This window comes from Pinus tabuliformis, chromosome 4_2 (assembly GCF_031772625.1).
Source record: "Pinus tabuliformis cultivar Carrire ecotype Pingquan chromosome 4_2, CPIR1, whole genome shotgun sequence".
Classification (NCBI taxonomy): domain Eukaryota; kingdom Viridiplantae; phylum Streptophyta; class Pinopsida; order Pinales; family Pinaceae; genus Pinus; species Pinus tabuliformis.
This window is the reverse complement of record NC_142304.1, coordinates 71,111,840-71,256,018: the sequence shown is the minus strand read 5'-3', so window position 1 is coordinate 71,256,018 and position 144,179 is coordinate 71,111,840.

The following is a 144,179-nucleotide window of genomic DNA, read 5'->3' as shown; positions in this document are numbered from 1 at the left end:
CTAGCCCTACTGAACCAGAGAGGGATCTCTCAAAGGATTTGCCAATGAATAGATGTAAAGAACAAGGTTTTTGGCTAGATATGTAAGATTGATTTGAGTATTTGTGAATTTAGGGTTTTAAATTTGCTGGACTAGGGTTTAGAGCAAGTAATTAGGTCTAAGCTTCAAGTATGCAGAGACAAGTATAAATAGGAGCTAGATATTAGTGTGTCATGGTGCAATTGGAGTGTTTTTCAAGGTAGTATAGGTTTTTGAGCTTAAAAGAAACTAATGAGCACGTGAAAGTATGAATTCATTAGCTTTAGAAGAAAGTAAACACAACTATGAATTCCACATAAACAAAGCATAAATTCAAGAATCCTGTCTATATAACTGCAAGGCAATTCATAGGAAGAAGATAAAGCATGTAAAGAGAGATGATATATCCATAAGAAATTGATAGAAAGAGTAAACAAACACCATAGATTCACTAAACTAGAGTTCCTAAAAAATAGCTGCAACTGCTCCTGTATTAGCTGAAGAGAACATAAACATACAAGCCTCCTCCACAAAAGTCCAACCCTTCTCTCTGAATGAGAAATGATACATATAGACTCAATTGAACCACTTCCCCACCTTCAGGAGTCAAATTCCTAGGTGTTGGAACTGATTCCAAGATTCTCTCAATCAACAGGTGATAGTGAGAAGGTCAAATACAAACACTTCTTGTAGACTTTGTTTTGTATTTTACTTGCTTAATGAGGCCTAATAAACCACAAAAAAAATCTATCATGTCCATTTATTCATTCTTACATCATATAACCTGAACTAACTTCAATTTCATCAAGATTTTTAACTTTGACCAAGTCAAACTGAAAACTAGGAAATTTACACAGTGAAATTTAAATGAAAAACACAGAAATTTGCAGAAGTGCAGCGCCAAATTTGATCCCACTTTAAGGTGCCTTCCTGAGGTCCAAATGAAGATATGAAAGGAAATTTAACTATATTTTCATGTCTAGTTTCCAGAACACCTTGAATTTTTGAAAATGACCCATGGAAAGGCCTTCAAAAATTCATTCTCCCAAGGTCTTTCCAGAAGCGCAACGCCTCTAAAAAAAAGAGGGGCATAATGTTAATTTTGAACACTTTTCCCTCTTTTTCTCAGCATTTGGGCCCTCTCTGGAAAATATGATGAAATGGGTTTTGAGAGGATGCCATGGGCTTTCCAAAACTGTAAACGATTTATCATTTAGATGCCTAAGGAAAAAGCGCAGCGCCTTGAGTGGCCAATTTTCTGAATTAGGCCACAAAATAGCCAAAAAACCAAATATTCTAGGAATTCCTCCAAAATTGGTCATGAGCTGCAAAATGAGGCATGTTAAGCCCTCATGGATGCTTCAGAAAGCATCCCTAAGTTACCCTTCTCATTTTTTTCTTTTAGGGTTTCTTTGAGCTTGTTTTCCAACTGCTTGACCTTGATGTTACAAATCATATTTCTGGTCTGGTAGTGATGTGACATGTGCCTTAGTAATTGATTTTCCCTATTGGATTTTTCAAGATGATTCTCCAAGTGATCATTGACCTTATCTAACCAATACTCCCTGTCCTCATTTATCTCTAAGGAAATTATGTCCTCCATATCTAGTTCTTCATCTAACAAATTGTGTTTTTTATCTTATTTCAAATGGTTTATTGAGTCCTTTGGTTATTTACCTCTTTTTCTTGCCTTGTCTTTCAGTTTCTGCAGGTTTATTGGTCTCCAATACTGCTTTTCCTTTGCCTGCTTTCTACAATAGTTTAGCTTGCTCTTTTTCCATGATAAGTTGTTTAGCCTTTAGCTGAATGTTTTCTTGTTCTAGGAATGATATGAAAAACCTTGCCCTTGCCATGTTGTCCATGAGTTCTCTGATATGAGAGTCTTTTTCTTTGATATCTTTCTGCATGCTTGAAGGCTCATTTTATGTTTCCAAGTCCACCAACTCAAACTCATGCTCAATCAAATATTTATCTTGTACTGGTGATCCCTATTTTGTTGATGTAGAATGCTTGGCCCCTTTCTCAACATGAGAAGCAAACACAAGCCTTTTTCCTCTTTGGTACATCCTAGTCACCTCAGGTCTAGGTGCTTTAGGAAACTCAACTAATTGGATTGATGATCCTACCTCATCTGCTGTGTTGGCATGTTTGGATCCTGAACTAAAACATTAGCCTCATGCCATTTCAAAGCTGTCTCCATGAAAGAATCCCATGTCATGTTTTTCTCTGCAAGCTGATGGAGAATTGTAGTCTTGATCAAACTATGGTGAAAAAGGCTAGGATAGTGTTCTTTTTTTTTCTTCATATGAACCTTCTCAGACATCTTGACCAGGATTCTACACAGATAGTTGCACATGTTGAGAGGTTTCTAAGTTGTAAAGTGCATTAGAAGCCGGATGTGATAGGCATACAATCTAGAAAACCTTCCCTCACATGTGAAAAATTTCATGACAACCTTCATTAATGGATCATACTTCTCCAATAGGTGCCTAAAAGGTATGATATGTGTATGGGTTTCCTTGTATGGTGTTTCCAAGAAGGACCTGTAATTTTGAAGATCTAAATTCATGCCCTTAAACTATTATTCTCCATGATCCGGTATCCTTGTAGCAAGTGAAATAAAAACCACTAAAAATGTGAACTCAACCCGAACAATGATAGCACTTTCCCCTTTCAAATGAGTGGCGATCCAATCTGTCAACTATTCATGAAAACCTACTTCACACACTCTTATGCAAACTCTAGACAACTCACATCTTCAAAACATTGCTTTATGAATCATGATGTGTTGATTTAATTGTAGTTGGTAGGTTCATATATGATAAATTTTCCTCCTTTATGGTGTTCTTTCCTCTCTAGTGAGTAATCTCCTTCCATGATGACAGAAACCCTAGAAGCAGGAAAATGGAAAAAAGCAATGAGGGATGAGTGAAAAAATGAAATGATGGATAGGTGGAGTGGAAATAATGGTAAGGTAAATTCTAGGAGATGGATAGGGACTATAAGAAACTAATAAAACTTAAGTGAGGTGAAATTAAGGAAAGGAGTGCTTGTGAAAAATGAAAAACAGAGCTTCTAGGAAACCTTTCCAAATTGCTATGAATGAGCTAGGGTTTAGTTATAGGTGAGGTAATTTGATGATTCATAGTTGGTTTAGTGGGTCAAAATGTATTTTAAACATGTATATAGGTGTAATATGAAATATTTACATGTTTAGCATTTCAAAACTAGACTAACCATCATTGACCCTAGCTTATAGCATAACAATTTCACCTAAAACCCTAGCTAAAGAAATATTGCATTTGAATCCATCTTGCTAAAGGAAAAAGGTAAGTGAAATGATGTACTTACTTGTAGACAAGTTTAGATTAGCAAGAAAGTAAATTGCAAGCTTCAATTTTGAGTTTGGGTGGTTTCTGGAAGGTTTCAGGCTGCTATGGCACAAACACAATGCGGTGTCTGGAAACGCAACGCAATGTCCAGAAGCACAGCGCAGTCTTTGGAAGCGCAACACCTGCAAATTTTTGCCAATTTTTCCTAGAAACCCGCGTTTTTCTTGCCAATGGAGGGGAGAGATCAATGAATAAAGGGAAATAGAAGGAAATTAAGTGAGTTAGGGGATTTTTGGGTTTTTATAGGCAAGTATGATTCCTTTTTGAAAATAAATGGGCCCCACATACCTTTCAAGAAACTATTTTTTCACATTTAAGACTGAGCCACTTTGGATAGCTGAAACCTGAGTTGCATTTTTACCTTTTGAACACTGAAACTTCTTCTCCTAGAACCTTTGAGACTTAAATCATGAAGATCTTGTGAAAATGCATCAAGTTAATGTTGAAGAGCTGCTTGTCATGATTCATTTAATGCCAGATTTACACATGATGATGGACCTTGAAACCCTAATGACTTAATGAAGACATGAAACTGCGTAGAATGGTGATGATGATGACTGATATAATGAAAACATTATTTTTATCATGATATCTTCATCTGAGTGAGGTAGGCGACCAACATGTGTTCTTTTTCCAAAAGAATGAAAACATTCCTAGACAAACTAGCCAGTGACCAAATTTTACTCTGTAAACCTAGTGACATGATAAAATTTGACCTTGAGACTCTTGACAGGCTTGGTAAAAGCATATTTGATCACTAGTGGAAGGAAAACAAGACTGACACTAACACATTGTTAGATATTCCTTTAAATATGTACCTTTAGCTTTGATTATACTTTGAATTGTGAGAAGCGTGGAATTTTCCCTTTAAAGTGTGGCAAGTTCCCTGTATAAAAGTTTCATGATATCTTCCAATGTCTTGTTTGAATTCAATGCTACTACTTGGTAGCCTTCATCATTGGAGCTTCAGGCCAATAGAGTTTGGTTTTCCTTCTGAAGCCTCTATTTTTCCTATTGTTCCTTCTTGAGACTCCTTTCCACCTCCTTAAATTTATCCATCAGGTGTTCGATGTTTCTCTTTGTGGCATAACAGAAAGTCATTCCTGCTGAAGCAATGACTAGTGGATTGTCCAATATGTTATACTATATCTCATTCAGTGGTGATTGAGATCAATTTTTGTAGCTCTTGGGATAAATATCTGATTTCCATGTCCAAGACTTTATTTTTATCACCAATTGTGATTCCAATCTTCCCGAATGGTAAATGGCCTCCTTTGAGTGGCACTGAAATTAGGGTTGAAGTATCAACATCCATGTTGATAATATGTCCTAACCTACATTTTGAGTTTCTTTCTCTCATTACTCCTTTTTTGCTTATTCTTGAGCTTGTTTTTTTTCTCTCTCTTTTTCCAACTGTTTTTCTTCCTGCTTCCATCTCTCCTCTTTTTGCTTCTTTCTCTCTTCTTCTACCCTTTGTTTTCTCTCCCTTTATTTTTTTAACTTTTTGCTCAGTTTCCACTTTCCCCCTTTTCTCCCTTTCCCTATCCACAAGTGGTGTTCCTTCAACTTAGTTTGTTTTTATTTATTGGCTACTTTGTTGACAAGGTTAATCCTCTCTACGAACAGAGACGATCCCTCTAGCCCAATGAGTGGGTCTAGCAACTGAAGTGGCAATGAACTAGACATATTCCTAGATTACAACTGAAAAGAAGAATGAAAGAGATGGCCTACCTCGTTCTAGTGCTATTCCAATTTCCTTTGTTGAGGACCCTGAACCGCTTGTGTCATGGGATTGTTCTTTCTTCTCTCAGTGTTTATGCACCTACACAAGTGATCAAGACACAATGAGACATACCAAAACAAATAGCAAATCCAATAGTAACCTACTTAACTAATCAAGGAATGTCAAGCTAAATGATACATGAACATATACATTTTGGGAAGATGAACCACCAATTGTATATTATTAGAAAACAAAGGGAAGCTTACAACCAAAGCCTTGATGTTTATAGGTTCTCCTTGAGTGGTAATCCTAGTCAAAACCAAGAAATCTCCAAGCACTCCTTCTCTAAGTCAAATGAATAGCCTCTAGGCACAATCTTAGCATAAGGGTGAAAATAGACATAGACCAAAAATTTGGGAATGGGAGAGGATGAATTTATAGGCTGGGAAAGGGAGTTAGGACCTATCCAAAGATAATATTAGGCCCTCATTTCAAGGAGGTAGCTCATAGGGATAAGACTAAGAGGCCAATTTGGAAGGATTCAACCTCATCTATGCCAAACAACCTCGAGCTTGTCACTCTGGAAGCTTCTAGATTACAAAGCTTCTCATCCTCTTTGGGAAAATTACCTTTTTGGGATCATCGCGGGTATGCAAGGGAACAAAGCGATGCCATCGCTGGTCAAGTGCAATGCAACGTGTGACCATTGTTGTTTTAAGCCTTATAAGGGTGATGATTCTCATTTTAGGGTTTTAAGAGCTATTTCTTCAAGGAAAGCTCAAGGAATTTTCCAATCGAACTCTTCAGGAGGGATCTGAGCTGTATACATGAATGGGTACACTGCATAATGGTCATGTTTCAAGCACTTCGGGGTATGTCATAGGGAAGTGCAGGAGGTGTGACAAAATACTGTTTAACAGATGCACCCTAAAGCAAGAAGGCAAAATGAGGAGTGATGTTTGAGATGCTTTACAAGATTTTGCAAGGAAGAGGACACACACTGTCAGGAGACCTACAAATAAAGGATGCATATACACATAAATATATGATATCAAGACATGAATCTATGACATAGATGCAGCCATCCAGATGACAAAGACTATATGAAAAGATCCATGGTATGAGCTGTTGTGGGGAAAAGTATCCGATGCGGATGACCCTATCCCTACTCTAAAGGTGACAGTCTTTAGCAACAACTGAAAGTAAAGTTTTGATGTTCCACTTTATGAAAATACAGAGAGAATGAAAAGAAGGTCAACCAACCTGGTGTCTTTCGCTTAGTCGATCCTTGTCCTTCTCTCTTTGTATCTCGTTCCCAGCTTCTTGCTCTCTTAGCCGGTCCAGCTACACACAGATCCTGCACAAAACAAGAGAGCAAACTACAAGATACATGTACTCATAACTGAAGCATGGATTAGGGTGCATCAAATATACATGTAAACACAAAACATCTATGTAATACAAGTATATAGGAGAACATGCAAAACTTTATTGATAGAAAGTAACAGGGTTCTGAGAAGGTTACAACCAATGATGGCTCCAATCCAGCAGCACCTCCCCAGCAGCAAGAACTCTCCTCTTCACCTCTAGTAAAACAATCACCCAATAGCTCTAACTGTAATCCAACAGCACCTCCTTGCTTAACACAAAATTCCAGCCTCCTTAGACCTCATAGAAGAGCTCTATATATAGGAGAGAAGAAGAGAGGATGAGTCAGCTTGAGGCTGGCATAGAGCTGACTAGTGTCCTCTCCCTCTTCAGTTTATCTTCAGTTCTTGAGTCCACTTGGAGATCCTTGGTTACACATGGTGATCAAGTACCTCTTACTCATCACAGGGCGAATCTTATGAACCAAGTGTCAGTTTGGAAGCTTCCTGGGCAGTTGACACCTTGCAGGATGACTGTGCCACTTGGCCAATCTCGCCCAGCGCAGGTAGCCTTCATTAATCTTGACTTCCAGCGCAGGTACAAGGAGGGACAGTTGCATTCCAGTGCGCAGAAGCTCAGTGGAGCAGCTGACATGATCCAAAATAAGCCTGTTTTGAAGTGTTTTCAGGTGGAGAACTGATTGGAAGTGTTGTTGTTTGATGACCTTGTTCTTTTAGGGGTAAGAACAACATGTTTAGGGACTGAGGATCCCTGTAATTATTGACATTTCATGCTCCATGACGCGAGGCACAAAAATGTCTATAACAGTTGCCCCCTAAAGTATGAGGCCGTTTATCGGGTGAAATGCTTTATCTAGAGGGTCCGAAGTTCGTTCCAGTGCTGAGGAGAGTGCCCTGTAATACAATACAATACAATACATTATTTTTCATTCAACTTTCATGATCTAGCTGAGGCGGGCATTCCCATGCTCAGCTTTTATAAATACATTTTGGTACATATGACAGACGATCGTCTGAAGAAGACTGATAACTTTCTGCTGAAATTATCATCCATAGGATGATCATCTGCTGCAATGATGTACATGGCAAATGCTTTTATATTTCCTGAATATATATCGCAGCCCGGATGGATAAAACTAGATCCGGGGTCTTCAAACTCGTTCTATCTTCACTCTAAGTACAAGTCGATCCATGTGAGAATTGCGCTGAAGTCGAACATGGAAAGACATCGCTTGATTACCGGTCAATAATGAAAACCGTTAACAAGCGCGAGAGGAATCACCAATAATGACGACGACCCTCAAGGTACTGCAGTACAATTCACGTGGCGTGAATAAAGGACTTGGCGTCGAACACCACGCAAAATCTTCTGGTCGAAGGTCTTTGATGTATACCTGTCGCCGGAAGTGAGAAACTTGCCATTGAGGCATGCAAGCTTCAAAGTACTGATGGGGGTGTTCCTAGATCAACTTCTTGGATAATGAGCTGAAGTCGACAAGAAGCGATCCGTCAAGGGAGGGCCTTAATGAATCCCACATCAATGACACGGAACGGAGCTAATGATTTTAGTGGAGGCGAAAACAAACTGTGAAATATGATTCAGGGTGGCGATCATGAATGGATGAAGGATAATGTATGGTAGTGGATGGGACACGGTTGACACTTTCAGAATGACCCCTCTTGAACATATAACGACACTGATGTGATGGATCGGTAGCATTACCCCAAAATGTGGATGGTGTGGCGAGGACCATGGTGATGAGACCGGTGAATGAAACAACCCAACCCGATGTGGTACGGAGGAAAAGTGTCATGTTCAAGAGTGACTTGCTACCTTTAAACTTTGAATGTTCTCCCAATTTTTCCCCAGTCATTTCTGACCAGTACCTCTTTATTTTTGTCAAGCTTGAGGAGGATAACATATGCTTGTTCTATAACCTGCCCTTCGGGCAAGCCCATCGCTATGATTTAACGAGCCTAGCGATAGGGAAACTCGTTCTCGTCTAAAGACAAGTTTGTCGCTATTTAATCATTTTAACGAGTCTAACGACAATGAAAACTCGGTCCTTTTCATTTTTAGAGAGTCTGAAAAGGTACAGAAAGTCAACTCTATAATTCCTTTTTCGTCATCTAATCCCTTAAGTCCGAAAAAGTATAAAACAATATAGAAGGGATGGCTGTTCGGTACTTTTACGAGCCGAACAAGACAAGCGCTCGATCTTTTTGTGCAACAATCCCTCAGGTCCAAAAAGATTAAAATCTAGAGGAGGGATAGCTTTCGGTCGTTTAACGAGCTAGAAGGCCAAAAACTCGGCAAACTTTTCATATTTTACGAGTCAGTGAAAAGAGCTCAAAGAAGACTCGTTTTTTGAGGAACGAGTGATAAACAGGGATAGCAACTGATTCCAGGTACAAATTGGAATTTTCCAATCACGGTAGTGTCACAAGGATGGCTAGGTGAAATCACTCTTTGCGGCCGTTCCTCAAAATAGGTAAACACACATATGGGGGTGAACGATCGGCCAAATGAAATGGAGGTGATGGATGAAAACACGACCAAGGCTTTTAAGGCTCATAAATTTACGATCGCAATGGTTATTTACCGAGATAGGTTCATTTTTTAATGAGCTTGAACTTTGGCGAAAAAACTCTTTTTACACTTTTCTATTTTTTAACGAGCATAAATTCCGTGGTAAAACTGCTCGAATCTTGCGTTTATTTACGCATGCCCCCAGCATCATAATGACGCACGTCAAAGGAGGGACACACGTCAAAGGAGGGTGCCCCCCAAGCTTCATTGCATTCAACTTTGGTGATTGGAATGAAGGTTTACCATTGAGATCTGGACAGGGGATTGTTTCATTTTTTAATGAGGTTGACATAGTAAAAGAACTATCCTCATGGTTTTTCATTTTTTAACGAGGTTGACCTGAGATAGGAACTATCCTCGAAGCCAGATCCATTAGATATAGAAGGTTTCATATTCCACTGTGGCCACTTCCGCCAGATTACTCGGAGGCGGTAGGGCAAAAGTACCCATTAAGGTAGGGTCTTTTAGGAGACCTACTCCGATATTTTGGAGCGAATGATTGCTTCCATGGATCATCGGAACGCTTCCCATAACTTGTGAACTGTTGGGGAGAAATGTTTGTTGGTCGACGATTGTAATTCCTCCTTGGAAGGGAAACGCAATCTTCCTGAAGTAGGTCGACACAACTGCGGCCATGGCATATATCCAGGGCCTTCCTAGTAGGATGTTATAGTCAAGATTACCATCAATGACTTCAACATCAATTTCTACTGTTTTGCCCCCCAGTTCAATCTTCAGGTTATTTAGGATGCCGTACGGGGTGTACATCCTTCCGTCGAATGCTTTTAGTGTCGTCGAAGATCGTGACAAGGTTGGAGATCCGAGAGTTTTCCAGCAACTCATCGACATGATACATGTCGATGCCCCCTCATCAATAATTGTTCTGTGAACAGTTTTGTTGAGTGCTTTCACTTGAATAAGGAAAGCTAGTTGAGCTGGTAACTGAGGATCATATCCTTTGTGATCAAAGGATATAAGATTGGAATCTTTAGGATCCACCCCACCAATTGCTGATAACAACGCCTGCTTTTGGGATGGGCAATTTTGCAGTATCTCAAGAGTCGACATAGCGGATGGCGATTGGGCCAAATCTTCCACTATGTTATAATGCTGCGCCGTCCTGGCGCGAGGATTAAATGACGACTTGTGTACTACTCCCTTTGGCGGTTTTATTGTTAACTCATTCGTGATGGGGGGTACAACTTCTGCCGAAGTTGTTGTCGAACTACTAGGCTGATCTTTACCTTTGTCGATCGACACCTGTGGATTCCCGTAATCTTTACTCCTTGTTGAAATCAAAGCATCATTTAGTTGCTTAGAGATCGATAACATTAGTACTTGCGACGGGGAAGCATTTCCACTACCAACCAGATTTTTTCCTCGATCGGGAAACGGATCAGTTAACACAGCTGGAGTTTGCGAACTCTTTAAGAATCTTTTTAGATCAGCTTTGTATGGACATTCTCTTGTCCAGTGATCCTCATCACATATCTGACACCCATAAGGTGGTTTCCTATCTCGAGGAGGGCTTGAAGAAGTTTTTCGAGGAGATGACTCTCCTTGTTTCTTCTTCTTCCCTCTGTTTTGATTCTTCTTGCTTCCTGGTTGATTGGAGTTTTTGTCTTTATCCGTAGATACAGCATTTACCTCCGAAGCAAGAATCTCTTGATTTGCTTTTTGATTCGAAGTCTTACGGGCTTTCTTATTCGAATCCCTTGTCGACTTAGCGTTTGCAGTTCCAATCACACCGTCACCGGCATGAGAGTCACTATTCGATCCGGGAGGAGGAGGGATTGAAAATTCCGGTCTGGGGGCATCAGGTATCTTATCATAGAGCGTGCCCGACTGAGTATACACTAAGTCCAAATATTGAGCACGAGCAATAACTTGCTCCTCTGTTACGACGCCTCCCTTGGCCACATCTTCTGTAATTGCCGGCAGAAGCGACTTTATAAACCACTCAGCTAATAGCTGATCCGGAACATAGGTTTTTACCATTCTGCGACGACGACGCCACTCATGTATATGATCAGATATATGTGTGGCAGTTGTCTGCTTGAAATTGGTCAAAATCTCTGTTCCAGTTTCGTACCTTATAGGTAACTGAAAGTGTGTTAAGAAAGTCGTGGCTAGGGAACTAAAATTGTCGAAAGAGGCTCTAGGTAATTCAATATACCATTTGGCCGCCGGACCAGTCAATGTCCTCTGGAAAAGGCGAAGCCTTATCGAATCATCATTCAAGGTATTCGACGAACACCACAGATGGAATGTCATCACATGATTCGACGGGTCTTCGCCCGGATTTCCATTGAATTTAGGAATGTCCGAAGGAAGTTTGTGAGGAATCGCTGGCCACCAATGGGCATAGGCGATTGGATCGTTCGTTAATCGATGTAAATCTGGTAATTCTAAGGTCGCCACAAATGGCAACTGCTGATTCAGGTTTGGCGAGGCGTACCCAGGATACGATGGAATCGCCTGAGCAGTAGGCCTTTGCACACCAGCATAATGCAACTGATGTTGATATGACTGATATGGTTGGTGGGCTTGGCCACTGTAAAGTGGTTGATTTAACCCGTTCTGAATATAGGGTTGCCCATTATTCGCAAAGATCTGTTGCTCAGATCCTTGGTACACCTGTTGAAACTGAGGTTGTTGGTATTGCACCATCCATGGTTGTGAAGCCATGTTTTGCTGTGCGACACTAACCGACGGACCAAGATGCGGGGGTATAGTCCCCGTTTGTATCTGTGTCGTCCCGGCAATTGGCGATTGTGGTTGTGTTGCAGGGTCAATAGGCTGTTGCATTACAACTTGGGGTTGACATACAACAGGCATCGATTGAACTTGCGACACGGTTACAATTGCTGGCGTCGTCGGGATACTAGACATAGGTACACATTGTTGCATGGAATATACAACTCTTGGTTGTTGGGGTAACATAGGTACCCAACCACTCGTCGTTACTTCAGTCAAACCTGAATGTGGTTGAAAACTGCCGTATGGGTATCCCCCCGAAAGGGGAAGTGAAAGGGCATATTGCCCCCCATACGGTAACAATCCGGAGCTCAAGGGTATAGATGGCCTTTGAGGACTGGATGGTCCAAAATGATTCCCAAAGGGATCAATTTGTCTAGTTTCAACATAAGAATTACCGGGTATTATACCGGAAGAACAAACTGGAACAGACCAAGTTGTCATAATAGTCCCTGGGTGGACTCCTTCTAGCTGATGAGAGCTAGTCGGGACGGCTGGTATACCGGCAAACATCGTTGGATTGGCAGCAGGAGCTTCTGCTGTCGCTGTGTCATTTGGCACAGTCCTAGATGTCGACGGTTGTTCAGACATTTTAAGTCTATCCAATAAACTTCCTAACGATTCCTCAGGAACTTCTGATGGCGATAGACAAACTTCTGATGCAGAAGGAAAAAGAGTGGTACCTACTCCAAAATGAATTGGAGTATTTGCTTGCTGGTCCTCTACGATTTCTTCTATTGCAATCAGACCAGGAGGAAGAGGCAGACCGTCAGGTCCGTAATAAATTTCTGGTACCGAAGAAGGGGTTGCTTCGACAGCGACAGTTGTTTGAACAACAAGACTCTGTGGACCGGTTTCAGATGGAACTGGCTCAGTTATGCAAGTACTTGTTTTCAGACTAGGATCAGTACAACTGTCCTTCTGTTGCTGTTGAACTTCTTCAATAGAGGCAGGGATTCCAGAAATATTGGGAGTGACCAGAATCTCAGATGTTGTTGGAACTTCCGTTCTAACTTTAAAAGGAGATTTTGACCTGGTCCAGCGAGATCGCTTTGCCCGTACTACTCTCGGTTCCGGAGACAAAGGTGGTTGACTCGCAAGCCTCCCTGAACGACGAGGTTTTAATTGACTTTCCTCCACGGTTGCGGATTACTTGATCAACTAAAATACAAAAAGGGGAATTATGTTTTCGTATTGAATGAATTTTATTAGACGCTTTTAGACACAACTTTGCTTTTTCATGTTTTAAGAGTCGAGAAAAAGCTAAAGATGACTCTAGTCGCCTTCGATGTATTAACGAGCCCGAAGTGACAAATGCTCGGTCGGACCTTTTCAATTATAGAGTTTGAAAAGAGCCAAAAGAAACTGCTCTGGAGATCTAGGCAGAGGGTGTGCCAAACCTTTCGCGAAACCACAGAATACGTTTTACGGTACGGGTGGTCGATCTTCGTGAATGCTGTGTTCACTGCATCGCGATCAGTAGGGCGGTCGACACGGCTTCCTAAGGATAAAGGATAATTGCCTATAGGGGTCTCCCAATATACGCGACGGTACGCGGGAGCTCAAATCCGTATTAGTGCTATCGTCCCTCAGGAGGAATCACCCACCTTCGTAGAGATCGACAGTCACTACGTTTAACGACGCCGGAACACGTCTCTACCTAGACCTCTATTATGAGCGTTATGTTACAATGCGTTTTTAGATTCATTCAATATATTTTAAGTTGATCTTGTTTATCAGTTTGTCTTTCAGGATCACCACGAGATGTATTGGTACAAATTCCTAAATGCAGCTAAAATGATAAGCAAGCTTTCACAATCTTTTTAGCTTTGAAAATCCTAACTGCTGAGGGGAGAGAAAAACAATATCTTTCCACACAGAGCACCAAGCACAAACTAATGCACTTTCTCCTAGATCAGACACCCAAACTTATCAAAATGCAAATGCAAGATGCATGTATTTCTTTTCTTTTCCTTTAATGTTGATGTAGACAAAAGGAAAACTGTTGTATGATTTTTGAATTCAATTTGAAGCGTAAACAAACCAGTTTTTTCTAAAATGAAAAGACGCTTTACAGGTACTTGTTTCAACACTAAAAATATATGAATTCAAACCATAAATTGAAAAACAAACAAACTCAAACAGCCATGAACAGTAATGAAACTAGCTCATAAGATCACACAGACACTTTTACAGTTCAGGATCTAAGAGGCCACAACTATACCGGTTCGCTTTTCACAATGGGAAACTGTAACTGAAACAAGAAATACTGAAAGAACATTCACAGTTTCATCACACAACTGAGGCGGAATAATGTTAAGGAGAAGTGGTTTACAGCAAGTACAATAACCAGCAAGCAATCAGCCAAAAACAAGTGCAAACAGGGCCAAGACACAATAGGAAGACTGAGCAAGACAAGGGCTAACTGGACCAGCGCAGGTTCTAGTCTGCCAATTTGACTCTCAGCGCAGTTCCCGAAGGGAGTACCTGCGCTGTAATGCAGGCTGCCTGTGTACAGCTTGCACTGACTCACGAGAGTTTCGTCTACAAAGTTTTCCGGGTCATAAAAAGCTCAAAAATGCACTGTTTTTGCTGAAATAAAAAGCTATAGGTCAAGTACAGGCTAAGGGATGATCAAGAGGATGAAGATCTATCACAAAGAGTAAAGAGTCTTTTGTAGATAAGCTCTTCAAATCTTGAATTTGCTCAGCAAATGAGCAAGAGTAGCAGTCCCTCTACTTCGCTTTTGATATAGTCAAAAGCTTTTCGATTTGGTACTCTTTTCTTCAAGAAATGAATAGCAAAATACTACAAACACCAACAAGATACTAGGCTCCCCAGCGGAGTCGCCAGTTTGTTGTGGGGAAAAGTATCCGATGCGGATGACCCTATCCCTACTCTAAAGGTGACAGTCTTTAGCAACAACTGAAAGTAAAGTTTTGATGTTCCACTTTATGAAAATACAGAGAGAATGAAAAGAAGGTCAACCAACCTGGTGTCTTTCGCTTAGTCGATCCTTGTCCTTCTCTCTTTGTATCTCGTTCCCAGCTTCTTGCTCTCTTAGCCGGTCCAGCTACACACAGATCCTGCACAAAACAAGAGAGCAAACTACAAGATACATGTACTCATAACTGAAGCATGGATTAGGGTGCATCAAATATACATGTAAACACAAAACATCTATGTAATACAAGTATATAGGAGAACATGCAAAACTTTATTGATAGAAAGTAACAGGGTTCTGAGAAGGTTACAACCAATGATGGCTCCAATCCAGCAGCACCTCCCCAGCAGCAAGAACTCTCCTCTTCACCTCTAGTAAAACAATCACCCAATAGCTCTAACTGTAATCCAACAGCACCTCCTTGCTTAACACAAAATTCCAGCCTCCTTAGACCTCATAGAAGAGCTCTATATATAGGAGAGAAGAAGAGAGGATGAGTCAGCTTGAGGCTGGCATAGAGCTGACTAGTGTCCTCTCCCTCTTCAGTTTATCTTCAGTTCTTGAGTCCACTTGGAGATCCTTGGTTACACATGGTGATCAAGTACCTCTTACTCATCACAGGGCGAATCTTATGAACCAAGTGTCAGTTTGGAAGCTTCCTGGGCAGTTGACACCTTGCAGGATGACTGTGCCACTTGGCCAATCTCGCCCAGCGCAGGTAGCCTTCATTAATCTTGACTTCCAGCGCAGGTACAAGGAGGGACAGTTGCATTCCAGCGCAGAAGCTCAGTGGAGCAGCTGACATGATCCAAAATAAGCCTGTTTTGAAGTGTTTTCAGGTGGAGAACTGATTGGAAGTGTTGTTGTTTGATGACCTTGTTCTTTTAGGGGTAAGAACAACATGTTTAGGGACTGAGGATCCCTGTAATTATTGACATTTCATGCTCCATGACGCGAGGCACAAAAATGTCTATAACATGAGCGCAACCATCCAGATAATGAGGATCATCATGGATATAAAGTCCCACGGTATGGTCACAACCATCCATATAGTAGAAACATGTATATAGTAATGAACAACATATAACTCCACGCAACCTGAATCATATTAGACAAGGCTTAGGGTCTTTCGTTCCATCCTGACTCGATCAAAGTACGAATTCTAACATGCGAATGAATGTGTTGAAGTCAAACATGCTAGAAAAACACTTGATTACCGACCAATGATGTCGACCGTTAATATGTATGAGAGAGACCACCAATAATGACAATGGCTCTCAAGGTACAATAGTACAATTCGTGAATGTGATAATGAAGTTGAATTCGAACACTCATGGAATCACGCAATCGAAAGAAAATGATGAAGACCTGTCATCGAATGGGAAGAAATTTCCATTAGGGCATGCAAGCTCTAAGGTACTGAAAGGGAGGTTCTAAGTCATCTTCCTAGATAATGAGCTAAAGTCAAAAGGAAGTGACCCGTCGAAGGAGGGAAATGATGAATCCCCCATCATTGAAACGAAACAAGGAATAAAGTGGAATGATTTTCAAGGCTGTAATAATGACTCAAACAATGTATAGGTAAATAAATGCAGATTGGACTTCTCTTGAACACTGGCGACACGAATCTGGAGTGTGGCAGCATTTGAATCTACATAGGACTAAAAGTCTTGATGACAAAATGGAATAGTCATATGAGAGGAAAAAATGGATCACCAAAACCTAGAAAGACAAGTGACTAAGTGAGGATATCCCAAACTCGACACGAGAGCAGAAAAGTTTCATCTTCAAGAGAGACATGCTGCTTATACAAAGGATGTTTCATCTTCATTCCCCCTCCACTATTTCTAGCAAGTACCCCAATTATTTTTATCACAAGATTAAAGGGGATAGCACATGCTTGTCATCTAAGTTCATTCTTCGAATGAATCCATCCTAGTAAGTTTTTTAAGTCATAGGAAGGAGAATCTCGGTCTCATCATGGTGACGATTATTTCGTCATAAAGTTTTAATGAGTTCGATATAAGAATAACTCAGTATATTTTTCACATTTAGAGAGTTTGAAAAAGAGATGAAAAAGAAAACTCCATCATGTCCCTTTTCATTATTTGTCCCTTGAATCCGAAAAGGTAGAAAACAATATCCGAGAGAACCTCTTGACCATGTCGATCAAGGTGTACCTTTTTCGTAAGTAGTCAATCTCAGCGCTAAAGAGGGGTAAATGTATACTGAGGTGATATCGATTCATATACTTTAACGAGTTCACAACAACAAGTACTTGACAATATTTTCAGTTTTCTCGAGTCAGAAAAGAGCGGAAAGATGACTCCAGGGGATTCCTTTTTCGTTTATTTTATGAGTCCGAAAAAGAGATAAAATAAAACTTGCAAGAATATAAAAATAATGATCACTGTTCACTCGAAGGTACCTATAACTGCACAAAGAAACGCACCCATCACTGATATCGAGAGAATAAAATATTATTAAAATATTGACAAAAATGACTTGAAAAACTTATAAGTAACCAAAAGTAATTTTAATTTTTACCATTTTACCATAGTAAGCTTTGAAAGTGCATTTCTGCCCTAATTTTCTTGATTTTCAAGTGGCCATTACGGAAATCCAGAGTGCCATTTCGCGAACCATCTACAATAGGTAAGAGGCCCATCCTTTCTCTTGCATTTTATCACCTTTTAATGCATTTTTAATGGCAATTTATCTGCTATAAGGGAGGGTTTTCAATTTTTAGGGCACTGATGATCATCACGGGTATGGTAATCGGACCTGCAATGATCGCACTCAATCCCAAAGGTCCACGCGATGATAGTGCTCTGTTTATAAAAATAAGTGCGATGGCGCGGAGGCGGAGTTTTTGGAAGAAAATCCCTCTTTTCAAGCAAAAATATTTGATATTAATCCATGAAAAAGCATTAATAGGTGTTAAATTATGTTTTGCAGGAGATCATGGTTTTGGAATGGAAAGAAAGAGGTCATGAGGATGAAGATGACCAAGCAGCTCATAATCCTTAATGCATCAATTCTCTAAGGAATTGTGGGTTGCTAAATTTCTTCAAGACCACAGGGTTGAGGGCCCAGATGGAATTGCTGCCCTATTTAATCACTCTCTGAGATGTAGATCGAGATATATTCATCATAAAAGGTAAGTAAATAGAACTTGAGGACATGTATATCTACTTCATCATAGGATTATCCCGAAGAGGAGAAGTGATCCAACTCTTTGGATCTTGCCCATGGGGTGAGAGTACAAGAACTCTATTCCAGAGGCATTGTCCCGGTGCCGAAATGACCAACGGAAGGAAGGTGAAGATAACAACAATCACCGAAAACCTTCCTTTGAGAACAATCTTGTTCACTATGGCGCGTGTACTTGGCACACAAGCCTTGCATGAGGCTTCACAATCCCAGTTCCAGTATGCTATTGCATGTTTGACCCCCACCATATTTAGTTGGTGTGGAGGCCTTCTGGCGAATATGAAAAAACAGCTGACCAAGGGAAAGCATGGACACCTGAAGCAATTCGGGTTCGATTCGATATTGGTGAACTTATTTTTAGATCAAGTGCCTTTATTCTAGTATCAGTGGGCAGAGGTACCAGATCCTTCCCCCCAAGATCCAAGACTAGTGAGATGTAGTCAACTCATGCCTCGAGGAGGAACGGGTCAACATATGCATTACCAACCACAATTTTTTGCTTGGATAGAATGAAAAATACTCATGTTAGATGACTATGCTTATGCTGGTATGGATTTTAGGTGGGATCCAGATCTACCTCTGCCACCAGGAGAATAGCGGATCGATGCAGGTAAAAACATGTTTTTTGGTTTTTTATCAAGTTTTATGTTTTTTTGTAAAAGTGTAAATTGAGACTCAACTTGTGATAAATGTGAAGATGTGGGACCATAGAGACCACCTGGCATGTCGCTGATAGCACGTATATTTTCTCATCAGATAGTGGGCGCAAACTATGAAGAAGGGGCAGACCCCTTAACTGAAATGGAGCGCAACCTGGAGGCGATAACTCGAGGAGTCCCATAGTATGCCACTATTGATGAGGTGCCACTGCGTTGGAAGAGACACACAATGGGAGTATCTGCAAGACTGCGTCAGCTGTTAGGCTGAGTAATTAGAGTAGTCTCGTGCTATCATGAGCACCGTGCATGCTGATAGCCTTTCTAGCTTTTTTTACACATTTTGTAGGATTTTGAAATCCAAGTGTCCCAGAACACTCTATTTTTTGATATCTTGATGTAAACACTCTAATAGACATGATATATATATATATATATATATATATATATATATATATATATATATATATATATCTATATATATATATATATCTATTATATGTGTCCATAATATGATTAGTTTTATAAATGACACAAATGCCTATCAAGAACAAAATTTTCTAATGCATCTGTTAATGTATTTAAATTACGTGGAATATGTTGATATGTGATGAAATCAAAATTTCTTTCCAGTAATCTAACACGTAGATACATACACAATATTTGTGGATTTCTCACTGAGTAATGATTGTTTAACTGTAACACAATGAGCTGTGAATCCAACTTGACAACTAAATCCCTAATTCCAAGAGAAACTGCTTCTGACAAGAGTTCAATGACTACACTGTATTCAACAATATTATTGGTTGTTCAACCAAGGCATATACCTTGTAAGTTAATCAGCTCGCCATTAGGGTCATAGAGTACCCATGCTGCGGAAGACATGTTCTGTGTGCTATGACAAGCACCATCAACAAAACCAACGTAATGGTTTGACGACATCTGCAAACTGAGTGGAACACAGGGTAAGTAGAAAAACACATGTCTGAAAAGAAAACAAGCACACCAAAACTCAAAACACACACTAATGAATTGACACACTAATGTATAAAAGTCATTACATGAATTTCATGCATAATACTTTAGATGGAGTCCATTTTTGGACTCGGGTAATCAATCAATAGAGAATAAAACCAAATTTTAACCATTAACATGACGTGTAAGCATTGACTCAGCCAAATAATAGAGTAAAACTCATAAAAGAATATGCCCCAATGCCCCCTGGGCAAGTGAGGGTTATGAGTCATAAGATGAAAACCCCATTGCGATAATGGGCAAACGGTAGAGACTCAGTGAAAAAATATCATGAAAGGAGGAAATAAAAACTTAATCCCATAACGAGGAAAAGATGCCCCTAATTGGAAGATCTTGACAATTTCAGGGTGGGATGAAATGTCAATAATCAAGGTTGCAATAATGTTTCCCATATTACCCTTTAAGATGACTTCAAGGACCATGACAGGTCAGTTTGAAGTGGAGGCGCGGGGAAATGAGAAACAAACGATTCCAAACACGAAGGCATCTTACTGAGGCTAGGAAGAAATGAAGAACAATGATGGAGACCATTCCAAAGAGTTTCGTCCATAGACATGACCTAAATGATACTCTCGTCGGTGGGGAATGTCTCGTTCAAAGGATCCGGAGAATCCCAAGAACCAAGCCAAGGAGATGGCACATAAGTGTCCAAGTTCATACTAAAAAAAAGGATGACTTTATGAAGCAACCATCGATGCATAGACAATTTCTTGATAATTTTGCTCCAATGGACTTAAAGGCATAGAATCACCAAATGAATCAATATGATCTAGAGTAGGAATAATCCAAGGATTCATAGAAAATGAGATCATATTGATTGAAGTAACATTTGGAGGTGGGAGAGTAAAAGTACCCATTAAAGCAGAGTCTTTGAAGAGACCTGCCCCCACACTCTCATAAGGAATCTCTGTATTTCCCATGTAAGGGATGTTGCCGTTTGATGAACCAACAGAGAAGAAAGACAACTAGTCGACGGTGAAAATTTTTCCTTCGTGAGGAAAATGAAGCACCCGAAACAAAGAAGAAACCACACAAAACATAGCATGGGTCAAGCTTCACCCCAGAAGAAGGTTGTAGTTGATATTTTCATCTACAACTTCCACTTATAATTCAACGATATTTCCTTCCAATGTAATCGGCAAGTTTGTGAGAATATCGTATGGATGTGAGCCTGTGCCATCAAAGGCCTCAAAAGTGTTCGGGGACTGGTTAAGAGAAGGAGAGCTAATGGCCTTCCAACACGAAACATACATGATACAGGTGGAAGCATCTTCATCAATAACAATCCGATGAATCATATTTCCTTTAATAAGAATCCGTATCAGAAAAGTAATATGATGAGGAAGACGAGGAACATGGTTTTCAAGGTCAAAGGTAATTAGACTCGAATCGACAGGATCAATAGCACCTATAGTAGACAACAATGATTTCTGTTGTGTTGGACAGGTTTGAAGAACCTCTAAGGAAAACATCACCGAAGGTGTTGGAGCTAAATCCTCAATAATATTGTAGTGTTGTGCATCTTTAGCATTCAGATTAGAAGATGATTTCTGAATATAGCCGTAGGAGGTGGTCGGATTACAGACTCACTATTAGGGCGCTCAATATGGAGCAGACCAGAAATGGATGGAGTAGAAGTAGAAGGCATATCAGTGACTTCTTTCTCCACCGTCTACTTATGCGTGGTTTGATAGTCCTTTGTTTGAGTAGCAATTGAAATAGGTGATGAACCTTACATCAGGAAAACTTGGGAACCAAAGGAGGCAGAGGATTGTGGTTGGTCTACCAACTACGTCTGCTGAGATGGAAAAGGTTCTTTTAAAACAACCAGAGTCCCTTTCAATAAGTGTTTAACTTCAAAACGTCGGGGAAAATCCTTGGTGTAATGATCTTCCTCATAGATGAGGCAAGGATATTTCGGCTTTCTCTTAGAAGCATCATTAGCAGATGATTTGGGTGGATCTTGTTTTGGGGCATCAGATTTGGCTTTATCTTTGCCCTTTTTCTTACCTTTAGAGGCCTTATCTGCTACGGTAGACTGTGTTTGGTGTGGAGCCTGATTATCTTCTTTATTTAGAGGTATCACCGCATTGGACCCCAGTAATATTTGCGGTACAAGGGGGGTCCGGGGGGGGGGGGGGGTTACTACGATATTTGGGAGCCCCCCCTGGCAGGGGATGGGGGGCAGCGCCCCCAAAGCTAAAAATAGATGTTAAATTACCTTGTAAAATGTTGTAATTTCGTAGTTAATCTGGCCCGTTCATTAGGCAGAGATTTGACGGTAGAAGTTATGTTTAATTTAGGGTTTGTTTCCCTAGAAGGCAACCCCTTGTTATATATGAGGGAATTGTATTGCGTCTATGTAGATATGTATTATGAGTGAGAAAGAGAGAGGAGATTGTGTGAAAGAGAAGAGGGAATTACAACAGATCTGCTGTAGGTTGTATTTCTTCAGTTTGTTGGATAATATAAAAGGAAGGACTGTCTATTTCCCATGGATGTAGCCCAAATTGGGTGAACCACGTATATCCGTGTCTCTCTTGTTTTATGTGTTTTCTGTGTTTATATTTCTACAATATATTTTATGTGTTCTATTGCTTTGTAATATATATTTTTTCTAACAGACTTAACAACATGTACCTCAGAGGTTTTACCAGGACTTGATGAATTTTTCGAAGGACTATTAGAACAGTGCTTGAAATAGATTTCATCTGCGAAGAAGCTTTCTTGGAATTCTGAGACACAGAACCAATCACACCAACAATAGGTGGTACATCGGGAGACTTTGATGCTATCAGATCTGAAGATGGTCTCGGAGCATTAGGAAACATCTCATACAATGTGCCAGATTGCGAATAGACTAAGTCTAGATATTGAGCACGACAATAACTTGCTCTTCAGTAACACATCTAACCATAGATATATCTTTAGAAATCTTGTTAACGAATGATTTTGTGAACCATTAAGTTAACAACTCATCAACAATCTAGAATTTAATGACGCGACACCGACGTCTCCATTCATGGATATGATCAGAAATGTGGGTCACAATGTCTTGCTTAAGGGATGTTAGCAAATGAGTGCTAGTTTCATATCGAACTGACAATTGGAAGTGGGTGAGGAAGGCCATAGCTAGAGATTTGAAGTCAACATAGGGAGCTCGAGGGAACTCGATATACCATTTTTCGACAACACCTATGAGGGTTCTCTGAATGAGGCAAACATAGATAGAACCGTCGACATATTAATTGGAGGAGCACCATAGATGATATGTCATCACATGGGCTTGTGGGCCCTCCTTAGAATTTCCTTTGAATTTGGGGAATCGCTTGGAATTTTAGTTGGAACTGGAGGCCAATAAGGCAAATGTAGAATGGGATCATTCGTGAGCCTCGAGACATTAGGCAACTCCAACGTAGGCAAGAAAGGTAATTGTGTGTTGAACGACATATATGGTCTTTGAGGAGACCCAAACTATGGGTTCCATCCTTGGTGGTAAGGATTTTTCCCCCAGAGTGGAGGATTCTGCCCATACGGGATTTGATTTTGGCCCCACTGAGCGTTACCCTGACCATAAGGTGGATTTTGTCCATGGTAGGTTTGATATTGACCGACCATAGGCCACTGATAAGCATGGTATGTGACATATGGGTTATAAGGTTGTTAAACCTGTTGACCCTGAACCTGAAGAGATTGACCCTACTGCTATAGGGGTTGACCTTGGGCTTGTAGGGGCTAACCTTTTTGATATGCATATAAAGTTTTTTGCTGCAAAGGTTGACCTTATCGCTGTAAAGGCTGACTTTTCTACTGTAAAGGTTGACCTTGCTGCTGCAAAGGTTAGCCTTGCGAGTACAAAGGTCGAGTAGATTTCTAAACAAACTGAGTTTGCAGCTGCAAACGCTGCTGAGACCACGACAAAGGTTGCCCCTGCTATTGTAATAGTTTCCCTTACTACTGCAAAGGTTGTCCTTATTGATGCAAGGGTTGGTGGATAGTTCCTTGGGATATACCCTGTGGGTATTGATAATTACCGAATTGAATCTGACCATATCCACCAGGAATAGCAGATTGACTAGGCTGGACATAAGCTCATGGTTAAGGAATTTAAGATGGATTAATCAAGGCTTGCGAACCATATGGGACATAAGCCTGTTGGAGTGGAATCTGAGTGATATAAGGATGTTGATATTGGATGTTACTTGACCTGGGTGGACCAACATGGTTATGAATACCACCATAATAAGGTTGATTAACTCCAACCATGTGAGTTTGTAATCCACTCACATTGGTTTTACCTGACACAAGAGGAGTATTCGGATCTTGCCCTCCTAGCGGTGGTACATCCTGTCCACTTGACAGAGGGGTATAAGAACTAACTAAAACCTGACCTAAAATAGTCGGTTGTAACAGAAGGGTCGGTTGAAACAACGAGACAGGCTACGATGGAATCATAGGTTGAAAAGGAACTGACATGATAACAATCTTTACAAAATTTCGAGAGGTCGTGTTTGGAATGAACAGACCGAACGTAGGCATAGAATTTGAAGACAAAATGGTATTTTGATACAATGACGAAGCACTAGGAGTACCTGAAACTAACTAAGCTAAGGTTGTAAAACCAAGTGGCAATATGGATCCACTAGTTTCAAGAAAGGTGAGAGACGGGACTCTTCGTGTAAAAGGAAATCACTCTAGAGGAAACTCATACCCTTGTTCGTCATCAACATGAGGAGTATGGGTAGCGGAAACTTCCGAATGCCCCAGAGAAGAGGTTGGGATTTCACCCTCTAACTCCATAGATGGAAACAACTGGTGTCGAGGAACCCAATATGTGTGAGGGGATAAATCCAAAGAAATACTAGGCCGATCGTAAGCACAGTAAGGACGCTAAGGAGATATCACAGCCGAATCGAATAACGGATTCGATGAATAAATAACAAGCCTCTGCGGACTCTCAGGGGTCTAAATAAGACTGTCTCGGGTCTCAAGATCAGATTCTTGAGGTGACCAGGAATCTGATGGAGGTGGATGAGAAGACAGGGGTTGGATACTTGGAACAATCCCAAGTTCAAAACCTTGATCTTCAAGTGACTGAGGAAGCTTCGGATGAACTCCTTGGGAGGACCCTTTAGTATCAGACAATGAAGGGGAACTATGAGATGAAATCAATGGTTCAACCACGATGACTTCCTCTCAAGAGCAAAAAAGGAAAGGAGATTTGTTGAGGGATTTATTAACAATCTTGAAATTAACAAGGAATTACTCAATATTGGTCCAAGAAGAAACTCCTTGGGTTCAACATGTTTATCATGGGCAGTTATTTTTAGAAACAAAATACTTGCTTTTTTATATTTTAAGAGTTGATAAAAGGAAGAAAAGGTGACTCTAGTTGCTTTCGATGTTTTAGCGAGATCGAAAGGGCAAGTGCTCGATGACATTTTCAAATTTAAAGAGTCAGAAAAGATCGAAATGACTACTTAGGTAACTCTAGCAAAAAGGAGTACCAAGTAACCATGAACTACATTATACACCTTAGTAAATAAATTTACCAAGGACTTGACGTACGTGTAGGTAATCTCCTCGAATGTTGTGTTCGGTGTATCACATTTACAGGGCGACAAACTTGGTTTCCTATGGATAAAGGTTTACAACCTATGAGGGTCTCCCTTTATATAATATATGGTATGGGGAGCACAAGTCTGTGCTAGCACTGTCTAATGCCAAAGCGAATGACAACTGCTAAGTTTTATAGACGCCAGAACATGTCTCTAGCCTAGACCACTAAGTATGAACATTAATGTTTCAAATGCTCCTTAGATTAATTGATAGATTTTAAGATTGATCTTGTAATTATGTTTTGTTTCAAGGCCTTAACGATGTTACCTGTTCCTAAAATGCAACTAGATAACGAAATAGAAATGCTTTCATTCGATGAAAGCTACCTATGTAAGGAAGAGAAACACTCGAATCATGCATCAAACAAGCAAAAGTGCATTAATGACAATTTTAAAATGCTAAATGAAAAACATGAAATATAATCTTTCATATCATAAGAAAATGCAATGCCAAAACAAAAACCTTAAAGCAAACTACCTTAAGATATAATGATGAATTTTCTTTTTCACTTTAGTGCAATCAATTTAATCTAGTGCAAAAAGTAAAAGAGAATGCAAGAAATCCAACAAACATGAAAATCTCTTTCACATTAATAATTTGGATGCAACAAAAACTGCTTTTAAAACAATTGAAAAGATAAACACTTTCACCTTCGCTTTTCGAAACACAGACTCAAAGTAAACACTTCTTTTCGATTCAAATGAGACAATACATTTGTAATCTATTGTTTTTCAAATGGAACGTAAGTGACTTTAACAATATCTACTCAATCCAACACCAATGAAAACAACTTAAAACACAAGAAATAAAAGTGATTTGCAAAGGAGGCCCAAACACACAAAAGACTATTTAACAGAGGTAACTGATCTCTGATGAGAAGATCAACGAGTGGATGAAGGATGACCTAGAAGATGTAGAAACCCTAAAAGGCTAATGAAAATTCAAACACACTTAAACCAAGTTAAGAGGTGATTGTAACCATAGAAGAAAAGATTAAACTAAAAACATATTGCCAAATCATTGGGAGAAGGAAAAAAGAACTGAAAACAAGAAGACAAACCTTAAATTTCTTTAAATTATGCTATCATCGAACCTATTAAGATAAAAGCAACGATCATAGCTACTGTGATCAACACATCCGCAATATCATCGCAACTGTGAGGGCCAAAAACGTGATGGGAGAGAAAAAAAGAAAGCACACAAAAATATTCAAGAACAACTCAAATCAACAACCTTCAAGCATCTACCAGAAAGTGAGACTAACTACAGACAAACAATGAAGTCCGGGAATGAATGGTTGATCAAACTCGTTAAAAGACAAGGTGAAGAATTGGAAGGAAATGATCCTAAGCTCCCCAATAGATTCACCATTTTTTGATAAGGTTAATCCTCTTTGCGGATAAAGACAATCCCTCTAGCCCAATGAGTGGGTCTAGCAGCTGAAGTGACAATCAACTAGACATCTTCCTAGATTGCAATTGAAAAGAAGAACGAAAGAGATGGCCTACCTCGTTCTAATGCTATTCCTATTTCCTTTGTTGAGGACCCTGAATCACTTGTGTCACGGGATTGTTCCTGCTTCTCTCAGCGTTTATGCGCCTGCACAAGTGATAAAGACAAATGAGACATACCAAAACAATTAGCAAATCCAATAGTAACCTACTTAACTGATCAAGGAATGTCAAGCTAAATGATACATGAACATATACATTTTGGGAAGATGTACCAACAGTTGTATATTATTAGAAAACAAAAGGAAGCTTACATCCAAAGCCTTGATGTTGATAGGCTCTCCTTGAGTGGTAATCCAAGTCCAAACCAATAACTCTCCAAGCACTCCTTCTCCAAGTCAAATGAATATCCTCTAGGCACAATCTTAGCATAAGGTTGAAAATAGACATAGACTAACCATTTGGGAATGGGAGAGGATGAATTTATAGGCTGGGAAAGGGAGTTAGGATCTCTCCAAAGATAGGATTAGGCCCTCATCTCAAGGAGGTAGCTTGTAGGGATAAGACTAAGAGGCCAAGTTTGGAGGATTCGACCTCATCTATGCCAAACAACCTCCAACTCGTCGCTCTACAAGCTTCTAGATTACAAAGCTTCTCATAATCTTTTGGAAAACTACCTCTTTGGGATCATCGCAAGTATGCAAGGGAATAGAGTGATGCCATTGTTGGTCAAGTACAATGCAACATGCAACCATCACTGTTTTAAGCCTTATAAGAGCAATGATTCTAATTTTTGGGTTTTAAGAGCTATTTCTTCAGGGAAAGGTCAAGGCATTGTCCAATCGAAGTCTTTAGGAGGGATCTGAGCTGTATGCATGAAAGAGTACACTGCATAATGGTCATGTTTCGGGCACTTCGGGGCATGTCACAAGGAAGTGCAGGAGGTGTGATAAAATACTGTGTAACATACTTCTTTTTCCCTTTCCCTCTTTTGGGCATCTTTTTTCTCTTTATCATATTTCCCCTTTGAAAAATCTTTAGTGGTGGGTTCAACACCATTCGTAGGTTGAGAGTATTTGGAAAATGTTTGAGCATCTATGACCTCTACAATGTTATAATAATTCTTGATTTTATCTTCATCCTCATTGGTCTTCGATGTGTATGCCCACCTATATTTTAATCGAGAAAAATGTGCCACTACTATGCTTCTTGGATCATACCTATGGATATTGAGTTCGCTAAATTTGAAGTGTTGCAAGTCATTGGCTTCGACTACCACTTCTTTATAACCATTTATGTAGTATGCGCCTACATAAAAAGGTAGGAGGGCCATGGTTCTTTCTTTGTTCTTACTAACATGCCTCCAACTCCCATGATCCCTTGGTATGCTACTTCCTATATAATCCTCCTACTATTCTTGCATAAGACGCTCTGTAATGATTTTCCCATAAATCCCTACAATAGATGTGTATCAACTAAATTTATGGAGAGAAAATCCATATCAATTTAGAGAGAGAAACGCGTCGACAAATGATTTTCCATGTGATTTTCGCCGAAAAATCTCTCTCTAAATTGATATGGATCACAGAAGCTTGAACTCTATTATAAAATCCATATCCATCCCAATGTATGTAATTCAAATTTACAACACACGTAACTAAGAAGATATGATGCGATTTAAAACTTTAGCTATTTTCCCACTATTGGAGTCTATGCTTCTCTTACTATTATTTGAATAAAAGGTCCTAGAATCTCTACCCAATTGAAAACACTCCCTTCTTGGGCACAAGTGTACATCAATGGCACCCAAATTTCTTCAAATGTCTCTACATTTGATCTACCACAGAGTTAGCAACACATAGCCATGATTAGATAATATTCTCTCTTAGCAGCTTAGTCTTGTAAACCCCATCAAATTTAGTATGGAATTATTTGGGGTCTTGCCACCAAACGTTTAGGATGTATTTGATAGATAGGCCAAAATTTTTGTACTAATTTTTGATGAGTTCCACTTGATATGTGGGACATTTATAGTACTTAGAAATATGGGGGTCAGTGAATGCCACTATACCTTCCCCATGGATGTATTGAATGGTCATATCACTAACCTCAATGCACTTTATAATCCATTCTATAGTCTCTTCACAAGGGAAGAATGCTAGATGTGATGCAACCTACTGAAACCAAGACTTTCTAACATCTGGGTAGACCTCAATATATTCTCTGTCATCAGGGATCTCCTTTTTGGAAAATAAATTATAGATATGTGACCAAGTTATTATAATATAATTTCTAATAACACATGCCTTATTAGTGTCTATGGGAACTAAAGGAACAAATATTTCTTCTTGCCCCTCTGATCTAGACATGATCTAGGATATTTTAAAGTGATTTGGCTTGTAAGAAAATGTTCAATCGTGATGATAAAACATAAACTAGTAATTAACTTAAATCAAGCATGAAATAATTTAAATGAAACTACAATTAAAAATGAATATAGAAGATTGAGAAAAGAAAAAAAATAAAGACAAAACCAATTTATAATAGAGTTTGTCTAGTGTGGAATACGTCTCCAGGTCCTGCCTCCAAGGGAGTGGTTTCTTTATTTTTCTTCCCAGAATTACAATTAAAAAATCCCTACAAAAGTCCTGCTAAAAAATGAGCTCTCTGCCATCCAACAATCCAAAAACCTTTTTTTTTCGTTGCTAAAAAACCAAGCTCTAAAAACTCCAGTGGAAATAAACACAAGCCTTAACTAAACTTAAAAGGATTTCAACACTCTATAGTTTAAAACCAAATTACTTGTGGCTTAATGGCCAAAAAATTTGGTGTATATAATATTGGGGTCAGTAGCCCCGGGGTTGAGCCCATAACCATAATATATATTCCACCATAACCAATGTATTAACCATGTCCATTCACGTATTGTTATACCAATGTCCAATGCACATCATCCCAACGTGTTTTTTTCGTATGGTCAAACTAAATGTAATATGCAGTCCGAAGGTCGAATAATATAACACCAACTATTAATAAACACTAATGGTGGAATGATTCACTTGGAAAATATTGTTAATTCCTTTGGCGGATCTCTAAGTTTGGTGGAGACGCTAAATTTGGCAGGCTTCGCTAACCCATTTTTCCACCACCATAATAAAATAACAATAAATATAAAATCACCACCATGGCTTAACAAACCATCTTTGTGACGTAATGGTAGTCACTTGTCTTGCAACCTAGGCGTGTCATGTTCAAAGCCTCGTTATCACCAATTCATTGCACTGAATTTTGACTAAATGTTGGCATGCTTCCCAACGTGCCACAGGGTGCCATTTAATTGGGCCATATGGTAGCCTTCCACTAGTCCACGTCATGCCATATCAACATGCCAATTCAACGCCATATGCAAACACTAGGTTGTGCCACTTGTATACTTCAAGGTGTGCCACCTATCAACTTCAGACTTACCACGTCACCCTTTGACTTTGACTTTTGTTCATTGTTTGAGATTCCTTCAAATTTGTACCTTTAACTTTGTTTGTAGTTTGAATTGTGAGAAGTGTTGAAGCTTCCCTTTAAAGTGTGGCAAGTTCCATGTATAGTTGTTTCATAGTATTTTCCAATGACTTGTTTGCATTAAGTGCTACTACTTGGTAGTCTTCATCATTGAAGCTTGATGCCGATACAGTTTGATTTTCCTTATGAAGCCTCTCCTTTTCCTATTGTTCCTTCTTGAGACTCCTTTCCATCTCCTTAAATTTATCCATTAGGTGTTCGATGTTTCTTTTTGTGGAAAAAGAGCAATCCGTTCTTGTTGAAGCAATGGATAATGAATTATCCAATGTATTAGAACTATATCTACTTTAGTGGTGACTGATATTAATTTTGTTTGCTCTTGGGATAAATATCTGCATCTTTCTTAAACAATTTTGCTAGAGCTATGATTAAATCTAAAGCTTTCTAGGTCCAAGACTTGATTTTCATCGTCGACTTTGATGCCCATATTCCCAATTGGTAAATGGAATCCTTTAAGTGACACTGAAATTGGGGTTGAAGTCTCAACATCCATGCTGGAAATATGTCCCGACCTACATTTTTAGTTTCTTTCTCTCATTGCTCCTTTTGTCTTACTGCTTCCTGAGCTTGTTTATTTTCTCTCTCTTTTTCCAACCATTTTTCTTCCCACTTCCATCTATCCTCTTCTTGCTTATTTGTCTCTTCTTCCTCCATTTTTTTTCACTCCCTTTATTCTTTTTCCTTTTTTCTCGGTTTCCACTTTCTCCCTTTCCTTCTCCAACCATTGGTCTTCCTTCAAATTAGTTTATTTTTCTTTCTTGACTGCTTGTTGTGAAGACAATCCCTTCCACCGAAAAAATCGATCTCTCTAGTCCTATGAGAGTATCTAGCAACAAACTAGACAAACAAATGCATGCTTTCCTAGTTCATGTTGGAGAATGCAAAGTAAGACAGATAACCTACCTCACTTCTGATGCTAAGAACTCGTTGATGTCATCCTTGACCTTCTCACCTCCAAGTTCAATCCTATTTACACCATTGTGGATGGGTACCAGAAAGGAAGATCAAACAAAAGAGACAAGAGCATACATAGCATAATTCATTCTAACATAAACTACATGATAGATCAAGGAATATCATGCTAAATTAATAATGATTTATACACTTATGGAAAGTAAACATCTGATGTATTTATTAATAGAAATGTGGGAAGCTTACAACCATATGTGCCTTGATGTTTGAAGCCTCCTTTGTTGTAGATTTCCAAGTCCAAGCCAAGACCTTCAAGCACTCCTTCTCCTTAGTAAGACAAACACCATTTAGGCATATTTTTAGCATAGGAATGCAACCAAGCAATGACCAACCAATTGTGGATAGAAGCGATTTTATTTATAGGAAAGGAGAGGGAGTTAGGGATCCACAAAAGACGGAAGAAGGTCCACATATTAAGGGGAAGATACCTAAAGGTAGGATCAAGGACACAAAATAGGAAAACTCGACCAGATCCTTATTCAACAATATCTAGCTCGCCATTCTCGAGGGTTCTAGTAAGAGAAGCTTATCCTCAGTTTAGGAAAAACTGTTGGAAGAGGTTCAACATAGATTTTCCTATCAAAAGCTAAACTGGTAGTGCTAAGTTAGTATGTTGCAACAAGCCATCATCACGGGCCATCAGTGGTACAAAATGCGCTGATCCTGAAAACTAGGTTTTTAAGCAAGCTTCAAAATTCTCTCAGGGAAACTTTTCTTTTCTTCTTCAGGGATGCTTCTGTACGTGTTTCATGGTGAATACACTGACAAATTTCATCATTTTGATGCTTCAGGATATGGGATGGGAAGTTTGACAAAATAATGTGTAACAGATGCCCCCTAAAGCATGAAGGCAAAACAAGGAGTGATGCGTGGAATTCTTTACAATTCAAGGCAAGGAATAAAAAAAACACCGCTAGGATACTTGCAAATCAAGAATGATACAATATATATGACATATCTGATCTAAATATGCCTAACAATACATATATTAATAGGCATCTAACAATACATAATCCACGACATGGGCACATCCATCCAAATAGAAGGGATCATGTGTATAGATCCACGACATGGACGCAACCATCTGACTATAAGCGATCATATGTATGGACCCACGACATGGACACAACCATCCATATAGAATGAATCATGTGTACAATCATGAATAGATAATAAATCCACACAACTTGGATTTATTAGAAAATACCCAGGGTCTTCATCTTTGTCTTGATCCAGCTAAAGTATGAATCCTACCATGTGATAGGTGTGTCGGGGTCGAACATGATAGAAAACCACCTGATTATCGGTAAATGATGTGAACCATTAATAGGCACGAGAGAAACCACCAATAATGAAAATGAATCTCAAGTACAACAACACAATCCACGAGTGTGAATAAGGAAGCTGAATTCAAACACCCACATAATCATCTGATCGAAGGCCAATGATGTGAACCTATCGTCGAATGCGAAGAAATTTCCATTGAGGCATGCAAGCTCCAAGGTACTAAAAGGGATTTTCTAGATCGCCTTCTTGGATAATGAGTTGGAATCGACAGGAAGTGATCTGTTGAAGGAGGGCCATAATGTTTCCCACATCATCGACATGAAACAAAATATGGAATAGAGTAGGTAAGAGTGATTCATGATTGTTGTAGAAAGGTTAGACAAGGTATAAGTGGTAAAAATGTAGATGGGACTTCTCTTGAACATATCGACGACACGACTCCAGAGTTTGGCATCATTTAACTCAATCATAGGATCAGAGGTCATGATGAAAACATGATATAATTAGATGAAAAGAAAATTGATTCCCTAGTCCCAGGAAGGCAAGTGAGGAATTGAGGATAACCCAAACCCAACACGAGCGACATATAAGTGTCATGTTCAAGAGTGACATATTGCCTTTACAAAAATACAGGACGTGTTCACTTCCATTTTTCCCCACTATTTCTAGCGAGTACCTCATTAATTTTGATCACAAGATTGAAGAGGATCGCATATGCTTGTCATATAAGTTCATCCTTCAGATGAATTCATCATAGTAAGTTTAACGAACCCTAGAAAAACGTAACTCGGTCTCGCATGATGACAAGTCCTACGTCATTTAAGTTTTACGAGTTCGACAAAGGGGTAACTTGACATCTTTTTCATGTTTAGAGATTTTGAAAAGGAGGCAAAAAAGAAACTCCAGAGGTCCCTTTTCGTAGATAGTCTCTTGAATTCGAAAAGGTAGAAAACAATATTCAAGAGAATCTATTAGCCACGTGTGACCAAGGTATTCCTTTTTCGTACAACAATATATCTTAGTCCAAAAAGGGTAAAACTTATACTGAGTAGACGTCACTTCATTTACTTTAACGAGTTCGAAATGACAAGTACTTGACAATCTTTTCATATTTCGAGAGTTAGAAAAGAGCTTAAAGATGACTCCAGGGGGTTCCTTTTTCATTTATTTTTGACGAGTCCGAAAAAGTGATAAAATAAAACTCATTAGTTTAGTAAAATTATTCGCTCTCACCATTTATCCATGACCCGTCGCTACACAATTGAACACACATTACCTGTTTCGAGGAAAAATATTAAAATACAACAAAAATGTGCCACAAATGGTAAAAATATTTCAAAAAACTTATAAAAACTCAAAAGTAAAAATCTATTTACCATTTGAAATTTGGTAATTTGGAGAGCACTTTTTACCCCAATTTTCCCCGAACTTCAGGTGAGGAGTGCGACCAAACCAGGACACCGTTTGACGATCCGTTTACTTTTGCTAAGCGATTTGTCCTTCCTATGCATTTTGGTTGTGTTTTTAAGTGATTTCATCCATAGAGTAGATGGTAAGGAGCCTGGTTGGAATTTTTTTTTATGTCGAGGGTGATCATCGTGGTTTTTACCCATCAGACCCATGCTTCTCACCCTGAGCTCAACTATGCCATTTCGCTGGAAGCGCGAAAAAATTGGGGAACAACTGCGCTGGCGCCAAGTTATAAAATTTTTAAAAAATCCTCCAAGATTAATGATTGCTTCTCAATTTTTCTTCCATAGAAGCTAATAAAATCCTTTTTTATGGATGTTCCACAAGTTATTCATTGAAAAATGGTGATTGAATGGAAGGAAAGAGGGCATGAAGCAGATCATCGGGAAACCCAAGATCCAAATTTCATAAGGGCTCTTCGGGATTGTGGAATACTCAAATTATTTTGTATCCATGGGATTATGACCCAATGGGAATTACTAAAACATTTAGTTGGATGGTCGGATGTAGACCGCCAAATTGTTATCATAGGAGACCAAGAACTCGAGATAGATATTGCATACATATATTTCATTACAGGTTTGTCCAGAAGGGGACAACGAATTGAGCTGTTTAGTTATCGTACTAGGGGAGTGAGTACATATATGCTTATAACGAGACATTGACCAGGCTCTCAGAAAACAAAGAGTGGGAAAATAGACATAAAAACTATCACAAATCTCCCGATGAGAACAATTATTCATACCATGGCTCAAATCACTGGAGCTCAGGCCTTACATGAAGCGACTAAGTCTCACTTCTAGTATGCCATAGACTGTCTTAGTCCCACAATATTTAACTGGTGTGAAGGTTTGTCGGTCAACATGAAAGACCAACTCACAAAATGCAAGATACGATAATTGAAACAATTCGGCTATGGATCTATCTTGGTGACTTTATTCCTAGAATGTGTACCATTATTCAGGTATCAATGAATAGAGGTGGAGGGTCCAGGACCCATGGATCCTCGACTGCTGAGGTGGGGTGAGATGATGCCTAGTCACAGAGGTGGTCAATAGATGTCTTTTCCCCAAACATTTTTTGGATGGATGTGACATTAGCTCATCATGGTAGATGATTGTGCGTACACCAGTACATATTTCCAGGGAGATTCCAACCTCCCACTTCCACCTGGCACATAGTGGACTGATGCAAGTAAAAATTATTTTTTAGGTTTCTCAAGTTTTATGGTGTTTTTGTTTTATGTGAACTGATATTTAAGACTTATGATTTTTGCAGATGTTGGACCAGAGAGACCTCCAAGGATTTCTTCGATAACTAGGAGGGTGGCTTGGCAGATCAAGGAGGCACCCTATGAGGAGGGAGTTGATCCGATAGTAGAGGTGGAATGCAACCTGGAAGCCTTGACAAGAGGCATTCCAGAGTATGCGTCTATTAATGAGGTGCCATTACGGTATCAAAGGCATACTATAGGAGTGTCAACCAGACTACATTGGTTATTGAACTGAGTTATCAGAGTTTTTTTGGTGCTACCATGAGCACCATGTCGACAGATAGCCATATCTCTAGTTTTTATTTTCTGCACTTATGTAGGCTCGAGAAGCCATGTGTGTGTATATCTATTGTTCCTACTATGTGATGGTTTTCTTTTTACATGCGTTACAGATGTCTATTTAATACATGATTTTCCAATGTGTTTGTTAATGTATTTAGATGTTTCAGAATATGTTGATAGGTAATGTAATCAAAATGTCTTTCCAAGAGACGAGCATGTAAGTACATCCTTAAAATATTAGGGTTTCTGACGGAAATTCCCGTTTAACTGTAATACAATGAGTTGCAAGTCAAGTTTAACAACTAATTCCCTAATACCAAGAGCAATATCATCCGACAATAGTTCGATAACCAAACTATATTCAACAATATTGTTAGTTGTACAACCTATACATATGCCCTGTAAACTCATTAACTCACCATTGGGAGAATAGAGTGCCCACACAATGGAAGAGAGATTTCATGTACTACGAAAAGTTCCATCAGCAAAATCGATATGAGGAAGAAGGTTCGTCGACATCTGCAAAGCGAGTGGAACATGCGGTATGCAGGGATTCACAAAAATCCAAACATTCACACCAAAAAATGTACACTAATGAAACATGCACTAATGTACAAGGTATTGATGCAAAATATAGGCATAATATTTTTTGAGGTAGAGCCCATTGCAGGGCTCAGACAACTAATTTCCATCATAGTCAACTAACTTGTATACACCCTTTTGTAATACATGTTTAATGATATAGGGTCCATGCCACATAGGTTCAAATTTCCCGGCTCCTAATTTGTCATTAGCCTGATCATATAACTGGACTAAGTCACCTTTTGCATATGCACGTGGAGTCACAGTTTTTTCATATTGATTGTTAACTCGTTTTTTTTGACACTGAGTTACTAATGCAGAAATTCGATGAGTCTGATCAAGACATTCTAAATAAAGTAATCGTTCTTCCTCTGGTGAAGTACCAAGGAGTAATTCGACATCTATTTTTAAAGATGGGATTTCACATTCGATAGGTAGGGTGGCTTCCAGACCATAAACCAATTGAAAAGGTGTGAATTTGGTCACTGTTTTGGTAGCGGTTCAATATGTCCATAATGCCAAAAAAAGCATGAAGTGCTAGTTATTTTTGTGCATCCTAATGGTTCATTGAAGCATTGTGACCAAAAATTTGTTAACAAATTCAACTTGGCCATTGACCTGTGGGTAGTAAGGAATTGAGCTATCATGATGCAAGCCCAACTGAGAAGTGAGTTCTATCATCATGTGATTGTGAAAATGTGATCCATGGTCGGTGAGTATGGCTTGTGGTACACCAAACCGAGCTATGACATGGTTGGATAAAAACAAAGCCGTAATTTCACCATCAGTATTATAGGTAGGAATAGCCTCGACCCATTTTGTAAAACAATCAACAAAAATGATGATGTATCCATGCCCCCCGACCGAGTGAGGGTTACAAGTCATAAAATCAATGCTCCATTTGGAAAATGGGCCAAAGATGTGTAGAAATTTGAATAATATAACACTTATTCACAGAGATTATCCTGATTATACACTATTTGTGGAATGCATGCATAATACATAACCTCCTCTACCATTGATCATCAATTTGCAGAATTAAGAAACAATCGCATGCACACATTGAAATATCAATCACACATATCAACACAGTATGTAATGGGGAAAGCATACAGCTGAAAACCCCCAACTATCTGTGTATTATAATGATAGAGAACATGTAATAATACATAGGACAATACTCCTCACAAGTACTCAGTACTATCTCCACATGCTACACACAAACTAGCTCAGATTTGAACAAGTCACGGGTTCAAATCTCCTCCACTGTTTTCCTTCCTCTACTGCGCAATCCAAGTTGAGAATAGATCAGATCCAAGTTTGAATTCCCTTGGCTTGTACTGTGCAATCCTCATTGGCAATCTCAATCAATGATTGTGCAAATCTCATGCACAGCTATAGTCACAACTGATAGTAGTCTCACCCTTTCACCCACCTCTAACGCTTGTCTCCACTGAACTGTCCATGCACTAAGTTAACTGATGTATTATTTATTTGATTTATGAGTTAATAACTAGTGAATTAATTAATAATTAATTCACATCACTCATCACTAGTGTATTTGGCAGTTAGACTAAATACAACTAGTTCTACTAAGTCAAACTGAACACAACTCCATCAACTCCTCAATCAACTCCACCAAACTCAATCACTTGAGTTCTAACTGAATTCCATCATGAAATAGCTCAACTAACCCATAGGAAAAGTGTATTTTCTTCTGGCAGTTGCATGTGCCACATCCGTAGCTCGAATTGAAGTGCTGCAAGAGGATAAGATGATGTTTATAGTCCAAATATTATTAAGAGCTAATAATATTCGACTGTTCTATTTTTTGACTGGCAGTCTAAAAATAGACTCCTCCCATATGTCTAAAAATAGAGGTCCATCTATTTTTACCAACATGACCAATCATCCATAAATAACATCCTGCAACTCATAGACCATGATCCATATGTCTAAAAATAGACATAGTCTAAAAAGAGACTTTGCGCCAAAAATAGCCCGCGGGCCCACTTAGTGAAGGCGACTTCTTTTCACTAAGCTCCATCATCTTGTTGCATTTTCAACATGATGGTAACTAGGTGTAAAGGAGCAGGTGGGGATCGCTATTTCCAGTTGTAAATTTGGAAAACATGACATTTTTAGAGTGCAAGAATGTAATATTTGAAAATAGAGGGCCCAAAAAACCGACGCAAAGGTTATTTCGAGCCGTAGAATATCTTCACATATGACGCAATAGGTTCTAGAGTGGTATTCATTCAAATATTTCTCATCTTCCTCATGGGTCAGACCCGTCGAAGGAATGAATCTACGCCAAGTTGGTATAAGGTATCCCCAATAATGCAATAGGGTTGGGACTGGTACCGTATTCGTTCCTGCTTAGAGCGATATAACTCTGATCGAAAGGTATGAGTTTGGAGATATAGGATGATATATCGATACCAAAGATTGTGGGTGCTAATAAGGAAGAGAGGTTCATCAAGAATCAACTCATCAGATTAAACAGTGTATTTGTAGAGGGAAAGTCACGAATCAATTAAGCAAAAACAAGTGATTTCTTCAACTTAGCCTTGGTGAACTCTAAGGCAAACTCCTGGAGTATGAAAATCCATTTGGAGTATTTTACCCCAAGAAACCGACAAGACAAAATATAGGTCATGGGGTTGCAATAAAATATCACTACAGTTTTGCGTAAGAGAATATAGTGACGAAAACATTGAACAACATGAACTGCTGCTAATGCCAACTTTTCTATATGGACATATCGATTCTTAACATAAAAAAGGTTAAAGTCAAGTAATATATAACATGATCATTTCCGTCATCATTGTCTTGAACCAACACCATACCAATGGTATTGTCAGTGGCGACCAAGTAAAGGAGATAATCACAATGATAATTCAGAGGATGCATCAAAGGGGCACTAATGAGTATAGCCTTTAAAGCATCAGATGAGTTCTGAGCAATGTCATCCCAAATGAATGGGACTCCTTTCTTCAGAAGGCAAGTAAAACCCTTTGCAAGATCAAGAAAATTAGGGATGAAACGATGAAGAAAGTTTTCCTTTCCCTGCAAACTCTGGAGTTGATGTAAGGAAGATGGAGGTAGAAAATTGACAATGCCCTCCACCTTGAGAGGATCAATGCAAATTCCTTCTTTGGAGACGAAGATGCCTAAGAGACAACCCAATTTTATGCAAAAGACAAACTTATGAGGATTCAATCGAATATTATAGTGTTGTCAATGGAGAAAAATCACCCGAAGGTGAGTTGGATGGTAGTTACGTTTAAGCGAATGTGTGGGTAAATTGTTAAGATATAGCTGAAAGATATTTTTAATATCGTGGAAGTCATAAGACATGGCTTGTTGGAAGGTTGCACCATTTTTTTCAATCCAAAATGAAGCTTTTTGTAGGTGAAAGTCCCCCAGGGACAGATAAAGGCAGTCTTGTGTTGATCGGTAGGAAGGATATTAATCTGATTATATCCAGAGAATCCATCAATGAAGGAGAAAATTTCACTCCCAGAACATTCATCAATAATCTGGTCAATGAAAGGAGTAGGGTAATTGTCCTTTAGACATGCTTGATTGATATATCGATAGTCAACACAAAATCGTATGGTTCCCTGTTTCTTGGTTACCAGAATGATGTTGGAGACCGAATCTGTCAGTGGGATAGGATAAATAAAGCCAAACTTTTATAATTTTTTTTAACTTCTCCCTTAATGGAAACTGCCTTCCTTGGGTGCACCAGACAAAGGCGTTGCCGCACATGTTTCACATCTGGATAGGCGGGGATCTCATGAACCAAAATATTAGGATCGATGCCAGGCATCTCTTTGTAAGACCAGGTGAAGACATCATGGAGTTATTTGAACAGGGCTATGTAAATCTTGATCTCATCAGGACAACAAGCAACTCCTATGTGAATGTTTTCATAATCCCAGATTTAACTGAGATGTCAATGGGCATGTTTGCAGAAATGTTCCCTAAATTACCTTCAGAAAACACTTCATGAACCAAGTTAGGTGTCTGAAATGGATTCATCTTTTCAGGAGAAATTAAAGTACCTAGACAAGTAGGAATTGACCCAGGGCTAGGAAGAAAAGATGAATGATGATGAATATCATTCCAGGGGGGTTCTTCTAGAGACACAACTTCAATAATGCTTTCGTCAGTTAGAAATGTCTCATTCAAAGGATCTTAAGAATTAGAAGAACCGAGCCAAGGAGTTTTTAGATACGAGTCTAGGGAAAATCTCAATCGATAATGAGTTGTAGATGCAGCTGCAGAAGCCAAAAGGAAAGTTTGATAAGCTTTCTCAGCTAGGCTAAGCGGCATGTTGTCACCAAAATCATCGATCTGGTAAGGACTAGGAATGATCCATGCATCATATTTAGATGATATCATGTTAATTGAGGCAACGTTGGAGGAAGGAGGAAGGGAAAAAGTTCCCATTAAGGAAGGGTTCTTGAAAATTCCTGTTCCAACACTTTCATAAGGAATATTGGTTTTCCCAACATAAGGAACATTACCGGTTGAAGAATTAGAGGAAAAGAAAGCCAATTGATCAAAAATGATAATTTTCCCTTGGTGGGGAAAACAAAGCACGCGGAAAAGAGATGAAACCACACAAAACATTGCATGAGTCTAGCTCAGTCCAAGTTGTAATTAAAATTAACATCAACAACTTCAACTTCTAAATTGGCCATCTTTCCCTCCAACTGAATGGGTAAGGAGTTGAGAATACCATATGAGTGGAAACCTCGACCATCGAAAGATTCTAAACTATTCAGAGACTAATTGAGAGGGGGGAAACCAATGAATTTCCAACATGATATGGACATGATGCATGTGGAGGCTCCTTCATCAACAACAGTTCGGTGGATAGCTTTTCCCATAACAACAACTTCTATGAGAAAAGCAAGTTGAGGTGGCAAGCGAGGAACATGGTTTTCAAGATCAAAAGTAATCAGACTGGAATCTACAAGATCAATTCCTCCAATAGTGAATTGAAAAGCCTTCCTTTGTGACGGGAATGTTTGAAGGACTTCCAAGGCCGACATTGTTGAGGGTGCTTGAGCCAAGTCTTCTATAATTTTGTAGTGTTGGGTAGCTCGCACATTCATATTATAGGACGATTTCTGAAAAAAACCTTTAGGGGGTGGTTAGATTATGGAATCAGCGATAGATTTATTAATATGGAGAGGACCAGAACTAGGTGGAGTGGAGGAAGAGGGTACATCAATGGTATCTTTCTCCACCACAAGTTTCTCAGGAGGCGGATAATCTTTTGATCTCATGGCTACAAAAATCTGTTCTGACCCACTCATAAACACTTGAGAGCTTCTAGAGGCTTGAGCATGGGGTTGGTCTACTAATTGCATCTGTTGAGATGGGAAAGGTTCCTTCAACACAACTAACATCCTTGTAGTGCCTTTTAGAAGACGACTTACTTCGGCATGGCAGGGGAAATCCTTAGTGTAATGATCTTCATCACAAATAAGGTAAGGATATTTATGCTTTCGTTTGGGTGTGTCATCATCTGACCGTTTTTGGGAATCCTATTTAGGGGTATCTTGTTTAGCTTTTCCTCTACCCTTCTTCTTGCCTTTCGAGGATTTATCTACTATGATAGATTGAACAACATTTACCTTTGAGGCTTATTGGGATTCTTAGGATCTTAAACAATATTAGGAGTTGTAGCGGTTGGAGTAGATTTAGGTTTTGAAGAGGTATGCAGAGTACTACTAGATTGTTGAGCCACAGTTCCAATGATGCCGTCGATAGGTGGTGAATCTGTGGGTTTAGAAGAGGTAGGGCCAGTCGAATGTCATTGGGAACCAGGTAAGAGTTCATATAATGTGAAAAACTATGAATAAACCAAAAGTGGGTGAGGAAAGCCATGGCTAAAGTATTGAAGTCTTGAAAAGCACCACAAGGGAGCTCAATGTACGATTTGGCGCTTGTTAGAGTGCACTAGAAAATATGTAATCAGATAGAATCATCAACCTAAGAGTTAGAGGAACACCATAGGTGCTAAGTCATAATGTGTGCTCAGGGATCTTCTCCAAATTTCCCTTTGAATTTGGGGCAATAACTAGGAATTTTGGTTGGTACCAGAGGCCAATACGGTGAGTGAAGTATTGGGTCATTTGTAAGCCTTAACACATTAGGAAATTCCAATGTTTCCAAAAATGGAAGTTGTGGGTTGTATGGAGTATAGGGTGTTGGGTCCCTATAATACTAGTGATTACCCCATTACTATTGTAGTTATACCCCTTATTAATATTGTTGTGCCCCTATTGCCCCCATATTTTTATTACTGTGCCCCATAGAATCCCTCTATTGTTATTTTTGTGGCTTTATATTATTATTGTTAGGTCGGCTGGATTATATTGTGACTCCTTAGACTCCTATATATAGAAAGGAGGTTTTGTCATTTGAATAATCCAAGAATTGTTCATTTATGTAATGTAAAGGAGGTTTTGCCCTCGAAGAGGCTGAATTCTAAGACGTTGATCTATCTTTTCTATCTTTTCTTGAGCTGGTTTCATAACATTTGGTATCAGAGCTTTGGATTCTAGGGGTTCGCTGCTCCAAATAGGTCATCGTGGAATTTTCGCTATAACTTTTTTCTGCGACGTTTCAGAAGTTGCAAAAAAAATCCATTTGAGAAGAAATCACGCTGAACCTCGGGTCCAAATTTCAGAGCTTTTCGCACTATATTTGCGGAGATATGATCTGAGGAAGTTGGTCTTTTTGCGGACTCCTGAATTACATTCCAAACAGGTGAGTTGGTGAAAATCGTCATAACTTTCTTTCTGAGCATCGGATTGAAATTTCGTGAGAAGGTACAAAAAGAGGACGGATTGTAGTTTTCTTGTATATATTTTTTAGAGTCAAAGGTTGAAACAGTGACACGTGGCACTTCATACAATTTTTCTCTACTGAACTAGTCTATAATCAGGTCACTGCTGGAGATTGTGCATAACTCTTTCTTGGAGAATCCAATTTGGATCAGACTAGTGGCATTGGAAAGAGGAAATAGAAGGATACTATAGGTCACAATTTCAGAACTGGATGATTCCAAATTACAGAGATAGATCAGATTCAATATCATGCTTCTACAAAGTGAAAAAAGGTGTGTAGTTTTTTTTTAAATTTTTGCGTAAGCTTGGTTTGAAGGAATTCAAAGGGCATAGTAAAACATTATTATCAGTAATTGATGCCCCAAGGAAAGAAAATGCAAACACCTAGTAAGCAACCTGAAATCTCTAGCATGACTTATGAAGAAGAGGAAGAAATGCAACATGATATAGCAAAATTACGAGACCAAGTGCAACAAGTGTCACTTGCACAAAAAGGAACAGAATCTAAGATGGATGGTTTAAAGAAAGATGTAGAAGCTAAGATGGATGGTTTAAAGAAAGGCATAGAAGCTAAGATGGATTGTTTAAAGAAACGCGTAGAAGCTAAGATGGACGATTTGAAGATAGATTTGAAGACAGACATGGAAGAATTGAAGAAGTTGCTACAAGAAAGGGTCACTAATGGTGAAAGGGTAGTAAAGGAAACTCATGTTGAGAACAAAAGTAATGTTAATCATGATTCCATAGACTCTAATGTTGGATCGAAGACCCACCATATTCCAAAAATCGATATGAGGAAGTTTGATGGCAAGGATCCCACAACATGGATATTACAGATGGAGCAATTCTTCGATCTCAATAATGTGCAAAACACACAAAAGGTACGTATGGAAACTTTATATCTGGAACCAAATTAGTTTGTATGGTATCAATGGCTTTGATTTCGTAAAAAATTTGTCACTTGGGCAATTTTTACGGAAGAATTGATAGCACATTATGAGGATACAAAATGCAACACTTTTTTTAGCCAATTGATAAGTCTCAAACAAAAGGGTTCAATAATGGAGCACATTGAGGAGTTCCAAAAATTGAACATAAGGGTAAAAGATATTCCAGAGGAGCATAGGATTGATGTGTTCATAGGGTCTTTAAAGGATAATATCAAACATGATGTTCGCCTTTGGGAACTTGATTCATTAGAGAAGGCATTCAGGTTAGCAAGAAAAATGGAAAGCAAAATTATGGCAACTAGGAAGCATACCACTCACAACTATAAAGACGGAAGTGTTGTTGCCCCTAGACTTCCACAACCTATAAGGTTGACACCACAACAACTAGAAGAAAAAAGAGCAAAAGGGCTTTGTTATAGTTGTGATAGCAAATACACTAAAGGTCATAAGTGTGCTGAGAAGAAATTATGATACATAGATTATGAAGAGGAGGAAGAAAAGGAGCAAGAAAGGTCAAAAGAAGAGGATATACTCCAGGAACAAAGCCTAGATGAAGAACAAATAAATCCAACCATATCTTGTAATGCATTGGCGGGAATTACCACTCCTCAAACCATCAAGATAGAAGGACAAATCAAGAAGAAAAAGGTAGTAGTGTTGATTGATTCAGGAAGCACCCCCAATTTTGTTCATTGTAAGGTAGCAAAAGAATTGAATTGCTTCTTATATCTAGCACCAGAGTGTCAAGTGATGATTGCAAATGGAGGAACAATAAATTGCTCTGGAAAGTTTCATAATATCAAGCTATCCATGGGAGAATATGTATTGACTAGCCCAATGCTTTCCATTCCAATGGGAGGTGTTGATGTTGTACTAGGAGTCCAATGGCTACAATCCTTGGGTACAATAGCTTTTAATTTTCAAGAACTTTTCATCAAATTTTCTAAGGAAGGAAAGGAAGTTGAATTAAGGGGTATTGCAGGGAAACTAGGAAATATAATCAGCTCTAATGGTATGACAAAGCTTCTAAAAAAGGAGCAAAGAGGTGTAATTGCACAATTATGTTCACTAGATGTTTCTACATCGGAATCATCTAGTTCTCCAGATCTCCAAAAAGTCTTGGACAATCATTCCAAGGTATTTGAGACTCCCAAAGGTCTCCCACCTATGCGTGATCATGATCATGCTATTCATCTGATTCCAGGAAGTGTTCCTCCAAACATCAGGCCATACAGATATCCCTATGTCCAAAAGAGTGAAATTGAACGTATGGTTGCAGAAATTCTAGAAGCTGGTATAATTCAACCAAGTCAAAGTTCTTTCTCTGCTCCAGTAGTATTGGTAAACAAGAAGGATGGATCATGGCGCATTTTTCTGGATTATAAGGAGCTCAACAAGCTCACTATTAAAGATAAGTTCCCCATTCTTGTCATTGATGAATTACTGGATGAATTGCATGGATCAATTTACTTCACCAAGTTGGATCTTTGTTCAGGATATCATCAAATCAGAATGAAGACTGAAGACATTCCGAAAACAACATTTAGAACTCATGAGGGTCATTACGAATTTTTGGTCATGCCTTTGCGCCTTACCAATGCACCTTCAAAATTTCAAGGTTTGATGAATTCAATTTTCAAACCATTCCTTAGAAAATTTGTGTTAGTATTTTTTGATGATATACTAATCTACAAAAAGTCTTGGAAGGATCATATTGAACATGTTGACAGGGTGCTACAACTATTGGAGGAGAAACAATTATATGCAAAAAGATCCAAATGTTTCTTTGGAGTCCAGGAGGTGGAATATGGGTCATATTGTATCTCATGAAGGAGTTAAGGTAGACCCTAGCAAAATTAAAGCCATTAAGGAATGGAAAATACCCACATCCATAAAGCATCTGCGAGGATTTCTTCGGTTGACAGGGTATTATCGCAAGTTTGTTAAGAATTATGGGAGAATAGCAGCACCTCTAACAACATTATTGAAGAAAGATGCATTTTCATGGACTCCGGAAGCAACAAAGGCCTTTGAACATCTTAAAGAGGCAATGTGCCAAGCACCGGTCTTAGCTACACCAGACTTCACAAAAACCTTTATTGTGGAATGTGATGCTTCAGGAAATGGAATTGGTGCTGTTCTAATGCAAGATGAAAGACCCATTGCTTTTGAAAGTCGTCCAATCAAGGGAAAGTTTTAAGCAAAGCTATTTATGAGAAGGAAATGTTGGCAATACTCCATGCACTTAAGAAATGGCGACCCTACCTAATGGCAAGACACTTCAAGGTAAAAACAGATCATGATAGCCTTAAATACTTTTTAGAACAAAGATTATCCTCTGAAGAGCAACAAAAGTGGGTCAAAAAGATGTTGGGTTATGACTTTGAAATCATCTACAAAAAAGGGAAGCAAAATGTGGTGGCAGATGCACTCTCAAGAAAGGATGAGGATGTGGAAGCATTGTTGTGCGCCATTTCTATTATCCAACCAGATTGGATAAATGAAGCAAGGGAGGAATGGAAGAATGACGAAGAAGTGTGGCACTTATTCGAAAGTTACAAGAAGATTCCAGTACGCCTGATACATTTAGTGGAAAATGATTCGTTATGGTACAAAGATCGCTTATACCTCTGTAATAATTCAGCTAAAACAAAAGATTCTTATGGACAAGGAAAATTTTAAGGATGGAAAATTTTCTTGAAGTTTAAAATATTGGCGAATCTCACTAATCCCTAATATGCAAATTATAAATGTTTATTGATATATTTGTAAAAAAATCAATTTTAATTATTTTATATATAGTCTCTATATATGTTGCGATTTTTAAGGTAAAATAATTTTATATTCTAATGGGCGAATCATTTTTATAAATGGAAATTGGCGAATTTTTTTTGTGGAAAAATCATGGAAAATTAGCACACTGGCGAAATTAGCCCCTAAAATTTTCCATGCTTATGGAATTGCACACTTCTCCCTTAGGAGGGCACTCAGGATTTCTAAAAACTTACCACAGGGTTAAGAAGGAATTTTTTTGGGATGGCCTTAAATCAGATATTCAAAAGTTTGTGGCAGAATGTTTGGTTTGCCAACAAAATAAAGTTGAAACAATTAAGACACTGGGTCTATTACAACCTTTATCCATTCCAAGCCAACGTTGGGAGGAGGTTTCAATGGATTTTATCACAGGCTTACCCAAGTCTGAGGGAAAGAGTGTCATCATGGTGGTAGTTGACAGACTTACCAAGTATGCACAACTTTTGTGCATTATCACATCCATTTAAAGCCAGTACAATTTCTACTGCATTTATGGAAACAATTCAAAAGCTACATGGAAACCCAAAGATTATTGTAAGTGACAAAGATCCCATTTTCACTGGAAATTTTTGGACATAATTATTTTCTTGTCTTGGTACTCAGTTAGCTCATAGCTCATCTTATCATCCTCAATCTGATGGGAAAACTGAGATAGTAAACAAATGTTTGGAAGGATATCTTCGTTGCTTTGTATCTGATAAACAGACACATGGGTCAAATGGTTGCCTCTAGCTGAATGGTGGTATAACACTTCCTTCCATACAGCAACAAAAATGACCCCATTTATGGCACTTTATGGGTATCAACCACCATCCATCACATCATATTTAAGAGAAAATTCTAAGGTTCAGGCAATGGAACATCACATTGAACATCAACAACAAGTCCTCCAACTCTTAAAGGATAACCTCGTGTTGGCACATAATAGAATGAAAAAACAGGCAGATCAACATCGTAGTGAAAGAAGTTTTGATGTAGGTGATTGGGTATTCCTACGGCTACAACCATATAAGCAAATGTCCTCAAGCAAGCTAAGAAGGATAATAAATTATCACCAAAGTATTATGGTCCGTACAAGGTGCTGCAAAAGATTGGTACTGTGGCATACAAATTGGAGCTTCCTGCAGCTTCTCGATTGCACCCAGTTTTCCATGTTTCATGTTTAAAGAAGGTTATAGGCGACAAGCTCCCAGTTCAAACAATATTTCCAGGACTTGACGAAGGAAAAATTATATTGGAACCAAAAGAAGTCACAGAAACAAGAACTCGATAGCTACGAAATCGATCAATTTCAGAGTATCTTATCAAGTGGAAGAACTTATCCGCTGAAGATTCCACATGGGAGGATGAAAATTTTATGCAGAAGTATCCAGAACTACTCAAGCGTTGAGGACAACACTTTTTTGAAGGAGAGGGGCATGTTGGGTCCCTATAATACTAGTGATTACCCCATTACTATTGTAGTTATACCCCTTATTAATATTTTTGTGCCCCTATTGCCCCCATATTGTTATTACTGTGCCCCATAGAATCCCTCTATTGTTATTTTTGTGGCTTTATATTATTATTGTTAGGTCGGATGGATTATATTGTGACTCCTTAGACTCCTATATATAGAAAGGAGGTTTTGTCATTTGAATCATCCAAGAATTGTTCATTTATGTAATGTAAAGGAGGTTGCCCCCTCGAAGAGGCTGAATTCTAAGACGTTGATCTATCTTTTATATCTTTTCTTGAGCTAGTTTCATAACATAGGGTATCTACTATGTGCCAAACTGAGTATTCCAGCCTTGCTGAGTTTGGGGCTACCCCCATTGTGGTGGATTTTTTCCATAAGGTGGTTGGCCATATGGAAGTTGACTATATGGAGGTTGACCATATGGAGGTTGGCTAAATGGAGGTTGACCATAAGGAGGTTGACCATAAAGAGGTTGTCCATACTGAGTTTGGTGACCATATTTAACGTATGGAGTTTGTGAAGAAAATTGGCCATACTGCTGTTTGTAAGGTCCTTGTTGCATCTGCTGCGACTATGGAAAAGGTTGTTGGTAAGATCCCTATTGGGATTGGTAAGGAATCTATTGCTGCGGCTGTGAGTAAGGTCCTTGTCACACGGAATCTGTCAAGGGTGCGGACACGACTGACCTTCCTAGAAGTCTAAGACATTCTAATGACAAACAAGACAAAATGGAGTGATCTTTCTCTAAATACACCTTTTACAACATGAAAACTACAAGTGTTTAGGCTTACCTTATTCCAAAACGCTGTTGTTGAAGTCCGTTCTTGACGATCCGGATGAGCTCCTCCTTCAAGTCAATTCCTGCAACCACAAACAATCAAACAATTACCAAGCACTTGCATTTCATATAATAAAACATATATTCAACATGCAGACCAAGGAACACATGAAATAACTCATTAACACAAGCTATTGAGAAAAATAAACCAGTTTGTATTAATAACGAAACAAAGAAACTCTTACAACCTGGCCTTGGTGTTGTGCAAGTTCCTCCCAGGGTCCATCAAGGGTTTTCCTCTACTTTGACAAAGCTCACCCTCTCCCAAGTAGAATCAAGTGAAGACAATCTCTCCTCACAAAGGCTCTAATGGAAGACCTAAATCCTGCAGCATTTACCCAAAGAAAATGTATAGCTCCAACCTCTCTCCTTCTGGCTCAATGCCTTTATTTATAGTGCTGTAAAGAGGTTATTCAGGTCCACTATCAATGGGATCATCCCCCTCTATGGGTGGGATAGCTCCCTTATTGATGGGATAAGTTCCCCCTTAATAGAGATACATGAACCAACTGGAGGCGCATCCATTTCATCAAACCGACCTCTAGAATGTTCTAGAAGTAACCACAAGTAGCTTTTTCAAGATAAAACTCGCGCATTTTGCCTTTTACAGAGGGACGCACCTGTCCCTTAACATACAGAGCGTCCATGGACGCATATTTTGTGAACAAGGTCAGCGTCCCCGCAGGTAAGGCTAGAGAGAACCTGCGACCCCAGAGATAAACATAGTTTTTACAAGACTTTCTCTCTTCTTTGAGTTTGAGATGGATAACAGAGGCATAAGACTTGCCTAAGAGGGTAGCATGACTGTTGATTTGAGCCATACTAACTGTAAGTAGTCAAGGTGACATTTTTTAGTGTAACAGATTGCCCCCTAAAGTGTGAAGCCTGGAATAGAATAGGGTTTTGTAATTCTAGGAAGGGTGAAGCGCTTTATCATTTCAAGGATTGCCTTGTGGATGGCCTGGTTGGAACCTGCAATTTTCAACACAAAATACATGGATAAGATTATATCATCACTGAGGTAGGCATTCCCATACTCAGATTCAAAACTTTAACTAATGGACTAACTATTTGATACAGGAATGATCTTGCAGTACATCATTTTTATAGACTTTTGTAGACACAGTATGGACGCAGCCATCTGTTTATGATTAGTCTACATAGATAATGAATACAAAACTCCTCGCAGCCTGGATGGTAGAAACTAGATCCAGGGTCTTCACTTCTACTTCCCGAATTGGTACGATTCTAGCCATGTGATTAAATGATTCGATGTCGAACATGGTAGAAACCACTTGATTACCAGTCAATGATGTAAACTGTTAACAAGCGTGAGAGAAACCACCAGTAATGTCAATGGTTCTCAAAGTACCAAGCACAACCCGTGAAATGTGAATAGATGTTTTGATGTCGAACACTTCACGGAATCCTCTGATCGAAAGTCAATGATGTAAACTGACGTCAAAGGCGAGAAACCTGCCATTGATGCATGCAGACTTCAAGGTACTGTCGATTCCTAAGTCATCTTTCTAGATAATGTGTCGATGTCGATAGAAAGCGACCCGTTGCAGGCAAGCCCGCAACACGAAATCATTGTCAAGTTGAAGAAATGTTGCTGTAAGGACTGACTCAGGGATGGTCAAATGGATGACAAGTATTTTGCAGATGAAAGTTTTTGCTTGCAGACCTCTTGAACACATAACGACACGACAGATGGCTTGGTGACGAATAACTCAAAGTTAATCCCCGAAACCCGGTTAAAGACTTTCAAAGTGATTTGGTCAACTGTGAGGTAAAAGATTTCCCAACCCAGGTGAATGAAAAGTGTCGTGTTCAAGAGTGGTAATAAAGTTTCTTCTGAGACTAAAGGTGACAAACAGGTTCATTCTTCTCTCTTTTCCCCCACCATTTCTGGCAAGTACCTCTTTATTTTTAACAAGCTTGAGGAGGATAACATATGCTTGATTATAAGCTCATCCTTCGGACGAGTCCAACCTAGTTTAAATTCGAACCCTAGGAAGGAGTGGTTCGTTCCTGTTTGTAATTGAACAGGTCCTCTACTGTAAAAGTTTAACGAGCCCAGTATAGGAGAAACTCAGCGTTTTTCAATTTTAGAGAGTCTGAAAAAACTAAAGGAGACTCCACGTTGAACTTTTTCGTATATTTGTGTCCCTCAAGCCCGAAAAAGTATAAATAATACCTGGGGGAACCGCTTGATCTTGCGACCAAGGAGTACTTTCATAATAGTGTCGTTAACCTGAAAAGTAAAAAGCGATCAAGGACACGTCGTTTTATTTCCTTATCGAGTTCGAAACGACAAAAACCCGGCAATCTTTTCCTGATTTTGCGGTCAAAAAGAGCTAAAAGGGGACCGTCTTTTAATTCCGTTTTAACGAGTGAAAAGAAACACTCGGCGATCTTTTCATGTTTTAGGAGTCAGAAAAGGGCTTAAAAGATGACTCTGATATTTTTTGTTTGTGAAAAATTACAATTTCCCTGAAATCCCTTTGTCCTGCACAAAAGCGACACATTACTCATACCTGTTTAAAATAGGCAAAAATACATTCAAAACATCTTTTCATGGTAAAAAATGAACTAATTCATCCAAAAAACCTATAAAAAGACCTTTTACCATGTCATTTTTACCGTTTCACTGTTGAGGTTGAAAAAGGAGCTTTTGACAAGAAACTTCCCGTGGTCGTTGCGGAAAATCTGACCGTTGGAATCGAACACCGTCTCATCCAGGTATTTTACACATCCTACTCTGCATTTCTATCCGTTTAGAATCAATTTTTAGGTTTTAGTTTCATTTTTTGGGGGGGTTTGGTTTTGGAATGCGCCGCTCGGCGGACGCAGGTGCCCTTCGGGTGACCTGCGTCCCCCGACTTTTTCTCATACGGGAAAACGGTCGGAAGACGCAGCCCGCCTTCAGGCAGCTGCGTCCGGGCGCCCTGTGCTACAAAGCCGGGGTGCGTCCTCCGAGAAACGCGCATTTCAAAACCCCAACTCTCTCAAAAAACCACCAAAAATTCCCAAATTAATTTCTAATTGCTATTTTTGATATGCAGGGCATTAATCATGTTAGACTGGAGAGAAAGAGAGCATGTAGAGGAAGATGAAGCTGCAATAAATCATCAACCTTCCCTGGATGCCCTAAGAGCATGCGGATTATACAAATATTGGACCATACCGGGCATGAGGGGCCAGGTACGATTCTTGGAATGGCTGGTTGAGCGATGGAACGTACAAGAACAATGCTTTTACATAGGAGGGCACCAGCTCGAGATAGAGCCCTCGGATGTATACTTTCTCACTGGCTTGCCAAACAGAGGTGAGCAACTCAGTCTTGCGGGGACTAGGCCGGGTGGCCAATCCCTTGATAGTCTCCGCGAGAATTGGTGCACACCTGGGGCTCACCATTCAAAAGGCATAGAGATAAAACACATCACTCTGCCGGAACTCAAAGTCATAGCGTTCACGGTTACCAGAATTTGCGGCGCGCGGCCGCTTTACACATTGCTTCCGGATCCCAAATGCGGATGGCAATTGACTGTTACCAAGGCACCATTTTCAACTGGTGTGAAGCTGTGTCGGCTCATATGAAGAGCCAACTGACCAAGGCGAAGAACGGACGACTAAAGACTTTTGGATATGGGCCTATAGTCGTGAGCTTTGCCTTGGAGAGAATTCCAATGCTGATCCCTCAGCAACTCACTGTTGATATCTTGGGTCCCCAGCAGCCAAAGCTGATACGATGGGTTGCGGTGATGGCCCGGCATCCTGACGAGGGCGCGACAGTAGTTCGATTCTCAGATAGTTATTTTGACTGGTTAGAGGGCCAGCTTTTTGTGATACAGGACTTTCCGTATGCCGGAATGGATTTCAGAGGTGATCCGGACATGGTTCTTCCACAGGGAGAACAATGGGATGACAGAGGTACTTTTTATTTTCACAAGTTTTCTAGCTATGTATTTTTTGTATTTTTTATATATATCGTCTCAAAACTAATAGTAAATCTTTCAAAATGCAGATGTTGGTCCACAGCGTCCAGCCAACCTCCGGCCTTATGATAGACTACATCCAGCTGCACCGGTACCGGCCCCACAGGATGCGACAGCAGAAGTACTAGCTGAGTTGGAGCATGATCTAGAGCGTCTCACGGCAGATATACCTGAGACTACTATGGACGACATTCCTATCAGGCTTCAGCGCTTCGTAGTCGCGGTCCCTGGACCGTTTAGGAGATTTTTGCGTAAGGTAGCCCGCGCAGTGGTGTCGTACAGAGAGCACCACCAGTGATTGACTAGTCACTTTTGTAGTCACATGTGACATTTTTGACTTTTTGTACTGTCATTTTGCCGATCATAAGGTGTTTTAAACCTATGATCGAAGACGATGTATATATTTTTTGACACACTTCTATCTATATATATCACTATTACCGGCTTATCTTGTTTAACATATGTGATGAAATGTTTTTAAATTTACTTGCATGATTATCGTAAATGTCTGTCCAACATTCGAGAAGCAATTGCATCTGCTAATGTATTCAAAGACCTTGGAATATGTTGATATTCAATGTAATCAAATTCACGTTCCAAGAGACGCACTCTCAAAAACAACCTTAATAACACAGGATTTCTAATGGCATAAACTCTATTAAGCTGTAATACAACAAGTTCAGAATCTAACCTCACTATCAAACGTCGAATTCCAAATGAAATAGATTCGGATAATAATTCAACCACTGCACTGTATTCTGCAATGTTATTCGTTGTTTGACCGAGGCTTACCCCATGCATAGAAACTAACTCGTCAGAGGGCGAATAGATAACCCAAGCTGCGGAAGAGATATTCCGTGTACTACGACAAGCACCATCAGCAAATCCAATGTATGTTTGGAGAGGCGTCGACATCTACAATATCAAGAGTAAAACCAAGATAAGCCAGAATAATGACGAAAAAGCACACTTGCTAAGCTAAGCACACTGACTAAACTAACACACTTGCTAGCTAGAAAGAAAATCTAACCTATCTAAAAATTTCTCCATACCCATCATTTTAAGCATAATACCTCTTTAGGTAAAGTCCATTTCTGGGTTTACCCAAAGAGTCCCCATCAAAATCAACTAACTCATAAGCCCCTTTTGCTAGCTTTCGCTTTACAATGTAGGGCCCATGCCACATGGGAACGAATTTTCCGGCACCTAGCTTATCGTTAGCTTGATCATATAATAGTACTAGGTCTCCTTCCGAAAAACTTTGAGGGGTTACATTTTTATCGTACTGAGCTTTCATTCGTTTCGCGTGAGTCTCGATAGCTAAAGTAGCGTCACGTCGAGTCTCATCTAATTTAGCCAAGTATAATAACCGTTTCTCCTCTTCGGAAGTAGCTGGAAGTAATTCGACAGCCATTTGAAGTGATGGGATTTCGCATTCAATAGGTAACACAGCTTCTAAGCCATAAACTAGCTGGAAAGGGGTGAAACCTGTTGAATTTTTCACTGAAGTTCGATATGCCCATAGCGCCGAAAATAACATGTTATGCCAATTCGTTCGATGGATACCAATGATCCGTCGAATCATGATGACTAGAACTTTGTTGATTGACTCAACCAAACCGTTGGCTTGCGGATAATAAGGAGTAGAGCTATCGTGGCGCAAACCAAGCTGGCTTGTAAGCTCAGTCATCATGACGTTTCGAAAATGGCTCCCATGGTCAGTAATGATTTCTTGTGGGACACCAAACCTAGTTATGATATGATTGAATACGAAAACTGCAGCTGTCTTGCCGCTTGCGTCGAATGTAGGCATCGCCTCGGCCCATTTTGTAAAATAATCAACCGCGAGGATGATATACGCATGCCCCCCGGCCGAGTGAGGGTTACAAGTAATAAAGTCAATGCCCCATTTGGCGAATGGACCAGCGGCAATTATAGGGTGGAGAGGAGTAGGTGGAGCGCGCATCTTTCGATCAAACACTTGACAGTTGTGGCATGTTCTGACAGCAAGGATACAATCTTTAAACATAGACGGCCAGAAATAGCCAGCGCGCAACACCTTCTGAGCTGTGGCATACCCAGACATATGACTGCCACATGCTCCAGAGTGACAATCATTCAAAACTCTCTCAGCCTCTTCATGAGTTAAACAACGTCGAAAAACTAAGTCTGCCCCCCGGCGATAAAGTGTATCTCCAATAATTCTGTATTGCTGGGATCGAAACCGAATTTTTCGACGGTCTTCCTTGGAAGCTTCAGGCCGAAAGGTTTGGGTTTGGAGATAGATGATTATATCCCCATACCACGGATCTAAAGTGCTAATAAGAAACAAAGATTCGTCCACAATGGACTCCTCTGCCACAGTCTCTGTGTCAGCACTCGGGAAATCACACATCAATTCCGCAAAAACTAAGGATTTCTTAGACTTGGACTTCTCGAACTCCAAGTCGAACTCTTGCAGGATAACAATCCATTTAGAGTACTTGCCCCCTAGCAGTTGTTTTGTCAAAATATAAATCATAGGGTTGCAATCCGAAATAACTGTAGTCTTGCGGAGAAGAATGTAGTGACGAAAACGCTGGACAGCTTGAACGGCTTCCAGGGCCAATTTCTCCACATGCGAATATTTTAACTCAGTGGGATTTAAGGTTCTACTAAGATAATATATCACATGCTCTGGAGTCGCCAATTTGTCACACGGAATCTGTCAAGGGTGCGGACACGACTGACCTTCCTAGAAGTCTAAGACATTCTAATGACAAACAAGACAAAATGGAGTGATCTTTCTCTAAATACACCTTTTACAACATGAAAACTACAAGTGTTTAGGCTTACCTTATTCCAAACGCTGTTGTTGAAGTCCGTTCTTGACGATCCGGATGAGCTCCTCCTTCAAGTCAATTCCTGCAACCACAAACAATCAAACAATTACCAAGCACTTGCATTTCATATAATAAAACATATATTCAACATGCAGACCAAGGAACACATGAAATAACTCATTAACACAAGCTATTGAGAAAAATAAACCAGTTTGTATTAATAACGAAACAAAGAAACTCTTACAACCTGGCCTTGGTGTTGTGCAAGTTCCTCCCAGGGTCCATCAAGGGTTTTCCTCTACTTTGACAAAGCTCACCCTCTCCCAAGTAGAATCAAGTGAAGACAATCTCTCCTCACAAAGGCTCTAATGGAAGACCTAAATCCTGCAGCATTTACCCAAAGAAAATGTATAGCTCCAACCTCCTCTCCTTCTGGCTCAATGCCTTTATTTATAGTGCTGTAAAGAGGTTATTCAGGTCCACTATCAATGGGATCATCCCCCTCTATGGGTGGGATAGCTCCCTTATTGATGGGATAAGTTCCCCTTAATAGAGATACATGAACCAACTGGAGGCGCATCCATTTCATCAAACCGACCTCTAGAATGTTCTAGAAGTAACCACAAGTAACTTTTTCAAGATAAAACTCGCGCATTTTGCCTTTTACAGAGGGACGCACCTGTCCCTTAACATACAGAGCGTCCATGGACGCATATTTTGTGAACAAGGTCAGCGTCCCCGCAGGTAAGGCTAGAGAGAACCTGCGACCCCAGAGATAAACATAGTTTTTACAAGACTTTCTCTCTTCTTTGAGTTTGAGATGGATAACAGAGGCATAAGACTTGCCTAAGAGGGTAGCATGACTGTTGATTTGAGCCATACTAACTGTAAGTAGTCAAGGTGACATTTTTTAGTGTAACAGTCCTTGCTGCGGTTGAATAGGAATTTATTGCCGTGGTTGCTGATAAGGTCCCTTTTGGGATTGGTAAGAAACCTGCGGCTGTGGCTGCGGGTGGGAGACCTACGATTGTGGCTGCGGGTAGGAAACTTATGGTTGTGGCTGTGGGTAGGGTCCCTGCTATGGGTTAATAGGAATCTGTGGCTGCAGAGGAGGATTACCAGTCCCATAGAAATATTTCATTTCAGGACCATACTATATTTTAGGACTTCATTGCTGATAAGGAGTTTGGAGTTGTTGAGAGCCTATAGGAGTATAAGGCTGTTGATAGGAAGGTTGAGACAAAGGGACTTAATGACCTTGTAAAGGGGTCCCTATAACGTTTCCTGATATAGATGGTTATGTTTCACCTGGGTTCAAAATAATGCCAATGGATTGACTTGTCCCTAGAGGGGGTGTATAGCTTCCATTATAAGAAGGAGGAATGTAGGGCGGAGGATATTCCCCCTAGACATTGGAACAAATGAATTTATATGCTTTCCACTCACATTAGGAACCGTAGTTACTGTGGCTACAGTAGGAGGAGCAGAAAGGTTAAGTGGAACATGTGTTTCACTTATTGACATTGTAGGTTGGGTAGGGACAAACGAGTTGGTAGTAGGCATGACAATAGAGGACCAAATGGGATTGTAAAATTGTGAAGTGGCACCTGAATTATATGAAAAGGCATCGCCAAGAGTTATAACCCAACAAAAACAAGGGTGTACTATAAGGAGGAGGTGTACTTGGCCCCGTTGTCATGTAGGGAGTGGAAACATAAGGAAAGCCTTCGGGAGGAGGAAGTGACAAAACATCAATCTATGTACTGGGAATGTGTGTTCTAGAAATTTCCATTGGAATACCTTGGGGTGTTGACCCTACACGTGGGTTATCACCTTCTGTTGTCATGATTGGAAACAACTCTCAGTTGGGAACCTGAGTCGTTCTAGGAGAAGGACTCAGAGGTACGCTGGAAGTATCAAACAAATTATATGGATGTGGAGGTGTTAAATACATAGAAGCATCTGATTCAAAGAGTGGATTAGGAGGAAAAAGAAAGTAATTTGAAATAGGTTGAGGACTAGCCAAAGGAGAGTCCTGGGATGATCCTACCGACTCTGGAGGTGGTCGGAAAGCAAGGGGTTGGATTATTAGGACAATACCAAGTTCAAATCCTTGGTTTTCAAGAGATTTAGGCTCAACGTTATCGAAACTTACAAATCTAGGTGAATCAGGTGCATTAGTATTTCCATAGATATCGAGGTTTCATTTGGAACCATTGGTGGTTCATGGGTAATTGGTGATTCCGTGGTCGATTAATTTTATTATCAAAAAAGAAATAAATAAAAAAGGGCTAAAACTAGGGATGAGGGTTTACCAAACAACCATAAACTGTAATATACACCTTGGCAGAACCAAGGACTTAACATATGACAACCAATCTCCCCGAATGTTATGTTCGTGTATCATGGTATACAAAGTGGCAGACTTGGTTACCTGTGGCTAGATAACAACCTATATGGGGCTTCCAAACTATACACGATGGTACATGGGAGTTCAATCCATAGTAGTGCTGTCTAATGTGTAAGTGTTAGATGAGAGTGTTCCCATATACTTAACATGCGTGGAGCATCTCCGATATACCCAAAGGTACTAGAGAGCGATCCTATACACTTCCATACATGGAACAAGATTTCACCCCTGGGATACAACGCTGAAAAACAACGACAAATCCTATGTTTAACAACACTGGAAAATGTCTCTAGCCTATACCTTTAAATGTTTTTCATTAATGACAAATGCTCCTTAGGTTATGTTAGTCCTTACAATCTCCTAGGCTGAAAAGGAAATCGACAAGGGTAACCTCAAACCACTTCAGCTCAATATCTAGCCCTACTGAGCATGAGAGGATCTCTCTAAGTCTCTTATTAGTGATATGACTTTAAAGAAAATGAATTTTAGGCTAGATATGTGTGTTTGTTTGTTTGTTTGTGAAAAGTTGGTTTTTTAAGGATTTGCTGAACTTAGGGTTTGGAGCCACAAGTAGGTCTAGGCCGTGGGAATACATGAGAAAACATAAGAAGGAGCTAGATGTCAGAAGCCATAGTGTAATTTGAGTACTGTAGTATAAAGGATATAGTGTGGAATAAACTAATGAGCATAAATAAACACGATTTCATTAGCTTAGGAAGACAAAACACATAACTATGAAACCAGATAACAGAGCTTGAAAAATAATAATTTTGAGTATTTTATCACAAGGCATTCATAGAAAGAAGAGATATAATGTATATAAAGATGTTTAGACCATTAGAAAACAAAAAGAATGAAGTACAAGCACCATGAACTCACTGGGTTAGAGTTCCTTGAAAATAGCTGCAACCTGTATCTATATTAGCTGAAAGATGATTACAATGCAAGCCTCCTTCACCAAAAGTTCAACCCTCTTCCCCTGAGGAGAAATGATACTTATAGAATCTCCTAGACCACTTTCCCACCTTCAGGAGTCAAATTCCTTGGTGGAGGAACTGACTCCAAGATTCTCTCAACCAACAGGTGAGAGTGAGAAGGTGAAACTCAAACACTTCATGAAGAGTTTGTTTAGGAGTTTGCCTCTTTTATGAGGCCTAATAAAACAAAAAAAACTACCTATGATGTAGATTTATTCATGCCTACATCACCTATCCTCGTAACTAATGCGATTACATAGAGAATCTTGACTTTGACCAAGTCAGACTAGAAACTAGAAATTTTACATAGTGAAATTTTCCAAATAAAAACATAGAAAGTGCAGAAGCGCAACGCCGACTTTGAGCTGATTTTCAGGTGCCTTCCAGGGGTCAAAATGAAAATCTGAGAGAATGGTCAACTATCCCTTCAAGTATAGTTTGCATAACAGTTTGAATGTCGGAATTTGGAGCATGGGAAGACCTTCAAAAATCCATTCTCCCAAGGTCACTCCAGAAGCACAACGCTTGTCAAAAATGGTCCAGAATGCTAATTTTTTGCCACTTTTTTTTGCATTTTTCTCCAAAACTAAGCCACCTCTGCAAAATATGGGATTTGTTTTTTTAGAGGATGGAAATACCTTTCCAAAAAGGGAGGCATGAGGAAAAAGCGCAGTGCTTGGAACAACTGGATTTTTGAACTTAGACCAAAATTTGTCAAAAAACTCAAAATGCTCAGAATTTGCTCAAAATTGGAGGGAAGGTGTAAAAATAGGTTTTTGATAGCTTTATGGATGCTTCAGCAAGAATCTCCAAGTTTCCCTCATCCTTTTGGTATTTTTTGGCCTCCTTGAGCTGCTTTTCAAGTTGTTTTACCTTGACATTGGCGATCATGTTTTGAGCTTGATAGTGATGCGCCATGTGTCTGAGCAATTGATTGTCTTTGTTTGCCTTCTCAAGGAGCTTCTCCAAGTGTTCATTCACCATATTAAGTCAACATTCTTTATCTTGATGAACCTCTAGGGAAATCCTTTCTTCTAGGTCAAGGTCCTTATTAAGCAAAATTTGTTCTTGTTCCTCTTGCAAAGCTTTCTTGAGGCCTCTTGTTCTTGGTCTTTTCCTTTTTCCTCTCACCTCTGATGCTATAGGCTGTCTTGATGTCACGATCTCCTTACCTTTTCCGATTTGCTGCATTAACGTGGCTTTTTCCTTTTCTAGTATCAACTCCTTTGCTTGAGTTAACCGTTTTCCTGTTCAAGGAATGATATAACATATTTTTCCCTTTCGAAATTGATCGCCAACTCCTTGATTTGGTAATCCTTATCCCTGATACTTTGTCTCATGTTTGTGGTCTAATCTTCAGTATTTGGATCAATTAGTTCAAACTCATGTTCTACTGTGTCTTTATCCTTTGCTGCCAATTCCTACTTTATCGATGAAGAAGGCTTGGCCCCTTTCTCTTTGTGAGAAGAAAACACAAGCCTTTACCCTTTCTTATACACTTTAGTCACCTCGGGTTTGGATAGCTGAGTCTTCTCCATTATTTTTCTAGATGACCCCACCTCTGTTTGTTGTTTGATGCACTTGGAGACTGAGATGCTGCATGTTCCTCATGCCATTTTAAGGATGCTTCCAAAAAGGCTTCCCAAGCCATACCTCTCTCTGCTAGCTGGTGAAGGACAATGGTTTTAATGAGACTGTGATGGAACAAACTTGGGGAGTGTTCCTTGTCCTTTAATTGTATATTTTCAGACATTTTTGGAAATGCTCTTGAATTGATAATTACACATGTTGAGTGGCTTTTGAGATGTGAAATGCATCAGGAGGCGAATATGATAGGCATACAACCTGGAGAACCTACCTTCACAAGTGAGGAACCTCATGACAGTTTTCATTAAAGGGTAATATTTCTCCAATGAATATCTGAAAGGCAAGAGGTGAGTATGTGTATCTCTGTATGGCGTCTCTAGGAAAGGCTTGTAGTTTTCAAGATCTAGGTTCATTTATTTGAACCAATATTCACCATTTTCTGGTAACTCAGTTTCTACTGAAATGGAGGCCACTAAGAAACTGAACTCAATACCAACAATGATAGCAATCTCTCCTTTCAATTGTGTTGCTACCCAATCTGTTAGTTGCTCATAAAACCCTGCCTTGCTCACCATTTCACAAAATTCCAAGCAGTGGACATCGACAAAGCATTGTTTGATGAAAGGATAGGAGTTGATTATGTTGCAGTCTGATGGTTCATATCTGAGGATCCTCCCTCCTTTGTGTTGTCTCTTTCTTTCTGGTGAAGATTCTGCCTCCATGATGACACAAAGTCCTAGCAGTAGGAAGTGAAAATAAGATGTGAGGTGTGAATGGAAATGAAGTGATATGTAGGTGATTTTGACAAAATTATGGGGGAGGTCTTAGGAAAGGTGAAATGAATTTGAAAGCTGATGAAAATGAGTGGAGAAATAGTGGAAAAACGTTGTTGCTTGCAGGTGAAAACAAGAGGATTTATGATGAAATTTTGCAAAAAACCTTTAGGAATGAGCTAGGGTTTTTATTTTTGAGTGTTTAAACTTTGTTTTGAGGTCGATGAACTGGTCAAAATGACTCATTAAACATGTATGTAGGTGTAGGATATCATTTTACATGTTTTTGAAATAAAAAATTATGATGGCCATTTTTACCCTAACATTTCCCATGAAAAATTTGCTACAAACCCTAACTTGAAGAATTATTGACATGAAATGAAATTGGGAAAGCAAAAGATGGAGGATAATGGTGTACTTGTTCCTTAGCTTAGAAATCAGTAAAACCAAGCTTGCAAGTGAAAAATTGAAGTTTGGGAGGGTTTTGATGCATTTCGGGGCACTCCTTCCTGTGCGCAGCGCAGTGTTCCTACAAGCAGCGCCAAAGCATAGCGAAATGCTTCTACGCGCAGTGCCTATCTCCTAAGTGCAGCGCAGTGCTTCTACGTGCAACACCTTCAAATTTTTTGCTAATTTCTCCTAGGAAGACAAGCTTTTGCTTTTTTGGGCGACATAGCTTGATGGCAAAGAGTGAATAGGATATGAATGAAAGAGTTATGGGGATTTTTGAGTTTATATAGGGAAAATTTCTTCATTTTTTCAAAAAGAAATGGGACCCACCCTCCTTTAGAAACTGATTTTCACTTTATGAAGATAAATTTTACCTTTACCATTGCAAACCTGAGATGTCCTTTTGCTTTCCTAGGTGCTGGAGCTTCTTTTTCTGGAACCTTTGATATCATGAGAATATGAGGAGTGTGTGGATAATCAAGATCAATTCTTCAAAAGTTGCTTTGTCATGTTTGATTCACTGTTGGTTTTATTCATGGAAATGATGGACCTTGGAAACCCTAGTGACCTAATGGATGACCTAAGACCTAATGGAATGATGATGATGACTGACCCATTTTCATTGTGAAACCTTCATAAAGTGTGATAGGCGACCAGTATGAGTGAATTTTCAAACAATGACTTCATCTTTAGACTGGCCATACCATGACCAAACTTGCTGTGTAAACCTAGTAACAGAAAAATTTGATTTTGAAAGCCTGGAAAAATATATTAAAAGCATTTTTGATCTAGGTTACAGGCTAACAAGACTGAAACTAACAGGTTAATTGAGGTAAATTTTAAGTTGATATTTAATTAAGTTTCGGTTTTACGTCTCAAAGATCGATGTCACTTGAACACCTATGATGCAACTAGCATGAAGACATGATTCTTTTCGATTCAATGAAAGCTATCTAACATTGGGAAGAGGTTCAAACACTGATGCAACAAACAAAGTCTCCTAAATAGAGCTTTCATCTTCACTATTTCAATGAACCCAAGAAAAGAAAAATGAGATACTATTGATTAACATACAGCTACATGAATCTTTCACGTTCCTTTTAAATACACTCACCAAAGTAAAATGGAATTCGATTCAAATGCACCTACATGTTTTTTTTTTACTTTTTTGAATGAATGATAATGTACTTATTTCAACTTTCAGAATTAGGCAATGTGATCTATGCTCAATTATAAACCAAAAATGACTTTTCAATGCAAATTAACCTAATGCAATTTGAAAACTAAATTTTGAAGTAAAAGATAAAACAAATGCAAATGTTGTTTCTTTATGAATTAAAAAAGAGAAAACAATGCTTAATCAATTGAAAAATCAGTATCCTAATGGCACAAACAAGCAACAAGCAATAAATCCAATTGACCTAAAACCCCAAGGACTCAATCAAAATTCACTTCCACTATTCCAAAGCAACGAGATGGATTTTGCAAATCAATAAAAAATTAGTCACAATCAGTCAAAATACTGAAAAATCCAAAGCATACATAACAAGAGGATACCTCAGAGGTCAACACACACTGGACCCTACTAACAAAAACCCTAGAATTTCTTAAGTTTCAGGGATCAACATGACTGTTGCAGTTAAAACCCGTGCTAACAGGGCTTTAAACACTATTGTTATTGAAAAAGCCGGACTGGCAGTGTGACTGTTCCACGAAAACACGCGTTGGATGAGAAATAATTGGAAAAATAAAAAGAATTTCAAAAAGAAGCACATAATTAACACTCTAAAGGACTGATTAGTCAAGATGCATACCTATACAAAATCTAAATGACTGATCACTAAATGGTTGGCCAAACTGATCAAACAAACCAAAAACAAAAAGGAGGTTGAAAGGGCTGTAGGCTCCCCAGTGGAGTCACCATTTTGTTGTGAAGACAATCCCTTCCGTGGACAGAAGTGATCTTTCTAGTCTTATGAGAGGATCTAACAACAAACTAGACAAACAAATGCAAGCTTTCCTAGTTTATGTTGGAGAATGCAAAGTAAGACAAATAACCTACCTCACTCTTATGCTAGGCACCCGTTGATGTTTTCCTCGACCTTCTAACTTCCAGGTTCAATCCTCTTTATGACGTTGTGGATGGGTACCTGCAAGGAAGATCAAACAAAAGAGACAAGATCATACATAGAATAATCCATTCTAACATAAACTACATGACAAATCAAGGAATATCATGCTAAATTAATACTGATTTATACACTTATGGAAAGTAAAGACCTGATTTATTTATTAGTAGAAATGAGGGAATCATACAACCATATGTGCCTTGATTTTGGAAGCCTCCTTTGCAGTGGATTTCCAAGTCCAAGCCAAGACCTTCAAGCACGCCTTCTCCTTAGTAAGATGGGCAACATTTAGGCATAGTTTCAGCATAAGAATGCAACCAAGCAATGACTAACCAGTTGGGGATAGAAGGGATTTCATTTATAAGAAAGGAGAGGGAATTAGGGATCCAAAAAAGAGGGAAGAAGGTACACATATTAAGGGGAATATCCTTAAAGCTGTGGTCAAGGACTCAAAATGGGAAAAATCGACCATATCCTTGTTCAACAATATCCATCTCACTGTTCTCGAGGCTTCTAGTAAGAGAAGATTCTCCTCCACTTTAGGAAAAAATGCCAGGAGAGATTCAACATAGGTTTTCCTATCAAAATCCACGTTGGCAGTGCTAGGTCAGTATGCTGCAACAAGCCATCAACATGGGCCAACAATGGTACAAAACATGCTGATCTTGAAAACTAGGTTTTTAAGCAATCTTCTTCAGTATTCTCTCAAGGTAACTTTTATTTTCTTCTTCAAGATGCTTCTGTATGTGTTTCATAGTGAATACACTGAAAACTTTCATCATTTTGACACTTCAGGATATGGGACGGGAAGTGTGACAAAATACTGTGTAACACTACTTCTTTTTTTATTTCCCTCTTTTGGGAATATTTTTTTCTCTTTATCATCTTTTCCCTTTGAAGACTATTTAGTGGTGGGTTCAACACCATTCGTAGGTTTAGAGTCTTTGGAAATTTTTTGAGAATCTACGGTCTTTGTAGTGTTATATTAATTCATGATTTTATCTTCATCCTCACTAGTCTTTGATGTGTATGCCCACATATATTTCAACTATGAACAATATTCCACTACTATGCTTCTTGAACCGTACTTATGGAAATCAAGTTCCCCAAATTTTAATTGTTCCAAGTCAATAGCTTCGACTACCACTTCTTTATAACCTTTTATACAATATGTACCTACATAAAAAAGGTAGGTAAGCCATGGTGCTTTCTTCATTCTTAGTGGCACACCTCCAACTCCCATGGTCACTTGGTATGCCAATTCCTATAGAATTCTTAGCATATTGACAATTGGATAAACAAATGAACCAATGAAGTCTTTATAGTTGGATTCTGTGGGATCCTTTCTAATCAAGGATGTCCAAAAGACAATAGATTATGGATTACCCTATATGTCCAGTTTTTGGAGGCTGACTGCAAACCTTTTTGATTGGAAATACAAGAACATATGGAACAAAACTAACGAGTATTTGAACACTCCTTCTTCAGGCAGCTTGACTAGCTGATCATGGATTGCATCTGCTAGGAATTGGGAAAAGTTGAAAGTTATAGTGAAGGCTGGCCTGGGAAAAATATAGAGAGGAAACCTAGGATGGATTCATCTACATTTTCATCAGTAAAATATCCTAAAATACAAGATAACATGGTTACAATTTGCTTGGTTTGTTCTGGGAACATGGTCGTAGAGTATGGTGGGTTTTTCTTAGGAATTTGAGCTATTTCAGGGAGGAAGGTCTGAAAGATTTGAGACCTTTTAGGAAAATATAACTTTAGGTAAAGCTCAGTAAGGGTTTCAATGGAAAGAGGCACTTCCTCTGGTTGTGGTTGAATATGCAATATTTGATTAATGGATTGAGCATTGATAGTGAATAGGATTTCTTGGGTAGGGGTGACTATGGCTCTTTCATTTGGAAAATAGTTGATTTGGCACAGTCTGATGAGTTCAGGGAATTGGTAGGTCTATGGAAAGGCATACTTGGGTAGGTTAGAATCCCAGAGATGAATATCATCTGCCTGGTCAATAAATTTTTCATGGCTTCAACAATGGAGCTCCAAGAGGTTGGAATTTGTCACAGTGTCAACGATTTTGAAGTCTTTATCGGCCAAGGGTAGGTGTTCGACATCTGCTACTGGAGGTTGAAGATGTTTTGTATTTAGAACACTCTGGGAAGCCATTATTTTTAATTCTTTTATCAATAAGGTATTTAATCGATGAAGGTGGATATTTAGAATTACCTGGAAATCGTGAATTTTGGTTGTAGAAGCGTTCAGGCGGTAGCAGGGGATTTTTTTCTAGTTGGCGATGGCTTTCGATCTTTAACAGAGAATAGGAAAATAGTTGAATAGAGAGGGTTTTATACTTTGGAGACTGGGCGGTTTATCACATGGCGCGGTGGTTTATCACATGGCACGATGGTTTATCGCATGGCAAAGGACAGTATGGTGGTTTGGGAACTGGGGGATGCGATAAGATCTGGTGGCGCCGTGTGGCAAGAGAGGGGGTGGATGAAACCACCCATTTCTCAACCTTCATTAGCTTTAAACATCGGTTGTAGGGAGGATGCGATAATGCATGAGGACCGTTAGATGTGATCAATGATCGGGCGGTGGACGGGGTTTTTATGTGTGCGAAAGAGTATGAAGTGGGGTTGGACATCAATACCATGTGGAGTTAACTGTATAAGGTGGGGGAAATGTATTAAGCGTGGGGAAAAAAGGAAAGTGGGGTTCGATTGGTTTTTATTTTATGCTTTAAAACCATGCAAAAATGTGTTTTTCATGTTTTAATTGAATTATGTAGAGTTGTTAAAGGGAAATGGGATTTAAATGATGGACATGGGTCCTTTAAGGGGAAAATGGGTTAGGGTAAGGGGAAACAGATTTTAAACAAGGGAAGGGGATTTTCATTTGGGAAGGATTAAAAAATGATATTTTTGATAAGCATAATGTTGCTTATGATTTTTAAAAAGCCTTCTACCTACCCTCCAATTTATACAAACATTTTTTATTTCCTTTATTGGGTGGATTTGAGCTTGCTGACCCTTTTATTTTCTTTTGATAAGAAAACTAACTTATTTTTAACCTTATGCCTTCCAATGGCTCAGATTAAACTTATGAGTTCATTTTTTATTCTCTACCTAACTAATGATCTGCCAAGATTAAATGGTTTGCTTAGATCTTTATTCATTAACTATCATGACATGAAATTTAAAAGCATGAATAATCAAGATTAAACTGTATGATCATCATGAATTGTGGCATTTTGGACGAGCTGCACACAATTTTATTTGCCAAGGAAAAGTAAACAAAGAGTATTGGCATTTCAACGTGCAACACTTTCAGAATTTCTTTTTGTTTCTTTTTGTGGGGTTCATATTTTATAAGTTTTTTGATATTTCTTTCTTTTGGTCCTTTGATTATTCTTTTAGGACATACCCTCTTTTCATTTTTTAATATGGAAAACATTTGCAAACAAAGCAAAGGTATGTACAATATTACAACGCTTAACATAGTCAATTCAAAATTATGATCCCTATTATTATAGGAACCTAACAATGGCTCCACTTGGGGATGGAATCTCTATGTGAGATGTCAAGAAATTTCTAATCAATGGCCTTGGAACCTTGACTGTGCTTCACCTGGAACTGATTTCTGTGATCTCCTTTATTCAAACATATGATGTTATATCTTTTAAAGCTTAAGATTTCCTCTTCAGGCTTGAACTTTACAAGATAATCATCCACTCCAATCTAAACTTTGCTATGGTATTTACAGTGAATAGAACAAATGAATTACTGATTATTCTGGTGAAAAATAGTGCTTCAGCATTCGACCATTGACTGGTCCACTTTGTAAGTCTGTCCCATCTAATTATTTTAAGAAAAATGCATTGTTGCCTCTGTAACCATAAATAATATATGGGCCTTTCCAGAGAAAGTCAAATTTCCCATGTTTTCCTTTGTCTTCCCTTATGGAATCCCATTTTAGTACTTGATCACCTATGAAGAAATACTCTGCTTTAGTTTTCTTTTAAAAAATCTTCTTGATTTTGTCTTGAATTACTTGGGATTTGGTATAAACTTATTCCCTGGTTTGCTGCAAATGAATTGTTTGGTTTATCCTCCTTTGGAGATAATTTGGTTCTACTTGCATCTCTTGAATCATTTTCATTACTGGTACTCCTAACGAGGATGGAAAAACATCATCCATCCCATATACTAATTGCTAAGGAGATGTACCAATAGCTTTCTTAGTAATAAGTCTATCTGCCCATAGGGCATTCACCAACCTTTTATTCCATGTTTTCTTGTTATCTTCTAACAACTTCTTGATGATGTTGACTGGGCTTTTGTTTGAAGATTTTGCAAGTCCATTACCTTGAGGGTAATAGGCAGTGGAATGTCCTAGAGTGATATGGTATCGGTTACAAAAATCTACCAAGGTGAATCTATAGAAGCTTCACTGATTTGTGGAGTCACCATCTCTTCCTGATCATCTATGGCAGCAATGAAATTTATGTCTAAGACTCGACAGTTCAATTTAGCCATGAGTTTGGCTAAACCTTGGCCTTTAATCAATTTTGTAGGCTTGATCTCAATGTCATATTCTAGTCTGGTGGCAAACCATTTGCCTCTTTTTCCATCAGGCCCATTTTGAGTTAGAATGTCCTTTACCACTGCATTTGGAACATATGCTATTATGTGAGAGTATAGGATATATACTTTGAAATATTTTATGGCTTTCATTAAAGAAAGAGCTTGCTTTTCCCTTATATTGTACTATAGTGTAGCATCTATCAAAGTTTTACTGAAGAAAGCGATGGGTTGTTCATAATCCTCATCATTCTTTTGCAACAACACTGCTACAATGGTGTGCTCTAAAGCGAATGAAAAAATTATGAAATCAAAATTAGGACTTATAAGGATAAGTGTTTTAGTAAGGGATTCTTTGATTTCTTCAAAATACTGCTTAGCCTCTACTGTCCATTTAAGTGTTGAACCCTTTTTTAACATGTTATTCAAATCTCTAATTAGTTCTACTAAGTTAGTAATGAATCTTCTAAGAATTTATTTTTCCTAAGAATGTTTGTAATTCTTTAATGTTCCTGCCCATGGGGCTTTGGATTGACGGTGAATGGGTGTATTGTTAAGGTATTCCTTGCGATAGGTCACCGGTTCAAATCCCACGTGGGTGCTTAGGTAGTATTATATAGAAAAAACAAATTCTTTAATGTTCCTAGGATGACTGATATTTAGGATTGCTTCTATTCTAGCTGGATCAATTCTAATGCCCTCTTTTGAGATTATATGTCCCAAGATTTTTCCTTCTTCTAATCCAAAAAGTGATTTTTTAGGATTTAAGGATATGCCAAACTTTCTGCATTTTATAAATACTCTTCTTGGATGATCTAGATGTTCATTAGCTGATTTGGAAAACACTATGATATCATCTAGGTAGATGACTAAAAAGTCATGGATTTCCTTTGCAAAGGCTATGTCCATGGCTCGTTGGAGTGTTTCCCCAACATTCATTAATCCAAAGGGCATTTTCAAATACATGAAAGTTTCCCAAGGAGTGGTGAACGCAGTCTTTGCTTGACCTTCAGGTTGGACTAGGATTTGATTGTATCCAGAAAATCCATCAAGTAACGAAATTCTGGATGACTCTACTACCCTATGGAGAATGTGATCCATTTTAGGGATGGGATAATTATCCTTCAGTGATACTTTGTTCAAGTTTATGAAATCAACACAGAGTCTGATTTCTCCTGTTTTCTTTTTTGTGGGGACTAAATTAGAGACCCAATCAGAATATCTGATGGGTGCTATGATCTGAGCATCATACATCCTTTTAACTTCTTTCTATATTAATGGCATAAGAACATGGTTAATTCTCCTTCGCTTTTGTTTAAAGGGTTTCTAATTTTCTTTAATTGGTATCTTATGCTAGATAATGTTGGTATCATAGGACTTGAGGTATTCATAACTCTAGGCAAAGACATCTTGGAATGATTTAAACAAGCTAATGTACTTCAGCTTTTCAGCTGGGGGTAGTGTCTTGGATATCTTGATAAGCTTAGGATTTTCTTTTGTTCCTATGTTTCACACCTCTATATTTGAACTTAGAGGCTCCATTTTAGGTTTTCTAGTGACATTTTTGGAGTGAAAGAGGTCTTCTAGTGGGGCTAGCCCCTTAGGAAAAAATATGCCTTTGAGGTTCAAAACTTATGATTCATCACTGATTAATTCCTCAATTTCAACGGTCTCTAGTTGTTCTATTTCTAGTTGGGTGATTTTAGTTGGTTCTAGCTTATTTACATTATTTACATCTATTTCATTGTTTATGGTATAATTTGATGTACAATCAGTGTCTATATTACCATTTCAAAATTCTCCTTCAGAAATCATAAAATCACGAATTTGATTGTCATGTGAAAAAAATTACCAATACTTTAAATTATCAAGTATGGTTGGTCTATGTCTTACCTCAATTATGTACTGATGATTTGGATGGAAGGGTAACTTGCATGTTCTGGCAAAAATTGCTAAGCTATGAGCTTGCATGTTTTGCTTTCTTGGAATGACAACAAAGTCAGTTTCAAGGAAACAATTTATCAAGTCTAGGATGGTTTCTCTGTAACAACTAAGCCTAGGGTTATTTATAATGAGTTCCGCGTCTCCCATGATAGAAACTCTTTTAGCTCCTAGTTTTCTTACAATTTGAAGGCCTAGCACTAATGCTTCGTATTCTGCCATGTTGTTAGTGCATTTGAAATTTAATCTGAAAGAATGTCCTTTTGAATGATCATTTTCTAAATTGTCGATCCATACTCCAGCTCCAGCTCCTAATCTATTTACAGAGCCATCAAAATCTAAATGCCACAGAGATTCATGTGTTATGTTTTCACTATCAATTTCTTTGTGTTTTTCTTCTACAACTATAATTTTATCTTTGCCATTGTCTGAATTATATAAGATAAATGAGTCCAGATCAGAATTCATGGAATAAATAGGGTAATTTTGTGGTCTTTCTGAACTACTTACCATGTATTTCATCAAGGTCTCTTTGTAAATATTTCTTTGCTGACCAAATACATAAATGGTAGCATATGACATGTCTAATTGCAATGATCCTTGTAATTTTGCTCCCCATGAGCGAGATAACAACATACCATACTTGGGTGGGATATTAGAAACTACTATATCCATAACAATACTCTTTGCTGGGCACTGGACTAGAGTTACACATAGATATTTTATCAGGCCAAGACATTTGACTTGACTAGAATCAAAGGAAAACAGGTCCTTGTAGGGTCTAGTGATGTCTAAGTTTAACCTTTCCATGACTGCTTTAGGCATTAGGTTATGAGATGCTCCTGAATCCAACATAGCATTATGTAATATTTTATCATGAATGTTTAAGCTAATATAGAAAGGAGGGATAACCCCTTGTTGATGTTTTCCATTTACTTCTGGGCCAAATAACAACTCAGGTTGATCATCATTAAGGTTTACAACATCTTCGCCTTCACCTATATTTAGTGTTTCAGTGATTTGTGATTTGTATGATTCATTTTTTACCAGTAATGTTAAAGGAACTGGTATTTTCAATTTGGCTATCTCAATTTTTATATTGAATGGTATTTGAGTTTTGCCTAATTGAATGATTTCATCCTTAGCAATTGTGGTTTGTGTATTCTTGTCTTCTCTATCAGCATTTGGTAATTCAATTTGTATGCCCACTGTTTTGTTTTCAATTTTCTTGTTTGGAACATTTTGAGTTGCATTTGCAGTTTGAGTTGTAGTTGATGTTATGTCCACAATTTTTGGGCTGGAAGCCTCCTGAGCTCCTCTAGGTAGAATTTGTAGGATCTTGGTCACAGGGGCTTCTACTATTTTCTTAGTTTGGGTTTGGAATGATTTCTTAAGAGGAACTTCTATGTTATTTTTGCTTCTAAGGCTATATTTTTTATGAAATTTGTAGATAGCAGATTCATAGCCTTGTTTGTAGTCAAAGGACTCTCCAAACTCTAATTGTAATTGCTGTAACATGTACAATTCCTGTTCTTCTTGAGTAAGAAAAATGGAATCCTCATTGTTTACTCCCATCAAGTTTATCTAGTTGTCCTAGTCTTCTTCATGTTGTTGTGAACTTTCAACATAATTTTCTTGGAAAGGTGGTCTAACCTGTTGATCAGGTACAACTTCTATTAATTTTCCAGTATTGGGATTTTTTCTAAAGTTGGGGTTCCTAATTTGGGGTCCTTGTTGATTTTCCAACTGAGGCTTTCTTTCCATATTCTCTAACCTATCCATTAGTCTTTCTACACTTTTAGCTAAACTATCAATCTTAACATCTGAAGTGGAATGGTAACTCTCCTCTCATTCCTCCACCTGGCTCTTTTAGCCAATAAGTTAGCTTCTACACTAACTGCATCACTCTGCATTTGTTCTAAAGTTGTAGGGTTTCTTTCTCTTAATTGATAGGACATGTCAGCATCAAAACCATCTGGAAATTTAATTAGGGAAAGGTCTAGTGGGGGTCTAATATTCACTGGAATTGCTTTGTAAATGTTGTTAAACCTAGTACAGTAATCATGGACAAATTCAGTAGGAGATCTCCTTATGTTCTCATATTCAGATAATATCTGGAGATGGTTTTTCTTTATTTCCCACCTATTTATGAACAATTGGTGGAAAGCATCTAGATCAGCAATATGGTTAGGAGGTAAATATTTAAACCACTTTTTAACATCTCTTGCTAGTGTTTGTGCAAATAATCTCATTTGTACATCAGCCTCATCAACTTCATCTAACTCAAAATAATCTGTCATTTTATTTACATGTTGTTGAGAAGTATACTGACCAGTAGCATTAAACTGCAAAATTTTACTTCGATAATCTTGTGGCATAGCATGTAATGTGGCTTATAAGGCCAAAGGTGCATATCTGTCTACCATGGCTAAAATTTTAGCTTGACTGGAAGGTGAAGTAGTGTTGCTTGAATATGAACTTGAAAAGTTAGGTTGGAGAGAAAGTTTAGGTATGAATGGCTTTGTGAAATGAACTGTGGTGGATATTATAGGTGAGGTGGTACTGAATGAGGTTGTATTTACAGTTTATGAAGATACTGTAGAGTGTTAAGGGTAGCAACAGTTAGGGCAGCTAATTCAACTGACTGTTGAAAATAGGCTTCGTCTATATGCCTTATCAAAGTGGAGGTTAACTCATCAAGTTTGTCAAAAGTATCCAGAACATGTTGATCTAAATCAGGATGTATAGTATTCTTCTTTGATTCAATAAATTGAATAAAATTCGGTTCTATTTCAGTATCATAGACTTAATTTTCAGATTTGGTACGAAATAAAGAATGCTTAAATGATAAGTCAAATTGAATATCCTCTGAGCTTGATAACCCTTTAGGAAGTGAACTTGATTTGTTTAACTGACTAACCCTTGAATTTCTACCTTTTTAGGTTTTCTTAAAATTCTGTCAGGATCATCAAAAATTGTAGTAGGCCGTGGATCAGGATGAGCCCTGGTATAATATGTTCTTTTAGAAGCCAAAATTTTAACTTATAAGGATGATTTCAAGCAACCCTTTAAAACCTTAATGTGAAAAATGAGGAAAACTGTTTCCTTTAAGATTAATTTTAATTAGGGATTGAGTTCCCCAGTATGGTCGCCACAATGTTATCACTCCGAAATTTCTAGGGGTTGTTCAATGTGTTAAAAAGAAATATCAAAGGTAACTACAAACCTACTTTGGAGCTTAGGATCTAGCCTTACTAACATCATAGAGGGCTCTCTCTATATGATTTAAATTTGTTTATTTTTATGGATTTTAGGCCAGTTATGTCTGCTTAATTGGATTGGTTTTGATTGGTTGGTGGAATTCATGATCTAGATGTATACGTGCTTTTCCATTTCCATTGGGATATGGAGTCAATATGACTTTGAAAACAGAACAATCAACAAACTATAAATGGAGTATTACATTGAAAGATAGGTGAGCTATATTAGATCTCAAGGCTGAGTGGTGAAATGATTTTTTAATCGGGATCAATGAGCAATTAAGAATTCCTCAAACCAGATACTGAAGAATATCAATCGGGATCTAAGGGTAATTAAGAAGTCTCTAAACCAGATATTAGAAGAAAACATAGAAATGTATAACAGTTAAAAGCAGAGTGTAATGTTTAAGCAAATTCTGCAGTAAAACTCCTGTTATAGCATTCAAATTTAGAACAAATGAAAGTTTATGAAATACTTAGAAAGAAACATGAACAATTGAAATTTATACTTCACTGAGATAGCTCAACACATGAATCCTATAAATAAGTCTCTTTATAACTTGTTCTGTTTGTCAACTGGAATTTGGTACAATAACCCTCAGGTAATAGATCAGTCAACTACAGAAATATTCAGAAATCCACCCCTGATACTTCAAATAATGAAGTATTTATACAAAACTTTACAAAATATCCTATCAACTAACTAGGATTTATTTAAGGAAAATAAACACCTTTAATGCAAAAAGATAGTGACACCTGTTTAACTAACTGAAATCTGTCCCTTTTTATTTGCTTGATGTTACTAGACTATTTCCTTCATCTTCCCATCTTTCATCTGATTTTCTTTCACCTGCTTTCTTTCACGCTATCTGCTCCTTTCACCTGCTTGTCTTTCACCTAATTCTCTTCTTTCATCCTTTATAGTAAGTCACACCATTTTTCCCATGTTTCTTCATCTGGGAGTTTGATTTTCATCATCCTCTGATAAATCTCATTTGGTTCTGTATATTTGGCAAATGTAGGCTTGTTCACAAAAAGGTGATTTACCTCATGCTGGAGGTAAAAGAAGTTTTCTAAAGTCTGGAGGAGCACTTTTCCTATGGGCACACCTTTCATGGATGAACTGTTGGAAGTCTCTTTGGCTACTTCTCTCATATTTTTATCATAGTCTTCATGTTTCATCAGTTTATCATTGATTACCAAAGGATTAGGCAGACCATTTTGTCTCATTACTTCAAACTTGTCAAAAAACCTGTTTACTACAAGTATCATGTTTTGACATTTCGCCTAAAGCTGTATCATCAGATTTCTTTTGGAAATAACTTTTTTCACTACTAGAATATACTCCGTTTTGTCAGTTATCCCAAGATCCTCTAATTCATACTTGTTTTTAGAATTTAGAATTTTGATTATTTTAGAGGCTTCCTCTAGTTTCTCCCCAAGATCTGCTTTTACCCTTTGAATTGCCTCGTTGGCTTCCTTCACCAAATAATTCTATTCAAATATTACTTGTATAGAAGGCCAAATATCATTAACTGAGTTAATGATATTGGCCCACAAATGTTGCTTTGCTTGGGACAAAGGATCCTTTAGTGACAATTCTTTTTCTAGCTGGTGGATCCTGTCATTTAATCTATTGGCTTTTTGTTTCTTAGCTTGATGCATTACTTCTGCTAATTTCTTTTCATCTTCTAAGCCCTTCACTTGCTCATTGAGCTTATTAATCTGTGTTTTTTGAATGGACATATCTTCCATTGCTTGAATCAATTTTCTGGCCTCATCAGTGGGATGGGTTGTTGGTTTTGCTGATGCTGTTGCTACTGTAGATGATGTAACTGCTGTAGTTGATGATGATGCTCTTGCTCCTATGGGAATAGCAGTAATGGGAACTGCTTGTCTGCTAGCCTGTTTTTTCTGTACCAGTTTATCCATTTCTATCTCCATTTCTCTTAGTTGAGTTGTCAACTGGATGATTAAGTTCATCATCTCATCCTTTTGATTAAGTGTCTCCAAAACCTCCTTGGTTTGTGGATGCTTAGTGGTTGGTAACTTTAGCTGTTTCTTGAGTGTAGCTATGTCTGCATTTTTCTTTTTAATGAGTTCTTCTGCTGCCTTGATGTCAGTTGGATTATAGCCAATTTCAATTACCAAATCTTGCAGTGACTTAATCCTATTGTCCTTTGCTTGTGATGAGGCCCTTTTCATTTTTAATTGTGACTGTACATTTTCAAGAGAATTCTTCAATTTCTGGACAGTTAGAGCTTTTTTTGTCATGGTTGAATATATCATTTCTCCTGCCTATTTATGAAATTCAATTTGGTCAATTGGATGCGCATCCTTGGCATGAATTTCAAAGGTTATTTTCTTATAATCTTTTGAAGTTCTTGGGGCCTTTACCTCTCACTGTAGGAAAGTCATATGCATTTTCCTTGTTTTGAGGTTAAAAGTTGCAAGAAACCTACTCTGATCACTGGGAGTTTGTTTCCAATATTGTGTACATATAGCAGATTTTAATGCTTCATTTTTTATTTTAATCTCTTTGTACCTCTGCATAATATCTCTCTTTCTCCACTATTTTTCTAGATGATGAAACTTCTACATTATTATAATTTTGAATGATTTGTGCACTAGAAGATGAGGGAAAAGGTGTTTCTTCTACATGTGTTGAGGGTGCATCACCTCTGATGATCATATCTGTTTCTGCTTCAATTGTCTTTTCATGCTCTATTACTAGATTTAGCTTGGTTTTCTTTCTACTCACAAGCTTAAATTTTGTATCAGAAGTAGTTTCAGCTGAGTAGGATCCTTCTTCTCTAGCCCTTTTTGAATTTCTGTCCTGTGGGTCTAGAGTATGCAGGATGGAACTAGTATCAACCTGCTTATCCACCTCCTGAAGAGTGTTTTCCAACCACTTTGACTGGTTGGAATACTTTTCAATTTCTAGTTTTGACTCATGGATGAAGGGGGTCAATTTAAATTTGACTCTTAATTTACTTATGACACCTAAAGGATCATAATTCCATTTGAAACTGCTGCTGAACTTGAACTCTTGTAAACATTTATCTGCTTCCTTTCTAGCATTTCTATTGTTTCATATAAAAGGCCCTATTTGGTTTTTAATCTTGAACTGGGTCTTCTTTTTAGCTGAAAGGAAATGGATTTCATCAGAATTCAAGATTTGTTTGATGTATTCCAAAGAAAATATCCTCATTGGGAGGTATTTGGGAAGTTTGTATGGAACTAGCTGGCTTCCACACACTCTGATCTCTGTATGGTTTTGGTATAAATACCAGTCTCATGTTTTACTTTGATATGATGACTGTAACACCTTCTATATCTCTTCACTGATTCTAGGTTGAGTGCTACTGCTTATCATATTGACAATTGGATAAACAAATGAATCAATGAAGTCTTTATAGTTGGATTCTGTGGGATCCTTTTTGATCAAGGATGTCCAAAAGAAAACAGATTGAGGATTACCCTCTGTGTCCAATTTTTGGAGGCTGACTGCAAACCTTTCTGATTGGAAATACAAAAACATATGGAACAAAACTGAGGAGTATTTGAACACTCCTTCTTCAGGCATCTTGACTAGCTGATCATGGATTGCATTTGCTAGGAATTGGGCAAAGTTGAAAGTTATAGCTGGAGGCTGGCCTGGGCAAAAGATAGAGAGGAAACCGTGGATGGATTCATATACATGTTAATCAGTAAAATATCCTAAAATACAAGATAACATGGTTACAATTTGCCTGGTTTGTTCTGGGAACATGGCAGCAGAGTATGGTGGGTTTTTCTTAGGAATTTGAGCTGTTTCAGGGAGGAAGGTCTGAAATATTTGAGACCTTTTAGGAAAATCTAGCTTTAGGTAAAGCTCAGTAAGGGTTTCAATGGAAAGAGACACTCCCTCTGGTTGTGGTTGAATATGTAATATTTGATTAATTGATTGAGCATTGATAGTGAATAGGATTTCTTGGGCAGGGGTGACTATGTCTCTTTCATTTGGAAAATAATTGATTTGGCATAGTCTGATGAGTTCAGGGAATTGGTAGGTCTATGGAAAGGTATACTTGGGCAGGTTAGAATCCTAGATATGAATATCACCTGCCTAGTCAACAAATTTGTCATGGCTCCAACGGTGTAGCTCCAAGAGGTTGGAATCTATCACAGTGTCAACGATTTTGAAGTCTTTATCGGCCAAGGGTAGGTGTTCGACATCTGCTACTCGAGGTTGAAGAGGGTTTATATTTAGAACGCTTTGGGAATCCATTTATTTTAATTCTTTTATCAATTTGGTATTCAATTGATGGAGGTGGATATTTAGAATTACCTAGAAATCGTGAATTTTGGTTGTGGAAGGTTTTAGGCGGCAATATGGTTTTTTTTTTCCCGGTTGGCGATGGCTTGCGGTCTGCTTTGTAAATCAACAGAGAATAAGAAAATAGATAAATAGATAGGGTTTTATACTTTGGAGACTAGGCAGTTTATCACATGGCGTGGTGGTTTATCACATGGTACGATGGTTTATCGCACGACGAAGGGCGGTATGGTGGTTTGGGAACTAGGGGATGCGATACGATTTGGTGGCACCGTGTGGCAGGAGAGGGGGTGGATGAAACCACCCATTTTGCAACCTTCATTAGATTTAAACGTCGGTCATAGGGAGGATACAATAATGCATGAGGACCGTTGTATGTGATCAATGATCGGGTGGTGGACGAGGTTTTTATGTGTGTGGAAGAGCATGAAGTGGGGTTGCACATCGATACCATGGGGAGTTAACCATACAAGGTGGGGAAAATGTATTAAGCTTGGGGAAAAAGGAAAGTGGGGTCTGATTGCTTTTTATATTATGCTTTAAAACCATGCAAAAGTGGGTTTTTCATGTTTTAATTGAATTATGAAGAGTCGGTAAAGGGAAATGGGATTTAAATGATGGACATGGGTCCTTTAAGGGGAAAATGGGTTAGGGTAAGGGGAAAGGGATTTTAAACAAGGGAAGGGGATTTTAATTTGAGAAGGGTTAAAAAATGATATTTTTGCTAAGCATAATGATGCTTATGATTTTTAAAAATCCTTCTACCTACCCTCCAATTTATACTAACATTTTTTCTTTCCTTTATTGGGTGCATTTGAGCTTGCTGACCCTTTTATTTTCTTTTGATAAGAAAACTAACTTATTTCTAACCTTATGCCTTCCAATGGCTCAGATTAAACTTATGAGCTCATTTTTTGTTCTCTACCTAACTAATGATTTGCCAAGATTAAATGGTTTGGTCAGATCTTTATTCACTAACTATCATGACATGAAATTTAGAAGCATGAATAATCAAGATTAAACTGTATGACCATCATGAACTGTGGAATTTTGGACAAGCTGCACATAATTTTATTTGCCAAGGAAAAGCAAACAAAGAGTAGTGGCATTTGAACGTGGAACACTTTCAGAATTTCTTTTTGTTTATTTTTGTGGGGTTCATGTTTTATATCTTTTTTGATCTTTCTTTACTTTGGTCCTTTGATTATTCTTTTAGGACATACCCTCTTTTCATTTTTTAATATGGAAAACATTTGCAAACAAAGCAAAGGTATGTACAATATTACAAGACTTATCATAGTCAATTCAAAATTATGATCCCTATTATTATAGGAACCTAATAGTGGCTCCACTTGGGGATGACATATCTATGTGAGATGTCAAGAACTTTGATCAGTGGCCTTGGAACCTTGACTGTGCTTCACCTGGAACTGATTTCTGTGATCTCCTTTATTCAAACATATGATGTTAATCTTTTAAAGCTTAAGATTTCCTCTTCTGGCTTGAACTTTACAAGATAATCATCCACTCCAATCTAAACTTTGTTATGGTATTTACAGTGAATAGAACAAAAGAATTACTAATTATTGTGGTGAAAAATAGTGCTTCAGCATTTGACCATTGATTGGTCCACTTTGTAAGTCTGTCCCATCTAATTATTTTAAGAAAAACGCATTTTTGCATCTGTAACCATAAATACTATATGGGCCTTGTAATGCAACGTCATTTCAAGTGTAAGTCAAGTGTCAATAGTTGGATGTAACAATCATAGAGTAGATGAAGAGTCATGCGGGTAGATGAACTTTCACAAAGGGGAATTTCAAGGGTCACCCCACCCTTTGCTATAAATAGTCCCTCATAACTCATTGTAAGGGATTTTGGCCAACCAAGCTTCTGATAAGACTATCTTGGAAAAAGCTTGGACAATATTGTAATGCACCTTGGCTTCTCCACTACACGAAGCTAATTCATCTCTTTGGAGGAGTAGGCGGATGTGGCTGTAACATTCCATTGTTGGGGCTAGCGAGTTTACATGGATGTATTGTATGATTGGAACTTACACTTCTTTATATAATAAGAGCCAACATGTTTTCATGCATATGTTGTTATTGTAGTTGGACTATTCTGGTTGCTGTAGCAATGTATGTTGTTTAACTTACGCAGTTGTGTATGAACAACTTTGTATGCAATTATATGAATCTTGTTACATATGTGATGTTGGTTTAACCATCACTTTGGATTGCTGGACTGACCTGCTTTCCAGCTTGTGATGCATCTTCACTCGTGTGTTCCCTTCCCAGCTAAGTACACTTACAGGTTGCCAAGGGGCACACTCATCTCAACCCACCTATGTTAGGAACCTCTCATGCACCTTCCTTGACTCACTACAATGGTCACACCCTTGCTACTGGCAGAGTTATCTTACTTGCCTCTGTGCGACATCATGGTCAAGGAATTTCTTTACAACCCACTGCTGGGAATCCTACACCAAACGGTCTGAGGTCTTATTGGGAATTATTATCGGGGAGATACCCTTGACATGTTGGCAGGTCCAACACCGTCAACACCTTCTTGAACCATTTCTCCCCCACTGCTAGCAACCCTGTAGCCTGAGATATGGATTATTTCGTTACTGCAAATTCTAATGAACCAACCCTGGCTCAGCTCCCATCGAAGGTTCGGGCAAATGCTATTTCCACAGCTGAGTCAAACCCATCGAAATTCTGCAGGAACGGGAGGAACCCAGATTCCTGCAACATTGCAAGACTATTCCTGTACTCAGCTGTATGTTCCATCTCTTGTATGGATCGTGGCTCAATCCTTATAGGCACCATGTTTGTTCGAATTCACCCGCTCTCTGTCTCGAGTTCTAAAAATATATTACAAAAAAAAGAACTCAAATGGTGATTGAGCTACACATCTGCCGTTATATCAACCATTTCCCGAAAGATCGTGCTTCATTATTAAAATTACACAGATGTGAATGTGAATTGGTGCAAGTATAGGCAGGCGATGATGATTGGGAGAGGCGGCGGTTTAGACAATAATTTCACATAACGGTCATGCAAGGTTGGATATGGGGTGAGGCCATTATTATTAGGTGATGAGTTTTCCAAGGGAAGGTAAGTATTGAATTTCGGGAGAATCATACCACTTCGCATTTACTCCATGATTTCACATAAGGTGTACTTAGTACTCATTGAAAAGATAAGATTTCATAACCTAAAATATCCTTGTACTTAAATGATTTCTTCCTAATTTAGTAAATGATGAAACAAAGCATTAATCATAATATAAATTGAATGTCATGATCTGCAAGTGGTACACTTATTTTGCCTATACAAAGGTTCATGAAAAAAAAGATAAGCTTAAACACACAATTTTTCACCAGGTGTTCCTGCACTGGAACATGTTTTTTTTTTGAATTGAGCACGTTAAGCAATGACGATTCCTGTACTAAACGTGCCTGCACTAAATGTGCTTGCACCAACCATGCCTGAAACAAGCATGCTTGCACTACCCATGCCTACATCAAATCTTCTTGCACTTGAACACACATTCCTGGGCCAAGGATATTTGTAGCATAATAGGAACCAAAAGAAAATTCTAATAGAATACAATTCATAGACCGGATTAAAAGATTTGTTGAATATATAAAGGAGATTTTATTTTCCATTGTTTGGTGTTAACATATGCCTTTCAATCTGATTTGTGAGTTCACATCAGATCCTACAATCAATCCATGAGGGAAAAAAGAAGTGGGAAAAGGGTAAATTTTTAGAATGGGAAGGAAATTACGACAGGGAATTCAAGAGTGAAACCACCAAGAGGGATAAATTGAAAAATGGATTTTGGGGAAAAATTTTCAAGGGAAAAGAGGGAAATACGAAATTGGATAAGGAAACTTCTTTGAAGAAAGGGATGGTAAACTTTTTGGGATAAAAAGAAGAAAATAAGGGGATTATTTTCTTCGAAAATGGGAATAGAAGAAAGGAATAATTTCACCTGATATCTGCCTGCATAGTGTTGATCCATAAAATAAATGCAGTGGGAATTGAGTGTTACCCGAATAAGAATTTCCGTGCCAACTATCCCAAACTTGGATAAGGGTTTGGTTCCTGTACTTGAACCTTCTTCTTCTTGGTGACAGTTAACACATCTAAAGGTCAAGCAACATTCCCTTTTCATTAGAACTGATCTTCCTGCCAGCAAGCTAGTTTTTAGGTTGATCCTTCTGTAATCATGTCAGTAGAACTGATTTTCACAATCACAGGAAAAAAATTCTTTTCTTTTTTATTTTTAATTATTTTATATATATATTTTTTGGATTTTTCTTAAATTTCATTTCAAGAGAGAAGAAATCAGATTACAATAGGTTGGCATAGCCACCTACTAACTGAAGTTCAGACTACTGCTACACTTGCTGCATGAAGTCTTCCTTTGTGATGGGTTGAAAATATACTTTAAGCCTATGCCCATTCACAAGGAAAACTGAATCTTTCCCATCGATGGTTTTGAATTCTACAACCCCATTGTCGAAGACTTGAATCACCTCATACGGTCCCATCCAACGAGTATGGAACTTCCCTTTAAAATGTTTAAATCTAGAGTCATAGAGAAGTACCCAATCACCTGGTTGGAACTGTTTCTTCCTGATAAACTTGTCATGCCACTTCTTGCATTTCTGATGCACCACAATATTCTGTTGAACATCATCCTTTAAAAATTCATCCAACTTGTTTAGCTATAATAGATGCTGCTACTGTGCCTCCCAGAGATCTAGACCCAACTGAACTGCAGTCCTAAAAGTCTTTATCTGAAATTCAATCAGAAAAAGGACTTGTTTTCCGTACAACAACTCATATGGTGTATGCCTTGTGCTGTTCTTCCAAGTGGTTTGATAAGCCCATAAGGCTTCAGGAAACCGACTAGCCCAATCCTTCCTATGCATGTTTACTGTTTTGGTGAGGATGGATTTGATCACCTTATTTGTGGATTCCACCTGACCATTTGCTTGCGGGTGGTACGGTGTAGATTTCCTGTATCAAACCTTATATTGATTCATGACTTCTTGTACCAAGTTAGAAATAAACTGCGGTCCATTATCAGAAACAATTTCTCTAGGAACATGTTGTGCTCTACAACAACCCCCCATTTCATATCATCTTTACTTAAAAAAAATATTAACGTATGAAATGGGTCCCTTCAAAGTTTAATTGGTATCAATATTTTTATTGTTCGAAAGAGGTCCGATAATCAAATGAATTCATTTCATAAAACCCTTTTTGAAAAAACCCTTTAAAGAAATAAGGCAAATCTTTGTCATTGCAATAAAGCGATCGCAAGATCGCATATCGCAATGACATAAGAAATACAAATAAGTGGCACATTGATTACCCCCGATGCGATATCGCAATCGGCGATCGGCAACACTTCATACACATCTTAAAAACGCACATAACATGAGTTCCGACGCGACGCGATATCGACGATCGGCTATCGGCGATACTCCATATGCGGTCAAGGCAGTTTAAGTCATTTACTCCGAGCCGATGCAATTGCGCAATTGGCAGTCAGCAACATCCCATGTACATTAATGAGGCGCCCAGGCCTTACCCCCGATGCGATGCGATATCGGCGATCGGGGAATCGGAAATTCACTCTAAATGCACCATGTCATATTTTTCGCACTAATCCGATGCGACGTCGCAATCGGCGTTCGGGAGGATCCTATGCTTATGATTATACAATACCTATTCTCCTAAAGCGATGCGATATCGCTATCGGCGATCGGAGTTTCAAAAGGCATAGCTTGAAGATCTAAAGTATTATTGATATCCGATCGATAGAGCGCGGATTTCGAAAAAGCCATTAAATGGAGGGATAAGGTGATGTATTCATATTCAAAGTTTTGCCCCTTCGATTAACGATCACCTGCGCTCAACCGCCAAAATATCCATTGCACGCTTAAGGGAGTCATTCAACCGGATAATGGTGTAATAAGCATTTAAGGAGTAGCAGGCCTTAAACGGCCATTTAATATATTTGTAATATCTTCTCATTGATTGGATCCAAAGTCATTTTTGAGAGTTAATCTCTCAGCACGCTTCAATTGATATATCTTTCCCACTATGAGTCCTCATTATTATATTTCTATGTCACGGTTTTTCTTGCCTTTGTGCAGAATTCATCTTCTAACAGAAGCCTGAGCATGATGGGAAAAAAATCTAAGAAGACCGCGGGTTCTGCTGCTACAACAGTTGCAGGACAAGCTGCCACAGATAAAAAGAAGGGCTTAATATCAGATACTACATGCACGGGTCCTACCAGAGCTACATGGCAAGGCACGTATAATTTGATTGAAGCTGAACAACCAGAAAAGGCAGTGACAGAAGCTACTGCGGATCCTACTCGCAAGTCTGATTCCACTCTCAAAGATTTAGCCGATTCTTTCCTTCACAGGATAGCGGCCAGAGAAAAGATTCTCCCCTACACAGACGTTGTGCGATGGGCAATTGAGGAAATTCCAATCCTCGACAGAACTTTTTGCACCAGAGATGGGAGGATTTTTGGATCATTCAAGCCAGAGCATCTAAGGCAAATGTATCATTTGCCTGAGCCAGAGAAAGTGTATAACAAGACGTTCCTGGAGAAATTTGCAGCTGATAATGAAGTGGAATCCGAACCCATCCGGGATTGGAGGCAGAATCCAACCAAACACAAGCACGAGTCTTCCGGTAAGTACTCAGTCGATTCTTTGGCTTCTCCCTATTGTTATGCGGGGATAATGATGTGTAGGCTATGGGGATTACATGACTCTGCTAATTTTACCATAGAGATGGTTCCTCTAATGGAAGCAGCAATAAACAACATAATTATGGATTGGGCTACTATTCTCTCTGATAAGCTAGCCATAGCCGTTCGTGATTTTAGAAAAGGTTTTGTTGTTATTGAAAGGAAAATTCCCCCGTTTTATTACAGTGCATATATTTTAGATACATTATGTTTTAATTCTGAGTTTCCCGTCCTCGGTTGGAGGTGGAATGCCCAAGACCCCTCACCCATTCATATATACCACCAGAAATTGTGGAAATCTTCTTACAAACACCATTTGTACCAAATCTGCAATGGCTTTATGGTTCCCATTTACTATTCTATTTTTGATAAGCCCATTCCCAGAATCTCCTATCTAGCTTCCTTTGATTTACCGGCGGTAGCGAGTTGGTTTGGAGAAGAGAGATTTACCTACATTAGGGTTTTTGGCAGCCAAGCCAATCCGCATGTTCTCCCTTTGTATATTCTGGATAAACTGCTAGCAAGAGAAATCTCCTATCAAATTATGGCAGAGAGTACTACACAGACTCTCAAGAAAGAAAAGAAGAGGGGCTGGCCGTCTTTTCCCTTGAGAATTGGTGTCTATACTCTGCATGATATCAAACACGCAGAAAAGGAAGCCACAAAGATTCAGTCCTTAGCCCTGGCCACTATCCCGAATAGGCTATATGATCCAAACAAACACGCCTATACTGCATTAGAACAGGCCAAATTAACAAAATGTGACCATCAAGAAGATTGGTTTGACGACCTATTTGTTTCAAACGAAACGATAGGTCAAGCTAGAGAACTTGCTCGATTGAAATATAATGATGAAGGGGTAACTGAGTTCAATAAACTTAGGGAGCAGAGGTTGCAAACTCTGCCTCTAGATTTACTGGCAACAACCCCAACGACGTCTTCAAGCGAGCCTGGTCGGCAACAGTCAAGCCAGCCTCCTGTTGTAATAAAAGATCAGAAGAAGCAACAGGAGGAAAATCAGAAGAAGCAACAGGCAGAAAGGCAAAGGAAAGAACAAGAAGAAAAGCAACAGAAAGCACAAATGGAACAAGAAGAGAAAAAGAAGAAAGAGGTAGAGGCACAGTAGAAGAGGGAACAAGAAGAGAAACAGGAAAAAGAACTGGCAGATAGGCAGAAAAAGGAACAAGAAGAGCAGCAGAGGAAAGAGCAAGAAGAGCAGCAGAAACAAACCACCGATGTCAATGTGGACACTACCATAGACCCCAAACTATTTCAAGAATGGCAGCAATTTCATTCCATCATCAGTGGATTTGAATGTTCTAAATATGAGGACACTTCCAAGACAAATGATACGCAGGACATCACTTCTCCTCAGGTTCTAAGTGGAACCAGCGGCCCACCCATTTCCCAAGATGTTGAGGTAATTCCTAAAGACCCTTCCGATCAAATCGTTCTCCAAGTGGAAGATATTCCTCCCTTGGATGTTTTCTACAGCCCAAGGCATAGAGCAGTTGTGAAGCGATCAAGGAAAAGACGAAGGATTGATCAACCTTCTATCTTTCCAGAGAAAACAGTCACGGGTAATGTAGTATGGAAGGAGGAATTGGACCCCTCCGATGACTTAACAAAGCTGTCACAGTATGCAGGTGCCTATTCTGCAACAACTATTGACAAGGCATCGGAGGTAAGTCTTCTACTGAAGACTAAGGACCAAGATATTTTTGCATTACAGGCAGAATTGACCGAGACAAAGCAGAAGGCAGCGCAAGCAGAGGAGCAGTTGCTGGTACAACAACAAATGAATGATCAATTAGCCCAACAATTGCAGGAGGAAAGGCAGAGGATCGACCAAAGCGCGATCCAGAAACAAAATGAATTATCGGAGGCATTGGCACAGTTGAGGACAGCAAATGAGCTGATGATGAAAATGAAGGACGAGCAAATAACTCAATTATCATCACGGCTCGAAGTCATAAAGGGCACCCAAAAAGTGGAGGATTTCAGAGCAGAGGCATCGCAAATAAACAGTGCTTTAATATCGCAGATTAGACTCCTGTGTAATCAACTCAATGAGGCAGAACCATTGTGCGAGCTAACTACATCAGTATGTCAGCAGGTAGAGAAGGCCAGAAATGAGTTAGACCAAGCTGAAGAAACCATAATCGGATATCTCGATTGGCAAGATTCTGATGTGGGAAAAGCAGCGAATTTGCCTAGGATCCAAGAAACATACAAGGACATACTCTTTACAGAATGGCACACTCAAGTGATGAAAGCAGAAAGGGCGGCTTCAAGATGTAAATTAACTGCCAGCAATATGATTGATCTGATCAACAACACCCTCTACCTAGCAAACATGATCTCCCAGTGTACACCTGGAAGAATAACAACAACAAATGTGATTGAGCAAACAAGTTATCCAGACTTAGAGGAGAAGGGGAGATTAATCGCTGGGGTTAACACTTTGACTTTCGATGCATATTGGCTCTTTCTGATCAAGCCACACACACAAAGGTCTGCCCTCAAGTGTTTAACTGATGCACTCGGGTGTATAATTCCCGATATTCAAGATGCCACATACGCTGCTCAGCTCAGTTCGCGCCTCAACAAACCGCCTGAAGTAGAGCCAATGCTTGCGACAAGTCAGCTCAGGTTTAAAGGCAAAGAGCCTACCTGATGAATCATTGCCGCCGATTGCCAGATCGCTCCAGTAAATAGGATCAATATTTATTGATTCCAATTATGTAGGATTTCTATTTATTAGATAGTTAGATTAGCTTAGTATTTATATACCCTTTCATTGTTTTGGAAAGGGTCGTAAAATTTTGTAATAGACTTAAAGACTGAAGTTTGCACTACTGTGCTTCAACCTATATTCTTTTATGAAACTCGACCAATCGTTCTTAATTTGACAAGGAAGTTCTTTATGCAATTGCGCACTACTGTCTTTTGTTGGAGATGTTTTCTGAGTCGAAGGAAGAACTGCGACATAGCGATTGATATATGGGAGTGTTAAGCAGCTTATATGGTACTTTTATCTGTATCTGTATTCATTCCTTTCATATGAATTGTTGTGTAATTATTCTTGCTATTGTTGAATACATGTATGTGCTGTAACAGCAAATCTCTATCTCATTCCACTATTGGATGTTTTGCGATATGCCTTTTCCTTTAATCATGCATGTAACAATGATATAAATGATAAAGTGTGGTAATTTCGCTGTTATCGCTTTGCGTAACTATTTATGCACATCAGTCTTAAATGATTTAATATCTATGTTTTAGAGATGGAGTCATGTATATGCCTGTCTTAAAGCACAGATCATCAAATGCTACGCTTTAGAAAATCGATAAGTCCCCGGGATAGAACATAGTTATTATATTTTGCTGATAGTTTTAGTCATTCGCTTATCACCAGCATATTCTATAAGTCATTCATCCATCTCGTTTACCTATAATTTTTGGGAAACTGGTCCCATTATCCCCAGTCGGAGCCACTATTCCAAACGGAAAAGGAGCTGTACTAAGGTCCGGACCGGGTGGTTTCCCCTATGTTGTTGCAGCGATTTTCGAGGCATCAACATAATTGGCGCTAGAAGGAGGGCCCCAACTGTGAATGGCACACAAGTCAAAACCTATAAGCCATTCTAAGAGTAATTCTCCCTCCGAATCCCCTCGATCTTCCCATTTGCATACTGGTTCGCCGGTATCCAAATAAGGAGAAGGGGAATCAACTACCACTACTCAAACCCATCATACTCCAGAACAATTAAGTCTTGAATCACCTGAAGTCCAGTCTCTAATCCATAAACTTCAGAGCTTCTCGATTTCACCACAGAAATCTGAGGTATCAGAAAGTAGTGTGACTTCACAGTTCAATCTAACTCATCCTCTCACCAGACTTCAGAGCGAGAAACTCGGTATTGAACCCACTGAGTTCCCTTTACCCAAAAGTAAAAAGGCGAAGAAAATTACTGAAGGATCTGATAGTGAAGAGCTTTCATCCACGTCCTCCATTACATCTTCCCCTCTGCAAAGTCAACCACCCACTTCCCCATTACATATTGTCGTTCACCAGGGATTAGAAGCCTCAACATCCCAACCTGTTCACTCCTCATCATTAAATCCTTCCCATACATCTGGAATTCCAACAGTAGTATCAACCACTGTTGCTATTATAATGGCAGACCCATGGACTAGGCCAAGTGCAGTTAACATGCCTGCACCATTGCATCCTCTACCAAATGCTCCTGAAAAATGGCTACCTAAATTTAACCCAGATGACGGGACCCAGGCTGAAGAACACATTAATAATTTTATGTTAGCAGTTAACTTGTAAGGAGTGACAGAACAAGATGTTGTTGTAAGACTCTTCCCTTACACCTTGCAAGGATCAGTAGGATCCTGGTATTTTTCCTTACCCTCTGGTTCAATTACCAGCTGGAACACTTGCCAAGAGCAGTTTCTTACCAAATATGGAGATGACAGGTCCTTAGCTACTTTAATAAATGACCTCTCCAATCTGAGAATAGAGCATAGGGAACCAATAAAGGAATTTAACGCTAGATTTAATAAACTCCTGAATAAAATCCCTACAGCTTCCAAACCAAGAGAAAAAATTCGAAGCGAATGGTATATTACCGCCCTACCTGCCAACATAGCCATTTTTGTAGACAGGGCTGGGAAACCTACCTTAGCTGAAAACATGAGAGAAGCACTTGCTGTGGAAAAGCGCATCAATGCTCTAGAAAAGAAAGCTGCTTTGGAAGACAGAAAAGCCAAAAAAGTCTCATTTAAAGAGGATTCCAAGAAGAAAACCCCAAAGGAACCATACGACATGGAGGGTTTACAAAAAGTCCTAAAAACTTTGTCTAACGAAATGTTTGAAATAAAGAAACAGGTGGCCGAAACCTCAAACAAAAGACCATTTAGGACTTATAAGAAAACTGAAACAAAGCCACCGAATGTCATATCTAACGCAGATTCAGAGCAAGAAGAAGAGGAAGAGGAAAAAACCTCACAGACTGATGATGAAGAAGAAGTAGCTGAATGCCACGGAATGTGGGATTTTATACTCCCCAACTCTGATACCGAGAATGAAGAAGAAGCCTTTCAGGTTACTACAAGAAGTAAGAGTACTTCTGAACCTCCCCAGGAAACTTCAAAGAAAAGGAGTGCAGGTGCTACCACAACAAAGGAAAAATTTCCCCCTAAGAAGACGCCTGTAGTAGTTCCCCAAAACCAACCTTCAACTTCTAATTCTCCTTCAACATCCAAGACATTAGTGGTATCCGATTCAATGGAATATAACATTGTTGATGACATGAAGAAAACTAAGGCAAACATAACTATGTTTGAGCTTAGTAAATTAAAGCATCAGCAAAAATTACTTCTCAAAGAATTGAATGCTGTTCCCTCTACACCCCTTCCCAGTGCAAAAGCTGCTAATGATTCAGGCCAACCTCCTCCAGGTATGGTTGAAGCTACCGATTCAGTTCTAATTGGAGATAGATCGAATTCTCATACTCCACCCTTCCTGCTGACCTATGAGATTTATAACAGAAACCTGCACAACTGTCTAATTGATTCAGGGGCATCATCTAACATAATGCCAGCTTCAGTTTGCTCTAAACTGAACATTGAACCCCAGAAATCCGCTATTCATATTGTACAGTTGGACAGGACCAAAGTGCAGGTTGTGGGAGAAATTAATTCCGTAACTATCAGGTTGTCTGCCGATCCCAGAATTTTACAGAGGATTGACATCTTAATAGCTGACATACCTGAATTCTACAGTTTAATTTTGAGCAGGGATTGGTCCGAAAAATTGCATGGGTATATTTCCACAGATTGGTCACATATGTGGCTTCCCTACAAGGGAAAGCCAAATCAAATAAGGATCGATCGAGAGAAGCATATGACCCACACAGTTATTGAATTTGAGCAAGAAAACCAACCTATAGCATTCAACAACAACATTTTGGGGAATTATTCGTCAGAGTCATTCTTTGGCAACTTTGTTGCCCAACCATCTCCTTTTTCAGTTAATCATTTTACATCTCAGATTGAAATTTTTTCACAAACCGATAAGTCTAGATGTTTTAATGATGCTGAGGAAAATGTAAATATTTTTGTTAATACTCCTTTATTTTGGTCTTTATATTTTGATGGCTCTAAGTCCAGCGAGGGCTCAGGAGCAGGTTGCATTTTGGTTAGTCCACAAGGAGAAAAGACAATGCTGTCTTGTAGGTTAGAATTTGACTGCACTAACAACACAGCCGAATATGAAGCTTTAGTCCAGGGATTATATAAAGCAATCGGCCTTAAAGTGCAATATCTAAAAGTATTCGGCGATTCGGAAATCATTGTTAAACAAGTGAGGAATGAAATTCATTGTCTTTCAAATCACCTCAAGCATTATCAATCGCTAGTACAGGATCTTACCTCACACTTTTCAGCATTTAACATTTCCTCCATTCCTAGGTCGCAAAACTCGGCAGCCGACCTACTAGCCAATGTAGCTTCCAAGCTTCTACCTTCTAAAGACTACAACCTTGATAGATTTTCCGTAGAATTGCTTTTTAGGCCTTCAATTCCCGACAATGTCACTAATTGGAGAGTATTTAACCATGATGAAGATATCTTGCAATTTCTAACTTCCGAAAAGTCCTATGACAATCAAATTATTGAGGAAAATGACCATGATCTACAGATGAAAGAAACACCTCAGGAAAATTCAATTCCTAAACCAGTGGTAAAGCTCGAAGATCTTTATGATATCAAAGACAGGTTTAAACCTGTAATTAATTCAAAGCTTCAAAGTTCTACCCTTAGGTTTGAATTGATAAATTTAGGTACTGACCATGCTCCTCAAAACATCAATTTAGGATTAGGACTTTCCTTGGAAGAAAAGGAAGCATTCATTAAACTGTTAAGAAAAAACAAACAGGTTTTTGCTTGGAAGTATGATGATTTGAAGACATATGATACATCTATTATCCAACATACCATTCCTATGCTTCCTGATCAAAAACCGATTCAGCAAAAGTTAAGAAAAATACATCCAAATTTAGAGAGCCAGATAAAGTCGGAACTTAACAAGCTCTTGAAAGCCAAGATTATTTTTCCTGTCCGACACTCAAACTGGGTCTCTAATATGGTGCCAGTCAGAAAGAAAAATGGCGACATTCGAATTTGTATTGATTTCAGGAACCTTAACAAAGCGAGCTTGAAAGATAACTTCCCATTACCTACTATGGAGCAAATACTCCAATCAGTAGCAGGCTCTGAATTGATGTCCTTTCTTGATGGATTCTCAAGATATAACCAAGTTCTGGTTCATCCTGATGACCAACTTAAAACCACATTCAGAACAAAATGGGGAACATATGCGTATCAGAAAATGCCTTTTGGACTTATAAATGCAGGAGCGACATTCCAGAGAGCTATGGATATAGCCTTTAGAGGGTTGATTAATCGAACAGTAGTCGTCTATCTAGACGATATTACCATATATTCTAAGAAGAGGTATAATCATTTGCACGACTTAAATCAAATATTTCAGCGATGCAAAAGATATGGTATTTCTCTGAACCCAAAAAAGTCTTTCTTTGCTCTTGATCAAGGAAAACTCTTAGGCTTTATTGTATCCAAAGATGGCATTTATATCGATCCTGATCGGATCAAGGAAATTTCTGAAATCCATTTCCCACACAATAAAAAGTCGATGCAGTCATTTTTAGGTTAGATCAATTTTGTTAAACGATTTGTTCCAGATTTTTCTCAAATTATATTACCACTTCAGACAATGATCAAGAAGAATTCAGTCTTCAAGTGGGGATCAGCAGAAAAGCAAGCTTTTGATGTAATCAAGCAATCAATAATCAATGCCTCAGCCTTGAATACTCCAAATTTTTCTAATCATTTTACATTGTATACCATTGCATCCGATGTGTCTTATGCTGCAGTTCTCACGCAGCCAAATGCTCACAATTTGGAAGCACCCATATCATTCTTCAGCTCAAATCTTCAGGGTGCCGAATTAAATTACTCCGATGTAGAAAAACAATCCTTTGCTGTATTTAAAGCGGTCAAACATTATAGACCCTTCCTTTTGAAAACCCATACAAAAGTAATAGTTCCTTTCCCGGCAGTTAGGCAACTATTAATCCAAAAAGAGCTGGGTGAAAAAAGGGCAAATTGGGTCACAACGCTTCAAGAGTATGACTTAGAAATTAAGCCAGCAAAGATTTTTAGGGGCCAAGGTTTTTGCAGGGTATTGGCAGGAGCATCCAACATTCCAGAATCAAGTGATACAGGTCAAACTCAAGAAATTAATCAGATAAGTGTTACTGATTCGGGATCTCAATATGCAGATTTAATCTTTTATTTAAAGAATGGTTATGCACCTCCGAATTTGTCTTACAAAACCAAAAGGGCCATTAGATTAAAAGTGAAGAATTTTACAATCATTGATGACGTGCTTTTTAGGCAGAATTATGATTCTATCTTGTTAAGATGCCCTGAGAAACCTGAGGCTCAAAAGGTTTTGCAGGAATTACATGATGGACCAGCAAGAGGACATTTCGGAGCCGACACAACAGCTCACAAAATTATTCATGCTGGTTACTATTGACCTACTCTGTTTAAAGATGCCCATGAGCATGTAAGGAAATGTCTCAATTGTCAAACTGCTAGTGGAAGACAACGTAAACCAGCTTTCCCTCTGCAACCAGTCAACATTGAACATCCATTTGAGCAATGGGGATTGGACATCATTGGGGAGATTACACCACCATCTTCCAAACAGCATAAGTATATCCTTACTTCTACCTATTACTTTACTAAGTGGGTTGAGGCAATCCCTTTAAAGACAGTAAATTCTGAAGCAATCATTGAATTCATAGACCAATTCATTATTACCAGGTTTGGTGTCCCAAACACTCTTGTTTTTGATAATGCATCTTACTTTTCAGGCAATGCTATGTTTGATTTCGCTATTAAAAGAGGATTTAAGTTAAAATATTCTGCTAATTACTATCCCCAAGGAAATGGTTTAGCGGAATCTACTAACAAGAATCTGATTAAAATCATTAAGCGAACTATCGAACAAAATCAGAGAAATTGGCACAAATCCTTAGTGTTTGCATTATGGGCTGATAGGATAACACAGAAAGCTTCTATTGGAACTTCTCCATTTAATCTTGTCTATGGAAAAGAAGCAATCTTACCCACGAATCTTGTTCTTCCTTCTTTAGCCCTAGTGCAGTTTATTGAGGAAACTCCTTCCTCTTCTATTCAGTTTAGACATGACCAGATCCTAAAATTAGAGGAGGAAAGAGAAAAATCCAAGGTTATCCATGCCAAGCATCAGCAAGTCATCAAAGCAGCTTTTGATTCAGTCTCATCCGGTTCAAAACAATTCTAAGTCGGTGATTTAGTTCTGAAATGGGACAAAGCCCATGAGGACAAGGGTAAACACTCCAAGTTCCAGAAGTTGTGGCTTGGACCATTTCATATCTGTGAGAAGATAGGCCATTCAACCTTTATATTGCAAGATTTATCAGGTTTGAGAGATTCTCTCCCTGTTAATGGCCTTGTCTTGAAGAAATTCTTTAACTGAGGAGGTAACCCCTTCTCCTTTCATTTCAGTAGGATTTTATAGTTTGTAGGATTTTTAGGAAATAAGGTTGTGAGATGTCTCACATTGACCTTTTTCTGTGTTTGAAAAGTTGTCCCACAGAACTAGTATGAACATTTGCTTTTAAAATGACAGAACTTTTAACCAAAAAGGATAATTTCTAGAAAATTAGATATCTTTGTATTCTGAAATCACAATTCAAGTTTTGTCAACTCCTCCCAAAGCATAGAAATATTGTAAATCATTTTCTATTTTTAAATTGGTCTCTAAAGGTTATCCATACTAAGATAGAAATCAATCCAATTTCAGCATCTTCAACTCTTCTCCCTTGAGAATTGGTGTCTATACTCTGCATGATCTCAAACACGCAGAAAAGGAAGCCACAAAGATTCAGTCCTTAGCCCTGGCCGCTATCCCGAATAGGCTATATGATCCAAACAAACACGCCTATACTGCATTAGAACAGGCCAAATTAACAAAATGTGACCATCAAGAAGATTGGTTTGACGACCTATTTGTTTCAAACGAAACGATAGGTCAAGCTAGAGAACTTGCTCGATTGAAATATAATGATGAAGGGGTAACTGAGTTCAATAAACTTAGGGAGCAGAGGTTGCAAACTCTGCCTCTAGATTTACTGGCAACAACCCCAACGACGTCTTCAAGCGAGCCTGGTCGGCAACAGTCAAGCCAGCCTCCTGTTGTAATAAAAGATCAGAAGAAGCAACAGGAGGAAAATCAGAAGAAGAAACAGGCAGAAAGGCAAAGGAAAGAACAAGCAGAAAAGCAACAGAAAGCACAAATGGAACAAGAAGAGAAAAATAAGAAAGAGGTAGAGGCACAACAGAAGAGGGAACAAGAAGAGAAACAGGAAAAAGAACTGGCAGATAGGCAAAAAAAGGAACAAGAAGAGCAGCAGAGGAAAGAGCAAGAAGAGCAGCAGAAACAAACCACCGATGTCAATGTGGACACTACCATAGACCCCAAACTATTTCAAGAATGGCAACAATTTAATTCCATCATCAGTGGATTGGAATGTTCTAAAGATGGGGACACTTCCAAGACAAATGATACGCAGGACATCACTTCTCCTCAGGTTCTAAGTGGAACCAGCGGCCCACCCATTTCCCAAGATGTTGAGGTAATTCCTAAAGACCCTTCCGATCAAATCATTCTCCAAGTGGAAGATATTCCTCCCTTGGATGTTTTCTACAGCTCAAGGCATAGAGCAGTTGTGAAGCGATCAAGGAAAAGACGAAGGATTGATCAACCTTCTATCTTTCCAGAGCAAACAGTCACGGGTAATGTAGTATGGAAGGAGGAATTGGACCCCTCCGATGACCTAACAAAGCTGTCACAGTATGCATGTGCCTATTTTGCAGCAACTATTGACAAGGCATCGGAGGTAAGTCTTCTACTGAAGACTAAGGACCAAGATATTTTTGCATTATAGGCAGAATTGACCGAGACAAAGCAGAAGGCAGCGCAAGCAGAGGAGTAGTTGCTGGTACAACAACAAATGAATGATCAATTAACCCAGCAATTGCAGGAGGAAAGGCAGAGGATCGACCAAAGCGCGATCCAGAAACAAAATGAATTATCGGAGGCATTGGCACAGTTGAGGACAGCAAATGAGCTGATGATGAAAACGAAGGACGAGCAAATAGCTCAATTATCATCACGGCTCGAAGTCATAAAGGGCACCCAAAAAGTGGAGGATTTCAGAGCAGAGGCATCGCAAATAAATAGTGCTTTAATATCGCAGATTAGACTCCTGTGTAATCAACTCAATGAGGCAGAACCATTGTGCGAGCTAACTACATCAGTATGTCAGCAGGTAGAGAAGGCCAGAAATGAGTTAGACCAAGCTGAAGAAACCATAATCGGATATCTCGATTGGCAAGATTCTGATGTGGGAAAAGCAGCGAATTTGCCTAGGATCCAAGAAACATACAAGGACATACTCTTTACAGAATGGCACACTCAAGTGATGAAAGCAGAAAGGGCGGCTTCAAGATGTAAATTAACTGCCAGCAATATGATTGATTTGATCAACAACACCCGCTACCTAGCAAACATGATCTCCCAGTGTACACCTGGAAGAATAACAACAACAAATGTGATTGAGCAAACAAGTTATCCAGACTTAGAGGAGAAGGGGAGATTAATCGCTGGGGTTAACACTTTGACTTTCGATGCATATTGGCTCTTTCTGATATAGCCACAAACACAAAGGTCTGCCCTCAAGTGTTTAACTGATGCACTCGGGTGTATAATTCCCGATATTCAAGATGCCACATACGCTGCTCAGCTCATTTCGCGCCTCAACAAACCGCCTGAAGTAGAGCCAATGCTTGCGACAAGTCAGCTCAGGTTTAAAGGCAAAGAGCCTACCTGATGAATCATTGCCGCCGATTGCCAGATTGCTCTAGTAAATAGGATCAATATTTATTGATGCCAATTATGTAGGATTTCTGTTTATTAGATATTTAGATTAGCTTAGTATTTATAGACCCTTTCATTGTTTTGGAAAGGGTCGTAAAATTTTGTAATAGACTTAAAGATTGAAGTTTGCACTACTGTGCTTCATCCTATATTCTTTTATGAAACTCGACCAATCGTTCTTAATTTGAAAAGGAAGTTCTTTATGCAATTGCGCACTACTGTCTTTTGTTGGAGATGTTTTCTGAGTCGAAGGAAGAACTGCGACATAGCGATTGATATATGGGAGTGTTAAGCAACTTATATGGTACTTTTATCTGTATCTGTATTCATTCCTTTCATATGAATTGTTGTGTAATTATTCTTGCTATTGTTGAATACATGTATGTGCTGTAACAGCAAATCTCTATCTCATTCCACTATTGGATGTTTTGCGATATGCCTTTTCCTTTAATCATGCATGTAACAATGATATAAATGATAAAGTGTGGTAATTTTGCTGTTATCGCTTTGCGTAACTATTTATGCACAACAATCTTAAATGATTTAATATCTATGTTTTAGAGATGGAGTCATCTATATGCCTTTCTTAAAGCACAGATCATCAAACGCTACGCTTTAGAAAATCGATAAGTCCCCGGGATAGAACATAGTTATTATATTTTTCTGATAGTTTTAGTCATTCGCTTATCACCAACATATTCTATAAGTCATTCATCCATCCCGTTTACCTATAATTTTTGGGAAACTGGTCCCATTATCCCCAGTCGGAGCCACTATTCCAAATGGAAAAGGAGTTGTACTAAGGTCCGGACCGGGTGGTTTCCCCTATGTTGTTGCAGCGATTTTCGAGGAATCAACAGAACACCAAATCTAGTTAAAATTCCATTAAATAAAAAATCAACAACTTTTTTAGTGGCAAAAGAAACACCTTTAGCCTCTACCCATTTAGTAAGAAAATTAGTACAAACCAAGATATGCTTTTTATATAAAGATGTGGGATTTATGGGTCCTACAAAATCAATAGCCCATTTTTCAAAGGGCTCAATCATGACTTGATGACATAAATGAATTTCGTTGTCTTGAACGGGATGACCCATTCGTTGACAACTATCACAACACCTAACATATTGTTTGGAATCCCTAAACAATGAAGGCCAAAAATAGCCAGTCGTAAAACCTTATATGCAATTCATTTGTCAGCAAAGTGGCCACCACAAGGTTCATCATGAAAATATTTTAAAATATCAAACATTTCTTCCTCCCTTACACTTCTACGAATAAAAAATCTGGTCCAGTGTAAAAGAGGTCTCCTTGCATCCAAGAATATGAAGCAATTTTCTGAATAATATTATGCTTTTCACGAGCGGATAAGTGAGTTGGTGTGTTTCCTGTGACTAAATAGTTGGCTATGTCAGAGAACCATGGAGATTTTTTTGACATAACAAAGAGATGCTCGTCAGGGAAATAATCATCAACAGGAATTGCTTCGCCAAGATTGTTTAATCTGGAAAGATAATCAGGTACACCATTAGACTTTGCTAGTCTATACTAATTCTAACATTGAATTCCTGTAATAGAAGTAACCACCTAGTCACTCTACCGCTAGTTAAAGGTTGATTCATTAAATATATTATAACAGAATGATCAGTATGCACATAAACTTCATATCTTTTAATGTAATGTCTGAATTTATTAGTAGAAAAAATAACGGCTAAAAATTCTTTCTCAGTCACTGTATAGTTAAATTCGGTAGGTGATAAATTTTTACTGATGTAGTAAATAACATATGATTGTTTATTCTCCTCTTGTCCTAAGGCTATGCCAATAACAATGTCTAAAGCATCGGAGGAAATATGAAATGGCAGGGACCAGTCTGGTCCTCTCAAAACTGGTGCCTGTACTAATTTTTCCTTCAATGTTTCAAAAGACTGTTGGCAAGCTGTGGACCAGGTGAATTCACTATCCTTAGCTAGTAATAAAAAAAGGTGGGTAGCAATCTTTGAAAATTTTTCAATGAGTCTCCAGTAATAACTAGCATGTCCCAGAAAACCTCTCACTTCCCTTTGATTTTTGGGTGCAGGCACATGAATAATGACTTCAATTTTAGCGAGGTCTATCTGAATAACTTTGTTAGAGATCAAATGACCAAGAACCACTCTTAATTTTCACATTAATCTACATTTTTTTCACTCAAAGTAAGATGGGACTCTTGGCAATGTAAAAGAACTTTTTCTAAATTTTTAAGAGCTTCATCAAATGAGTTACCAAACACAGAAAAATCATCCATATAAATCTCAACACATTCAAGATCAACAAAATTGTCCAATGCAGCCCTTTGAAAGGTAGTGGGTGCATTACACAACCCAAAAGGAAGCACTCGTTAGGAAAATGTACCCCAAGGGCATGTAAAGGTGGTTTTGTCTTGATCTGAGGTTGCAATCTAGATTTGGTTATACCCACTGAAGCCATCTAAAAATGAGAAGTACTCTTTACCGGCAAGGGTATCAACACCTGGTTGATGAAAGGAAGGGGAAAGTAATCCTTGAGAGTGGCATTGTTTAATTCTCGATAGTCAATGAAAATATGCCATCTCCCATATTTCTTAGGAACTATCACTAATGGAGAGACCCAATGGCTTTCAGAAATGGGGTAGATGAAATTAGCATCTAAGAGTTTTTGTAATTATTTCTTAACAATATATCATAGTGTGGGATTCATTCATCTCTTGGGTTGTCGGATAGGTTGGGCTCCCTCTTGGATATAGATATGATGAGTACAAGTCTCAGGAGGAATGCCTTTCATGTCTTCATAACTCCAAGCGAATGCATCGAAATGATCTCACAACAAGGTAACAAGCTGATCTTGCTGAGATGAATCAAGGTCTGAACTAATGTGTAAGGATTTTCCTGGACTAATTTCAACAAGAGTGGTCTCGAGGTTAAGAGTACAAGAAGATAATCCCACAGTATGGGATAAGCAAGGTTGGGAATCAAATTTTTCTTGAAAATATAGACTAAATATCTCGTGAAGTGTATCAAAACTAGGCATAGTGTCTAGATTGTTAAAGAAATCTCGCAATTCACCATCCTGAGCAGACTCGGCATGATGCTGAATTGAATAAATAGGCAGTGTATCCTCATCACTACTGTCATAATCTAACCATGAGGTATCCTTGAGTTCCCGAATAGATATAGCAGGTGGGTATAAGGTGACCTTTTTCCTAGACTCTCCATGTGAAATGTACATATCACCAGAGCGATATCTAAATATAAGCATCAACCGTGGCAAGCCATGGTCGTCCTAGAATCAAATGATGTCCTCCCACTGGATTCTTTAGCTGAAGAACAATGAAATCTGCGGGGTACTCCCATGAATCTATAGAGACAACCACATCATCCAATACTTTATCGGGCTTGATTTTAGATCTGTCTGCAAGTTCAAGCACAGTGGGTGTAGGACGAATATGGCCCAAACCAAGTTGTTCCATAGTTTGCCTGGTCATCACATTGATGGTTGCCCCTAGGTCTATTAATACATTAGAGACAAGGATATCACCTATCTGGATAGAAACAACTCGGTTTCCAGGATCTGTATATTTCTCCAAGATACACATCCTATCATTAATTCAAACACTTTACCAAAAAATTGAATGGTCCGAGGTTCTACTCTCTTCCTCCCTGGATTTTTAAGACATAATTCCCGAACGATCTTTGTACAGATGGGAATTTCTCGGATAGCCTAAAGTAAAGGAACACTTATACAAAGATTCCTTACTTAAGAAGCCAGAGTGGAATCAGGGTCACTCTTCTCCATGACCAACGACTATGGATAGGGGCGTTGGTTTGAAGAAGACGGTGAATTTCAAGGTACGGGAATGGGCTGAAGGGTGATATTGTTTTTCGAATGATCAGGAGTTGCCTCCTCATTTTTATCGTCAGTAATCACCGTGGACTATTTTTGTTTTTCTAGTTTAACCACCCTTCTTGATCTCAATTGAAGCTCATTTATCCCAACCGAAATGGTTTTGTAGGTAGGAACAGGGGAGAGTCTAACCTAATGAATCAGTTGTACTGCCTTATTATTAGGATTCAGAACCTGTTGAGCAGGTAGTTGAGGTGGTCTGAATGGTGGTGGCAAAGGAAGTGGTGGCAATGATTGACTTTGTTGAGGTAGAGAGGGAAAATATGGTTGTGACATATGGTGTGGTGCATAGGAAGGAGGATATGATGGCATCTGAGCAGGATAGGAATGGTATGAATGGTTTGGCCCTCTCCATCCTTGTTGCCAAGGTTGAGAGGACTGTCCATGATGAAAGTGATTCCCATGCTGCCAATGTTGAGAGTGATTATTATTATTATAATAGGAATATGGAGGTGCATTATAGCCATAAAAATGTGGTTCAGGAGCCATACCTGCACTTACCTGTGGCCAGTTTCTTCGTGCTCCCATGGCATGTAATGGCTCAGGTTCAGAATGCTCTCCTTCAAGTACAACTTTTAATCCTGGTATGGAGGGGCACTCCTTGGTGGCATGGTTCTCTGAAAAATAACACATGTATTAGCACCTTTCATATCAACAATACATTCTCATAAAGGATGCTTTTTTCTACACTTTGGACAAAAAATAGACAATGACTCTTGTTATTTTTCTAATTTTTGTTGAAATTTCAAAGAGTCTATTTGTTTGCTAATAGTATTTATTATTTCAATTTTCATGTTGTCCATTTTATTCTCGAAGCCAATGATCATAACATCTGTAGATCCTAGTTTGTTAGTTTTGTTTCAACCTCCTCTAGTGGATCTAGATTGATTTCTGGAGAACTTCTAGCCCAAGTCACAAATTTGCTCAAAAGTCTTCTGAGAAATATCTCCTTGTTCTAAAAAATTCAAATTATGTCTAGAATCCTCAGTAAGTCCTCGTAGGAACAAGGTTCGAATAATACTTAAATAAAATTTGTGTTTGGATCTTTAGAGTATATACAAAAATCTCTCTAAGTAATCCTCCAACATCTCATCATCACCTTGTACAATTGTGAATATCTCATCCTACATTTATCTAATTTTACAATATTCTTTATATCTATTAGAAAATACTCTCTTCATTTAGTCCCAAGAACTTATAGTGTTTCCTCCTAGTCCCATGAACCAACGCAAGGCTGAATCCGTGAGAGTATCAGGAAACAACTTTAATTTCTGGGCATCAGAAGAATAATCATAACTCTGACACAATATGTCAAATTCAAAAAGAAATGAATCTGGGTCTTCGTGCACCTTACCATGAAAGTGTGGAAGAGCGGAAGGTGAAATATTCTTCATTTGTACATTCTCTTCTAAGTTCACTATTGGAAATCCAAAAGTGGACTGCTCTTCATGTACCTGGTTTTCGCCAGTCCCTTCTGCATGGTCTTCATGATCAACCATTGTTGTGCCTCCAATCGAACCACTTCTAGAAGGTGAAGGTTGACTAATGCTAAATTGAACTTTCTGATCGCCTTTAGCCTCCTTCTTCCCCTTGTCGGGTTGTGTCACACCTGAATCACTATGTCCAGAATCCAAGTGGACTGTTTCGGCGTGATGAGTCTGAGTTTCCTTGGAATTTCTACCTGCAAAAGAAGGTACAATATGAGAAGAGTTTTCAGTTATTTTAGTATTTTGTTGGTCCTTATTGGGCTCCAGATCCCTACCTTTCTTAGGCATTCATTTAAAAAAAATCAAATTAAAAAAACAAAATTCAAATGCTTATAAAGAATCTATTAATTGCTACAATGAAAAACAAATCGACACTCGTAAAATCATCAAAAAAACATAAGCATACTGCAAAAAGAAAAATAGCAGACTTACCCCTATTGGATAAAATAGAAATTTCTTACCAATTCAAATCACCTCCCCAACAATGGCGCCAAAATGTTGGGTGTAGGAATTGCGGTAAGGCAGACTCCTTCAACACTTAATTGTCAACCCGGGGGTTTGTAAACTTAGAGACGAAGCACAGTAAATGCCATAAATGATACGAAATTTCCCAAACTCTATTCCTACTTCCTTAATTGATATCTTGCAGAATAAAAAAGAAAAGATCATCTAACAATTTACACCAAAGATATTCTAGTGTTGGAATATGAAAGAAAGTACTTTTGCAGGAAAATAAATGAAAGAAATTCTCAAACCTCTTGCAAAAAATCTTTGATTAATGAAAATGTAAGTCTATGTTCATATTCAGTATAGTTGTATGCCAAGTTAATAATTGGACCCTTGAAGATATCTGACTTCTTATAAATTTTTCTCCCTGTACTAACTTGTTATTCATGTACTTTTGCAATGTGATTGCACTAGTACCACAACAAGGCATAGGTGCTGGAAGTATATTTTACACTTGTACTGAAGATTTATGTCTTCATAAAAGAGCTCTAAACCCCAAAGTTAGAGTATTCTGTTCTTGTATCAAGAGATCTATTCCTGTACTGGGACAGAGGTTCCTGCACCAAATTTTCCAAGCCTTCTTTCGATAAAATAAAGAATGTGTTAACTAGGAAAAAGAACTTGCAAAGGTGAAAAAAAATTCAATTTTTTTTTTTTTTTAAACCAAAATATGCTTCAACCAATCTTAATGTCTAGAACAAGAATTAATTTCCAAAGTCGAAGCACACTCTTATTTAATTAAGGAACTTCTACATGTATTCTAAAATATCATTTAGTTATGACATCAAGATTCAATCTTGTAATAATTATCCACACAAACGGATCTGCACTCATAACCTTCTTAACTCAGAAAGATTCCCTTTAAGAATAATTACGCATAAGTCTGATCTTTCCTAAACGACAAAAAGTGAAGGAACATATGTTGGCTTGTTGGGGCCTGACCTAGGTTCAAAGTTAATTAGTGAGACAAATCCTTGTACTACTGGCCCTTTCGGCAACAATCCGCGGAGCGCGGACTGAGGTCTCACCTGAAGTAGTATTAGGGGGTGCTGGAACCAGATTTCCGCACCCCTTGAGATGTCTGAGGGGTTGATTTGGTCCAAATGTTAGTCCCTTCATGCAGGTTACTTCGCGCACTTCCTTAGCCTTCGCGCCCTGATATATCCGTCTTCATGTAGCCGTAACCAGGGGCTGTGGGGCTTCTGTGCCGTTGGAGCAACGATCTACACTATTTCCCTAGTTCACAACTGAGATATTACTTATCTTCTTATACCAGTTAGTTATCTTCGCACAACCAGATGCCTTATGTTATATTTACTTATTCAGCACATTCAGATGAGTTCGTGTAGTAAATAAATAGTAAACTTGCAATTCATACCCAATAATACATAAAATAGGAAAAGGTACACAAAAATATGGTAAAAATTCTCTTTATTAATGCTTCCAATGGTTACAGACTCAACCCGCCCTACTCACTCAGCTGCAGGGGTCCGCACACTCAACTGCGGACTACTAGGCCTCTACGCACTCAGCTGCACAACCTTCTCCTACTCTACAACCCAAGGACATGACTTACACTCTGACTCAATACTTCATCGATTCCTTCGATCCCATCGATTGATGTCTGTCTTACACTTAGAGCCTCTCTTTATTTATACAATCCCATGGTCCACAGACCAAGGGTGGATCTTTCAAACCGACATTACATTAGAAAAACAAGGGTAGACAACCCTGTGACTCTATTATGAATTCGTGCTCCGTGCCCACAAATCATGGAGTCTTTACAATGGACTTAGTAAAAACTTGGGCTTTAAGCCCCAAAACATGCCTTGGGGGGATTCCACGCCCAATAGGCCCCCAACAAAAACATCGTGACTTGCCCTCGAGTCACTCTGTCGGTGCAGAGATCTTTGCATGGAGACCCTCCAACTCTGCTCAAACAGCTGCAAGGTCGGAAACAAACTGAGTGGCTTCTTGCTGAATCTCTTGTACATGTTGTTCCAAGACCACGGTGTCGGAACTGCTTCCCTAGATATGTTCCTGCATCCCCTAAATTTGCACGATCTTGCCTTCAATTATTGCTATAATGACGAAGGCCTCGTTGATCCAAGGCTGAACACGCACCTTCAAAATTGCTTCTCTATGTCATGCTGCATTCACTTGCTCTTTCAGCGCTTTGGCCTATTGCATTTGTGCGAGCCTCTGAGTAAGGGCCACCATCTGTGTGGTTCCTTTGACACTATCATACTGCTGCTGGAGCTAATGCGCCTCTGTCTCTAAGAACTAGATGTTAGGGTCCTCTTGTAGATTGGTAAGGACCTCGAATGACTCTTCCAACATTCTGGTGCAGTCCCGTACTGCACTGCTGATCTCTTCCATCCTCGATGTAATAGCACTGGCACGCTGTGCTCGTACTTTTGGACGGGTAGACGGCTGCGCCTTCAACCGTAGCTCTACTATCTGAAGGTTCAACTCCAGCTGTACCTTGGTCATTTCTTCTTGCGCCTCGCACATCCTTACTGCTAATCTGTGGATGCGCGCCTCTGATGGTGCGTTTGTTGGGATGGCCAGATCAGGGACCATCTGGCATGCTTCTTCCATTTTCTGTACTACCTGCCTGTTCTGTGATACCACCTCATCGCGCTGCAAGCTCAACTACTCCATGTTGATCTTTTTCTCGCTCAGCACTTGTAGCGCATGGCTCTCCCTAGCCCGCAGTTCTGCAGTAATCCCATCCGCTAGAACATAGAGCGTCTCTCGCAGGAGTGCAACCATGTTGATTTTGATGCTTTTCAATGCACTAACTGTAGGCCAGTCGGCCTCATTTGTTGTAACCAGTGCCCCTTTTGGTAGCACTATTGTGTTGGTTGTTCGAGCACACAACATTTGCTTGGCGATAGGGCTCCCTACTGTGAGGCAGGTCGAAAGAGTACCAGCTTGAGGAGAGCACACCTGCAACTCCTGAATCTGCGCTCGGAGGGCCGCCAACACAATCTGATTCTCCTTCGCGAAGTTCTGGAGGGCCTCTGTGGCGACATCATGCACTGTCTCGCCTATGTCATGCAGATCACCCTAAGTAAGGGTGATTGGGTCAATCGACAGCTTGGATTCTCTCACCTTTTTGTGCGGCCCCATTTTCTCGCTCGACAATTTGTGCTTCAATAGTGTTGACGCTATTTTTGGGCCCGCGTCGCCCTCTTCTTCCTCTGTTTCCATTTCTTTCTCCTGCTCCAGCAGAGGTGACTTCTGGCCCTCTCACGCCTTTTCTGTTGCCTTATGTGCTACTACTGCTGCGCCCTTTTTCTATTCTGCTGCTACCTGTGCAACGTCCCATGCCTCCTGCGCTTTTGTTGACATCGTTTCTTGCCTTCTCTTCTCTGCCAACAGTGCCATGCAGAGCTTGGCCTCCAGTGACGATGTCTCCAATACATCGAAAATTACATCATCTGTGGCTATGAAGGGTAGTTCGCTCCATTTCTTGGCAGTGTCCTTGCATGTTATGATATATATGTTGTGGAAGTTCGTTTTAAATTCTGTAAAACTTTGTAGGCTGTTGTAGACAATGGGTGATAACCGCGGTTTGTGGTTAATCCCCATTCTGATGTTCATCTCCATGAACACCCATAATATCTTGTTGTCATGGATCTGGTTTGTGTATTTCATGGCTCACAGTGAAGCATAATTTGTGGCCTCCGGAAAATCCCTGTTAATTGTGGGGCACTGGTCATCCTTCGGCAATTCCCCTGCCACCAGCACTATGGACAGTAGAAGCCATGCATATTGGAACGTTTTTCCTTGTTCCTGGGCCTCACGGCAATTTTCCAGGAACTCTTTGCATAAGAACTTGGACCAATTAAACTGGACCCCCTCTGCGCACTACTCAGCAAGTGCAACCACTGGCGTGGGCACCTCATCCGCGTGGCACTTCCGCATGAGATTTCCTGCCAGTATCTAGGTTGCAACTTTAACTACTTTGTTGTTGATGCTGGATATGGTGTAGCCCCTTTTCTTCTTCTCCATCTTGTATTTCTTCTTCATGGCCTCCGCGATGGCCAAATCGTTGCTCTTCCCCTTCGAGATGTCTGTGGGGTCCTCTCCTTTGCACAGAATCCGAGTAATGTGATGGATTAAATGGTCCGTGATGGGAATGGGATCCTCCAGCCACAAACACACACCATGCACCAGGAAGAGTAGCTTCCTGATGACGAAGATTATCATTGGGGTGTGGTGGAAATGAAGCACCCAGAGCAGGTTTAATAACCCTGCCTTTTCCACTCCACGTAACCACTTTTGCGGCTGCAATTCTATAACTCACACCGCGGTGTTCTTCTTGGGCTTCATGAGCTGCGTGGTCTTTAGATGAGGGAATTTCTCGTGGTTAGCAAGATCCCAATCTTTGAATTTCAAGTTTGGCACTTGTACCATGTGTCTGCTCTCAAATATGATGTCGTCTGGGAGGAGCGGAGTTTGGAGAGAGCTCTTTCTCTCGTCGAGGTCCTTGGGAACTTTTGCCTTCCCCTTCCACGGGGGGATATACGCGGGCAACTTTGTTGGAGGGTGCGTAGGTTTAGTTTTTTTGTCCATGCCCTCATCCTCATCTTCTTCAATTACAAGGTCCTCCAGGTCTTCCTCCTCCTCGTCGGTTTCCATGTTAGCTGCCTTCCCTTTCTCCTACATAGTTAATTTGGTGCTCAATGGGTTTCGAGGGGACACACACACCATAAGCATCGGCTGTTTGTTTTTCATCGGTCTCGGCGTGCGCGGTGATTTAGGTATTTCTACCACAATCTCAGCGCCTTTAGGGACATCTTCTATGGTTAGGGCCTACGTGGCCTCTTCGGCGGTCTTCTCTGCAATTTCCCTTGCTTCTTCTGATGCTGCCATCTTGCTGGTCCTGAAATCTTTCAATCGCTCAATCAGGGGCTCAATCAACACTTTGCACAAGGAAACCAGGTCTCGGCTCAGAATACGTTGGGCATACAACAGCTCAATTCGAAAATGACCAAGTGTTGTTTGCTGGGTAGCCCTTTGTAATTTATAGCGTCTTTTGAATTTGAATTCGACTGCTCCCCCCAAATACGGTTCATTAATGATCCCTTGGCGACAGATTTTCCCAAATCTTTCCCATAAAGAGCATCTTAAATGCTTGCCATCTGCTACATTTGGTCTCAAGTCGAGCATCACATCATGAATAGTGACTCCAACGGTCACTTTCTAGCCAACCCGCGTGGCAGCGCAACCCCCCTTGTGCGGTCGCGGACTGCGTGACACTTTGCTCCTGCGCGCAGCTACAACATGGCGTAGCTCCCAGGCAGAGTAGTTTATAGTCCTGTGCCTCCTTTCAACTACCTGGAGTGCTAAGACTATACTTCCCACAGCTAGTTAGGTGGCCGTGCCACCTGTATAGGGATTCAACTAGGCATCCATCAATTTTCCTGGAAAACATCCACCTTTTATTGTTACTAGCTGCTTCGCACACTTTATCATTTGTAGTGCACCACCATGGTTGATCCGCTTAGTAATATGCGGTCCAATCCAAGGCATCAGGCTGATCAACTCTCGGTGGTAGTCCCCAAATTCGTCAACATGATTGTGTGCACCCTGTTTTATCCCCTTGGTTTTCTTATCGAGAAAATCTTTCTTTATTTCTTCCTCAAGCTTCTCAACTTCCGCTTCCACCAGAGTTCTTTTCTCCCTTAATCTCACCCTTTCTTTCATAAGTTCTTGGAGCCTAAGATCATCCTGTTATATTTCTTCCTCAGGTCCTAAGTGTTCTGCTTCGTTCGGCTATGCGATCCCTTCTTCCAAGGCTCTGCGAGCCATCATATCTACCGGTGCTGCTACACGCGGACTAGGAATTTTACACTCTATGGGGGTTTCAACATTTGTTCCATACTCTAGCCTTGGAGGCATTTGCGCCATCAATTTCTTGCATGTGGCCCTATAAGCCCATAGAACCGCTGGTACGTGAAGGTCCCAATCAGTTCGCTGTGCATTATATACCTTGTTGAGTGCTTCACATACTTTGTTAAAGGCTTCTTTGTGGATAATATTCTACACACTCATTCTTTCCATACTTCGTTGTTCCAACTGGAGGGGTCATTCACACAATTGCCTTGCCCGCACATGCTTATTGACTATGTCTTCCAACGAGAAGATGTGCAGCCACACAGGTTTTTTAAGATATGCCTGTATCCATCTGGACAGGTGCCCGCGTGGATCATTCCATCCAGTAAACTTGTCTGTTAATCACATCTGATGCTTCCCAAACCGCATGCACATCATTCTCTTGCATTCACGCCAGCCTCAAAGCTTTCTTGGCATGCACCCCACCACCTCGCAAGCATAGCATGCAATACCCATTTCAAAGCCTTGAAACGTTGTTGTTCCAGCACCTCCCTTGTGAATCTGTTCGGGAAGTCATCTACATTGGTTAACCCATCATACGTAGGGAGTGCCCTTACCTCCATTGATATGCATCGCAGTGATCTCGTCATCATATTATAGTTTAATGTGGTTACCTCGTGTAACTGGTTCTACCATCACTCTATTTCTTCGTCTGAATCCGATGTACATGAGATTTCGCGCTCCCATGAGATTCGTCCATCTGCGGTGGGATTTACCCAGTCTTGCTCTCGCGCGGTTATCTTGTAGATGCAGTCCAAGTCGTTGTCGCTTTCATAGTCGTGCACTGGCTCCGTGTAGCACGATCCTTTTGCAGGGTCCAAACGTATGACTACACACAAAGACTTTTTCTCAAAAATCATCTTGTGCTTCTTCAGACTTATCACCCGATTCATGTCAGTAGCCCAATCTATTCCTAATAGTGCAGGGTAGGGATTGTTATCATCAACAATCTCTATCACTTCAAAATCTGCTAGCGCGCTCACTCCTTCGATATCTACGGTGATTCCATGCAATCTTCCCATAGGTAGGATCTTTTGTTGGTTCGCCATTTGCAGCTGGATAGGAGACCATTGCAGCGTAGGCCTTGCCATGCGCTCCCATGTCTGCTTCGACAGACCATTTGTGTCTGATCCTAGGTCCATAATCACTTGGTCCATCTGATATTCTCCAATTTGTGTGGTCAATCTCATCTCTCTTCCCATCCTTGTCGCACGATTTGCGATCTTTCAGACTATGCGCGGTTCTCCTAGCGCAGTCCCAACGCATCTATTTATGAGTTCCTGCAGTCCCTTTACAACCTTGCTGTCACGGAGCAACTATATGAATGTTTCCAGGAATTTTGTGAGCATGGAGGGGTCCATTTCTAGCTCCGGTCTGTCTTTGCTTCCTTAAGTGGAGGCATCAGCGAAGCTCTTCCTAGCTTCCATGAAGGTTTCCTTAGCGTGCTCCAAATCAAACTTTGGTTCTTTCATCGGAGCCTTGCAAATCCAAGTACTATCTTCAGGCTGCTTGCCTTTATCATCCCTTATCATAATTCCACTCCAGAGCACAATGTTCACATTTGGGTCTTCCTCGCGCGGCTCAGACCTCATCATTTATAGGTTCTGAGTCGGGGGAGGTTGGAGTGCTCCCTTGTCATGTAGCCTTACTATCAGTGTGGTACAATCCTCCGTCTCATGATCAAAAATGTACAATACAAGCATGAGGGACACTTCGGATTCGTACAATCGCTGGCATAATGTTCTGGCCCTCCGCAATTGTAACATATCAGCTGTCCGTGGCCTCTTCCAGGTCCTCCTCCACCTCAGCCTCGTCTGTGCCACTGAAATCTGGTTCGTGCCATCCCTGCATTCTAGTCAAGGGGCCACGTTTAAGCCTGGAATCTGTAGGTAGGAGTCCTATCCATCATCAAATCATAACTTCTATAGGTGCGCTCATCATGTCCCACTGATCTATAGAAATTACAGAACAACTGTTGCAAATTCTGTATGTACTTCCGCAATAAATGGCAGTTGTCGCAGCATGCTTTCCTCCTTTTTGACAAATCGCGCACCACAACATAGGCACCGGGTTGGGTCCTGCTTGTGCCTATGGTCCCAATGATATTGGTCCTCCTCCCGTGAGTTAATTCGCAAACACTTGGCAGTGGTCCTTGTCATGACCTTGACCCTTACATTTAACACACCATACCTTGTCACGCACCTTTAGGCGAGTTGTCCTATCTTGTTTCAAACTCTGCATCTCAAGGCACAAATTTTTCAACTGCACGTGGATTTGCTGAACTCCCAGGTTGGGATCCTGTATCAGGGTCTCATGCAGTCTCATCACGGTCTCCAAGGCCTCGACCCGAGGTTTTAGCCTCTGCTGTGACAACGCGTTCCTTAAATGTGGCGTTAGCGATGCTACAAACTATTCACGGTGTTGTCCATCCATCAAAGTCATGTTAGCTTCGCGAATTGTGCATTTCAGTCTCTGATCCAACTTGCAAGGGGTCTCACCTGGTAGCATCATGATCTCCTTGATCCCAATGATCGACTACGCCTTTGAATTTGGTCTGTTAAATTCTCTATTCAATGCAGTTTGGATATCTGCGATCCCCGCTTTAGGATTTTCATTGGAATGCTTAATATACCAGGTCAGAACGCGATCCTGTAGAGCACTGACCAATGTTACTCTCTTTATATTGTCATCCGTAACTACCTGCGCTTCCCATACAACTTTTATCATGAAACAAAACTGGTTCGGATCTTCATTTCCTACTCCCTTAAACACTGGAAATTTTATCGCGCTTTCAATATTGAATCACAGTAGTGGCGGAGGTGGTACGGGTGAGGATGGGGGTGAAGACGATGAAAGTGGTGGTGGTGTGGGTGGGGGTGGTATGCGCAGAATCCTTTGCCTTATCAAATTCATCTCACTTCTTGGTGAGACCTTCGCGATCTCTTCCTCATCCCCTCTGTTATCACAAAACCTTCTCCTAATAGGCTGCTGATCAGGAAGACCTTGAGTAACTGTTTCAAACCAACTTTTGGCTAAGGCTTAGCCTCCCCAACCTTAGAGGGCTCTCTCACTAGGTTAAATATTTTAGTAAAAGATTAGATGGCTAACTCTATGAAACAAGTAAAGGAGTATGAATGGTTGAAACACAATCAATAAACATCCATTGGGCTTATGGAGTCAGAAAATGTTTAGTATGACAACAATATTAGCTTAACATGGAAGTCAAGGCATCAAGAGTTCAATATATCAGTAACACATAAGAAAATGTAGGAAAGACAATCTACGAATGCATGAAGGAAGTTAGAGCATTGCCAATGAGTTCTAAGTAACATACATTCATACCACTGCAAATGAGGAAATGAGGACAACCATAAGACAATCAAGCATTGAAGTCTCTTCTGAATCCTGAGTAGTAAAGCCAAACTCTGTATTACATAAAAAACATAGTCTTCTATAATGACACAATATAAGTGTTTCTCTCAAAAATTTCCAACCCTTGGTGCCTTACATCTCTTGTCATATATAGAGTTCATTACAATCTTGGATTCCTTCCTCCAGCATGAGGGGAATTCAAATTTTACTTGACCTGACACCTATTGATACTTAAACAAACTATTAATTACAACTAGCTGTTAACTAGCAGTCCTAGAGACTTAATACAACTAGGAGTGTAACTCCTTATTATGCTAGCAACAACCTTGACTATGAAATAAACTCGTTCTTTGACAGCTGTCCCTCTTCAACTGTGGCTTAAGTGATGACTTTAAATTCCATGCTGGCCTTTGATTGCTTATCCTTTGACTGTTCCTGGATATTAGGAAACTGCCCCTGTATTTATGCTTTGGTCTCCAAGGAGGTTCTTCGAACCCTGCTAACCATATTATCTCCTTTAATCACATGTGATGCATTGAATTAACTACAGATCCTACTCCTATACTCGTGCTAAGACAAAAACCTCTTGAATGCTGCTTGAAGCATGACAAACTGTCCGATCTACAAAATGACTGCTATTTTCGTAGCGCAGAGTTTATGGTTTCTATATGTCTCTTATTTCTTGAATTTGCCTTTGCTTAAGGTTAAAAACTTCTTAGGTGGTCTTCTTAAGTATCTGCAGCAACATACTTTCAAAATAATCCCCCTTTCATTCCAAGATTGATCCACAAAAACAAAATTGGTAGCTACAGCAGTTTCATAGCGCGCTATGAAATTGCTGTGCATTATATGTCACCTTCAGTAGTTTCGTAGCGCGCTACAAAACTGCTGTGTGAATAAAAAACACACAGTTTTTGTCATTCTTTGGATTTTTAATAGTTTCACCATATGCTAATGAGCCATAAAAAACTGACATTGTCCATCCAAAAACAATCTTCAATCTTCAAAAAGGTAAGTTTCACATCAAAATTGTGTCAAAAGTTCTTCACTTACTGTCTGGGTCATTTATGCTGAGGTTGTCCTTCAGGTTCACTCAGTTGAATCTTCAAATATTCAATTTGTCTTTTCATCATCTGAATTTTAGTTCTTAATTTTCCATTGATCCTTTTGATATATCTTTCTTCCTTTATTGCAGGGACAGTCCAAGTGAAATATTGAGCATGACTGCCCACTACTTCATATCTTGGAACTTTTCCATCTTCCAAATTGGCTTTTACTCTTTTGAAATTTTCTTTTTCAATTGCATGTTTCCTTGCCCTTTCCTTGAGTTGGGCAATCTCAAGATTGGCAGACACCAATTTCTTTTTGAACTCCTCAAAGCTACATTCTTCTTCATGAGTAAGAACTGCCTTGCTTCTGTCATCTTTGTGCACTAGTGATGATTGTACTGATGGAAACACAAGCTCTTCAAGGAACTCTGCTACCTCCCCTGTCTCACATACCTCTGGCTCTGCCTCTTGTAACCTTCTTAAATGTCTATTCATAGGCCTTCTTGGCTTGAAAATAAACTCTGTGACCTGATCATCAAATTGAACTTTTTTAGAAGATTTAACTCTTTTTGTTTTGTTCTTACCTGCTTCAAATAAGTCTGCTTGGACCAGAGGGGACTCTTCTATGTTGATAGCTTGGATGAGATCATTAAAACTTCCATTTGAAGCTGGGCTTTCATCAGTAATCACTGTTTTCCCCTTTTCCTTGGCTAATTGACTTCTGGTTACTCTTCTTTGGACTGTTTTATCAATAGACTGCTCTTGTACCACTTCCTTGATCTGAACTTTTTTCTTCTATGACTGTTGAGGGGTATCTTGAACCATTAGTGGTGTCATAGGCTCCTTCACCTACTTTTTGACTTTCAATTTCACAAACCTGCTTGATCTTGCTTCCTCCTGATGACTTACTGCTGGTGAAGATATTTCCTTAGCCTTAGGGCTAAGGCCTGTTTCAGTTCTAAAGCCTGTCATAAACAAGAAAGCAGACCATTCTCTACCTATCTTTTGAAGCTCATGTAAAACAATTAATTTGATCAAACCATGATGGAACAACAAGGTTTCACAAACTTCTTTCTTCAATTGAATCTTATTAGACATCTTGCCTAAGCTACGAAACAGATAAAAAGGAAGGTCTAGAGATATTTTTTCAGTGAAATGTAATAAAAGCTTAAAATGGTAAGAGTACACCTTATGGTACCTCCCTTCACAGGTAAAATATCTTTGGATGCATGAAAGTAAGTTGGCATATGAATCTTTTACATAGCTTCTGGGCACTGATTTGGTTAAGTCTGAGTCTATGTATTGGTGCCATTTCAAATTTGAAGTTCTTAAACCATCTCTCCTGGCTCTAGGAATCTCTGTGACTGTAGATATAACCTCAGGAGAAACTGGTATTTCTAGCACTCCAACCATTGAATTCAAGTCGGTGAAATTAAAGGCAAAATCCTTGGTTACTTGAATGTGACCTCCCTGAAGTTTTTCACAAAATCTCCAGCAACCCACCTGTTTGAATGCATGTTCAACCTCTCTGTTCCTCGTGAGAACATCTAAGCCTTTAGGCTTAGCTCTAAGACATCGGCCTGATCTATGATTTTTCTTTTCTTCAGAAATTTCTGTGAGACCCCTGCAAGGAGACTTGAAAAGACTTGCACTGTCTTAGTTTGAACATTGCCTCACTTGAGTTGAAACAAAGAACTGCCTCGCTTGAGCTTTCAAATAATTCAGGTGAATGCCATCCCTCAGCTTGCAAATTGTCTCTTATGCATGAAAGGAACGCGAAAAATACCAAGACCAATTCACCTTAACTTACCCTTTTTGAAATTTAAAAAGAGTGCGTAAAAAACCCCTAACGAATCTAATGATGAGAGTGAATGGTTGCATGTGATAAGCAAGGTTCATGGACTAACACCTGATGATGAAACATTAACGGATTTTGATGGATTTGACAATTAGACAAGATTTGGCACGAATCCCCGATTTCGTAGCGCATCCAGTGCAAATTCTAGGTTTTGCGCTACGAAAACTCCTAACTACGAATCCTTGATTTCGTAGTGCACATAGTGTATTTTTTGAGTTTTACGCTACGAAAAATCCTAGGCAATTTCATACATTTTGAAACAACCTTAACACATGACACCTTTGAAATAATGTGGGATCAATGATAGGTAAAACAAGATTGTTAACCTTATTTGATAATGGGAACAAGACTCCACTCTATGATGTAGACTTCTTAAACAAAACAATAAAAATGACTTGACCAAGACTAACATAAAACTTTGGAACCATACCAGTTGTCCAATTTTTTTTTTTTTTTTTTAGTGATAACAATGGCTCCACTTGGGATAGTGTGCCCTTGTATTACACTAATAACTTGCAGTTCCAGTGCTTTATGCACTTATTATAAACAGAAATTTGGTTGACAAGCATCCCCTTCAAGCTACTTGGGCCTTCACCTCGGGCTTAAGCCTTCTGTTTCAACTTTTCATTATTAGCAAAAAAAAACTGATAAAAACGCATATATACAATGTCATGAGAGATTGGGAATACTTTAGCAACGATAATGCTTTAGGAACCTACCATTAAAAGGTCCTCCAACATAGGATCCTCCATCAATTTCCTGCAGAATATAAGTGTTGTTTCCATGAAAAGCAGCAATCTGATAAGGACCTTTCCATATATTCTTGAACTTACCGTGCTAGCCTTTTTCTTCAATTCTGGCCTCCCATTTCAGTACCTTGTCTTGAATCTGAAAACTGTCTTCTTTGATATTTTTATCAAATGTACTCTTAATTCTGTTCTGAACATGTTGATACTATCATAGACTTCATTCCTCTTCTCATGCAGGGCTATTAGCTGATTGATTCTCCTTTGAATGGCATTTGGTTCTTCTTCAAGTCCTTGAATTAGTTTCATTACTGGTACTCCTAGTGATGTTGGAAATACAACTTCAACACTGTAAACTAATTCATATGGAGAAGTCCCAATTGATCTCTTTGTACAAATCCTATCAGCCCACAAGGCATACTTCAATTTTAAATGCCAAGCTTTCTTGTTTTCCTGCAACACCTTTTTGATAATCCTTACAATGCTCTTGTTTGATGATTCAGCGAGGCCATTTCCTTGTGGATAGTAAGCAGTAGAGTGTCCAAGAGTAATGTGATATTGGTGACAAAAGTTAATCATTTTCTTGGACTTGAAAGCTTGAGCATTATCTGTTATAATCTTCATTCAACAGCCAAATCTTGACAATATGTTATTTTCTAGAAAAGAGATAATTACTGAATCATTAACTTGCCTAGTTGGGATCACCTCTATCCATTTGGTGAAGTAATCCGTTGCTGTGAGAATCTGGCGATGTTTCCCTGATGCAGGAGGATGATTTTATCCAATAAAATCCAATCCCCATTGTTGGAAAGACGCCTCCACATATATAGGAACCAAAGGCAAAGGCATAAGCTTTCTTCTCCCTTCAAAGATTTGACATTCATGACATGCAGCCACCCTATTGTAAATGTCTCTGAACATAGTTGGCCAAAAATATCCAGCTCTTAGGATCTTATTTGCAGTAGCTTTCCAATAATGGTGTCCTCCGCAATCTCCTTTATGAAATTCCTCAATCACTTTATCAGCTTCCTCTTCAAGGAGACAATTCAACAAAATCCCTCCTGCATCTTTCCAAAATAGATTTTGATCATATACAAAATATCTTAAGGACTTCAGCTTAACAAACCTTGCTTTGGACTTCATTAGATTGGCGGGAGCTTTATTATGCTGTAGAACAAAAGCCACATCCTTATACCATTCTGAAACCAAGAATTTCTCATTGATTTGGACCAATTCTTCCTCATTTTCAGAAATTTCTGAGATTTCTGCATTCAGATTTATGTCAAGACAGTCCAGATTTGACTGAGTCATTAGCTTTGCCAAGCCTTGACCCTTCACCAATTTGGTCGGTTTGATGTCTATATCATATTCTAGCAATTTGGCTATCCATTTTCCCCTTTTACCATCTGGATCTGCTTGTGTTAGAATATCTTTTATTACAACACTTGGAACATATGCCACAATATGAGAATGTAGAACATAGATTCTGAAATCTTTTATAGCTTTCACCAAGGCATAAGCTTGTTTTTCTAGAATATTGTACTTCAGTTCAACATTTGCTAATGTCCTACTAAAGAAAGAAATAGGCTGTTTAGTACCTTGTTTTCCTTTTTGTAGTAGAACTCCAGCAATTGTATTCTCGGAAGCAAATGTAAAAATAAGAAATTCCTTGGAAAAATCTGGACTGATGAGTACCGGTGCTTGTGTAAGTGCCTTCTTGATTTCTTCAAAATATTTCTTTGCTTTAGCTGTCCACTTAAAGTCCCCTCCTTTCTTTAACATCCTTGTTATATCCTTGACAATCTCAGCAAAATTAGGAATGAAGCACCTAACAAAATTCACCTTTCTAAGAAAAGATTGGATCTCTTTCCTACTTCTTGGCAAATCTACCTTTTGAATTGCATTAAATCTATTAGGATCAATCCTAATTCCTTCTTCAGAAATAATATGACCAAGCAGCTTGCCTAATTTTAAAGCAAAGGTACTTTTAGTAGGATTAAGAGAGATATCAAACCTTCTACATTTCATCAGAATTTTCTCAAGGTGCTTCAAATGATCTTCTTCTTTCTTTGAAAAGACTGTGATGTCATCAAGATAAACAACCATTGATTTATGCTTTTCTTCAGCAAAAGCAATATCCATTTCTCTTTGAAAGGTGGCTCCGAAATTCATGAGACCAAAAGGCATCTTGGTGTACATGAATGTGCCCCATGGTGTTGTGAAGGTTGTCTTCTCTTGATCATCTGGATGCACAAGAATCTGATTGTACCTTGAGAAACCATCAAGCATAGACATTCTTTGTGAACCAACAATATTTTGTAGAATTGAATCCATCTTGGGAAGATGATAGTTACCCTTTAATGAAGCCTTATTCCAATTTCTGAAATCAATACAAATTCTGATTTCTCCACTCTTCTTTCTAATTGGAACCAAATTTGCAAGCCAATTTGAGAATCTGATTGGGACAATTATTTTAGCATCAAAGAGTTTCTTAATTTCCTTTTCAATCAGTGGCATAAGAAGCGGATTAATTCTTCTCAACTTTTGTTTGAAAGGTTTCTCATTTTCTTTAATAGGAATAGTACGCTGAATAATGGAGGGGTCATACTGTTTTAAATCAGCATAACTCCAAGCAAAAACATCAACAAACCTTTTCATCATCTCAACATATTTGGCTTTCATATCAGATGGAAGAAACTTTGATCATTTTAGGTACAACTGAAGTCCCTAAATTTCAGCTCTCTACTTCCTCCTCATCATCCTGTATCTTTGGGGATTTGAACACATCATTCTGATTGAACAACTTCTCAAGAGGGATTAGACCCTTTGGTATTGAGTTGTTTTTTAATTCTAAGACTTCAGAATTTTATTTTGACTGAACAATCATGTTTTGTTGATCCACTTGAGTGCTTTCAAATTCTTCTTTCAATTCAATAAAATTCTTTACCTGTTGATCATCTTCAAAGACTTGCTAATTTGTGATGTTAACTGTATAGCTGGTCTATGACGAACTTCCAGCTCATACTTTTCATAAGAATGAATACGAATGACAAACAAACTTGCCGAAACAACAAGAGAATCAACAATGGAGTTTTGATAGTGAAAGAATATGCTTGAAAATTTTCCAACATATCTAAAACTAGATTTCTTTATGCTCTCATTCTTACATCCTTTTTTTGATAGACACCCTCCACTTGTCTAATAACCAATTCAGAATCTATAAAAATAGAACTATTTTGAGCCTTCATTTTCAACAAGACTTCTAAACCCAAAATTAGAGATTCGTATTCAACCATATTATTTGTGCAATCAAAGTTTAGTTTGTAAGAGTAAAACTTACTTTCATCACTTGAACTTGTGATCCAAATTCCAGCTCCTGCCCCTTCTTTTCATGTTGATCCATCAAAGTACAAAGACCACCATCTCTTCATCTCTTTCCCATCTTCTTGCTGATTTTTTGAGTGTTGATTTTCTGTTTTCATCTCTTCCGGTCCACTATCAACTGACTCATTAAAAATAATGGTAGATCCAAGTTCAGCATCAAATGAATAAATAGGAAAATTTTGAGGTTTGTCTTTGTTGCTTAACATATAAGCCATTTTGGTCTCTCGATACAATCTCCTTTGCTCACCAAAAACAGGGATGGTGGCACAGGTAAGGTCCATCTGCATTGTGCCTTTGATTTTTGTTGCCCATGATCTTGATAGCAACATCCCAAACTTTGGCAGAATGTCAGCCACAACAATGTCCATAACAATTGTCTTCACTGGGACTTGTGTTAGACAAACAACAACATCTTTTATCAAACTAATACATTGGACTCTTTTTGAATAAAAAGAAAATAAATCCTTATATGGTCTTGTTACCTGTAATCCTAACCTTTCCATAATTACTTTGGGCATAAGATTATGAGAAGCCCCCGAATCCAACATAGCATTATGTAAGGTCATATCATGAATACTAATGCTTACATAGAAAGGAAGAAACTCTTAATTCTGATCATCTTCTAGCCTTGGACCCAAGTAAATAGTAGGATTATCTTCTTGCACATTTAAGATATCAGTAGCTCCTAGTTGTGAATTTAACATCTCTACAATCTTGCTTCTGTATTTGTCTACCTTGAGAATTTCACTAAAAGGGACTGATATTTTAATTTTTGCAATTTCATTCTCAAGGTTGAAAATAGAAACAATTTTTTCAGCTTCTTTGATAGGAGATGGAGGTTGAATGTCCTTTTTACCAAGTGGAGAATCATTTTTACCTTCAGCAACCTTTGGGGTATCCTTTTTGGCTTCAACAGCCTTTGAAACATCCTTCTTGGGCTGTGTTTTGTTTGCAATAATTGGTACATTTCTGTTTCTAAGATTGTACTGTTTTTGCATTTCAAAGATAGCATGTTGATACCCTTTTAAATAATCTGAAGGCTCTTCTCCTTGCTTGGTCAAACTGGACTCATCATGTTCTTCCTTAGTCAAGAAAATTCCTGACATTTCTTCATCAAGACAATGGATAGATTCTTCAGGAATCTCAGGATCATCTTCTTCATCAACCAAATTCTACTGAAAAGGAGGTCTCACTGGAGGATCAGGCTGCTGATTCCTATTTTCTCTTGGTCTTTGTTGGTTTTGAGGCCTCCTAAATTGAGGCTCCTATTGCACAGGAAGAGCAAAGGTGTTTCCAAGAGCTAACCTATCCATCAACTTCTCCATGGTCTTCATCATTGAATCTATCTTATCTTCAGGAGTTGAAGAGGAAGGTTTCTCTTCTTCTTTCAATTTAGCTTTTCCCATTTTTGATTTTTTGGCAGCTACCATGTTTACTTCTACCTTTATTGCATCATTCTGCATATCAGCAAGTGTGGCAGACTCTCTCTCTAAGCAAAAGAGAAAAATCAGAATCAAATGCTTCAGCATATCTCATTTGTGCTAAGGCTTCTGGAGGTTTCAAGCGAGTTGGGATTGAGTTAAACACTTTGTTAAACCTCTTTGAGAAATTTTGAATGGTTTCATCAGGTGCCCTTCTAATATTGTTGTACTCAGTAAGTGCTTGAACTGGATTGGTTCTATTTCCCCATTTCCTTAGAAAGCTATCTTCAAATTCTACCCAATTATGAATGCTTCCTGCTGTGAGGGCTTTAAACCATTTTCTAACTTCGCCAATAAAGGTCTGTGCAAATAATCTTAGCTTCACATCCTCATCATCAACTTCCTCTCTGTCAGCAAAATCATTAAATTTGTCTACATGTTCTTCTGTTGTGATTTCTTCATCACCACCCCATGTTGGAATTCTTGCAGCATATTTGCTAGGGAGATCATGCAAAACAGCAGGGAGTGCAAGTGGGGCATACCTAGCAGGTACGACCATGATTAAAGGAGGAACAATAGTGACAGGGATAAAAGGGACAAAGGATGAAGAAATGATATGAGGAGGACTGCTTGGTTTCTGAAAGCCACTAGGAATAACAAAAACAGAAGATGAGGAACTGATACGAAGAGGACTACTTGGCCTTTGCAAACTAGTGAAAAATTTACTCCAATTTGGAAGAGGTAAACCAGCTTCAGATCTTAGCAAGACTTCAAAAGGATCAAGTTCTTTCATTTTATCTAAGGCTTAACTTTCTAACAATAACTCAGAAGTAACTACTTCCCAAAATTCCTCTTTGTCTTCTTGTGACACTAAGGCTGAGGTATCAATTCCTCTCTTTTGTAAATCTAAGATGATAACAATGAGTTATTCATTTTATGATCTAAACAAGACCTCATGAATTTTATCATCAACTATTTTGTCTTCAGGACTTCTTGAGAATTCAGAGAGCAAAGATTTTGAATAAGATGGAGTACCTGGTGTTTGAGTAAATCTTTGTCTGCTTCTTGAAACAGTGTTGGGATTGTCCACAGGAGTAGGTGGATTTGGGTCAAGATTTCTTCGTGTATATCTCCCTCTCGAAGCCACCTTTAAAACTTTGAACATGTATGGAGTCACCAAGGTAGATTGCAGCCTTGAAAAGTTGTCTGAGCTCCTGCTACCTTCAGAAGTTTAGCTTCTTGATTTCGGGAATGAGTAATCTTTAGGCTCCTGGAAGATGCACAAAAATGTTATCACAAAACCTTCTCCTAATAGGCTGTTGATCAGGAAGACCTTGAGTAACTGTTTCAAACCAACTTTTGGCTGAGGCTTAGCCTCCCCAACCTGAGAGGGATCTCTCACTAGGTTAAATATTTTAGTAAAAGATTAGATGGCTAACTCTATGAAACAAGTAAAGGAGTATGAATGTTTGAAACAAAATCAATAAACATCCATTGGGCTTATGGAGTCAGAAAATGTTTAGTATGACAACAATATTAGCTTAACATGGAAGTCAGGGCATCAAGATTTCAATATATCGGTAACACATAAGAACATGTAGGAAACACAGTCTACAAATGCATGAAGGAAGTTAGAGAATTGCCAATGAGTTCTAAGTAACATACATTCGTACCACCACAAATGAGGAAATGAGTAAAACCATAAGACAATCAAGCATTGAACTCTCTTGAATCCTGAGTAGTAAAGCCAAACTCTGTATTACATAAAAAACATAGTTTTCTACAATGACACAATATGAGTGTTTCTCTAAAAAATTTCCAACCCTTGGTGCCTTACATCTCTTGTAATATATAGAGTTCATCACAATCTTGGATTCCTTCCTCCAACATGAGGGGAATTCAAATTTTACTTGACCTGACACCTATTGACACTTAAACAAACTATTAATTACAACTAGCTGTTAACTAGCAGTCCTAGAGACCTAATACAATTAGGAGTGTAACTCCTTATTATGCTGGCAACAACCTTGACTATGAAATAAACGCGTTCTTTGATAGCTGTCCCTCTTCAACTTTGGCTTAAGTGATGACTTTAAACTCCATGCTGTCCTTTGATTGCTTGTCCTTTGACTGTTCCTGGATACTAGGAAACTGCCCCTGTATTTCTGCTTTGGTCTCCAAGGAGGTTCTTCGAAGTTTGCTAACCATATTATCTCCTTTAATCATATGTGATGCATTGACTTAACTACAGATCCTGCTCCTATACTCGTTCCAAGACAAAAACCTCTTGAATGCTGCCTGAAGCATGACAAACTGTGTGAGCTACGAAATGACTGCTATTTTCGTAGCGCAGAGTTTGGGGTTTCTATATGTCTCTTATTTCTTGAATTTTCCTTTGCTTAAGGTTAAAAAATTCTTAGGTGGTATTCTTATGTCTCTGCAGCAGCATACTTTCAAAATAATCCCCTTTTCATTTCAAGATTGATCCACAAAAACAAAACTGACAGCTACAGCAGTTTCGTAGCGCGCTACGAAACTGCCGTGTGAATAAAAACCACACAGTTTTTTTCATTCTTGGGATTTTTAATGGTTTCACCATATGGTAATGAGCCTTACGAAACTAACATTGTCCATCCAAAAACAATCTTCAATCTTCAAAAAGGTAAGTTTCAAATCAAAATTGTGCCAAAACTTCTTCACTTACTGTCTGGTTCATTTATGCTGAGGCTGTCCTTCAGGTTCACTCAGTTGAATCTTCAAATATTCAATTTGTCTTTTCATCATCTGGATTTTAGTTCTTAATTTTCCATTGATCCTTCTGATATATCTTGCTTCCTTTATTGCAGGGACAGTCCAAGTGAAATATTGAGCATGATTGCCCACTACTTCATATCTTGGAACTTTTCCATCTTCCTAACTGGCTTTTACTCTTTTGAAATTTTCTTTTCAACTACATGTTTCCTTGCCCTTTCCTTGAGTTGGGAAATCTCAAGATTGGAAAACACCAATTTCTTTTTGACCTCCTCAAAGCTACATTCTTCTTCAACAGTGATAACTGCTTTGTTTTTGTCATCTTTGTGCACTAGTGATGATTGTACTGATGGAACCACAGGCTCTTCAAGGAACTATCCTACCTCCCCTGTCTCACTTACCTCTGGATCTGCCTCTTGTAACTTTCTTAAATGTCTAGTCACAGGCCTTCTTTGCTTGAAAACAAAATCTGAGACCTGATCATCAAATTGGAGTTTTTTAGAAGATTTAACTCTTTTTGTTTTGTTCTTACATGCTTCAAATAAGTTTGCTTGGACTAGAGGGGACTCTTCTATGTCGATAGCCTGGAGGAGATCATTCAAACTTCCCTTTGAAGCTGGGCTTTCATCAGTAATCACTGTTTTCCCCTTTTCCTTGGCTAATTGACTTCTGGTTACTCTTCTTTGGACTGTTTTATCAATAGACTGCTCTTGTACCACTTCCTTGATCTGAACTTTTTTCTTCTATGACTGTTGAGGGGTATCTTGAACCATTAGTGGTGTCATAGGCTCCTTCACCTACTTTATGGATTTCAATTTCACAAACCAGCTTGATCTTGCTTCCTCTTGATGACTTATTGCTGGTGAAGATATTTCCTTAGCCTTAGGGCTAAGGCCTGTTTCAGTTCTAAAGCCTGTCATAAACAAGAAAGAATACGATTCTCTACCTATCTTCTGAAGCTCATGTAAAATAATTAATTTGATCAAACCATGATGGAACAACGAGGTTTCACAAGCTTCTTTCTTCAATTGAATCTTATCAGACATCTTGCCTAAGCTACGAAACAGATAAAAAGGAAGGTCTAGAGATATTTTTCCAGTGAAATGTAATAAAAGCTTAAAATGGTAAGAGTACACCTTATGGTACCTCCCTTCACAGGTAAAATATCTTTGGATGCATGAAAGTAAGTTGGCATATGAATCTTTTACATAGCTTCTGGGCATTGATTTGGTTAATTCTGAGTCTATGTATTCTGGCTTCAAAAATTCCTTGCAAGGTGCCATTTCAAATTTGATGTTCTTAAACCATCTCTCCTGGCCTCTAGGAATCTCAGTGACTGTAGATATAACTTCAGGAGAAACTAGTATTTCTAGCACTCCAACCTTTGAATTCAAGCTGGTGAAATTAAAGGCAAAATCCTTGGTTACTTGAATGTGACCTCCCTGAAGTTTTTCACAGAATCTCCAGTAGCCCACCTGTTTGAATGCATGTTCAACCTCTCTATTCCTCGTGAGAACATCTAAGCCTTCAGGCTCAGCTCTAAGACACCGGCTTGATCTATGATTTTTCTTTTCTTCAGACATTTCTGTGAGACCCCTGCAAGGAGACTTGAAAAAACTTGCACTATCTTAGTTTGAACACTGCCTCGCTTGAGTTGAAACAAAGAACTGCCTCACTTGAGCTTTCAAAGAATTCTGGTGAATGCTATCCCTGAGCTTTCCAATTATCTCTTATGCATGAAAGGAACACGAAAAAGACCAAGACCAATTCACCTTACCTTACCCTTTTTGAAATTTGAAAAGAGTGCGTACAAAACCCCTAACGAATCTAATGATGAGAGTGAATGGCTGCATGTGATAAGCAAGGTTCATGGACTGACACCTGATGATGAAACATTAACGGATTTTGATGGATTTGATAGCTAGACAATATTTTTCACGAATCCTCGATTTCGTAGCGCATCCTGTGCAAATTTTGGGGTTTGCGCTATGAAAACTCCTAACTACGAATCCCCGATTTCGTAGCGCACATAGTGTATTTTCTGAGTTTTGCGCTACGAAAACTCCTAGGCGATTTCATAGCGCATGTCAATTTTGAAACAACCTTAACACACGACACCTTTGAAATAATGTGGGATCAATGATAGGTAAAACAAGATTATTGACCTTATTTGATAATGGGAACAAGACTCCACTCTATGATGTAGAATTCTTAAACAAAACAATAAAAATGTCTTGACCAAGACTAACATAAAACTTTGGAACCATACCAGTTGTCCAAAATTTTAGACTTTTTTTTTTTAGTGATAACACCCTCACGGAGGTGAAATCAAGGGGCTAGTTTCTATTTCTGTGCTACCTTCGTTTTTGTAAATTCTCCTACTTAGCGTAGCCCCAAATATCAATATATTCGCATAACCCACTTTTCACACAGTAGCATTTTAATCCAACTGTTCAAATACTTGATGTACTTACCTCACAGTCCTTTGAGGAAGCGTCGTTCTGCTTCGCTGTAGCTGACTAAAGTATCTACCGCGAACTCAATGATGAATCCTCCTATAATTTGATTGAGCCAATGATCAACAACGTGTGCAATCTCATCCTTCGATGCTTCCAATTTGTGCACCAATTCTAGAGTCCACACAATAGTCCTGTTGAGTTTGCACCTTCCTTGGCTATTTTCTAGCTTTGCAATCCACTCGTATAGCTCAGTAGGGAAAGATGAGAAGAAAATTTTGTGGATCTCTGTGTACAAGTAGTAGTCTAACCACTCTTCTTTTGACAGTCACAGATTCCTTTTCTCCCGCGCTGCGAACTCATGAATCTTCCTATCCAACCAATCTTCAATTCCTTTCTTAGTTGGGTTCCAGTGATGCGACATCAGACATCTCTATGTAGATCCCGGTCCCGACAACGGAACCATTTGTTGGCTTGTTAGGGCCTGACCCAGGTTCAGAGTTTATTAGCCAAATATATCCCTGTACTACTGGCCCTTTCGGTAACAGTCTACGGAGCGCGGACTGAGGTCTCACCCGAAGTAGTATGGGGGGTGCTGGAACCAGGTTTTTTCACCCTTGAGATGTCTGAGGGGTTGATTCGGTCCAATTGTTAGTCCCTTTGCACAGGTTACTTCGCGCACTTCCCTAGCCTTCACACCCTGATATATTCGTCTTCGCGTAGCCCTAACCAGGGGCTGTGGGGCTTCTGCACTGCTGGAGCAGCGATCTACACTATTTCCCTAAGTCACACCCGAGATATTACTTATCTTCTTATACCAGTTAGTTATCTTCGTGCAACCGGATGCCTTATGTTATATTTACTTATTCAACACATTCATATGAGTTCGCACAGTAAATAAACAGTAAACTTGCAATTCATACCCAATAATACATAAAATAGGAAAAGACACACAAAAATAACTTCTCTTTATTAATGCTTCCAAAGGTTATAGACTCGACCCGCCCTGCACACTCAGCTGTAGGAGTCCATGCACTCAGTTGCGGACTACTAGGCCTCTGCGCACTCAGCTGCAGAGCCTTCTCCTACTCTACGACCTAAGGACACAACTTACACTCTGACTCAATGCTTCATCAATTCCTTCTATCCCATCGATTGATGTCTCTCTTACACTTAGAGCCTCATTTTATTTATACAATCCCATGATCCGCATACCAAGGGTGGATCTTTCAAACTGACATTACATTACAAAAACAAGGGCGGACAACCCCGTGACTCTATTATGACTTCACGCTCTGCGCCCACAAATCGCGGAGTATTTACAATGGACTTAGTCAAAACTTGGTCTTTAAGCCCCAAAATATGCCTTGGAGGGATTCTATGCCCAACAACGGACCAGTGTGTTGCAACATCATTTGGTTTCTGATTATCAAATGTATGTTTAATTCAAAATATCAAGAACACTTCGAAATGAGAATCACGCCTTTTGGAATCGCCTTAAGACTCATCAAATACATATAAGAATCAAAGAATATTACGGTAATGAACAGAGGAATCAATCTGTGAGTCTGTAAACGCACTAGTGTAGGAATGCGTTCTTGCACCATCTAGGTAGAAAATGAGATTAAACTTCAAAGAAGGAAATCATAATATTAAAATTCAATCGAGCACGCACACCACAAATTCGTCACACTGTAATGAAATCAGATTCAAAGTTTGTAGAAGAATAAAAGAAACATCTATTTACTTCACACTTTGCATTAAAATAAATTAACACACCTTAATCAAAAAAGAAGAATCAGAGGGAGAATGAGCTGGGTTGGCTTGGTCCTAGCTAACCAGCTCGTTTCCCTGTTTAGGAAACGTAAAGATTCAACTCTTTAATCAACACATCAACACAGAATTACAATGTAAGATTGAGAAATCATGGCATAGTTCCTTTCTATTAATGATAAACAAATATACATCATGAGTTCGAATCCAACCCAGAACGAGGGCGATACCAGCAAAATTACAAAATAACAAAATCATAGTATCCTTGCTATAGCTATCACTTGCTACAATTTTCTATATGAGTCCTATATTTTATACATTCATTTAGGCCTGTGGCTATAACCAAATTACATAAGGTATTCTAATCTGAGCCTTTCGGCTATGACGAAATAACAATAACACTTCGTACTAAGCCTTTTGGCTATAACAAAACACTATTCTAGGTATTCATCTGGCGACCCAATCTCCACCATATCCCGGACTTTCCTCTCCACTCTGAGCCCAACTCGAGTTGATTGTTCTAGAACACGGTTCCTGCATGGAGTGGTGAGCTGTCACGACAGTTGAAGATTTGCCAACAGTGCAAGAATCCTACCTGCACTCGACCATGCTAATGAGATGATCAATTAATTGTCTATCAAATACTTTTAGGAAGAGAATTATTAGTTGCAAATATTTAAAGGTATAAAATCTATAAAAATGATTAATTAAGCACATTCGTAACCCCTAAACATGAAACATAAAGCTAGTGCAGGAAAATACACGATTCTTAGACTAGTGCAGGAGTAGGGAGGTTTACAAGGTTAAAACAGAGGTCTAAGGTTATGGTTTTGAAGGAAAAAAGGTTAAAAAATGAAGAAAGTTAGCCTACCAACACCTTTCCAAAGCCTTTGCCATTTCCTTTGCCATTTATTTAGCCATAATAACTGAATGAACACCCACTAGGATGTTTTTTTCCCACCATTTAGCTTGTAATACGTGTCCCATCAACCATGGTCTTATATATTTTGACATGGATTTTTAACTAGGGTTGTTACCTAGAGCATCAAGGAAATCAAGTCATCAAGGAGAGCTAAAGAGCATCAAGGAAATCAAGTCATCAAGAAGAACTAAAGATCATCAAGGAAGACTAGTCTACACATCATCTTGAAGGAAAGAACACTTGAAAGAAGAAATAAGACCTCAAGTACCCTACCTCCATTTAAGAAAGAAGGATTCTACACTTGAAGTATTCATGTAAGAATTCTTATTATATCCAAATGAAGCAAGAATAAACAATTCATCATCATCAAAGGAATTAAAGTGATCTCACTCACATTGAATAAAGGATCACATCTCAAACATTCTTTAATAAAATCATCTCTCCCCATATAGAAAAAAAGCATTGCCTTTTTGAAGAAATAATATCATCATCAAGGAGGAATCTTCAATTGTCAATAATAAAGGAGTAGTGGAAGTCAACATCATCAAGAAGACATCTAGTGAAATACATCATCTTCGAGAAGCATCTCCACTTGAGAAGTTAGTATTCTATATTTTACGTCTCAATTTACAATGACCTCTCTCTTCAAGGAGAACAACAAACTTGTTGGGATATCGAATTATCTTGCATGGAAGAAGAGAATAGATTTGATCCTCATAGAAAATGAAGTTAGTGAATATGTCATGGGTTCAATCACCAAACCTCCTCAAGAGAAATCTCAAGCACTATCAAATTATATGAAAGGAGAAGTAAGAGCTTAAAGAATCATTATTGAGTCAATCAAGGATTTTCTCATTCCTTATGTAGCAAAGTTGAAGACATTGAAAGAGATCTATGAAAAAAAGGTGGAATTGTTCTCTGTAAGTACTACAGGAGAAATTATATCATTATGAACCAAACTATACAAGATGAAGGTATCAAAGGAAGAAGGGGTAGCCTCATAACTTATGAGGGTATCTCAAATAAGAGATCAAATAGAAGAGCTAGGAGAAGTGATGTCCGATCGAGGAATGAAAACCATTGTACTCAATGCACTACCAGATGAATGTGGCAAATTTGTAAATTGTCATTATGCAAAATTGAAGAAACTAGATTGAAGGAAAATAATTGTGTTGGATCAAGTGAACAAACTCAAGCATATGAATTTATGGCAAGGAAGAAACGAAAGTCTTAGAAAATGTTTCAAAATAAAATTGACATTTCTAAGATTCAATGCTATGAAAGTAATGAAAATGGGCATTTCAAAAGGAATTGTCCTATAATCAAGAACACCGACAAGATGATAAAGGAAATAAATGAAGCCCATGTCCCCAAAGAAGTAGAAGAACTAGAAAAGAAGAATACAAAGAAGGAGGAAGTGAAAGACATTTACTATGACTAAGATAAACTTAGTTCTTTTTAGTTTGTAGAATATGACAATCATGATGGAAGCATAACAAATATTATAGGATGCATTGTAGTAGTGATTTAGATGGAATTGTAATTATTCATCATGATAGAAAGGAAATAGCACATGGCATCTCCATTAGAAGAATAAAAGAATAACCTAAGTAGAAGTTTGAATGAAGAAAATCATCTAGAAAAATAACTAGATAAGAGATCATCACACCTCATCATCATTAGAAAGAAGCATTTGTAGAATGAGGATCATCAAGTTCCTTGATTGGAATATTTGTTAGAAGATTCACCTCTACTTAGAAAAAGAAAGTAGACAGTCTACATTCCACATAGTGTGGGCTCCACAATTTAGAAGGATGATGATATGGTGACAGACAAGTGCAACATGGCAAGTTAGTTGAATTACGTTCATCTTCAATCGAGAAAAAGAAGATTCTAAAGGAAGTCTAGATGACCAAAATAAGGAAGAGGTATCTATATATTTGGTAATAGATAGATAAAATCATGTCATCACATAGTTGCATATGAAATGGTTAGAATGCTCTGTCTAATGAGTATAATGAAAGAAAAGGAAACTCTTCCTTATGAAAAGATACATGAAGGCGTGAATACAATGTTCCTTGAACTGTTCTACATGATAGAATCTATATGAATATGATCTCATATATGATATGAGGAGGTGGACAATGATTGATTTTATAATGAAGGAACTATGTATAGAAGTTCCTGAGGAAACAATATGCGAAGAAGGTGAAAGAATAGTTCGTGAAAGATGTCTCTATAGTCATGTGGGATAAGATAAGTAATCAACATCTGATAAGAAGAAGGATTACCTATGACATCTCCACGGGGAAGGTATGAATACCCTTATATGTATGTTGGATAAGGAGAACCTTGGTAATGTATGTCTTGGAGATGGATTCATACAGTGTGCGAAAATATGTTGATGTTACAAGAATAAAATGTCACGAAAAAGGGCCATAATAAAGAGGTAATGTTGATTTTATGTTCATTATTTGTTTTTGAAAGAAATCATCTGGTTGGATTGGAATAGGGATACCAAAGGAGGGTTGTAGAATTTCATCTACAACTAATATTCGATGGAATATTATGAAAGAAACATGACATGGGAAAGGTAGCAGTATAAAGGATATCCAGATGTTGACAAGAAGGTCACTTTCCAATGAATAGAAGGATGACAAGACTATTGGTTCAACACTATGTTTCTTTGAAGGGAAGTGATGTAGAAGATGGATGATGCCCTACAAAGAAGTTATCAAAGAAGAAGGATCCATGATAAATAAGTTGAAGTTCATCCATGAAATGATGATGTAGAAAGGAGGAGCAATACAATAAAATGATAGTACCATGATCTCAACCAAAGAGAAAATAGTTGATGTTGTAAACAAGTCCCTAGTTAAGAGGGAACCTGGGAAAGTCCCTAGTTAAGAGGGAACTTGTGTATATTCACTTTAAAGGAATGATTAGATACTCCATAGTTGAGAGGGAGAGATAGAAACATCATCCTTATCTTCCTTATGAAGAAATAATGGAGGATTGGGTAATCATATGAGGCTAATACCGATACTCTTTGAGGATGAGGTAGGGAATCCAATAGGTAAGAGTAGTCGAAGAGGAACTTCCTTGAGGATGTGTCAATCCAAGACAGGAATGGTCCTAGAGGGACATTCCTTTTGAAAATCTGAATGAGGTATGTTCCTTGAGAGACAATTATGAAGGTATCTATTAGTTATTATTTCCCTAACCTTGTGCTCTAATCTATTGGAGAGATAGAGCTATTAGTCAAGGCCTTGTTATATGACAATGTTGGTGAATATGATGAAATGCAATGATATAAGTTGAGAAGATATCTTATGATGTGGCTTACCAATCCAACTCTTCTTATGAGAATTATTTAGTATGAGAATGTCCATGTACCTCATATGTGTCATGAATACCTCCCTAGTTAAGAAGGAGTGTTGAGATATGTAACAAGGTTTGGTCTTCATAATGTCTCATGTAATCATGATTTTATGTATTTGATGTAAAGAGAAAAAGAAAATTTATTACTTTTATTTTGTGGGATGGGTTTCATGCTCAAGGCCATTTTATTCATAGGTCAATCACCCATTGTGTGCTTCTAGGGCTTTGTCATAAATTCAAATAGTCAAAAGAGTCACTGTCTTATATAATAGACCCTATTGGGCGCTTTGTATCATGTAAAGAGAATTTATGTAAGTAAAAATGTGTCATAGTCCTCCTCCAAGACCAATATGGCCCGCAAGAATAAAAGTCAGACTGCAAGAGACAAATCAACCTCATGAGGGGCTATTCGACCCCCACTAGAAGCTTATATATAAGAGGCACTCAACCTCATTTGAAGGGCATCTAAGATCATCCAATAAGTTCACTTAAGGACAATAAAATAAGCCTAATAACCAACAAATAAGAGGAGAACAAGAGGGAAGTCAAATTGAAGTTTTGGAAGTCTGTTTTAGGATTGAATCTCCACATGTGTGAAAATAATTAGGACATATTTTAGTTGCAGTAAGAAAAAAATAACAATCACATCAAGGAGCTGAATTTAGTGTTAAAAAGAATCAAGATTGAAGATCAAATCATCAAGGAAATATAAGCATACCAAGGGAACGAAGACAGAGATAAAATTCATCATAGTTCCCCACAGGTCTTGGAATTTTTCATTTGAATATTCTATAAGAAGAGAAAAATTCTTGTGGGTTTTCCTCTCAAGAGGAGAGGTTTTGGCCCTGGCTAGAAGCCTATATTTTGTGTCCACTTGTCTCATTAATATTCATATTTTGGTAGCCATTTGATGATAAGAAAACAATAATAATCATGTGAAAGAATAAGATAATTACAAGTACATCAAGTTAAGTAAAAGAACATCACAAACAATTATCAAAGTAAGATAAATCACCTTAATCTAGCTTCCCTTGATTTCTCAACATGTTCTTCCTGTGCTTTTGAAAGGCTTTTAATCTCTTACAATAAATAATTCATTTTCCAAAAAAGAAAAAAATATATTCCTTGAATTGGTTTTTGTTTCTTAGAGTGAATTTGCTGGATTCATTGTGTTTTAATTCCTTTTTTGAGAACAAAAAGTTTTTAAATTCTTGCATTTATAGTAGGTATACTTTTGTTTTTGAAACAAAGAAATTTCAAGTTGTGAATTAACATGGAAAACATCTTGGTATTAAACAACTTTGATTAAATTTAGGATATTTTGCATATGGGAATATTAAAGTGTTTTTTCCTTCTCATAATATAACATTCATAGAAAGGAAATATTGCATTTCATTTTGTTGCATTAAGATTTAGAGTTGTGTCCAAACAACGTCTCATCCACTCCATATGCCTACTTATGTAAACAACAACCATTAAAATTTATGCATAATAAAATTAATTCGATATTTTTACATTTCTCTGGTAGCACACCTACATTAGCTTAGGATTAGGTCCTTGGAATAGTTGGCGAGTTTAAAATCTCCAAGGCTACAAAAAAAAACTTAGAATCTTGAGCTAGGTAGTGAAATCCATTTGCAACATCATGTTGTTTTGGCGACCCTTCTCACAGAAGGGTTAAGCATGAGGTCACATTGGGGCCAATAGGTTAATTAAATCCACTTCATTGGTCTTGGTGGTGTTGATATACACACATTACAAATGGTGTTATATAATATTAGGGGATCACCTGTGAGGAGTACACCTCAATTTGAGGAATCCCTTAGGGGGATTTCTGGCTAGATAACTTGCCCTTACATGTATATCTAACTGTTGACTACCCCCCCCAATCTAGGCTATTGTAAGTGGTAACCTTAGTGGATATAATATTGGGGCTCATACACTAGGTGATGATGAGGGGGGATATTCTTGTTGTACATAGAGAAGATGTTGGTCAAAATCACTCAGACCTTCCTCGAGGGTACCTCACATTTGTGAGGGTACTTACACAAGGTTTGGACTATTAATCAGGTTGTCAAAGTAATTTTTCCACCTACTCTCTCATCTTTGTTAAAATTGATTCTATGCTTGCTTCCTTAGATTTTCTAGTGCGTGCTGTTTCTTTTCTTGTTTAGTATATCATAGGTGTTTTTTAATTGGTTATATAAGTGGAAGAACATCAATCTATTAGAACATTTAGGATGCAGGTTTACCCCTTGAACTACTTAAGTTTGCAAAACCTGAAATTATAGAACTTGAAATATTAGAACCCGAAGTTGCAAGGCATGAAACTGTTGAAACCAAAACAATGCAACCAGAGATTGTCAAACCTAAACCTTTGGGACCGGAGGTTGTTGAACCTAAAACTTTGCAACTAGAAATTGTTGAACCTGTAACTTTGACAACTGGAATTCTGTAATATCCTTCAACTGTCAACTAGGTCTATACTTTTTTTTTTAACAATTAATTTGCATATATATTCATAATTACACCATATATATATATATATATATATATATATATATATATATACATATATGTATATATATGTACATATATACATATATGTACATATATGTACATATATGTACATATATGTACATATATGTACATATATATATATATATATATATATATATATATATATATATATATATATATATATATATATAAGTTTTCAATTAAATGATATAAATCCTTAAGAAATGTTTGAAGATATAACTAAATTGTCTCAAATCCAATTATAGTATTAAATGTTCAATTTTAAATCATGAAATATGACTTCACACATAAAACCCATCCATGTTTCATATAGACATTGAAAATAGATCCATATTATTTCTATATGCTAACAATACCCTATATAGACTTTGTATCATGTTTTTGACATTTCATAATATATGAAAACTAAAAACATTAATCATCACATAAATTATAAGTCTTCCAAAACTGAAGAAGAACTCAGCATATCCAAAAGCATTCATTCCATGTAACATAAACTTCATATATTAACATTTGATCCATTCATTTGAAGAATCTTTCTTTGCAACAATACCCTATATTTTAAACATAAAATTCTACCATTTTAGAATTATTTGATACCATTATGAAACCATTAAATGATCAAAACATGGGGATTCAATTCCATTTCCTCTTCTCAATAGCTTATTTATTGACATCATTGTCATAGATTCTTAGCCGTGATAGAAAACAATCAACCTTTTCTTTTGGCTCATATATTGTTAACCCTAATAGAATACTTCTTCTTAAATCTCCTATATTATAACTTAATTATCTTTCTAATTTCAAATCCATTTATCTTACTTTCAAATTAGTTTTCTTATTTACCCTAACCAACTAAAATTAATCTCTTTATGTACTCTGAGAATATTTCATCAATACCATAGCTTTACATACAAAATATTCAAAGGGTATATATATATATATATATATTCTAAAAGAAAAATCCAACATAATTGTTATTTCAGTTTTTTAAAATGTAAGACACAATTTCCAATATGTAATAAATTACATACAATTTCAACTACCTAATAATATGGTAGTATTTGCTTATTTCAACTTAAGGTGGATGAGGATTTGTTTATTTTTATTTTTATTTTTTTAATTAACAGCCTAGATTGATTTTCAAAGGAATATGCTCAACATATGCTTAGTCTTAATGCTTATCAACAGTTGTAGTGCGTTACAGAATTTGTTACATTGCATTGACTTTTAATAAATTTAAAAAATTAGATTGGTGCCACATGTCTCCTTGCCAACCCATTTCCTAGGGATTTGAGATTATTCCAATTCTAATAAGTTCATATTCTAATTAGGTGGGGAAATTAATATAGAAGAAAATTTTATTTAACAAAATGGTCCATTTTACAATAATATGTGTAATACCTTTTTTTTCTCAAATTAAGTGCCAAGCCCACCAATTTCCTAGGGATTTGAGATTATTCCAATTTTAATAAGTTCATATTCTAATTAGATGTGGAAATTAATATATAAGAAAATTTTATTTAGCAAAATGGTCCATTTTACAATAAGATGTGTAATTTTTTTTTTTCCTCAAGTTAAAGTTGACCCATAACCTTTTTATACATGGTTAATCAGGTAAATGTGTATATTAGTAAGACATTCTTCATGTTGCAATAGTTTTTTTTGTTATATTTATAAAGCCTTCAGCTATATCAACCACATTAATATTTTTAATGTGGTTGTATTAGTTATATTACTTTAAAAGCATGAAAGAAGATGATGTCATTGAATCTCAACCTTAGTAAAATTAAGTCAATTTAATATTCGAATAACATCACTGTGAAGGAAGGATACCAAGGATACCAGAGTATGGTGTCCATAAGTGATTGACCATAATTACCAAAATTTGTACTATTTGAACTAAATATTCTTATTATTACCATTGCATGTTGCATAAACAAAATCAAAGTATATCTTTCCAACCTACAACAAAATTATTCCGTGTGGAAGCTCACACACTAAGATTTGGTGTTATGTAGAGTGTAACATTAAAATAATAATAAATAATTTAAACTCATTCCAAAATTAACTATTGGTAGAAAATATAAAAGATTACACTAATATTTTTAACAAAAAAGAAAAAATATTAAACTACATAATGCAAATAAATCATAAAGTCTAATTTTCCAAGAATGCATATAAAGATTACCAAGGTTAACCTCTTTCAGAAACCAATACTTTTGGCAATAATGAGAACTTCAAACTACATATTGCAAAATGAGGAATCATAAATTCATATTTTCCAAGAATGTATATAATGTTTTATAGTAAAAGTTATAGATGATTACCACACTACTTTATCTCACAACTAGTAGGTATATCACACATTAACCAAAGTAAATGTAACACACCAATATATACACCCATCAAACTAAAAAACTTATCCACCATTGCATTTAATGATAGGACGCTCTAAATTAGCACATTGACATTGGTAAAAACTAGCAATTGCTAAATATAACACACCAATATACACACCCATCAAACTAAAAAAATTATCCACCATTGCATTTAATGATAAGAAACTCTAAATTAGCACATTGACATTGGTAAAAACCCTAAAAAAATTATCCACCATTTCATTTAATGATAAGAAGCTCTAAATTAGCACATTGACATTGGTAAAAACTAACAATTGCACCGAAAGGTACAAAGGAACGCGGAAGCAGGGGAATGTGGAAGACAATAATAAAGCCAAATATCGAGACAATGAAAAACAATCAAATTTGTGTTTTTATATATCATTCTAAAAAATGTAAGAGGAGGTTAAATGTAAGAAGAAAGTTACAGTAACATAAATGTCTCATAATAATGACAATCCTTGCAAACACATGGTACATAACATAAAAGTTCAATTTCTTTGGGTTTTTTTAAATGACATGAAATAAATTCTGGAAAGGAAGGGAAGAGGAAATTAATTTGATAAATTAATAAGGGGGAGGTTTTGTTGTTAAAAATTAAAGATTAAGCATTTGAATGAGAGACTTCGAAGATGGCTTAACTTGTATCCATCTTTATGACTAAAAGTTATCCAGATTTTGAGGGCTTAGTGGATGATCTAGGTGGAATGGAAGGGAGCAAGGGGCAAGGGTTTTAGCTTGGCCAAATAATATGAGGTGGTTGGATTTATAAGCATGTTCAACAAACACTGATTTTCAAAATGAAATGTATTGGATGTGTTTTTTTCGGCTTCACCCGAGCTTAAACGGATCTACCATTTTTGCCAATATAAAAATATCCACAAAGCATGGAATTTAATAAACCCCAAGGCCCACCAATGGACCCAAATGATCATTGGGAAATATGTGTTTTTCCAGCTTAACGGACTACCAATTTGGCCAATATAAAAATATCCACAACAACATGGAATTTTATAAATTCGGGCCCACCAATGAATCTAAATGATCATTGGGAAATTTGAATAATTGTTTTAAGGTCCTATAGAGTTCGAATCGAACTTGTATGCCTTTAATGTTTTTCTTGACTAAAATTTAGAAATATGATCCCTATTTTATTAAATAAATTAAATGAATCTAAATGATCATTGAGAATTTTGAATAATTGTTTTAAGGTCTTGTAGAGTTTGAAAATAACTTGTATGCTTTTTATGTTTTTCTTGGCTAAAATTTAGAAATATGATCCCTGTTTTATTAAATAAATTAAAAACAAAATAATTATATAATTAGCTAATGACATTGATTAACTTAAATTTTGAAAAATAAAAAAAACATAATAGAAATCTATTAAAATTGAATTAACTAATAAACATAAAATTCACCATATATTAAAAATCTATTAATATCAAATTAACTAATAAACATAAGCCTTCAACATGCATCATGATTACAAAGAATTTGAGCGAAAACAACAAAAATGTAAATAAAAACTGCGCTATATTTATTAAACATATTAAACAGGCCTAATTTATCATTAAAAAAAATTAAAGTATGTTTTGCTCTATATCATCGTCACTTTTATATATTTTATAATATCTTTTTAGCATAGATCCATATTAATATGAGTCGAGAGGGATCAAATTCCTCCATATACAAACTTCTTCGAGTGTAAAATATGATGTATTATTTAACAAATTATTTTCCATATATAGATATATATGAAGTTGATATAGACATAAGTGAGTTAACATAGATCTTTAAATAGTTTATTTAAATTTATTGTTGAAATGTTTTTGAAAAGTATAAGATTTAAACCTTTTACTCATACATTTTTTTTTTACTTCTACTTACTTTATAGCATATTCATTTTTTCTTTATTATAGCACACAATTTTTTAGGCATAGTTTTTAATTTTATTTGAAAGAAGCATGGACCAGACAAACTTACACATCCCCTACTTGATTATAGAATGAGCCTATAAACTCAATAATTATTATAAATATATACTATTAAGTTAAGCACTCATAAAATAGATATATTTTAAAATATTTTTTTTATTATAAATGATTTTTTATTATATTAAAAAAATAAATAATTAAATCAAGTTAATCAGGTTTATATTAATTCTACCATTACCACTATAATCTTAAGCGTCTCACCCTCTTTCAGATAAAACCACTATAATCTTAAGTGTCTCACCCTCTTTCAGATAAAACATGAATTTAACTCAAAAATATTTAAAAGTTTTAAAACTAAACACTCAAAATGAAGATTAAAAAGAAATATAATCTCATAATTAGTTTGCTTCAAGCTTCTCAAAAATCTGAAATCTAAAATTCTCTGTTTTCATGTTACCTCGCTATTTGCATCAGAAGAGAGAATTGAATAGGCATAAGAGATAAAAATCACACTTTGAATTAAATGAAGGAGTTGCAGCTCACAGGTGTGTACGACACCTGGGAGACTGCACTCAAACAAAAAGGAGACTCTCACTCTCGTTCACTCTACATTACATCAAATGAATATTACAATATTAAATACATCACTGAAAAATAGGTAGTTGTAAACAACCTCCTAAACTCTAGGAACTAATCCTAAACTAAGGAGATACGTTACAACCATATAACCATTTCTCCATTATTTTTAACTCCCCCTCTTAATGGAGAAAGGGTTATTCTGCACTCCTAACATCCCTCTAAATAATTCAAACTTTACTCGCCCTAGAGGCTTAGTAAAAATATCAGCTAAATTATCACAAGTATTACAATACTCCACACATATTTCTTTCGACTGTATCTTTTCTCGAACAAAATGAAACTGACTGTCAATATGTTTAGTATTTTTATGGAAAACTAGATTGTATGCAAGCTTTATTGTGCTCTGGTTGTCAGTTTTGATGCTGGTTGCTTCTTTCTGACTTTCGCCTGCATCGCTAAGCGATCTCCTCAACCAGATGGCTTCGCATATTGCTGCACACAACGCCTGGTACTCAACTTCACATGATGATAATGCTACAGTACTTTGCTTTTTGCTACTCCACGAGATAACCCCGGATCCAATACTAAATGCATAACCTGTGATCGATCTACGATCATCCAAGTCACCTGCCCAATCAGAATCTGAATAACCTGCTAAAGTAACATCAGAAATGTCAGTGTATAAAATACCATAATTACAAGTACCACTGAGGTACCTCAACACACATTTTGCTGCAATCCAGTGACTTTCAAGTGGTCTGGACATAAATTTGCTCAGCACACTAACAGAATATGCCAGATCAGGTCTAGTTGTCGTGAGATATATCAAACTTTCCACTAGATGTCTATACAAAGTGGCATCCACCTGTTTTGTGCCATCATCACTACTTAACTTGAGATTCTGCTGCAATGGTGTTGCTGCTGTTTTACACTGTTCCATTTTGAATCTTTCCAACAGGGTTCTGGCATACTTTCCTTGAGTTGGAAAAGTCTGACCAGAATCTTTCTCCACCTCCAAACCTAGGCAATAATGAAGATCTCCAAGGTCTTTCATTTCAAATACCTGTGACATTTGCTGCTTGATTTCTTTGATCAAATTATTTGCATTTCCTGTTATAATCATGTCATCCACATACAAAGAAATCAAAATGATTTGTCTATGTTTATTTATCTTGGTATACAGGTTTGGGTCGTTGAGGCTCCTATGAAAACCATGCTGTATAAAAAATGAATCAATTTTCTCATACCATGACCTGGGTGCTTGTTTCAAACCATAAAGTGCCTTATGCAATTTACACACTAAATGCTCCTGCCCCTTTTTCACAAAACCAGGAGGCTGTACTAAATAAATTTCTTCTTTTAATTCTCCATTCAGAAATGCAGACTTAACATCTAGCTGGTGTAGCTTCCATTTATGTTTTGTTGCTAAAGAGATTAGTATTATGATTGTATTTAGTTTAGCTACAGGGGCAAAGGTGTCATCGAAATATATGCCTTCTTGCTGTGAATAACCTTTTGCTACCAGTCTAGCTTTGAATTTTTCTACTCTCCCATCTGCATTTATCTTAGGTTTATACAGCCACTTACAACCTATAGGGGGTTTTCCTTCAGGCAACTCAACTAAATCCCAAGTATGATTTCTATATATTGATTCAATTTCCTCATGCATTGCAGCCCTCCATTCATCTGATTTACTTGCTTCTTCATAGTTTGAAGGTTCTACAATGTTTAAAATTTTGGACATTAAAGCATAGCCTTTCAATCTTTCAGGTAGTCTAGTCTTCCTACCTGATCTTCTAGGTAGAGGACTTACCTCAACTTTATCTGTTTCAGCACTTTCCGGGCCTGCATCATCACTTATTACACTATCTGCTGCTACTTCTTCCTGTTTCTGCTCCCGCTCCTGCTCTTCATCTTCATCACTGTTCATCTCTATCAGCAATGGAATGTCGCTGTCACTGTTAGAGTCTTCCTTTCCATCTTCAGTCTGTTCATAAAAAATAACATCTCTGCTTGCAAAAACTTTATGAGTCACATGATTATATAACTTGTATGCCTTATACTCTGTGCCATATCCTACAAATATACATTTCAAGGCTTTGGGATCTAACTTCTTTCTATCTGCTTTCGGTATATGAGCATAAGCTTTAGATCCAAATATTCTTAAATGACTAACTGCTGGTTTGAGTCCAAACAATGCTTCAAAGGGGGTTTTGAAGCCTAGACATTTAGTAGGACTCCTATTCTTTAAATAAACAACAATATTAATGGCTTCTGCCCAAAGACCATTTGATATACCTTTACCTTGAAGCATACTTCTGGCGCACTCCACAAGAGTTCTGTTCTTGCGTTCTGCTACTCCATTCTGCTGTGGAGTGTGTGGCACTGTGAATTGCTGCATAATCCCATGCTGCTTGCAGAAGTTCATGAACTCTCCTAACCTGTATTCTCCCCCTTGGTCTGAGCGGAGAATCTTTATCCTCTTTCCTGTTTGGTTCTCTATCATAGATTTGAACTCTTTAAAGTACCGAAAGGCTTGACTCTTTTTACTTAAAAAATACACCCATGAAAACCTAGTGCAATCATCTGTAAACAACAGAAAATAATATGCACCTCCTAAGGACCTAGTTTGCATAGGTCCACAAATATCTGTATGCACTAGTTCTAGGATGTCTCTTTCCTTTCTGTTGACATGCAAAGGGAACTCTTCTCTATGCATTTTCCCTAATGCACATCCATCACATTCCAACTTGACATTATGAAAAACAGGGAGTCCTTCGACCATACCTTTCTTTTGAAATAAGATGAGGTCTTGCAAATTGAGATGTCCAAATCTCTGATGCCAGAGATTTTCGACTGTTGATCCAGCTGCAACCATTGCTTGTCATGGCATACTCTTTGCATCCAATCTGTACAAATTCCCCATGCGCACTCCTGTTGCAACTGTTTCCATCTGGCTATCCTTAATGACACAACCATTCTTAAAGAATTGCACCTGCATGTCCTGGTCTGTAACCATTGAGACAAAGATCAAGTTTTTCTTAATTCCTGGAACATATAATACATTTTTAAGATGTTTAATGTCGCCACTAGGTAGCTTCACAGGAATATCTCCACATCCTTTGATCTCATACCCACTGTCATCTCCTAGATAATTTTTTGATCCACATGCAGATTCTTCAAGAAATTCAAAACAGTCTTTCTTACCGGTCATGTGTGAGGATGCGCCAGAGTCGACATACCATATGTCGTCCTCATCTCCCTTTGATGCTGAAAGAGCACAATCGACTGTGAATAGTCGAAGATCATGGTTGTGGTCCTCCTCTTCTCCAGCAAAACAACCCTGATGTTTCCTCTGTTTGCCTTTTCTTTCATCCGCCTGCCTCTTATAACATTCTTTAATCTGATGACCAGGTTTCCCAAAATAAAAACATCTCTTAACATAATTATCAGTCATACCTCTCAATGGTCTCTTTTGAAAAGAGCTGGCCCCCTTCTGCTGCTGCTGCTGCTGCGGTTGCTGGTGCTGATGTTTGTGTTGCTGCTGCTTTCCTCTGTACTGTTGCCTCTTCGCCATCAGAGCTAGGTCATTGCTCTGAGTTTTCAGATTCTGTCTTCGCTCCTCCTCCTGGAGCAGAATCACTATCATCTCATCAAATGAAGGGGCTTTCTTCCTCGCTGACAGTCCTGTGATGAATGTCTGATATTCATCCGTCATTCTGTTCAATGTGAGTGTAACTAGATCTGAGTCAGACACTTTTTCTCCAATAGCTCCCAGTTTGTCTCTCAGATCCTTGACTCTGGCCATGAATCCACCAACGGACTCATTCTCGTCCATCTTCAATGCAAACAACTTTCCCTTAAGTGCCAGAACACGATTTGTATTCTGAGTCTCATACAGGCTCTTGATCGTTGTCCATATATCAGCGGCTGACTTGGAATCTCTGATATGTGGGATAATATTGTCCTTAACGGACATCTTCAGTATAACTTTTGCTTTCGTTTCTCTTTTATCCCAGTCTTGTTCTTGGGTCGCTGTTCCAGATTTCGGCTCATTTCCCTCAACGATCGCCCATGCATTTACGCTCTCCAGCAAAGTTTGCATTTTGAATTTCCAGTTGGAGAAATTCGTTCCATCGAGTTTGCCAGACTCGTGGAGGTATGATTCTATGCTGTTGTTCATTTTCGCCCAACTGAACACTCCAATTGGCCACCACCGGGCAAGTCCGATCTGCTACCACCGAACAGATCAGGAACTTCACTGTGCTACCACCAGGCAAGTTCGATCTGCTGCCACCGAATAGATCAGGGACTTCACTGTGCCACCACCGGGCAAAACTGATCTGCTACCACCGAACAGATCAACAAGCAAGCTCAACATGCCACCACCGGGCAAAGGCGATCTGCTTCCACCGAACAGATCAAGGAGCTGCACTGCGCCACCACCGGGCAAAAAACCAATCTGCTTCCACCGAGCAGATCACAGA